Source organism: Magnolia sinica, chromosome 9 (assembly GCF_029962835.1).
Source record: "Magnolia sinica isolate HGM2019 chromosome 9, MsV1, whole genome shotgun sequence".
NCBI lineage: Eukaryota > Viridiplantae > Streptophyta > Magnoliopsida > Magnoliales > Magnoliaceae > Magnolia > Magnolia sinica.
The window spans coordinates 52574646-52718824 of record NC_080581.1 but is presented as its reverse complement, the minus strand read 5'-3'; the positions used below and the strand labels follow the sequence as shown (position 1 = coordinate 52718824).

General features: G+C 40.4%; 2 protein-coding genes and 1 non-coding gene across 10 annotated transcripts in view; 2 read left to right on the top strand and 1 right to left on the bottom strand.

Annotated features, from left to right (window-relative positions):
• LOC131256313 (nuclear-pore anchor-like) overlaps positions 1–1485 on the top strand; it is a 3149-nt gene extending 1664 nt beyond the window's left edge. Inside the window, exons 2-4 of the mRNA XM_058257273.1 lie at positions 882–965; positions 1042–1116; positions 1251–1485. Of these exons, the coding sequence (XP_058113256.1) occupies positions 915–965; positions 1042–1116; positions 1251–1454 (330 nt within the window). The 5' untranslated portion in view covers positions 882–914 and the 3' untranslated portion in view covers positions 1455–1485. The remainder of the gene's footprint in view (positions 1–881; positions 966–1041; positions 1117–1250) is intronic.
• Positions 1486–49764: 48279 nt separating this feature from the next.
• Positions 49765–136408, bottom strand: LOC131255437 (ankyrin repeat domain-containing protein EMB506, chloroplastic). Of its 8 annotated transcripts, XR_009176026.1 has the most exons (9): positions 135830–136407; positions 127166–127245; positions 126848–126946; positions 126651–126749; positions 126461–126559; positions 126270–126368; positions 124907–125018; positions 123702–123748; positions 49765–50098 (listed from the first exon to the last, which is right to left on the bottom strand). XR_009176026.1 is itself a non-coding variant. In XM_058256153.1 (8 exons), exons 1-7 carry the CDS (start codon positions 136254–136256, stop codon positions 124914–124916), a joined length of 1008 nt encoding a protein of 335 aa, XP_058112136.1. In that variant the 5' UTR covers positions 136257–136407; the 3' UTR covers positions 49765–50144; positions 124907–124913. The 8 variants fall into 8 exon arrangements, 7 of the variants coding, with proteins under 7 accessions (XP_058112136.1, XP_058112131.1, XP_058112137.1 ...); XM_058256153.1 differs by lacking the exon at positions 123702–123748 and having other exon boundaries at positions 49765–50144; XM_058256148.1 differs by lacking the exon at positions 123702–123748 and having other exon boundaries at positions 135830–136406.
• On the top strand, positions 83890–83996 carry LOC131257146 (small nucleolar RNA R71). The gene has a single exon (XR_009177161.1). It is a non-coding gene; the product is annotated as a small nucleolar RNA R71 (small nucleolar RNA).
• Positions 136409–144179: the final 7771 nt, after the last annotated feature.

Sequence of the window (144179 nt, the reverse complement as noted above, 5' to 3'; positions counted from 1 at the left end):
ATTCCTAAACCTATAACCTATAACCTAAACCTAAACCTAAGCATATAACCTAAACCTAAACCCAAACCTATAACCTATAACCTATAACCTACCTATAACCTACACCTAAACCTAAACCTATATCCTATAACCTAAATCTAAACCTAAACCTAAACTTATTCTCAAATCCCTAAACCTAAACCTAAACCTATTCTCAAATCCCTAAACCTAAACCTAAACCTTAAACCCTAAACCTAAACCCGAACCCGAATTCCTAAACCTATAACCTATAACCTAAACCTAAGGGCCCATTTGGCCGGGCGGGTTGGAAGGGATTGGATGGTATTGGAAGGGATTGAAAGTTAAATCCCAGGATTGATCGGGCATGCCAAACAGACTAGGTGACCTGATCCCGGGATATAGCAATCCCATGGATCTTAAGATAATCCACTGACAACACCATCATTACCTTTAAATCCCATTCAATCCACCCTAATCCGTTCAAATTTGCCTGGGACGTGTTTGGTTCGAGGGATTGGAAGGGATGGGAAGGTCTAATCCCAGGATTGGCTAAGCCTGCCAAACAGACTCGATATAACAATCCCGTGATATAGCAATCCCGTGGATCTTAAGACAATCCACCGACAACACCATCATTACCTTGAAATCCATGCCATCCACCCTAATACCATTCAATCCCTTCTAATCCACCAGGCCAAACCAGCCCTAAACCTATAACCTAAACCTAAACTTATAACCTATAACCTAAACCTAAACCTATAACCTATAACCTTAACCTAAACCTAAACCTCAACCTAAACGTATCTTACTCATGTCTTTCTCTCTTACTATGTAATGTTTCTACAAGTATGTTCCAATTTTGTTAGTTATATATGTAATAGCTTATTAAGGACGTGTAGAAAGCAAAGGAAGAGATGGAAAAACTGAAAGGGGAGGCACAAGCCAACAAGGATCACATGCTACAGGTGGTTTAGATTTTTTACTTGGATTTATTATCTGATACTCTTAAGGATTTAAATATTTTATGATATTTTTTTATAGTATAAAGAAATAGCACAATTGAATGAAGTTGCATTGAAGCAAATTGAATCTGCTCCTGAAAAATTCAAAGCTGAGGTACATCCCTGTATCCTGAACCTCATTTGTTTGAAAGTTGCAATCCCTGTTTTCAGTATTTTTTTGGTCTTTCTTTTGAGATGTGTACAAAGGCATGCTTGTTTGATTGTGTCTACAAATGCTATTTTATACAGGCTGACAAGCTAAAGAAGTCACTAGAGGATGAAATTCACTTTCTCAAGGGAAGGGTTTCAGAACTTGAAAGTGATCTTGTGTTAAAGTCCACAGAAGTTACATCTGCAGTTTCAGGGAAAGAAGAAGCTCTATCTTCTTATGATAGGTTGAGCAAAGTGAAGTATTGTTTATTTAGAAATGTGAATGTGGGATGCATTATATGATTTGATTGCTATTTGTAATAAATGCATTGTTTTTTTCTCCTAATTGTATTTTATGTACTATTCCTATTAGCATTAAGCTTAGATGAGTTATCAATCACAACAGGTTCTTGCAATGGAAACAGGCACCATTATAATGATTTTTTTATTTTTCAAAAAATAGCTATGGATTTTAGTCGTAGCTATTGTTCTGAAAACCGTAGCTATTGCTACCTATAGCATATTCCTACGGATTTCATTCCACTTTTAGCTATTGATATTATGTCACGCCCCAAACCCAGAAATCGGATTCGCAGGAATCCCGATCACCGAATCCGGTGCCGACAGCCTCCGTAGTACCCCATTCTCGGCTCCTAGCGTCCATACGCCAGATTCCGATCCTGGGATCCTACAAGGAGGATTTTTTTTTATTTATATTTAACTCATAATAAGCATAACCACAAGATTACCCAATTCACAAAGGCAACATCGTCATCACATATCCACTAATATAATCATTTGAGTACAATGCGGAAAGGGAAATACATATATCGAAATCAAAGCTCCAGAAGACAACTGCACGCTCCAAGCTCAACGCTACTGCAACCTAATAACACCTGCACGCATCTATCGTGCATAAGCTTATAGAAAGCTTAGAGGGTGGTGTGTGTGCACAAGGTAAGTGCCAAGTATTCAACGCAATGACATAATCATACAATGTCGAAATAGGCGCAAGGTCATGAATCATACGTTATCAGAGTAAGCGAAAATACTAACAAGTCCATAAGTCAAACAATATCAGAATACACAATACGGATCAACTATACAAGTGAGGAACAATATCAGAATACATGATGTAGATCAACTATACAAATGAGGAACAATATCAGAATACGCGACATAGATCAACTATACAAATGAGGAACAATATCAGAATACGCGATATAGATCAACTATACAAATGAGGAGTCATAAAGAGTCAAATATCAGATGCTGAATTTAAACCATATAATTGCAGAAACACAGGTAACCCAAAATGTCATATGCCACGAATGTAATGTAATATGCGGTGCGAATGGAATGACCATGCTGGAGGGTGAAGTCGGGATGGTAGTACGTAGTATCGCAGGCTATGGGGTCCATCACAATGGACTTCTATCCAAACTAGTCCCATACCTAAATTGGATAGTCAGACCCAATATGGTAAACTCCTGATCTTAGGTTAGTCGCGCGCCCCAACCGAAATCCTGGCCATTGCGAAGGTATACGTAACAAATAGTTGCGCACCACCAGCCCGAGTGGATAGTGAATGAATGAATGAATGAGTATGTAACTCCTGATCAATAAGTCCACATATCAGTACAGTTCCTTTCTGGGATCATCACCGGGGTCTATTACACTCCAAACCAGATTGCCGCCCCATCGCGCGCAACAAGGTGAGTGGAAGAGACCTCACTATCCGCCTGCCAATATCGGGCCCGGCTCGTCGATAGCGGACCCATTCCTCGAGCTGGTCAGACTCAGCCTAGCATTGCCCCCTCCTCTCGGGCAGGTAAGGCCGCACCCCCTTCCAACCGACCACGACACAGTGGGAGACGCGGCCTAATGGTATACGGCCCTCATGCGCTCATGCATCCACTCGGTCTAGACGTTGGAGCAACCTCTGGAACCAAGAGGGTTTAGGGACTTTCACCCAGGGATATCTATAGCACCCCATGTAGAACAAATTTCCGGTGTCCCATCTAGCCATCCACGATATACCTGTGGAGGCTACGACCCTGATGTCGCTAGGGCATACAGTAATCATAATGCAAGATGCATGAGTCATACAATCCAGTCATGCATCAATCTTGCGCACACCGTACGCTCATGTGAGATAACCTCCGCCTATCAGGGAGTCTTATAACAACATGTTCAATGACATATGCAAAGATCAACCACACCTCATAACAAACATGCAGATGATGCGTATGGATAGGTTTCATGATGTTATGCTGTCACATACTCATAATCGGTATCAATAACTGGCACCGATTGGCCTCGAAAATGTAGACATTTAACCAACATTACCCCCAAGGAATGGACCACATAGAGCCTCACATATAGTGGACCCACGCCTCACAAAGGGCCCGATATACAATGCCATGGGCCACACTCAAGAGCTTAATACGTATCACAATTGGCCTTTCACACGAGCCTAACATACATCACAATGGGCTCCATCGCCTGACCCTCAAATGCATCACAGTGGGCCTCATCACATAGACCTCGACGATCGGCCTCGACAAATGAAATCGGCCTCAACACTCGATCTCGACAAACAAAATCGGCCTATACAATCAGCCTCGATAAATCAGAATTGGCAAATCGGTCACGTCACTCAGAATCGGCAATTGGTCACGACAATAGGAATCAATCGATAATCAGAATCGGCAAATCAGTCACGACAATCGGATCGATCGGTAATCAGAATTGGTAAATCGGTCATGACAATCGGATCAATCGATAATCAGAATCGGCAAATCAGTCATGACAATCAGATCGGTCGATAATCAGAATCGGCAAATCGGTCATGACAATCGGATCAATCGATAATCAGAATCGGCAAATCAGTCATGACAATCGGATCGGTCGATAATCAGAATCGGCAAATCGGTCATGACAATCGGATCAATCGATAATCAGAATCGGCAAATCAGTCATGACAATCAGATCGGTCGATAATCAGAATCGACAAATCGGTCATGACAATCGGATCAATCGATAATCAGAATCGGCAAATCAGTCATGACAATCGGATCGGTCGATAATCAGAATCGGCAAATCGGTCATGACAATCGGATCAATCGATAATCAGAATCGGCAAATCAGTCATGACAATCGGATCGGTCGATAATCAGAATCGGCAAATCGGTCATGACAATCGGATCAATCGATAATCAGAATCGGCAAATCAGTCATGACAATCGAATCGGCCGATAATCAGAATCGGCAAATCGGTCATGACAATCGGCCAAACAAGGCCTAAGAGAAGGTCGCAACGTGGACATTAAACCATCATTGCCCAACAATGCGGACATTTAACCATCATTGCTCTCAAGGAGCGGTCCTCATAGGGCCAACATATGGTGGGCCCATGGTGTCACACAAGGGACTAATACACATCATCATGGGCCTCGCTTATGGGGCATATACACATCACATTGGGCCTCACTTATGGGCCAATGTTTATAACATCGGGCCGTATCAACGGGTCGAATTAAATGGGCCAAGTCAAATGGGCCGATACAAATGGGCTAAGTCGAATGGGCTGGAGATACATCTTAATGGGCCTCACCATATGGGCCATAAGCACATCACGTTTAACCTTGCCCATGGGCCTCGAATACCTCACAACAGGCCATAACCCATGGGCTTCAAATACACAATAGGTGGGTCTCACAGGTGGGCCATGAAATACATCAAAGTGGGCCCGACAAATGGGCCACAAAATACCTCAAAGTGGGCCTATGTATATTCTTCATCCAATCTGATCATGTGGTCACAAAGACCTGGATTAAGAGGGAAAACAAATTTCGTATAGATCCAAAACTTTCGTGACCCCAGAAAGGGTTTCAATGGTGGACACTCAACCTCCTCTGTCTTCTGCAGTGTGGCCCACCTGATATATAGCATGGATATAGAATAAATACATCGAGAGTGGGTTCCACCATTCTAAACAGATGGACGACGTGGAACAAATCACATGTAGCACAACAGGATCAGTCCAAACAGTTCAGCGCCGTCCAACACTTCTGAACGATGTGGATGGAATAAAAACATCAAGGAGTGGCCCACATGGCAACGTCCAGAGATGGACGATGCATGTACAAAATACATAAAACAAGGTAGGCCCCATCGTCCAGCCGTTACTGGATGGTGCCGAAACACATATCTTCAAGGTGGGTCCCACGAAACTTATTGAAGTCAATACATCATATATGGCACGTGTAAAGTGCCTCAGCCAATCCATCCAGTAGGTGGGTCCCACATGGGGCCCACCACATATAATATTATTTTATTACTACTATTATTATATCTGCCAGCATATGGCTCTGGACAGATGGCATGACTATGCAATGCATAATCAAGGTGGGTCCCACCTATCCACACGTGTAGGATGGGTCCACCCCACAAATAAGTGGACGGTATGGATTACATCCATACCAGATGGACCCAGAACATGCTGACGTCAACACACCAGCCGTATGCTGCTGGGATCCCCAAATGGACGGTACAAATAAAAGGGGTTTCCACCTGAGATTTACAAGGCCTAAGAGAAGGTCGCAACGTGGACATTAAACCATCATTGCCCAACAATCGGCATTGATAGAGCACATCTACACGTGGTTTCCACATGCGTGTGGGTCCCACGGTAGCTGTCCAGCTGCAGATGGGTGGTTTGAATAAAAACATACCTTATGTTGGGATCCACGGATCTGGATGGCGTCACTGGGTGGGATGGTCCACCATCCAGATGATGGACTGTGTAAATATAACAAATACATCACAGTGGCCCTGGACAGCACCATCCAAATAGACGGTGTAGATAAATACATCAAGGTAGGATGCCATTGCTCCCGAAATAGATGAACGGCTTGGATCAAAACACCGCTCAAGGTGCATGGTATCCATCGTCCCATGCATCAGGTGGATTTCCACCGTATGGACGGTGAAAAGAAAAGAAAAAAATAAAATAAAAATAAAAATACAAACATTAAAGGGGCCCCACCGTCCAGTAGAATGGACGGTGGATGATACATTCAGGTCAGTGGGTCCCACCGTCATTGGTGGACGGTTTGGATGGAATACATCCGCACGTGAGACCCACAAAATTGCTGTCGTCAGATCCTAGTAAGGTAGGGTCCACTTGCTGTTTGAAATGCAGCAGCAACTGCATTAAGTGCTCCACCCGATTCACGTCCACCGTCCATAAGTTGCACGGTGTACATGAAACACGTCCGGTCAAGGTGGCCCCCCACACGCTGCCATGGTAGGGTCCACGTTATGATGATGGACAAACAGGATTAAATGCATACATCATGATGGGGTCCATGCAGTGGACGGTGTAGATAAATCCCATACAACATGGTGTACTCCCATGTCCATGAAATGGACGGTTGGGTGGAAGATATTCACGGCAGTGGGCCCTTCAACTACTGGACATAGTCCAGCAGCGTCCCGGGCTGCTGGCCTAAACAAAGGACAGTGTGGACCTTCCACTCCCATGGTGGTCACAAGACTTGCTGGCCAACCAGAAGGACGGATAGGGTGGATAAGATCCGCACATCAAGTGCATCTCACTGTCCAGATCTGCTGGACGGTGTGGATTTCTCACACACACAAAGGTAAGCTCCATATGATGGATGGCATACACACATCAGGTAGGCCACACATACCATCAACACCACAAAAATAATTTAGAAAAAAAAAAGAGAGAGGGAAAAGAAGAGAGGGATCGGTTGTGGGAGGGGCCCCGCCACTATGGGCCCCTCATTGCAATGCATACATCAAGATGGGTCCCACCATAAGTGGGCCCTCAAACCATTAAAATCACACAAATTAATTCCTAAAAAAAATACCCACTTTTAGATCTCCACCTCCTTCTTCCGCCAACGCATCCTAGAGCTCCGATGGTTGAGATTCAACGGTCAAGATGTTCTTTGGATGGTAGAGATGGGAGGTAGGAAGTGGGCCACACATGGCTTCTCATGGAGAGGCTTGCTTGGACGATTCTTGCTTGGAGAATGAGAGAGAGAGAGAGAGAGAGAGAGAGAGAGAGAGGGAATGAAAGAGAAGTGATGGGAGAGGGATGGATGAAAGGTGATGGGTGTACTTGTTGTAAGGGAAAGTTGACTTTGGAGGTTGCTTGGGGATGGGGTTGTACTTTGACAAGTGAGGTGATGTGTGATTGATTGACGAGATTGATGGGATTTGATGTGATGTTCTCTTGGGTTTACAACAGCGCGGTGTTTTCCTCGAGCTAAATGCGGGCCCACATCTTCTGTCCTGGGTATCACCTCGGCAGGCGAGACGCGACATCGGAACCGCGGCGACGGCGCGGTCGCTAGGGTACAAGTCTCGGGTCGAACCGACTCTAAAATACAGGGTACAACTCAGGATCACGCACCACTGCTATTTACAGGTCGTGGATCACCAAAATTCGACCGGGAGGACCGCGAAAGCCTACGGAACGGTACGAGCTAGGACACGGGTCTTACATATTATCTGTAGCCCTATGTACATTTCGCTACAGATACTATAGCTACGGCCTTTATCTATAGTTATTGATATATATTGCTACGGATTGAATCTGTAGGCGTAGCTACATTTCACTATAGAAATTCTCGCTACGACTTTTGTCCGTAGCAACTGATCTCTATAGCTATGGATTGAATCTGTAGCTATTGGTTTTTCGACCTTTGGGTACACCACCAATAGCTACAAACATGCTACGGACTAGATATGTAGCAAATGGTCTTTAGCTACGGTTTTTGTCTGTAGCCTTTGCCCGTTTTTCTTGTAGTGACCATCCAGGGGCCTGCCCTGATACATGTGTTGCATCCATCCTGCCCAACACGTGGGTCCCATGTGATGTATATATTTTATTCACACCGTCCATCATCTAGACGGTGGTACACCACCCTGATGTATGCTTTGGATCCATATCGTACATGTGTGGGTATCCAACATGAGATATGTGTTTTACCCCAACCGTCCACTATTTGGACGATGGGTGTCTAGCATGATGTATATGTTGTTCCACACTGTCCATTTGTATGTGTGTCCCACCATGATGTGTGGATTTGATCCACACCATCCATCAGTGTGGACTCCACCGTGATGCATTTATTATCTACACCATCCATGTGGCTGGACGGTGGGGCCCACCATTGATATATTTATTCTATATCCACTGTAAGACCTGTATCATAATCCGTACCGTTCCAAAGACCTCCGCGGTCCTCCCAGTCGAATTCCGGCAACCCGTGATCTGTTATCTGTGTTTGCGCGCGATCTTGAGTCGTGTCCCGTATATCAGAGTCGGCTCGACCCGAGACTTGTACCTTAGTGACTGCTCCGTCGCTGTAGTTTCGACGATGCGTCTCGCACACCGAGGCAATACCTGGGCCAGGAGATATGGGCCCACATTCAATTCAAGGAATACACTGCGCGTTACGAATACCAAGTGAATCTCAGTACAACACATCACATCAATCCATCAATCGATGTCAAGTACTACATCCCATCCTCAAGTAGAAGCAACCCGTACCTCTCTCTTACATAAGTACCCTAAAGTCAACTCTCCCCATCACCCATCACTTACTCACCCATCCCTCTCTCTCTTACCTCCCATCCTCCCTCTCTCTCTCTTTTCAAAACTCATTCTCCCAAGGAACCATGGGAGGTGGACATCCAAGCTCTCCATGAGAAAGAGCTAGGTGTGGCCCACCTTCCTACCATCCAATCCCACCCTCCATGATCAATCTCAACCGTTGAAGTCCATCGATTGGAGCTCTAACATGCATTGGCAGAAGAAGGAAGAGGAGATCTAATGGTGGGTGTTCATCATCTCGGTTTTTTATTTAGGGCCCACTTATAATGGGACCCACTTGATGTGTGCATTTTATTTTAAGGGACCCATAGTGTCACGCCCCGAAATCCGGCACCTGGGTATATTCGACCCCGATTCCGTACCCGCAGGCATGACTTATGTTTTGTATGTTTACACTTCATAATCCACACGTATATTGACAAAATGATCTCACTCATAAAATATAACAATCCAAAAATTTTATAATCGAACATTTATTTAAAGAAGAATAACATGTCCATGTTCTGACTATTCAAGATTACCATCAAACACATGTCATCATAATGTTGTCTTACTAAATGTTCATTACACTAATTTAGAAAATGGTAAAAAATAAAAATAAATAAAAGAAAATCTCTTTAAGCTCCTCCATGTGATCCCGATCCTGAAATTTTAAAATCCCAACAGGGTAAGCTGTGAAGCCTAGTAAGTAATCTCAACACAGGTTTCAAAATAACCTCATATAACATGAATAAAAGTATTAAAAGATACAATACCTATTTAGGTAAAACAACAAATGGGGAGATTTAATAAACACAAAATTTCAATGTAAATTCAAAGAAATATGAATGCATGAAATCAACATATGCTATACTCCATGATAAAAGGTGTGGTTTATTCTTTTTAACACCAGGGCCAGTTTACACCGGTTGGCCAACACCCACGCCAATACAACACCTAGCCTGGCAATGGGAACCTCTTGCATGATATGCTCACCCATCCAAAGGGCACTTAGTGAGGGACCCATTTGTACATTAGCTGGTCAGACTACTACCCTACCGAACCTGGCAATGGGAACCTTTTGCAATCCTAACATGCTCACCCACTCAAAGGGTACGGTAGAGGTTCCAAAAGGTACCAATTGGGTTTCTAGGACTTTCAACCCAAGGGTCTTGATCGCCCCACCTATTTACGCTTTAGGGATTTTCAACCCAGAGGACTTAATAGCCCCACCTATTTTTTGGTGTTTCATAACTATTTTAATGATGCATGATTTTAATATTGCATTAATCAAGTATTTCAAAAATCTTCAATGGTTGCTATTCTTCGATCAATCCATAATACTTTGTGTATATAATTTATCAAACTAAAAATACAATTTTCAATCAATGTAAATTGTCCTTACATGATTAAAGTTCTACAAAAAAAATAAACATGTAATGTAATATATTAGATCTTGATTAAAGTTCTACGTAAAGAAAAGAAATAATAATAATAAACATGCAACGTGCTTTATTACATCTAAGAATTTAGAAATTTATATATAAACTCAAGATTTTTGCAATAATTCTAACAACAAAGTTAAAATGTAAAAATAAAATTTTAATGTAAGATTAACAATAAGACAATATAAAACTCGAATTAAGGCATATTAAAATAATGACAACCGATGTAATAAAAAAGTTAAAAATTAAAGATCATTTTTAGGAAGCATGGTAAGTAGTTACATAAAAAAAAAAAAAAAAAAACTAAGATGGCAAAGATTAATTATAAGTACAAAAGAACAAACAAATATATGTATATATATAATATATATATAAGTTTTTCTTTTATATATAATTATCAAGTGAGAGATACTCACATTTTTATAAAAAGAAAAAGTGTATATATATATATATATATATATATATATATATATATATATATATTTCCTTTTTCTCTTTCTTCCTTTTCTTTCTTCATTTTTCTCTTTCCTCTCTCTCTCTCTCTCTCCTGCTTGGTAGTGAGATGTCACTTACGTCTCCCCTCTTTCTCTTTTATATTATAAGGTGGGTCCCACTTTATGTTAATGCATGGGAGGTTTCACACGTGATTTTTCATCTTCACGTGTTTTTTTTTTCTCTTTGCTGGACGAAACGCAAGTGAGTTATGGATTTCATATATATTGAAAATTATCCAAAGTTTGGTATGAACCGCATATTTGATATGAAATATGACCCCTCACGCTAAAACTAAACCGGTAAGGTTTTATGATTTTCGAAGTTGTATAATGTGTACCGTTGGTTCGATGATCGATTGAATAGATAAGACGATCTATGATAATAACAAAAATGAATGATGAGCGGTTGGATGATTTTGTAAATGAGAAGTGTATCGTCCACTAGGTTCCTTGACAGGAGACAAAGTTTGTGTACAGATGGTTTCATGGATGGTTTAAAGTATAAGAGTTTGTTGTGTGATGTACAGGGTGAAATAATATATATAAGTGTACACAGATTCTTTTAAAATATAAAATTGGAACTAACTTTCTAAGCCTAGATCACCATTGATTTGTGGGTCTAATTGTCTCGTAAGAGATATTTTCTCAAAATCGACCGATAAGAGCGTTGGGCATAACAAGATCTTCATGATGAACCATTAATGTTAGTTTTTAGATGGACCGCTTGAGAGTTATGATCCATATTTGCAATGGATGGTGACATAATGGATCTAAGTGTAGAAATTAAGGGATTTTGGTTTAAATTAGGTGAATAGGTCTTGGTATAAGTTCGGATATAAATGGGCATGTGCAAATATGGTTTTAAGAATAGTCTATGTGGATGGGCATCTACACTCTTAGATGTTTTGAATCGATGATGGACCTCGCATTTTGAAGATTTAACTTAAATGAACAAATTCCCAGTTAAGGGTTTTTAAGCGCTACGTAATGATGAATTCAATTTTGTAATTGGGTCACTGAACATGGGTGATCTCTACCGTCAGATTTTGATAAGTACCCACTGGATGGACATTTTTGGAAAATAAAATAGATGATTGGAATTCTCATATAGCCATTTACAAAATGTCCAGATGGTTAGTTTTTGAGAAAGGTCTGTACATATGGGTATTTATCCTGGGATTACTTGGCGCCCAAATTGATCAAGTTGTAGTTGTTAGAATCTTAATTCATTGGTATGGTTTCTATAGAAAAATATAAGAATCATAATAGTCATGTCGAACTATTTGTTTGGGTCCCAAAAATGGGTGGATTTGATCATATGACATTTTGTTTGGTATGATAGAGATGTCCAAAAATCCTATAGATGGAATGTAATATATATCTAGTGATTTCAAGGTAAATGTACGGAGGGTTTTACGATCGGACAAAATATTTAAAAGATATATGTCGTTTTTAATATATACCATTTGAATTATAATTATGGTATTGGTCCTGTGATATGTATGATCACGTTTAATGAAATCTAACCTGATAATAATCTTAGTTATGAAAATTATATCATAATCTGAAAGTTAGGAATTTGGTTAAGTGGACTTATGCAATTGTGGCCCTTGATTTATATAAAAAATATTTAGAATTTAAGATTGAAAAAAATAAACAGGTGGTTAGGTTCCTTAAAATATGAATAAGTAAGTGTACGGATAGTTTATCAATTGAATGAGTGGTTAAAAAGTTATAAGGGATATATGACAATGTGATGTAGGGTTCACCCAAGGAAAGTGTTATCCTATCATAGTTACTAGTATCAAGTTTTAATATTTATAGGAGAATTCTTTTAAAAAATGAACAACCCAATAAATAAATAAATAAATTATACCACCAAAATTTACTTGGGATATTTCACATAGTGGCGGGGTCCCTCCCATCTCCATCATTCTCTCTTTCTCCCCCCCCCCCCCCCCCCCTTCTCTCTCTCTCACTTTCATTTTTTTACGTTATTGATGATGAGGTGTGTGGCCCACCTAATGGGTTCAGCCGAAATCCAAGCCGTCAAGATTTTTCGGACATCTAGTTGGTGGAGCCCATCTCACTATCCATTGATGGATAGCCTAGATGAAGGAATCCACAAATATCAGCTTGATTTAATGGGTGTGCCACGTGTATGTGGACGCACCCGATGTGTGTGTGTAATACACACCGTCCAGATCTCAGTATGGTGGGCCCCTTGTAATGCATATCAACCATCCAGAAATGCCAAAGTCCATCTGGACACTGGACTATGTGAATGTTATATATTATATATAATATATAATATAATATAATATAATATATATTAATATTATAGTTGGTAGGCCCCACGTGGGACCCACCTTGATACATGGAATTATCCACACCGTCCAGCTTTTCTGGACGGTGGGGACTAACTTGATGTATTTGTTTCATCCACACCGTCCAGATGATCTGGACAGTGCTGGATCTGTTTAGACGGTGATGGTGGATGCCACCGTGATACATGGGTTTTATTTGCACCATCCGTGCAGTGGACCCCACCATGATATATCTGTTTTATCCCAGCCGTCCATCCAATTTCAAGACAGTGGGCCCACTGTACTGACGTCAACACTGGGTCTGATCGTCCAGACCGTCCATCTTGTGGACCCCACCACAATATATGTGTATTATTTATGCGGTCCATTTGTTTGGAGGTGGGCCCACCCCACATGTGTGACATGTGTGGGCTAGTGGGACCCACCTTGATGTATATGTTTTATAACCACACCGTCTAGGTGGACGATGGTGTGGCGTGCACCATGATATATCTGTTTATCTAGTCGTCCCTCTATTTTAGGATGTGGGGTCACCCCATACGTGTGGCACGTGTGGGTTGGGACCCACCTTGGTGTATATATTCTATATCCCCATCGTCCATGAGCTAGGACGGTGGGTTCAGTCATGAGATATGTGTTATATCCTTCACCGTCCACTTGATTAGGACGGTGGGACCCAACTTGATTTATTTATTATAATCCACACCGTCTAGATTATGCTGGATGATGCTGGACAATGTTTAGACAGTGCTAATTTACATGGACAATGGTTGGATGGTGTTGATTTGTACGTCCAATGTTAGATAGTGCTAATCATCATTAGTGCCTTGTGCCCCATAGAATGATGTGTACAGTGATACACATGTTACACTTACAACTATTGAAATGATTTTAGATGTAATCCAAGCTCCCATTTGTCAGGCCCACTTGATGCGTATGAGGCCCATTAGTGCGGCACAATAATGCAGCCCACTTATTGTATATTAGGCCCATTGGTGCGGCCCATTAATGTGGCCCACTTGTTGTATATGAGGCCCATTAGTGCGGCCCAATGATGCAACCCACCGTGATGTGTATGTTATCCAGGCCGTTCTTTGGTTGGACCGCCAGTAGGCCCAGCTGTGATGAGTAAGCCCACTCGCTGCATGTGCAAGGCCCACCTGTAATGTATATTTAAGGCCCACCTATTGGCTATTTAAGGCCCACCTATTGGATATTTGAAGCCCACCTGTTATGTATTTTTGGCCCATTTGGTAAGACCCGTTGCAATGTATATTAGGCCCTTGTGAGAGGCCAAGGACCGACTATATGTTTGGCCCGATGTGGGCCACTGCTTGACAGCGATGTTGGTTAAATGTCCACATTAATAGGTAATGATGGTTAAATGTCTGCATAGTGACCTTCCCTTAGGTCGATTATCAAGGCTGATTCCGATTGTCAAGGCCAATTGTCGAGGCTGATTTTGATTGTCAAGGAAGATTCCAATTATTGAGGCCGATTTCGATTGTCGAAGCCGATTCCGATTGCCGAGGCCGATTCTGATTGTTAAAGCCGATTCCAATTGTCGAGGCTGATTCCGATTGTCGAGGCCGATTCCGATTGTCGAGGCCGATTCCGATTGTCGAGGCTGATATTTAAGGCTGATTCCGATTGTTGAGACCGATTCCAATTGTCGAGGCCGATTGTCAAGGCCGATTCCGATTGTTGACGCCGATTTCGATTGTTAAGGCTGATTCTAATTGTCGAGGCCGATTATTGAGGCCGATTGTCAAGGCCGATTCTGATTATCGAGGTCGATTGTCGAGGCTGATTCCAATTGTCGAGGCCGATTCTGATTGTCGAGACCGATTCTGATTATCGAGGTCGATTCTGATTCTCGAGGCCGATTTCAGTTGTCGAGGCCAATTTCGATTGTCGAGGCTGATTTCAATTGCTGAGGCCAATTGTCGAGACCCATATGATATATATGTGGCCCGTAGTTGAGGCCCATTGTGATGTGTATTTGGCCTGTGTTTGAGGCCCAATATGATGTATATGCGACCCATAGTTGAGGCCCATTGTGATGTGTATTCGGCCTGTGTTTGAGGCCCAATATGATGTATATGTGGCCTATATTTGAGGCCCATTGTGATGTATATACAGCCAGTGTTTAAGGCCTAATGTGATGAATATGAGGTCTATGAGATGAGGCCCACTGTGATGCATTTGAGGGCCAAGCGATGGAGCCTATTGTGATGTATATTAGGCCCATGTGAGAGGCCCATCGTGATGTGTATTAAGCTCTTGAGTGAGGCCCATGGTGTTGTATATTAGGCCCTTGTGTGAGGCCGTGGGTCCACTATATGTTAGACTTTATGTGAGCCACTCCTTGGGGGCAATGTAGGTTAAATGTACACATTGTCGAGGCCGATTGTCGATGTTAATTATCGAGGCCGATTGTCGGTGCCAGTTATTGATACCGATTATAAGTATGTGACAGCATAGCATTATGATACATGCCCATACGCATCATCTGCATGTTTGTTATGAGATGTGATTGACAATTGCATATGTCATAGTACCGATGGTTTATAAGACTCCCTGATAGGTGGAGTTATTTCACATGAGCGCACGGTATGCGCAGGATTGATGCATGACTGGATTGTATAACTCATACATCTTGTATTGTGTGTTGTGATTACTGTACGCCCTAATGACATCAGGGTCGTAGCCTCCATAGGCATATTATGGATGGCCAGATGGGACAAAAGAAATCTATTATTAGCATCAAGTTGCAGTATATGGCCCTGGGTAAAAATTCATAAACCCTCTTTGTACCAGAGGATGCCCCAAAGTCGAGACCGAGTGGAAATATATGAGCACATGAGGGCCGTATACCAATAGGCTACGTCTCCCACGTGTCGTGGTCGGTTGGGAGGGGGTGTGGCCTTACCCGCCTGAGGGAGTAGGGAATGTTAGGCTAAGTCTGACCCGCTCGTGAATGGGTTCACTATCGATGAGCCAGGATGACATTGGTAAGCGGATAGTGAGGCCTCTTCCACTTACCCAGTTGTGCGCTTGATGAGGTGGCAAGCTTGTGTAAAGTGTACTAGACCCCGATGATGATCCCAGAGATATACAATATTGATACGTGAACTTATTGAGCAGGAGTTGCATGCTCATTCATTTATCCATTCACTATCCACACGAGCTGGTGGTGCGCAATTATTTGTTACGTGTGCCTTCGTAATGGTCAGGATTTCAGTTGGGGCGTGCGACTTACTTAAGATCAAGAGTTTACTACATTGAGTCTGACTATCCAAATTAAGTATGGGACTAGTTTGGATAGAAGTCCCTTATGATGGACCCTATAGCCTACGATATTACGTAATATCATCCCGACTTCACACTCCAGCATGGTCATTCCATTCGCACCGCATATCGCATTACATCTGTGACATATGGCATTTTGGGTTACAATGTTTCTGCATGGCCTAGACACAGCTGACAATATTCGTGAACTCATCAAGAATTGTATATTGCATTGCATCCTCGGCATCTGATATATGGCTCTTTATGACTCCTCATTTGCATAGCGATCTGTATTATACACTCTGATACTGTATATGAACTTGCAGTATTTTCACTTACTCTGATATCATATAATTCATGATCTTGCCAGTAATTCTGATATTGTATGATTATGGTATTGTATTGAATACTTGGCACTTACCCTGCTCACACACTTACACTACCCTCTAAGCTTTCTATAAGCTTTTGCACAATAGATGTGTGCAGGTGATGTTAGGACGTAGTCATAGCTGAGCAGGAGTAGGAGTGTGCAGCCGAGCCTTGTGAAGATTTTATTATATGCATGTATTTTTCCCCTTTCAGCATTGTACTCGAATGATTATATTAGTGAATATGTGGCGATGATGTTGTTTTTGTGATTTGGGTATACTTGTGGTTATGCTTCTTATGAGACAAATGTACATTGAAAATCCTCCTTGTACGATCCCAGGATCAGAATCTGGCGTATGGCACTGGAAGCTGAGAATGGGGTACTACGGAGGCTGTAGGCACCGGATTCGGTGATCGAAATTCCTGTGAGTCCGATCTCTGGGTTTGGGGTGTGACAGAAGTTGGAATCAGAGCATAACTTGGGAATACTTGAGGATAACATCACATATCCACTGATAGCTACCGTACACTCTATAGTTGTTAAGAACTTAAAATGATTAGATCCTTGAGTTCGAATAACTTAGAAATTTTCTAATATAGCTCCTTGCCGTTGAGATAGTGAGGCTGCATAGTAGTTTAGTTTCGATCGTTTCTGATCCGGGATCCGAGGTGCAGTTAAGTCATCGTAGTGCTGATGAGGCGTCTTAGGGGCAAGAGCCTAAGATTCATAGACGTTATCCCCATCTCGTGGGTGTTTGATTATGATGGTATGTTGTGTTCTAATAGGATTTCCCTTCACTTGGTGAGTTTTGTATTGGTTGTATTGTGATTTAAATTTCGAGGATGAAATTTTTATTTGGTGGGGAGAGCTGTAAGACTCGTATCCTAGCCCGTACCGTTCCAAAGACCTATACGGTTCTCCCAGTCGAATTCTGGCGACCCGCAATCTGTTATCGGTATTTACGCACAATCCTAAGTCGTGTCCCGTATATCAGAGTTGGCTCGAGCCGATACTTGTACCCTAGCGACCGGGCCATCACCGTGGTTTCGACGACGTGTCTCGCACGCCGAGGCGATACTCGGACCAAGAGATGTGGGCCAGCGTTCAATTCAAGGAATACGTCACGCATTGCGAATACCAAGGGAATCTCTACAACACATCAATCAATCCACCAATCAATGCCAAGTACTACATCCCATCATCAAGTACAAGCAACCCTTACCTCTCTCTTATACAAGTACCCTAAAGTCAACTCTCTCCATCACCCATCACTCACTCATCAATCCCTCTCTCTCTTACATCCCATCCTCTCTCTCTCCCATTTCAAAACTCATTCTCTCAAGCAACCATGGGAGGTGGACGTCCAAACTCTCCATGAGAAAGTGCTAAGTGTGGCCCACCTTCCTACTATCCAATCCCACCCTCCATGATCGATCTTAACCATTGAAGTCCATCCATTGGAACTCTAGCATGCATTGGCGGAAGAAGGAAGAGGAGATCTAACGGCGGGTGTTCATCATCTCAGTTTTTTATTTAAGGCCCACTTGTAATGGGACCCACTTGATGTATGCATTTTATTTTGAGGGACCCATAGTGGCGGGGTCCCTCCCATGTCCATCGTTCTCTCTTTCTCCCTCTCTCTTTCTCTCTCTCTTTCATTTTTTTATGTTGTTGATGATGAGGTGTGTGGCCCACCTAATGGGTTCAGCCGAAATCTAGGCCATCAAGATTTTCCAGACATCCAGTTGGTGGAGCCCATCTCACTGTCCATTGATGGATAGCCTGGATGAAGGAATTCATAAATATCAGCTTGATTTAATGGGGGTGCCACGTGTACGTGGACCCACCCGATGTGTGTGTGTAATACACACCGTATAGATCTTAGGACGGTGGGCCCCTTGTAATGCATATCAACCGTCCAGAAACGTCAAAGTCCATCTTGACACTGGACTATGTGAATGTTATATATTATATAATATATATATAATATAATATAATATGTATTAATATTATAGCTGGTGGGCCCCATGTGAGACCCACTTTGATGCATGGAATTATCCACACCGTCCAGCATTTCTGGACGATGGGGACTAACTTGATGTATTTGTTTCATCCACACCATCCAGATGATTTGGACGGTGCTGGATCTGTTTGGACGGCGACGATGGATGCCACCATGATACATGGGTTTTATTTGCACCATCCGTGCAGTGGACCCCACCATGATATATCTATTTTATCACAACCGTCCATTCAATTTCAGGATGGTGGGCTCACTCTACTAACGTCAGCATTGGGTCTGATCGTCCAAACCGTCCATCTTGTGGACTCCACCACACTATGTGTATTATTCATGTTGTCCATCTGTTTAGAGGTGGGCCCACCCGACATGTGTGACACATGTGGGCTGGTGGGATGTAACATCCCGAAAAATTTCATGCAAAGACCCGAGCACCACCTCAATCAGGATTCTCTTGTGACTCAATCCTTTAGAAGTTAAATGTGAATTAACTAGCGCTAAGCTCGATTGCCTGTGAAATTAGCACCAAACACTTTAAATTCGATCTATAAGACCAAAACCTATAGAATCGTTAGTGCTACATTACCCTAAAATCTAGGATTCAATGCTAAAACCAGTTGCTCTCGGGAGTACTTGGAAACTTTGTATCGGACCTGGAGCACGCGTCGAAAGTCCGATAGCGATGATCTTAAACAATTATGATCACCTTGTTGGGCTTGACAATCACCTCAAAAATCAAGTCCAGATGATGTCCTGAGACGATTTGCTTGAATCCAGAGTAAAGAGTGTGAGAAAGGTGAAATTATTTAGAAATTAAATATGAATTTAAGAAATCTGAGTCGTGTCACTTGCGCGCCGATTTTAAGCATTCTGACCGTCAGAATCTGACCCAAATTTACCCTCGGATCAAGGAAGATGGCCCATACATGTCAAAGTGCCTGTAGACCTGATCGAGTTTCGGTGACCGTTGAATTGAAATTGGTCCGCCATGAGCGATCTAGAGACCCGATCGGACTGAAAACTTAACTTGCTTAAGATCCAATATTAGTGAGCTTAAGTCCGACCACACTCAGAAAAAAGACCTCCAGAAATGCTCCATTGGATCGAAATGGACCTGATTTAGTTATAACCTGAGTATACCTTGGCCCTGGGGCTATTTCCATCAATATTAGGCCTATATAAAGACCTTAAACCCTCACTCTCAAATTCCATACGAATTTTCCAAACCCTAGCTAAGAGAGAGAGAGGAAAAGAGAGAGAAAGTGAGAGAGAAGTTGGTGAATCATCTTGAGATTCTTCCCTGTTACTCTGCGTACCTAATCCATCGCATCTGAATCGTTATTCCGGCGATTCTAAGTTCATTCTTGGGTAAGTCAATCAAACCCTAACCTGTTTTAGAGCTTAGAATAGTCTAAGTATTGATGTAGCTAATTTAATTCATGCCTTAGGTTATCTAGTCGTCGTTGACGAAGACTTATCATCTAAATCAGATCTGTTGCACACTTTCTGGTTTAAGGTGCGGACTATATTCGTATAGGTTATGGTTTTCAAGGCTTTCAATGTCGGTTAATGGTTTATTATTGTTGTGGGTGAAATTTCACATGCCAAATGTGATGTTTGTATTGCGTTTCTGATATATATGAACTATATGGAGATTTGTGTATTCCATGTATATGTAGAAAGTATCATATACGTATGAAATATGAGCATGTGTTTGCCATGATTAATCATCATGTGTTTGTGCTAGTTGTATGTGTATCAACTCCTTGGCAAAAGGATTTGTCCTAATGTGAGCTATCACCAACATATGTCATGTACGTTGGAACATGTAGCCTAAGTGTTTGTAGAAATGTCTGAATGAATAAGTGTGTCATATATTGTACTTTTTATGGGCATTGAGAAGAGATTCTCAACTATCTTAATGATGTGTATGATTTCCTCCATGAAATTTCTATTGTTTTGTCTATTTAACTTAGACGCTATTATGTGTAAATTCATGTTAAGTTGAAATCCATCAAATGCTCACATGCTTGTATGATTGCAATTGTTGACCCATTACTGTTCTGAATTGCTGGTATGAATCTGTTATAATCGCATGTGTTTAGGACTATGAAATAGTCTAGGGAATCGGTAACAAGCTTTGAGTTCGTGGCTAAGGTCGCTTTCATCACGTAGGGCGTGTTTGAGGAACCCGAGTCATATTAGGGTTGTCGGCAGCGGTTTGGCCACACAGAGTGTTTGTGCACTTCATGTCATTCAACTCAACATGCGCTCGTGCTAGTTGAGCTCGTCAAGTAACTCGATTGTCCCGGTAGATGTTCACCATGTATGGACACTACTGTTTGAATCTAGGGTACCAAACTTACCAGTGCAATCCCGTTAACTATGGTACCTCGATCTGCTAAGACTCATGAGCCGGGCATGGTGGTATGGGACACCGTGGTCAAGCTGTCGGCCTATGCTAGGGTGAGGAGCCTCCCCGTAGTGACCAGTAAGCAATTCAGACTCGTGAACCGATTATGGTGGTATGGGACACTATATTCGTGTTGTCGGCCTACATTGATTGGTGACGAGCCCTTTTTAGTGACCTCGAGCATACCTTGATACTACATTGAGGCGACAAGCCTTATTGTGGCAACTAAGGTATGATTAGGCATGCATTGATTGGTGACGAGCCCTTTACAGCGACCTAGAATCATAACATCGTATGAGATTGTCTAGGACTGATGACCCTAGAATGGATCACCGTTTGGAAATTGATATAAGGAAGGTACCTTAGCTTCCTAATCTTGCTATATGAAAAGGACTAATAACAACTTGGTAATCATGTTCATGCACCGCATTGCATGTGCCTTGGCATCGTGGAGCACTGCGAGAGGTTGTCATGTGTACCATAAGATGAAGACGCTGAGGGAGTGCAGGCGAGGGCATGCATCATTTCTACATACATCCTTACATTAACAAGAGTAATTAGGACATGTTTGATTGCATTGCCTTATCATTACTGCTTGATTGAATTGATAATATGTTAACTTTTACTATATAGTTCCACTGAGTTGATCATTCACTCCCACGTTCTAGGACGGTGTTTCAACACCAACCAGACTCTGTCTTAGATGCAGATGATGATGCGACCCGTGAGGCAGAGCAGGAGTATGAGGATGGTGAGGAGGCGTTCTCCTCTATGCAGTTCTCAGGCAGGTTCATGTGAGTCGTATCCTGAGCTACGGGGATTCAGGGTTTATTTGTAATGGGTGATTTCAATTTGATACTTATATTTTGAAACAAACACTTATAATTATGACCTAGCAGAGCATACATATCTCAAGGACTTATATAGCTATACACATGTGTTTCTTCAGTCTTCCGCTAGCACATTTCACCTATCCCTGGATTATGTTTGCAGTTTAGCTTAATCTACTCCATGTTTTATGCACTCATACAGACAACATACATCCAAATTTCAGGGCGTTACATGGGACCAACCTTGATGTATATGTTCTATAACCACACCGTCTAGATGGACGGTGGTGTGGCGCGCACCATGATATATCTGTTTATCCAGCTGTCCCTCTATTTTGGGACGTGGGGCCACCCCACACGTGTGGCACGTGTGGGGTGGGACCCACCTTGGTGTATATATTCTATATCCCCATCGTCCATGAGCTAGGACGGTGGGTTCAGTCATGAGATATGTGTTATATCCTTCACTGTCCACTTGATCAAGACAGTGGGACCCACCTTCATTTATTTATTATAATCCACACCGTCCAGATTATGCTGGACGGTGCTGGACAATGTTTGGACGGTGCTGATTTACATGGACAATGGTTAGACGGTGTTGATTTGCACGTCCAATGTTAGACAGTGCTGATCATCATTAGTACCTTGTGCCCCATAGAATGATGTGTACAGTGATACACATGTTGCACCTGCAACTATTGAAATGATTTTAGATATAATCCAAGCACCCATTTATCAGGCACACTTGATGTGTATGAGGCCCATTAGTGTGGCTCATTGATGCAGCCCACTTGTTGTATATTATGTCCATTGGTGCAGCCCATTGATGCGGCCCACTTGTTGTATATGAGGCCCATTGGTGCAGCCCAATGATGCGACCCACCGTGATGTGTATGTTATCCAGGCCGTTCTTTGGCTGGACCGCTGGTAGGCCCAGCTGTGATGAGTAGGCCCACTCACTGCATGTGCAAGGCCCACCTATGATGTATATTTGAGGCCCACCTGTTGGCTATTTGAGGCACACCTATTGGATATTTGAGGCCCACCTGTTATGTATTTCCAGCCCATTTGGTAAGGCCCATTATAATGTATATTAGGCCCTTGTGAGAGGCCAGGGGCCCACTATATATTTGGCCCTATGTGGGCCACTACTTTTGAGCGATGTTGGTTAAATGTCCACATTGATGGGCAATGATGGTAAAATGTCCACATAGTGACCTTCCCTTAGGCAGATTGTCGAGGCCGATTCTGATTGTCAAGGCCGATTGTCGAGGCCGATTCCAATTATCGAGGCTGAGTCCGATTGTCGAGCCCAATTGTCAAAGCCGATTCCAATTTTTAAGGCTGATTTCGATTGTCGAGGCTGATTTCAATTGTCGACGCTGATTCTGATTGTCAAGGCCGATTCTGATTGTAAAGGCTGATTGTCGAGACCGATTCCGATTGTCAAGGCCGATTCTGATTGTCGAGACCGATTCTGATTGTCAAGGCCGATTCTGATTATCGACGCCGATTGTCGAGACTGATTCCGATTGTCGAGGCTAATTTCAATTGTCGAGGCCAGTTGTCGATGCCAATTTTGATTGTCGAGGCTGATTTCGATTGTCGATCCCGATTGTTGATACCCATATGATGTATATGTGACCCGTAGTTGAGGCCCATTATGATGTGTATTTGGCCTGTGTTTGAAGCCAAAAATGATGTATATGCGGCCCATAGTTAAGACCCAATGTGATGTGTATTATATTCAACCTGTGTTTGAGGACCAATATGATGTATATGCGGCCCATATTTGAGGCCTATTATGATCTGTATTCAGCTCGTGTTTAAGGCCTAATGTAATGAATATGAGGTCTATGTGATAAGGCCCATTGTGATGCATTTGAGGGCCTGGCGATAAAGCCTATTGTGATGTATATTAGGCCCATGTGAGAGGCCAATCGTGATGTGTATTAAGCTCTTAAGCGAGGCCCATGGTGTTGTATATTAGGCCCTTATGTGAGGTCATGAGTCTACTATATGTCAGGCTCTATGTGGGCCACTCCTTGGGGGCAATGTTGGTTAAATGTTCACATTGTCGAGGCCTATTGTCGATGTCAATTATCGAGGCCGATTGTCGGTATCGGTTATTGATACCGATTATGAGTATGTGACAGCATAGCATCATGATACATGCCCATACGCATCATTTGCATGCTTGTTATGAGATGTGATTGACCATTGCATATGTCATAGTACAGATGGTTTATGAGACTTCCTGATAGGTGGAGTTATTCCACATGAGCACACGGTATGCGCAGGATTAATGCATAACTTGATTGTATGACTCATGCATCTTGCATTGTATTGTGATTACTGTATGCCCTAGTGACATCAGGGTCGTATCCTCCACAGGCATATCGTGGATGGCCAGATAGGACATCAAAAATCTGTTATTAGAATCGGGCTACCATGGATGGCCCTGGGTGAAAATCTCTAAAGCCTCTTGGTACTAAAGGACGGCCCATCGTCGAGACCGAGTGGATATATATGAGCGCATGAGGGCCATATACCAGTAGGTCGCGTCTCCCACTATATCGTGGTCAGTTGGGAGGGGGTGTGGCCTTACCCGCCTGAGGGAGTAAGCAATGATAGGATGAGTCTGACTAGCTCGTGAATGGGTCCGCTATCGACGAGTCAGGCCGATATTGGTAGATGGATAGTGAAGACTCTTCCACTCACCTAGTTGTGCGCTTGATGGGGCGACAAGCTTGTGTAGAGTGTTCTAGACCTCGGTGATGATCTCAGAGATGTACAGTACTAATAGGTGGACTTATTGAGTAGGAGTTGCAACTCATTCATTTATCCATTCACTATCCACTCGGGCTGGTGGTGCGCAACTATTTGTTACGTGTGCCTTCACAATGGTCAGGATTTCAGTTGGGGCATGCGACTTACTTAAGATCAGGAGTTTACCACATTGAGTCTGACTATCCAAATTAGGTATAGGACTAGTTTGGATAGAAGTCCCTTATGATGGACCTTACATCCTGCGATATTACATAATATCATCCTGACTTCACACTCCAGCATGGTCATTCCATTCGCACCGCATATCACATTAAATTCGCGACATATGGAATTTTAGGTTACGATGTTTCTGCATGGCCTCCACGACTAACGATATTCGTGAACTCATCAAGAATTGTATATTGTATTGCATCCTCGGCATCTGATATATGGCTCTTTATGACTCCTCATTTGCATAGCTGATCTGTATTACATACTCTGATATTGTATATGGACTTACAGTATTTTCGCTTACTCTGATATCGTATAATTCATGATCTTGCCAGTAATTCTAATATTGTATAATTATGGTATTGTATTGAATACTTGGCACTTACCCTGCTCACACACTTACACCACCTTTTAAGCTTTCTATAAGTTTATGCACGATAGATGCATGCAGGTGATGTTAGGACGTAGTCGTAGCTAAGCAGGAGCAGGAGCGTGCAGCCAAGCCTTGTGAAGATTTTATTATATGCATGTATTTTTCCCCTTTCAGCATTGTACTCGAATGATTATATTAGTAGATATGTGGTGATGATGTTGTTCTTGTGATTTGGGTATATTTGTGGTTATGCTTCTTATGAGACAAATGTACGTTGAAAATCCTCCTTGTAGGATCCCAGGATCAGAATCTGGCGTATGGTGCTGAAAGCCAAGAATGGGGTACTATGGAGGCTGTCGGCACCGGTTCGGTGATCGGGATTCCTATGACTCCGATCTCTGGGTTTGGGGTGTGACATCCACGCTGTCTATTAGGTGGACCACTATAGAAAATAGTGGAGGTTTGAACGTCTACCATTAAAACCCTTTTTGGGTGCAGAGAAGTTTGGATCAATATGATATTTGTTTTCCCTCTTAATCCAGGTCTTTGTGACCTTATGATCAAATTGGATGGAGAATATACGTTATGGTGGGCCCTACTTTGATGTATTTATGGCCCATCCATGGGGCCCACCCGGATGTATTTGTGGCTCATTGATGTGGCCCACTTGTAGATGGTGCGGACCATTGGTGTGGTACGTAAATGAGGCCCACCTTAATGTATTAGTGGCCCATCCATTAAGGCCAACCTGGATGTAATTGCAACCCTTTTGATGAGGCCCAATGTGATGTATTAGGCCCGTGCCATGCGGCCCATTGTGATATGTATTAGGTCCATGTCGCGTGGCTCATCTGATAAATTCAAGGACCAGATACGTAGCCCATTTATTACATATGAAACCCATGTATAGGACCCACATGTTATGTATTTGAGGCCCATGAGTAGGGCCCACCTGTTGTGTATATGAGGTCCATGAGTGAAGCCCATTGTGATGTGTTTGAGGTTCATGTGATACGGCCCATAGTGATGTGTATGTAGCCCTTGTATGAGGCCCATTGCAATGTATATTAGGCCTTTGTGTGAGGTCGTGGGCCCACTTTATATTTGGCTCTATGTGGGTTGCTTCTTGGGAACGATGTTGGTTGAATGTCCACATTGATGGGCAATGATGATTGGATGTCCACATTGTGACCTTCCCTTAGGCCTTGTTAGGCTCATTCTTGCCGATTCTGATTGTCGAGGCCTATTGTTGAGGTCGAGGCTGATTCCGATTGTCGAGGATGACTGTTGAGGCCAATTCTGAATCTGATTGTCGAGGCCGATTCTGATTATCGAGGCCTATTGTTAAGGCCGATTCCAATTTCGATTATCGAGTACCATTTCAATTGTCGAGGCCAATTGTTGAGGCCGATTCTAATTTCGATTGTCGAGGCCTATTGTTGAGGCCGATTCCAATTCCAATTGTCGAGGCCGATTCTGATTGTTGAGGATGATTTTGATTTCGATTGTCGAGGCCGATTGTTGAGGCCAATTCTGATTTCGATTGTCGAGACCGATTCCGATTGTCGAGCCTTATTACTGAGGTCGATTCCGATTCTGATCATCGAGGCTGATTCTGATTGTCGAGGTCAATTGTCGAGGTTGATTCCAATTGTCGATGCCGATTCTGATTATCGAGGCCGATTCCGATTATCGAGGCCAATTGTTGAGGCTGATTCTGATTTTGATTGTCGAGGCCAATTGTTGAGGCCGATTCTGATTCCGATTGTCAAGACTGATTCCAATTGTCGAGGCTTATTGTTGAGGCCGATTCCGATTCTGATCGTCGAGGCCGATTTCGATTGTCGATGTCCAATTGTCGATGCCGATTCTGATTGTCGAGGCTAATTCCGATTGTCGAGGCCGATTGTTGAGATCGATTCTAATTCCGATTTGTTGAGACCGATTCTGATTCCGATTGTCGAGGCCTATTATTAAGGCCGATTTCGATTTCGATTTCGATTGTCGAGGCTAATTCTAATTGTCAGGGCATATTGTTGAGGCTGATTTTGATTGTCGAGGCTGATTCCGATTGTCGATGCCAATTTCGATTGTCGAGGACGATTCTGATTCCGATTATCAAGGCCGATTCCAATTTTGGAGGCCGATTGTTGAGGCCAATTCCGATTAAGATTGTCGAGGCTAGATATCGAGGCCGATTGTCAAGGCCTAATGTGATGTATATGCAGCCCGTATTTAAGGTCTATTGTGATGTGCATTCGACCCATGTTTAAGGCCTAATGTGATGTATATGTGCCCCATATTTGAAGCTTGTTGTGATGTATATTCAGCCTGTGTTTAAAGTCCAATGTGATATATATGAGGCCTATGTGATGAGGCCCATTGTAGTGCATTTGAGGGCCATACGATGGAGCCCATTGTCATATATATTAGGCCCATATGAGAGGCCCATCGTGATGTGTATTAAGCTCTCTAGTGAGGCCCATGGTGTTGTATATTAAGCCCTTGTGTGAAGTCATGGGTCCATTATATGTTAAGCTTTATGTGGTTCATTCCTTGAGGGCAATGTTGGTTAAATGTCCACGTTGTCGAGGCCGATTGTTGATAACAGTTATTGATATCGATTATGAGTACGTGATAGTATAACATCATGATATATGCCCATACACATCATCTACATGTTTATTATGAGATGTGATTGACCATTGCATATGCCATAGTATAAATGGTTTATGGGACTCCCTAATAGGTGGATTTATCCCACATAAGTGCATAGTATGCGCAGGATTGATGCATGATTAGACTACATAACTCATGCATCTTACATTGTGTGATTGTGATTACTATACGCCCTACCGACATCAGGGCTGTGACCTCCATAGGCATGTTATGGATGACCAGATGAGACACTGAAAATTTTTAAGTTTGAGCATCTGGGCACTTTGGATGTCCGTGGGTGAAAGTCCCTAAACCTCTGAGGCTAAGAGACGCCCCAACGTCGAGACCGAGTGGATACATGAGTGCCCGAGTGCTGAATACCAGGAGGTCATGTCCCTCACTGTGTCGGGATTAGTTGGGAGGGGGTGTGGCCTTATCCGCCCGAGTGAGGGAGCTGTAAGCTAGGCTGAGTTTGACCAGCTCCCAAATGGGTCCGCTATCGATGAGCCGAGTAGGCATTGGTTTACTACTAGCAAGCGGGTAGTGAGGTCTTTTCCACTCGCTGGGCTACGCGGCCGGATGGGGCGGTAGCCAGCTTGGAGTGTACTAAACCCCAGTGATGATCCCAGATATGTACAGTACTGATATGTAGACTTATTGAGTAGGAGTTGTATATTCACACATTCATTTATTCATTCACATCCACTCGGGTTGGTGGTACGCAACTATTTGTTACGTGTACCTTTACAATGGCCATGATTTTAGTTAGAGCGCGCGACTAACCTAAGATTAGGAGTTTACCACATTGAGTCTAACTATCCAAATTTAGGTATGGGACTGGTTTGGATAGAATTCCCTTGTGGTGGACCCCGTAGCTTGCGATACTACGTACTATCATCCCTACTTCACACTACAGATTGATCATTTCATTCGCACCACATATCGCAATTGCATTACATTCTCGGTATACGGCATTTTGGATTGCTATGTTCTGCATTGATATGGCCATTAGCATTCATGCCTTGCATCGCATAGCCTTGGTATGCTGATAGCACTCATGAACTTACCAGTATATTTTCGTTTACTCTGATTACTCTGATATTGCTTACTTGGCACTTACCTTATGCACACACTTTCATCACCCACTAAGCTATCTATAAGCTTATGCATAATAGATGCGTGCAGGTGGCATTAGGTTGCAGTAACGTTGAGCTTGGAGCATGCAGCAGACCTCTGGAGCTTTGATTTTCGATATATGTATTTCCCTTTCAGCATTGTATTCTAATGATTATATTAGTAGATATGTGATGATGATGTTGCCTTTGTGATTTGGGTAAACTTGTGGTTATGCTTCTTACGAGATAAATGTACATTGAAAAATCCTCCTTGTAAGATCCCAGGATTAGAATCTAACGTATGGGCAATGGAAGCTGAGAATGGGGTACTACGGAGGCTGTTGGCACCGATTCGGTGATCTGAATTCCTGCGAGTCTGATCTCCGGGTTTGGGGTGTGACAATAGTGACCAATTTCTTCGACCTTATGGATCCTGTGAGGGGAGATTGTTTAAATGTAACCATGTTCCCGTGTGTGTGGAATTTAAATTGAAAAACACTCCCTGTAAGACCCGTATCCCAACCCGTACCGTTCCGTAGACTTCCGCGATCTTCTTGGTCGAATTTCGGCAACCTTCGACCCTTAACCGGTATTTGCACGCGACCCTGCGTCACATACCGTCAACCCGAGTCGACTCAACCCAAGACTTGTACCCCTGCGACCACGCCGTCGCCACGGTTCCGATGCCACATCTCACGCGCCGAGACGATACCCGAGCCAGGAGATGTGGGCCCGTGTTCATTTCGAGGGAAATGTCGTGTGTTGCAATCCCAAGAGAATGTCTCATCAATCACATTAAGTGTCAAGTACTCCATCCCATCATGTCAAGTACAAACACCCATCCCAAAGCAACCCCTAAAGTCAACACACACTCTCTCTCCACCCATCAAGTACACCTATCCATCACTCACATCTCTCACCTATCACCTCTCTCTCTCTTCCTCATTTCTCTCTCATTTCTCCCAAGCTCCATGAGAGCAACTCACGTCCAAGCTTTCCTCCATTTTTCCACCTACTATGAAGCTTCATACCCCATCATCCAACCTCTAAAATCCAATCTCAACCATTGATTCTTTCTCCTTGGAGCTAGATTGCCCTAGTGTGGAAGGAGTAGTAGTTTTGAAGGTGGGTGCTTCTCTCTCTCTCTCTCTCTCTCTCTCTCTCTCTCTCTCTCTCTCTCTCTCTCTCTCTCTCTCTCTCTCTTCATTTTTACGTGATGTGTGGCCCGCTTGGATGGACCCCACCTTGATGAATGTTTTATCTACACCATCCATGCATATGGTGGCCCACCTAAACCGTACGTGTGAAGGTGGGGCCCACCTTAACATGTGTTGCATCCAAAAACCGTCCAGGACGCTGGATGTCAGTGAAGCATGGACTGACGGCATGGTTGCTGTCAAGAAAACACAAAGATATCAGCTTGGTTCAAGCTTTGGGGTGGGCAGCTTATGCAGGCCCCACGTTGATGTATGGACCTAATCCAAACCGTCTATTCCATTCCCCAACTCATTTTAGGCGTTGAGCTGAAAAATGAAGTTGATCTGACCATCTGGTGGGTCATACCTTAGCAAACACTGATTTTCACCATTTAAATTCATTTAAATTTTTCTACACACTGAAACATGCCCAATATTGGGCTTGATGGATTTGTTATAGACTGTAGAAACCAGTGGACAGAGTGGATTCTTCTGATAGGGGCCCCACACATGAAAACCTTGGAAAAACCCAATTTGTCAAAAAAAAACTAGGCAGCACCTGTTGCCGCCGACGTCAGCAGCAGGCGCTGCTGCGCTGGACGTGAAATGGGTAGGGTCCACGGGTCCCAGCTGTGGGCCCCTCTGTGATACTTGTAGAAAACCAAAGCCGTGCATTTGGTGGGCCTCCCTCTGACCAGTGACCAGTCCAAAAATCAGCCATAAACGACTCTCAGGTGGCCCACATCACAAGGAACAGAGTGATTGAACGTCTGCCATTGAAACTTTTTTTTTCGGGTGTCACAGATGTTTTGGATCATTATGAAATTTGTTTTCTCTTTATCTAGGGTCTGTGTGACCTTATCCATGGCTTGGATGGCAAATAAACGTTATAGTAGGACCCGCATGGGGCCCGCTGATGTAAGTGTTTGTCCCACACCGTCCACCCGTGTGGACCCTACCATGATGTATGTTTCGTATGCACACCGTCCAGCGATGTACGGTGGTGCCCATTATGATGGGTCTCGTATCCACCCTCCCTAGAGGGTGGGACCCACGTCCGTGTGGGGCCACCCTTGGTATCTACTCACGCCTAGATCCATAGCTCTTGTGGTAGTTTGAGTGATAGACACCTCGTTTCAACGCTAGGGCCATACCCTAGTTCAACGCTAGCGTTTTGGCATTGATTGCCTAGTGGGGGTGGCTGACAGTGAAGTGTGACCTGACCGTGGGGTCCATGGGACCCATCCAGGCTGTCCATCCATTGAGGTGGACCACACCATCATGTATGTGGTGTCCACCGTGCTTGAACGGTGGGACACACCCCACGTGTGGGACCCACATGATTTGTGCCAAAGATCAGCACCGTCCAGAGCTTCCAAGGGTTTGGACGGTGGCCCTTTTTTTTGTTAGCCCTTGCATGATATATTATATTATATAAATATAATATAATGTAATATATATATATATATACTGTAAGATATAGTGGTGTGGGCCCTACGTGGGACACACCCACATGTGATGTATGCACGTCCGGGCCACCCACGTGTAATGAACGCTCGTTCAGAGCCTGGACGTGGTTGGGTATTTGATATAATATTAATATATATAATAAAATATAATGTATATTATATTATAATGCAGTATACTCGAATGTAGTGGTGGGCCCTACGTGAACCCACATCTCCCTTTTAAATGCATAAAGCTGCATTGGTAGGAGGTTACCTGATATATATATTTTTTTATATCTTAAGATATTCATAAGGGTAGGTCCTACGTGGGACCCACCTCTTGTAATGACCCAGAAAATTTCATGCTAAGACCCGAGTATTGCCTCTATTTTCCTTAGAAGTTATTTGTGGGTTAATTAGCGCTAAACTTGATTGCTTGTGAAATTAGCATCAATCACTTTAAATTTGATCTGCAGGACTGAAAACCTGTAGAATCGTTCGCGCTATGTTACTCTGAAATCTGGGATTTTTCGTTAAATCCAGTTGCTCTTGGGAATTTTTAGAAGCTTTGGATCGGACCTGAACCGCACGTCGAAAGTCCGATAGCGATGATCATAGACAGTTATGGTTACCATGTTGGACTTGACCATCACCTCAAAAATCAAGTCCAAATGATGTCCTGGGTCGATTTGATTGAGTCCGGAGTGAAGAGTGTGAGAACGGTGAGAAATTAAATATGATTTTATGATATCTGAGTCGTGTCGCTTGCGCGACGATTTTAAACAATCTGACCGTTTGATTCTGACCCAATTTTACCCTCGGATCAGGGAAGATGGCCCAGGCATGTCATAGTGCTTGTGGACCTGATCGAGTTTCGGTGACCGTTGAATTGAGAGTGGTCCTCCAAGCTGATCTATAAATCCGATCGGTACAAAAACTCAGCCTGACCTAGATCCATGGTCAGTGAGCTTAAGTCTGACCGCAAGTGAAAAAAGGACCACCAAAAGTGCTCCGTTGGATCGAGAGAGGCCTGATTTGGTTATAACCTAAGTATACCTTGGCCCTGGGGCTATTTTCATCAATGCTAGGCCTATATAAAGACCTTAAAACCCCCACTCTCTTTTCCATACGAATTTCCTAACTCTAGCTAAGAAAGAGAGAGGAAAAGAGAGAGAAAGTGAGAGAGAAGTTGGTGAATCATCTCAAGATTCTTTCCTGCTACTCTACATCCTTAAACCATCGCTTTTGAATCGTTATTCCGGCGATTCTAAGTTCATCCTTGGATAAGTTAATCTAACCCTAATCTGTTTTAGAGCTTAGAAGAGTCTATGTGTTGATGTAACTTATTTCTATTCTTGCCTTAGGTTATCTAGTCGTCGTTGACGAAGACATATCGTCTGAATCAGTTCGGTGTGCTTTTTCTGGTTTAAGGTGCGGACTATATTCGTATAGGTTATGGTTTTCAAGGTTTCAATGTCAAATAATGGTTTATTATTGTTATAGATGCAATTTCACATGCCAAATGCTATGTTTATTTTGCATTCCTGATATGTATGTGTTATATTGAGATTTGTGTATTCTATGTATATGTAGGAAGTATCGTATACGTATAAAATATGAACATGTGCTTGCCATGATTAACTGTCGTGTATTTGTGCTAGTTGTATGTGTGTCAACTCCTTGGCAAAAGGAATTGTCCAAATGCGTGTATTCCAACATACGTCATGTATGTTGAACTATGTAGTCTAAGTGTTTGTAGAAATGTCTGAATGGTCTAAAGTGTAACATATTATCTTATTTGCGGGCGTTGAGAAGCGATTCTCAGCACTCCTATTGGTGTGTATGATTTCTTACATGCAAGTCACATTCTTTGTTGTTTAACTTCAAGTATTACTTATGTGTAAATCCATGTCAAGTTGATATTCTTCAAATGCTCACATACTACGTGATTTGAATTGTTGTTCCATTACTGTTCTAAATTGTATATGCATAGCTGTTCTAATGGAATGTGTTTGGGACTATGAAATAGTCCAGGAAATCGGTAATCGGCCTTGAGTTCATGGCTGAGGTTGCTTTCGCCATGAAGGACGTGATTTGACGAACCCGAGTCGTATTAGAGTTGTCGGCAGTGGTTTGACCACATGGAGTGTTTGCGCACTTTATGTCGTTCAACCCAACGTGCGCTCGTGCTAGTCGAGTTCGTCAAGTAACCCGATTGTCCGATGTATGTTCACCATGTATGGACGCTATTGTTTGAATCTAGGGTACCAAACTTACCGATGAAATCCCGTTAACCATTGTACCTTGATCCGCTAAGACTCATAAGCCAAACATGGTGGTATGGGACACCGTAGTCGAGCTGTCAGCCTACGCTGGGGTGACGAGCCTCCCCGTAGTGACCAGTGAGCACACCAGACTCGTGATCTGATTATGATGGTATGGGACACTATATTCATATTGTCGGCCTACATTGATTGGTGATGAGCCCTTTGTAGTGACCTCGAGCATACCTTGATACTGCATTAAGGCGATGAGCCTTAAGGTAGTAACGAAGGTATGGTAGGCGTGCATTAATTGGTGACGAGCCCTTTGCAGCGACCTAAAACCATATGTTCGTATGAGATGGCCTAGGACTGACGACCCTAGAGTGGATCACTGTGTGGAAATTGATATGAGGAAGGTACCTTAGCTTCCCAATCCTGCTGTATGAAAAGGACTAATAATAACTTGGTAATCATGTTCATGCACTGCATTGCATGTGCGTGGAAGTCGTTAGCACTGCGGGAGGTTGTCATGCGTAACGTAAGATGAAGACACTGAGGGAGTGCAGGCGAGGGCATGCATCATTTATACATACATCCTTGCATTAACAAGAGTACTTTAGAGTTGTTTAATTGTATTGCCTTACCATTACTGCTTGATTGATTTGATATCATGTTAACTTTTACGGTATTGTTCCACTGAGTTGATCACTCACTCCCACGTTCTGGGGCGGTGTTTCAACACCAACCAGACTCTGTCTTAGATGCAGATGTTGACGCGACCCTTGAGGCAGAGCAGGAGTTCGAAAATGATGAGGCCGCGTTTTCATTTATGCAGTTCTCAGGCGGGTTCTTGTGAGCCATGTCCTGATGTGCGGGGATTCTAGGTTTTCTTTGTAATTGTACTAGATGATGTCATTTAATACTTGTATTTTTTGATAGCAACACTTGTAAGTATGACCTGGTATGTATACGTATTTCAGGGACTTGCATATGTACACATATGTTTCTTTAAGTCTTCCGCTTGCGTCTTTCACTTATCCCTGAATTATGTTTGTAGTTTGGCTTAATCTATTCCATGTTTTATGTACTCTTACAGACAACATACATCCATCATTAAATATGTTGCATAAGTGATGTTTTGAAACTCGGGAGCTGAGTTATGCTCGACCCCCGAATTTCAGGGCGTGACACCTCTACTCTTCCCTAAAGGCAGCAATAGCTGCATGTAGTATACAATATAATATTATTATATTATGTAAAGTAAATAGTGTGGTGGGCCCTACGTGGAACCCACCTTTGCTTTCCTTAAATAGGCAGCAATGCTTACTGTAGGTACGTGGCTGCTCTTTCTCATGAACGTTAGCACGTTCTACGAGTTCCATGTGATGTACGTACACCTCCACACTATTCTGACGGTGGGACCCACTCCAGATGTATGTGATTCATCCCAGTGGTGTGGGCCCAATGATGTATGTGCCTTATATACACGTTCACTGTTTGGACGATAGGGCCCACCATGATGCATGTGCTGTATATAAATCGTTCAACCATGTGAGATATCATTTTATGGAATGAGTAAAAGAATGGGTCAGATCTAAAGTTCAAGTGGACCCCACCATTTAAATAGTGGACCGTGACATCCACCGTTCAAAATCCTAAGGGTCTCGGTAGTTTCCAATTAGACTGATTTTTATTTTTATTTCATCTATCTCTATGTTAACTTATAAATAGGTTGGATTTCAAATACATCACGGCGGGCCACACTGTTCTGTGACCAGCCCTTTGATCAAATGGACCACACCACAAAGAAATAGGGGGATTTGAACATCTACCATTGGAACCCTTTATGGTCATGGAAGTTTTGGATCAATATGGGATTTGTTTTCCCTCTTAACCCAGGTATTTATGACCTTAGGATTAAATTGGTCAGAAAATAAACTTTATAGTGGGCCCTGTGATTTATCTAACCATGAAAATTATTATCTCCATTACTATTGTGGTATGGTCCAAATAATCCTTCAATATAACTCATTTTTTTGGAATTTATAGGGCCCGTTGTTGAGGCACACCTTGATGTGTATAAGGCCTGTTGTCGAGGCCCATCTTGATGTATTTGTGGGCCATCTATTAAGGTCCACCTTAATGTGATGCATATTAGGCCCATTAGTGCGACCCATTGATGCGGCCCACTTAATATGCATAAGGCCCACTGGCGCAGCCCATCGATGCGGTTTACTTGATATTTATGAAGCCCATCGATGTGGCCCAGGGTTTGCGGCCCATCTTAATGTATTCGAGGCCTTTGTATGAAGCCCAATATGATGTATGTATGACCGTTACGTTGTGTATGAATCCCTTATGTAGGTCACTACTTGGGAACAATGTTGGTTAGATGTCCACCTTGATAGACAATGACAGTTAGATGTCCTCATTATGACATTTCCTTAGGCCTTATTAGGACATTCTCGTGAATGCCGATTTACCAATTTTGAGTATTGATCAATTTTGATTGTCGTGGACGATTGACCGATTAGCGATCGAGGCCGGATATCGTGACCGATTTGCTGATTTTGAGTATTGATCGATTTTGATTGTCGTAGCCGATTGACCGATTAGCGATTGAGGCCAGATATCGTGACCGATTTGCTGATTTTGAATATTGATTGATTTTGATTGTCGTGGCCGATTGACCGATTAGCGATCGAGGCTGGTTATCATAACCGATTGTTGATTTCGATTGCCAGGGCCGATTGTCGAGACTTATGTGATGTACATGAGGCCTATGTGATGAGGCCATTGTGGTGCATTTGAGGGCCAGGCGATGGAGCCCATTGTGATGTATATTAAGCCCATGTGAGAGGACCATCGTGATGTGTATTAAGCTCTTGAGTGAGGCCATGGATCCACTATATGTCAAGCTCTATGTGGTCCATTCTTTGAAGGCAATGTTGGTTAAATGTCCACATTGTCGAGGCCGATTATGAGTACATGATAGCATTGTTGGTTATTGATATTGATTATGAGTACATGATAGCATAACATCATGATGCATGCCCATGCACATCATATGCATATTTGTTATGAGATATGGTTGACCATTACATATGTCATTGGGCATGTTGTTATGAGACTCCCTGATAGGCGTAGATTGTCTCACATGAGTACACGGTATGCGCAGAATTGATGCATGACTGATTTGTATGACTCATGCATCTTGCATTGTGTGTTGTGATTGCTGTATGCCCTAGTGACATCAGGGTCGTAGCCTCCACAGGTATTTCGTGGATGGTCAGATGGGACACCGAAAATCTGTTCTACATGGGGTGCTATAGATATCCCTCGGTGAAAGTTCCTAAACTCTCTTGGTTCCAGAGGTTGCTCCAACGTCTAGATCGAGTGGATGCATGAGCGCATGAGAGCCGTATACCGTTAGGCCGCGTCTCCCACTGTGTCGTGGTCTGTTGGAAGGGGGTACGGCCTTACCTGCCCGAGAGGAGGGGGCAATGTTAGGCTGAGTCTGAGCAGCTCGAGGAATGGGTCCACTATCGACGAGCCGGGCCCGATATTGGCAGGTGGATACTGAGGTCTCTTCCACTCACCTTGTTGCGCGCGATGGGGCAGCAATCTGGTTTGGAGTGTAATAGACCCTGGTGATTTTCCAAAGAGAAACCGTACTGATATGTGGACTTATTGAGTAGGAGTTGCATACTCATACATTCATTTCATTCACTATCCACTCGGGCCGGTGGTGCGCAACTAATTATTGTGTTCCTTCGCATGGCCAAGATTTCGGTTGGGCGCGCAACTAACCTGAGATCAGGAGTCTACCATATTAGGTCTAACTATCTAAATTTAGGTATGGGACTGGTTTGGATATAAACCCTTTGTGATAGACCACATAGCCTGCGATACTACGTACTACCATCCCGACTTCACAGTTCAGCTTGGTCATTTCATTCGCATCGCATATTGCATTGCACCCTCAACACATAGTATTTAGCTTACTGCCTCCGCATTGTATAGCTGATCTACATTCCTTCATCAATATATGATATTGGTTTATTATATTTTTACATCACATAGCCTGGATAAGGCTGATGGTATTTATGGGCCTATTAGCATGTCTTCGCATTACTCTGATATCACTTGATTTATGAACTTGCTAGTATTTCGGATATTGTATGATTTATGGGCTTGTTAGTATTTTCGCTTACTCTGATTACTCTGATATTAGTTACTGGGCACTTACCTTGTGCACACACTTTCACTACCCACTAAGCTTTTTATAAGCTTATGCACGATAGATGCGTGCAGGTGGCGTTAGGTTGCCGCAGCGTTGAGCTTGGAGCGTGCAGTGAACTTCTGGAGTTTTGATTTTGAGATATGTATTTCCCCTTTCAACATTGTTTTCAAATGTTTATATTAGTGGATATATGATGATGATGTTGTTCTTGTGATTTGGGTATACTTGTGGTTATGCTTCTTATGAGACAAATGGACGTTAGAAAATCCTCCTTGTAGGATCCCAGGATCGGAATCTAGCGCATGCACACTGGGAGCTGAGAATGGGGTACTATAGAGGTTGTCGGCACAGAAGTCGGCGATCGGAAATTTTTTTTAGCCCGGTTTCCGAGTTTGGGGCGTGACACTCTCGGTCGAGGGAGGTTGAGATGCTAAAAAGTAACCCCCTATTGCGTATTCGCCACGTTCCGCTGGTTGAACTGGACTTTACACTAACACCCATTGTGGGCATTCGCCACTGCTACTCTAGGACTTCTAGTCGGGGAAGCTACTGCTTAAAATTGACATGAAATCTTTATTACGAAATTTCTTAGAAATTGACTAGAGATCTTGTTTGTAGGATTGGTTTGAAACTGAATTGGAAATTGATTTGAGGCCTCGGCTACAAGGCTATCTTGAACTAAACTAGAGACCCTGTTTGCATGATCGGTTTGAAACTATGCTGGTAATTGACTGAAGACCTTGCTTATGGGATTGGTTTGAAACTGAGCTGAAAATTGATTGGAAGTCCCAGTTGCAAGATTGGTTTGAAACTGAGCTGGAAATTAATCGAAAGTCCCGATTGCGGGATTGGTTTGAAATATGCTGAAAATTAACTGGAGACCCTGTTTGCAGGATCGGTTTGAAACTGAGATGGAAAATTATTAGAAGTCCCGGTTGTGGGATTGGTTTGAAACTATACTAGAAATTGATGGGAAGCCTAGGTTGTAAAACTATCCTGAAATTGACTAGGTATCTGTTTGCAGGATCAATTTGAAATTGATTGGTAATCCTGATTGCGAGATGTGCTGAAAACTAATTGGATGCCTCGGCTGCAAGGTTGTTTTGAAATTGACTAAGAATCCCAATTGTGGGATTGTTTTGAGATTGACTCCCAACTGCGGGAGGTTATTGCAAGTGCCCCGTGGTCGAGGGCTTCGTTGGTTGGTGTCGATGGTCCTGTGAGGAGTCTGACAGTTGTGCTTGATTTGAACTAGAGGCGGGGAAGAGCCTGTAAGCTGATTGTTGTTGTTGTTGAATTAGACCAACTTGATTATTGGTTGCAGCAACTTGTGTTTGCATGAATTGCCGGAACATATCTTGCATTGCTTTCATGACCTATGCCAATTCCTAAATGTAATCCATTGGTGCGGCTTCTCCATGTTGTGGATGTTCAGGTTGAACTTTCGCGAGATCGAGAGCATGGAAGGGTTGAACATCTATCTCATGGTGATTCATTGCTACTTGAGATTTGGTGCGGATTATATAAGAGAGACTTTTTTGAGGACGCCTGACTCGTGGAGGCACAAATTTTTGGTTCCTTTCAATATGAATAATGATGTAGATGAAGATTCAAATGCAAGTATTCTTCAGGAATCCGTAAGATCTTATTTTTCAAGTCCGGTCACATCTATTGTGGCCAGTTTCTCCCCAACAGAGTCACCATTCTGTAGACTCTGGAGACTGGATTTCCCGAGGGGACGGGAGATCGACTCTCGCTTCTTTTAATTGGTTGCCTCACTTGAGGGCTTTCGTTAAAGGGGTAAAAGGGTGTGTATATTTGACCAGAGTCACCACTAACCAATTATGACGATTCTATAGTCAGTTAGACCCCGTAGAAATGCTTAAGATTGAGAACCCAAAGATTCATAACCCTAAGATGACTTGTGATTTTATGTTCCGAAGATTCCAAGGGACCGCAGTTATAAAGAGGGAAGGTGTTAGGCATCCACTCTGTCCATATGGATATATAGTCGTTACTTCACTAAATTTGACGAATTTTTAAAGAATAAGGGTAGTTCTTGCGTGCAAAAAATGTAATGCGATGTAATGGCAATAGTCATTGACTGATCCGAATTTATGATGGGCATGATGTGACTATATCGGCAAGTCGCAAAGCATATGTTCGAAATGATTAAGTGTATGGTATATGTGTGGGATTCTTATGATGCTTTATGAATGCTTATGATAAAACAATGACCAACCAACTAAGGAGCTACTGTGATTGTATCGGTAAGTCTCAAAGCATACGCTTGCCTGTTAGATCTGAGAAAATGATGGAATGTAATGTGTATGCTTAAAAAGACAACTAACTGGTTAAGGTTTCTGGCAGCCAAAATCCAATTATATCGACAAGCCGTAGAGCATACGCTCGCCAGTCAGATATGAGAAAATGGTGAAAATGCACTATGATGCTGATGCATATGGGGAGTAGGGAGGTTGAGAAGGGAATGAATGTTGCACAATGTTAATGCGCTGATTTGATGAAACTAATAAAAGCTTGAACGATTGGATGAACGGTAGTGTCGCAAGGATAGATTTAATGGCTAAGATTTGAACTTAAATGGCTTAGAAGGCTTGGACTCTGGCTAGGATAGGCTAGACCAGGGCTGGGCACTCTCTCTCTCTCACTCTCACTCTCACTCTCCTTGGTGGAAGGATGGCTTCCTCGTTTTCCTCTTAATACTTCTGGATGAGAGCGGATGCTTTTTTAAATGAGAATGGGAGGGGACTATTTATAGTCTCCCAACCAGCTTTTCTGGTAATTCCCGGTGATCCTAAGGACAAAAAGTGGTTGAAAGGCTGAGATTGAAGATTGCCACATTACATCATCTCATGGGTTGGATGATGTGGTAAAAGGGTAATTTCGGGTAAGGAGATGAGATCGGAGTAAATGCAACTCAACCGCACACTTGAGGTTTGAAAAAGGGGAGTTCCACATACTTGAGGGACACTGCCCCAAAACAGGGGGAGTGCCACGTGGCCGGCAGAAGCCTGGCTGCCATCGGTCCCCATTCGAACTCCCTTCTTTAGCAGGCAGCATCCTTCAACCACGTGGAGGCTCTGTTGTGAGGGTTATGACTTTGATGTTTCAACCATTTTTCTGACTAGGCTTGCTTTTGGGCTTGGGTTCGGGCTTAGTATTGAGCTTAACTAGGTGACTTGACTAGGTTGTTGGGTTGGGTAGGCTGATCGGGTGAGTTGACTAAGTGAGTTGACTCACCGAGCCAACTCAAGGATTAGTGTTTTAGGTTTCTAGGGTTCAGGGTTAAGCAGACTGGGTTAAATGGGTTGATTTTAGGGTTAATGACTGGGGTTTATAGGGTTTAGGCTTCTAGGGTTGGGGTTTAGGATTAAGGCTCGGTTGTTGTTAAGTGTCAAATATTGCATATTCTCCCCTATTTATATCTTAGTTTTATGAACATGATAATGCTTAATAGTATATTCTATACATGTTTGTATTGCAAGGTGAATCTAAGAACTTGGATTGGAAAGAATGTTAAAAGCATGGATATGATGTTGAAGAATCACCAAGGCAAGGGATGGATCTTACAAGACCAAGATTGAAGAATTCACATGCCAAAGATCCAAGGAAATCAAGTGAGGAATGAAGAGAATCGAAGATTTGAAGTGAAGAAAAGGAATACGGGTGAAATTCGACCAACCCAAGTTCTGGTTCGATTAGCCCAAGTTCTGGTTCAACTAGCCCAAGAAACTTCGGCTCAAACTCCAGCAACATTATCTTTTAAATTCACGTGACCTTTGACCAGTCGAAGATTCCACTCAACTTGTCGAAGATGACCTTCAACCAGTCGAAGATTGTCCTCGACTAGTCAAAAGTTATACAGATTTTGTGCGAACTGCGTAAATTTAAGGTGGTTTCCAGACTTATCCAACTCGGTGCGAAAGTTGGAGTTTCCCAACTATAAATAGGAGTTCCTAGGATACTCCAAAGCATCTTCTAGGTTTAAAGAGTGGAGAAAAAGAGTGGAGAGCCGCTGCCAAGAGTTTTCTTCTTCTTCCTTAGTTTGTTTTTATGCTTTTCTTAAAAGATTTTTGTTTAATCATGTCTATGGTTAACTAAACCTCTTAGGTAGGGCTAAGAGGTGAAGCTTGTAGCTTGATTTGGATGCTTATTTTGCTTTGATTCATGTTTATATTGAACTTCATTGATTTCTAGTTGATTTTAAGAAATATTTTCAGTTTTCTATGGTTTGTTGTGACTCAAATTACAATAGACGCTGCGATAGCTTTAAATATCTTCTTTTCTTATTTGAGATTGTTGGATTGATAAATCCTATTATTTGTCATAGTCTCCTAGGCATGGTTGGGCGATGGAATCCCTTCCAAATTTTCACAATTCTCATCTCTTGAGACCGATTCACTAAAAGTTCAGAGATTTGATCATCTCTTCTTCCAACTGGATAAGATAGGACTCTGATTCCAATTATGTCTCTTAAATCAAGTAAGGTAGCATCTTGATAGCTACAAGTAGATCCTTAGCACCTTAGTTCCCACCTTTAAATTCACAAGTTTCAATTACATCATTCACAATTACTCTTTTTAATTATTAAGATTTAGATTTACATCTTCTTCTAGTTCTAATTCTAGATACGTTCAGAATACGCACGAGTTTAGTCCATGTGGATTCGACCTCGGTTCTCACTAAGATTATTACTACATCGCGACCCTACACTTGGGGTTGTGAGCAATTGTCTATCCATTAGTTCAAACTCAATCAGCTTATCCATGTGGTGTGAGTTGTCTGTGATGTGAGTGTGTTAAAAATAAAAAAGACTGCTCATAAGGCCACATAGGCCTGGATGAAGGGAAAACATAAATATTAGTTTGTTCCAAAGCTTTTATGGCCTATGAAGTTGTCAATGGTGGGCATTTAATTCCCACAGTTTGGTTCACTTGAGCCTTATATGGCAAAATGGACGGACTGTGTGCATAAAATCCATACATTGCGGCGGCCCCTCAGAGTCCATGCCTGTGCGAAGCTTGGGATAGGCATCTTGGCACCTAATCGTGTCCAAAGTTGAGCTGCATATGTGGTGAGAGGCATTTTGACACACACACATGACATCCGAGCCTTGTATCACTTTTTTTTTTTCACGAGCACACACACCCCACACTGGGGCTAAAAGTCGAGCGGGTTCAACCCAACCGACCTATGACCAACTCGACATTAGGTTGGGATCGGTCATGATGTATCAGGTTAGGTCTCGAGCTTGGGTTATACAAACACCAGCCTGATAAAATTTCGATCGGGATCGGGTTGAGGTCTCGAGTTGGCCGACCTAACCCAGACCCGATTGATATCTAAGTTACTTATAAATTATAATTGAGTGTGAATCGTCTATGTTGAAGGCATAGGAAATTTGTCGTGTCTCATTGGTCCACATCATTTTCAATTACTCAAGCTAGCAAGATACGCGGGATTTCTCTCTCCCAAATAGATTGCATGCTACACAACATGACTTTTAACGTGTTTAACTTCTTTGGGCCCCACAATTATTTTTGTTTTAGATCCGCCCATCAAGTTTTACAAATCATTCTAGAGCATGACCATAAAAATGAGGCACATTCAAAGCTCAAGTAGACCACACCACATAAAGTAGTAGGGATTAAACAAACTACCATTGAAACTTTCCTAGGGCCAACCGTGAGGCTTATTTTCCATCTGACTTGTTCATAAGATCATACATACCTAAAGGAAGTAAAATACAAATATCAACTTGATCAGAGCCTTTTGAGGCCCCAACAAGTTTCCAACGGCAGCATTAATTCCTACTTTTTTTAGTGGTGTGGCCCACTTTAGCTTTGGATCTATATTTTTTGGGCTCATATCCTTTAATGATCTAAAAATTTAGAGGAACAGTGTGGATTTAAGAAATACATTATAGCGGAGCCCATGTAAATTTCACACGTCAAGAAATTTGATTGCTTGATGTGTGGTGCAAGGAGCGAATTAGGTGAAACCCCGACCTCACCCAAGACTTTAAAGCCCTTACCATGGGGCCCACCTTGATGTGCGTATTCTATATCTATTATGTCCATCTATTTTTTCAAATAATTTTGAGCATAATCATTTTGAGGAAATGGTGGTGATTGAACACCCTACCATTAAAAACTTCTTAAGACACAAATTAATATTTCCATAGATTTTATTTGTCATCCAATATGTTGATGAGTTCACATAAGCTTGGATGAAAGGAAAAAAAAAAAAACAAATATCGGCTTGATCAAAAACTTTTGTGATATATTATTGATCAATCACCACTGTTTCCTATGGTATAGTCCACCTGATAATTCGATTTGTTTCATTTTATTATTATTATTATTTATTTTTTATTTTTTGCATAATACCTTAAAATGATCTTGGAGGAAGGATGGATGTGTATTGAAATAACTACATATATAATTAATAAAATTAAAGGTATAAACAATAAGACGTTTATTCAAATATAATAGACTAATGTAATAACCAAAATATTAGCATATATCCACCCCATTAAGCCTACCAATCCTTCTTAGGTGGACTTGGGTTGAGAATTTTCAACCCTAGGTTGGGTTAGGTTGGATTAGGGCTGAAGTATAAGAACCTTGAGTTAAGTTAGGCTAATGTTAATCACCGACCCAACCCACCCGACTTTCAGCATTACACCCACACACTGAGGCAGTAGTGGGATTTCACCACCTATGGTACCCGAACCCCTGCCTGGTGTTGAAACTCCCGTGAGTCTACCACCGGAGTAAGAGTAGGGATCCCGAGCCTTACATCACTTGTGGGGCATATCGGAGCCGTATTCGCAATACGCTCAACTTTGGTAGTAGTTTCTAGCCCCTTGTCTAACTATCATCATGCATGATAGAGGCTGTGTGGGTATCAATGATGTGCGGTTTGGTGCCGTACAGGCGTTCCAAAAACGGGCGCGGCTTAGGTGGAGGGATCCACCGAGGTGGGTGGATCCTTGATTGTGGGGCCAACCGCGATGTATATTCTTTATATCCATGCCCTTCATCCGTTTCTAAAGTTTACTTTAGGTAACGATAAAAAAAGAACTGAAAAATCTCAGGTGGACTACACCATAGGAAACATTGGTGTTTGATTAGGAAGTCAGCAAGTTCCGTTGGTTCCATCACGATGTATGTATTATATCCAAACCGCCCATCCATTTGGCGAGCTCGTTTTAAGGCTTGTGCCCAAAAATAAAATATATATAAGGGCCTGTTTGGGCGGTGGGATTAGTAGGGATTAGGTGGGATGGGATTCAAAAAAACATAATTATTACCCATGGCAGGGATTGTCCCCTTTGCCATAGGATAAGATTAATGTCATGCTTGGTTGGTAATATGGTGGTACATTGAATGAATATACTCACCATCATTTGAAATTATTGAGAATAACACATGTGTGTTATATCTAAACCATTCATTTGTTTTGTAACTTCGTCTTTTGGCATGGGCCTAAAAATGAGGTAAATCCAAAACTTATGTGGCCCCAAAGAAGTTTTCAACAGTAAGTATTCAATCCCCATTGCTTTCTATGGTGGGGTCCACTTGAGCTTTAGATTTACTTGAGATTTTAGCCTATGCTCTAAAATAATCTAGATAAATGAGTGGACGGTGTGATATAGCCCACACAATATGGTGGGACCTACACAACTTGTTAACATTGAGTAAAATTGGCACGTGCCCCAGTGAAATTCCATTTAATGTAATTCTAAGCTTTTCCATGCTTCCCAAACATGGAGTGGAATTGGCACGGAACCAGATGAATCCCATCCCACCTAATCCCTTCTAATCCCACCGCCCAAACAGGCCATAAATATCACACAGCAGAAGCAGTGGGGAATTAAACATCTACTATTGAAACCCTTTTGGGGTCAAAGAAGTTTGGGATCAATAAGTAATTTATTTTTCCTCTTCATTTAGGTCTTTGTGACCTTATGAACAAAATGGATGGAAAATAAATATTATATTAGGCCTTATGAATTATTTAACGGTGAAAATCATTATCTCCGCTGCTATTTGTGGTGATGATTTTAGGATGTGATTCATTTTTTGACTAATGCTGTAAAATGATCTCTAAAAATAGATGATCGGTGTAGATATAATAAATACATCACCGTGGGGCCGTGTTACTTTGAGCGTCACGACACGTACCTGCAGCAGCTGTATAGCGGTGCGTGGTACACCAGCCAATCCGCTTCCTGGTACAACTGGGAGCTCGAGGAGGGTCGGCGTCGGCGCTCTTCTTTGCACGACACATATTTATACCAGGTATATAGCTGGGGGCTGGTGCACCAACCAACTCGCTTCCGATTGTGTACCCAACGTTAGAAACCGGAATACTTATTTGCCATCAAACCTGTCGGTGATGTCCTAAAGACCTTGGATGGATGAAGGGACAATACAAGTATCAGCTTGATATGTTCCATAAGAAGTTTTTAATGGTCATCAATCGCCACTGTTTCTTATAGCGCAGTTCACTTGAGATGTATATCTATTTCATTTCTACGATGATGCCCTAAAATGATATTTCAAAATGTATGGGCAGCGTGGTTGTAAGGCACGTACATCACCGTAGGCCTTACTGTCAACCCCGCGCGGAAGAGGAGGGCACTTGGGTCCGCGCGTGGAGGTGCGTGCCTCCGACACGTTTTGTCGCCTGTCACCTATTAATTTTCAAACCCAGAGGCTTGCTGATCTCAAAGCGGCTTATGCGTAATCATTGCAAAGAGAAGTGGTTGTCAACCCACCTTACTTAATTGCGGGAGTTTTTATACTCTGGCAAGCCATGATCTGCCTCCACAGGCCGGCATCCCCGATGCTTTCCATGGCGCAGTCCTCAGGAGCTTTGGATATGCCTCGGTCTTGGGCACGGAAGCAGATCTGCACATCAGCGATATGGCTGGTGTGGTACGTGTGGTGCGGAGACGAGTTCTACGGACGGTTCAAAGGAGATCAAAATTACATGGGCACCAAAATGACGTATTTATTATATCCACACCCTTCTGTTCATTTTGTGAGATCATTTTAAAGCATGGTACGAAAAATAATTCACATCCGAAGCTTAAGTGAAATTGCAGTGGGACAATAATTCTCACTGTGATAACATTCGTGGGGCATTTAATCTATTCATAAGGTCACACAAACATAGATGAAGAGAATAAACAAATATCATATTGATCCAAAACTTAAGTGACCCAGAAAGGGTTTCAATGGTAGAAGATCAAATCCCCCGCAGCTTTTTGCAGTGTAGTCCACTTCATCTTTGGATCTAACTTATTTTTCCGTTCAAGCCTTAGGATGAGCTCGCCATATGAAAGGATGGTTGGGATATAACAAATACCTCATGATGGGACCTACAGTGACCAGAATACAACAGCCATATCGCTGGTGTGCCGTACACCAGCCAATCTGCTTCCCTAGAAACGGATTGGCTCTACCCCGTCACCAGCCTGTTGGCTGATGATCGGTGCTATGTGGGCCCCACCATGATGTATGTGTTTCATCCATTTTCACATATCATTTTAGGGCTTGATCTCAAAAATGAGAGGGATATAAATATTAGGTGGACCACACCACAGGAAAACAATACTGATTGGATATCCACCATTAAAATCCTTGTAAGTCCCACTGTATTGTTTATTTGACATCCAATCTGTTGATTAGGCCAAACAGGCCTAGATGAATGGAAAAAACGAAGATCATCTTGATCCAAAACTTTTATGGCCTCCAAAAGGTTTTTAATGGTTGACACTCATTCAACACGGTTTCGTGTAATGTGGTCCACTTGTGATTGGGATATACCTAATTTTTGGTATAATACCATAAAATATCTGAAAAAAAAGATGGACAGCGTGCATGAAACACATACATTATGGTGAGGCCCACAGGGCACCGACCATCAGCCATTGGCCGTTGCAGGGGAATAGCCAGTAGCCAATCCATTTCTGGCTCCCTTGGGCACATGCCCCTGAAATTATCTAGAAAAGAAAATGGATGTATGGTATAGTTATAACACATAAATTATGGTGGGGCCCACAGAACTTGGTGAGATCAACACACCATTAGGGGTGTACATCAAGTCGAGCTAGCCTCAGCTCGACTCGGCTCAACCACTAGCTGACCTCAGCACAGATTTGGCTCGGCTCGACTCGACTCGGTCCTCGAGCTTAACTAGCTGCTCGGCTCGGTTCGATCAATAGCTTGGGCCAGTTTGAGCCAAGATTAAACCGAGTTCGCCTGTGCAGCATTTTCACAAACACCTGTACTACACTTTCAAAATCTCACTATATTTAAGATAATAGCAATGGTTTTGTAAGTATTTTATCAAACATCTTCTAAGCAACATAAAAATCAAGGAAAAAAAAAAGTATTGGTTTCGTATACATACCTTCCTTGCCACCGGCCACACTTTGTTGAGTCATTTCATCACACACTTGGTGAGCGACATCAATATAAAAGTAACTGAGTCACCAAACTAGTTTGATCCGAGTCAAGTCAAGGTGGGGCCAACTCGAACTTGGCTCGAACTCATTTTCATGCTTAAAAAATTAGAGCGACTTGACTTGAACTCAGCTTCGAACCAAGTCGAGCGAGCTACTCGGACTAGATCTGTTCACGTACACCTTTACACACCAGAAATTCATCTTCAAATTGAGCTGATATATTTCGTTTGTTATTTTGTGTTTCCCGCTCAATAGATGATTGGTTATGAACCATTTATTGTTGTGCCTACGATTTGGATGGCAATGGCTGAGGCGCAGGAAGCGGATTTGCTAGTGTACCACACAACAACCCACTTGGCTGGCGTGGGTACCTGTCCTGTGAAAACGAGCGCTGACGCTCCTCGTGCTCCAAAGTTGTACTAACGGTCCAAAGGAGATCAAAGTAACATCAGCAGCGCAAGATGTATTTATTACATATACACATCATCCATTTTCCGAGATTATTTTAGAGCATAAGCCCAAAATTATTCATATCCAAAGATCAAGTGGACCACATCACAAATAGAAGTAGGGACAATAATTCTCATGGTTAAACAATTCCTAAGGCCCACCGTAAAGTTTATTTTCCATGCAATCTTTTCATAAGGTCACAAGGATATGGATGAAGAGGAAAAAAAATATTATATTGATTCAAAACTTCTGTATCCCGTAGAAGGTTCCAATGGTAGACGCCCAATCCCCCACTGCTTATTACAGTGTGTTCCACTTAATCTGTGGATCTATCTTATTTTTTTTGGCTCAAGCCTTACGAAGAGATTACCAAATGGACGGACTGTTTGGATATAACACATACCTCGTGATGGGACCCACAGAACTCAGTGACGGAAACACACCAGCCAGGTTGGCTGTATGTAGTACACCGGCCAATCCGTTCGTGAGTGGCATTTCAGGTACATAAATTATTTCTTTTGCATCGGAACCAAAGCATCACATCAGCAAGAGTAATAAATATGGTTTTAAGATTCACCCAACTTGGACTTGGTTGTGTACCCAATCCGGTTCGGTATTATGTTATACAAGTTAAGCTGATTCAGCTCCGACACAAGGTGGATTTAACCTGAACTCAACCGTATCCCAACTTAACTCAGCGCTGAAGGACTGAGTCTGAGTTGCCAAAAGCCTATTCACCGTGGTACTAACGCTTCTCTCAATGCAAAGCCAAAGGACAGCGTAAATTGCCGGCTCTTTGAATTTAAGTGTAGGGAGCTGATCAATACCGCAGGAGGCAAGGCATTTAGGACACGAGTTCACAACACCTCTTAACGCCTGTGGTCATGTGCAGTTTGAAGAATATCAACAATAATTTAAAAATCTGAAAAATATGCTAAAAGATATTATCGTAAGATTTTCCAGATATTGGTAAATATCTCATGAAAATTAGGAAAAAATCTTAAAGAAATTGTTATATAAACATGTTGTTTTTGCTTCCTGCCACCGGTAGTGTGCACAGGAATGCCAGAATCGATAAAGTGGTTGGCCCTGAGCGCCAAAATAAGCATGGACATATGATCAAATTCTAGAAGATTAGTTGCTTACTCAGCTCCTTGCACAATTTGATAACAATCAAGTAACAATTGGAGAGTGGGATTCTTCGTTAGAAAATGGGTTGTTATGTGCCGTCCTAAAGAAAGGGCTCTTCGAAATATCAACACAATCAAATTAAAAAAAAAAAAATACAATCGATTACCAAGAGCAACTATAAGAATACGTCTTTTAAAATAACTACGTGATATTGGATAAAGAACAAATCCAACGTATGAATGTAGATTTAGATTACAACTAAAGATTATAGCTAAAAGTTATTGTTACTATATTATTGCTACTCCTGTGATAAGCTGAGATAAAATAAATTGATAGATTTGGTTTTATTGGATTTGTAGATGATTGCTGATTAATTGGTGTATTAGGCCTATTTATGTAAATTTCCTCTCATATTTATAGATTTTTCCTACAACTTGTTCTTGTGGATGCTTCTTCCATTATTGCAATGGTTACTATAGTTAAAAAGCTTATTATAGATCCTTCTCTCATTAGGATTCCTTTTTGTGATTGTTCCTCTTCTGTCGACTAAACTTTGTTTCTTTTGGTCGCCTTTTGTAACTTAAACTCCATTGACCATCCCCTGACGTGTAAAACTAAATTTACGCCAGTAATGTTCCACAAAAAGCGCTCCAAGTATCTTGAAGATCTTTTCATCCGCGTCATATTTCTTATGCAATATCACATGTCGCCTTGTTATTAGGTTAACCAATAATAGCCAAAAATAGGGTACAACTTTTCCTGCCACGTCGCTTCGTCTTTGGGAAAAAGGTAAAAGCGATGTTGTTTTGTTGCCCGATACAATAAATGCAATCGATCGTTGGTCTACGTGTTATTTCCCCATTGATTCTACCCAACCAAGGTTGTACTAAAAGATATCATTTACCTTACTCTTCTAGGTTGTCCATGTGACATGTCGCATATAATCGTATCGTACGATGAGTCATAATTGTAAGACACGTATCCTAGTCCGTACCGTTTTGTAGGCTTTCGCAATCCTCCCCGTCGAATTCCGACGACCAGCAACCTATAATCGATATTTGCGCACGACCCTAAGTCGCATCTCATACATATGAGTTGACTCAACTCGACTCGAAACTTGTACCCTAGCAATCGCATCCTCGCCACGATTCTAACGCCGCAACTTGTGCACCGATGCGATACCTAGGCCAGGAGTTATGGGCCCGCGTTTATTTTGAGGAAAACACCATGCATTGCGAATCCCGAAAGAATCTCTACAACCTATCATATCAATCAATCAATCACAAGTCAAGTACACATCCCATCACAACCTATACCTAGCCCTCCCTTTCTCACCAACAAGGCATGATACCCATTCCTCTCTCATCCATAAGTTGACGAAGCACCATACCCTCCATGTCATCTCTCCTTACAACACCCATTCCTCTCTCCCATCTCTCACCCATTCCATCTTATCCCCCACTATTTCCCAAGCAACCATGAGAGAAAAATCTTAAGGAGATAAAAGAAGCCAAGAGAGGACCCATCTTCCTACCACCAAATCTTTTCATTAACCATCAAAATTTCATCATTAACCCTTAAAGAGAAAGCTTAGGAGCCAAGGATTCCAAGGAGCTAAAGAAGAGAACAATCGGTGGGTGTTTTGTATGATTAGATTGTGTTTTTTATGATGGGCCAAGTGGGGCCTACCGATTGATGGTATGGATCTCACTTTAGACCCTAGGTGTGGCCGATGGCCCACCATGATCAATATGTTCATCCCATGATGAGGTCATTCTCCATGGACCCCATCATGATGTTTATTTTCCTATTACTTGAAGGTCATCTAGACCTTGCATTTGATTGGTGGAAAAAGGGATTTCCACCATTGATTTTTATGATTTGTTGGGCCCACATGTAATAGGACCCACTTGATTATGTTTTGTAATGAGGGAGGGCCCATAGTGATGGGGTCCCTCCATAGGACGTCTCTCTCTCTCTCTCTCTCTCTCTCTCTCTCTCTCTATTGCGACCACCTTGAGTATGTGTGATAGCCACATTGTCCACTCTCTCTCTGTTGCGGCCACCTTGATGTATGTGTGATGGCCACATTGTCCAGAAGCTAGATGTGTGGGGCCTACCATGATGGATGTGTTGTATCCCCACCGTCCAATCCCTGGACAATGAGAAGCAGATTGGCTGGAGTACCTCAAACCAGCTATATAGTTGCTATATTAACGTCAGCAAGTTACATGGACCCACCGTGATCTATGTATCTTATCCACACCGTCCACACACCAGGACAGTGGGACCCACCTCTATGTATATATCAACACTGCCCATCTGCTGGACCACAGCTATCCAGCTGGTGTGTTGACATCAGCAAAGTTCTGTGGGCCTGATCAAGAGGTACGTGTTATATCCCTACCGTCCACCTGTTTTGGACGTCAGCAAGCTATGGGTCCGATCATGAGATATGTGTTATATCTCAGCCGTCCATCTCCTGGACAATGGGCCAGCAGCCCACCAGCTGTTGTATTGACGTCAACAGTTATGTGGGCCTGATCTTAAGGTATGTGTTATACCCAAACCATCCAGCCATGTGGCCCACCACGTGGGACCACCATGATTTTCCACACTGTCTGTTTGCTGGACGGGTGGAGCCCACCTCGAAGTATTATTGTATCCCAATCGTCCATCCACTCTGCGAGCTCGTCTTTAGGCTGGAGACAAGAAATGAGACAGATCTGTCTATCAGGTGGACTACACTGTAAAAATCAGTGGAGGATTGAACGTCTACCATTGAAACCTGTTTGGGATCACAGAAGTTTAGGATCAATATGAAATTCGTTTTTCCTCCTAATTCAGGTCTTTATGACCTTATAAATAGATTGGATGGAAAATAAACGTTATGGTGGGCCCTGTGAATTGTTAACAGTGAAATCATTATCTCCACTGCTATATGTGGTATGGTTCAGATGATCTTCCGATATGATTCATTTTTTTTTTGGTAATGCTTTAAAATGGTCTTTATGAATAGATGAATGGTGTAGATATAATAAAATAAAAGTATGGTGTTTTACTCACATGTGTAGGTCCCACCTTGATTTGATGTATATTAGGCCCATGTAAGAGGCCCATGGGACATGGCCCTTTGTGATGTATTTGAGGCCCATGGGTTGTGGCCCATTGTGATGTATTTGAGGCCCATGGGTTGAGGCCCAATGTTGTGCATGTCAGGCCCTTGTATGAGGCCCAATGTGATGTATATGAGGCCCATGAGTGAGGCCCAATGTGATTTATATCAGGACCATGAGTAAGGCCTAATGTGATGTATATGAGCCCCATGAGTGAGGCCCAATGTGATGTATATAAGGACCATGAGTGAGGCCTAATGTAATGTATATGAGGCCCATGAGTGAGGCCCAATGTGATGTATGTGAGGCCTAATGTGATGTATATGAAGCCTTTATGTGAGGCCTAATGTGATGTATATGAGATCCATTGTGATGTGTGATTCCACCATGATGTATGTAATGATGTTTATAATGGGCCATGTCTTGGGAGCAATGATGGTTTGATGTCCACATTGTAAGAGCAATTATGGTTAAATGTCCACAATGTAACTCTCCCTAGGGCCCATTATTAAGCCCATTCTCATCTTCCCTTAGTAGGATAACCCAAACTGTTGGGGCCCCATGATCGTTAAGCTCATTCTTGATATGAGTATGTCGTCTAGGCCCATCCTTGATATGAGGAGAGTACATCATCATTATATAACATGCTTAGTATAGCTTCACGATCCATGCCCATGTGCATCATATGTATGCTTGATATGAGGAGTGATTGATCATCATAACACATGCCATTGGCCGGATTATTATGGGACTCCCTGATAGGAGGAGTTGCCCACATGAGCGCACGATACGCGCAGGATTGCTACATGACTGGATAGTATAATTCATCCATCTCGCATTTGTGTGATATGATTTTTGTACGCCCTAGTGACATCAAGATCATAGCCTCCACAAGCATATCATGGATGGCAGGATTAGACACCGAAAATACTGTGACTAGCATAGGGCCGTTATAGATGTCCCTGGGTGAAAATTTCTAAACCCGATGATACCAGAGGATGACTCCAACATCGAAACTGAGTGGATACATGAGCGCACGAGGGTCGTATACCAGTAGGTCGCGTCTCCTACTATGTCGTGGTCAGTTAGAAGGGGGTGTGGCCTTATCCGCCAGAGGGTAGGGGGTATAATTAGGCTGAGTTTGACCAGTTCATAAATGGGTCCACTATTGACATGTCGGGCCAATATTGGTAGGCGGATAGTGAGGTTTCTTCCACTTGTATGGTTGCATGTCCAGTGGGTGGTGATATGGTGTATAGTGTTCTAGACCCCGGTGATATATATATTCCAGAGATAAACTGTATTGATATGAGGATTCAGATAAGATTTAATGTGCTTGAGTTGCAGCTCGCATATGACATTGGCCGTATATGCCTTGCATTGCAGAGCCTTGGTATGGCCAATAGCATTCATGCCTTGCATCGCATAGCCTTGATATAGCCGATAGCATTCATGTCTTGTATCGCATAGCCTTGGTATGGCTGTTAGCATTCATGGACTTGCCAATATGTTTCCTCATTATCCTGAGCATGCTTATTTATGCACACACTTACACCACCCTCTAAGCTTTCTATAAAATTATGCACGACCGTTGCTTGCAGGTGATGCTAGGCCGTAGCTGAGCAGGAGTAGGAGCGTGCCGCAGAGCTTCTGGAGTTTTCTCATTATCATTATTGTATTTCCCTTTATATGCATTGTACTCAAGTTTTGATCATAGTGGATTTTTGTGATGGTGTTCACGTTATTGTTCATGGGTCATGCTTATTACGAATTAAATTCATGTTGAAAATCCTCCTTACAGGATCCCAGGATCGGAACCTGGTATATGGGTGCCAGGAGCAGAGAATGGGGTATTATGGAGGTTGTTGGCGCCGGATTCGACGATCGGGAATTTTGTGAGCCCGGTTTCTGAGTTTGGGGCATGACAATAATTATCATTTCATTAATGCGCACGTATCGTAAATGATACATAAATAAACTCTAAGTCGGTGCTTCCTTTCCTTCACCCTTTGCTTCCTCTCTATTGTGTCAAACCCCTTCTTCCAATTTTCTCTTCTCAATTATCATGGTTACATCTTCCTCTTCTTCAACTCTAGCTTTCCATCTAGAATTATTCATCAAAGATCTAGATTCTCTGTCATCAAGAGTAGTTAATGACCTCTTATTTAACACTCCGATCAAATTAGGAAAGGCATTATTGACACTTGGTCCAACCCTCCATCCTACTGTCACTCACGAACAACTTCATTAGATCAAACCTAGGTTTTCGAAGTGTCCCGATGAAGTTATGCTTGTCCAATTTAACAATCTCCTGGACCCTTCCAATGCATTTAAATCTCTACGAGCATGGCCCAAACGGATGAATGGATGGGTCAAATGGTTCACTCGCGTTGAAGCACAACATGGTGATGCATGGAGGTAAGCAAGAACCTATGAATGCATCAAGTTCTCCTTGCACAAATATAGCCAATACCTTCCTCCTTGCAGCGATATCAAATTTCTGAAATCAATCGACCAATACATTCCATTTTTGTGAATTCACCCATCCTTTGCCCTTTGGGGAGCCTGTCTATTCTAGCTTCGCTCTGAATAATCAACATCCCTTCGCCCTTCCGAACAAGACCAACAAGATGTATTCCACCTTCATGGCCCTACAACACAAATCCCAAGAGGAAGTGGATGAGTAAGAACACGTGGCTTTCTTTTTTGTGGATTTGTTGATTCCTTCTATAAGTGAGTGACCTGCAAATCACTAAGGAATATATTCATCTGGCTAAGGCATTTGCTCAAGGATGTCAGCTTGCTCTTGCCCCTTTAGTGCTCGGCCACCTTTACCGCAACATGTTTGAAGCAACTTGTAACGCCCTAAATTTTGAGGGTCGAGCAAAGCTCTACTCCCAAGATCCAGCACATCACTTATGCAACATGGATAATGATGTTCAGATTTTGTCCATATTAATGAGTTAAACATCAGTGAGATTATACTAAAACAGCATATCATACTCCAGATATAATTTAATTAAGCAAGCGAAAGACTGAAACATATATATTTAAACGGTAAGTGTTTCACAACCTCCAGAGTATGATTATGTAACCGGACAGAATATATACATGTATTGTTTCAAAATGAACAAAATATCAAAATGTAAATTGTCCATCTAATCCATGTCCCTGTAATCTCATCGAATCAGTACGAGGTCTACATAGACCCACCTGAGAGCTGAACGTAGGAGAATTCTTCCTCCTCATCTATGACGTCCAACTCTGATGCATAGGCTTCGTCATCACCTGCATATAAACTAGAGTCTGGTTGGTGTTTTAAAACACAGTCCCAGAGTGGGAGTGAGTGATCAACTCAGTAGTACTATAAGGCAAAGGTTAACATGTTATCAATTCAATCAAGCAGTAATGATAAATCAGCATAACAATCACTTCCTAATTACTCTTATTAATGTAGGAATGGAGTGCAAGTAATGAAGCATGCCCTCACATCAAAGCTCCCTCAACAAGCGATGCCAACACCATATCGCATATGACCACACTGCCTCCTGTGCGACTTCCATGCCTTTAAAGCACATCCTAACTAATGCAGTGTTATGCATGGTCATGTTAGCCTAGTAATTAATTTAGTTCATTCATATAACAAATTTGAGAAGCTAGGGTACCTCCCTTTATATTATTAACCCGAACCAAAAGATCCATTTAGGTTCATCACTCCTAGTCAAGCACATACGATAGGCAAGTTGTGGGGGCATTACTCCTAATAAAAAGCAGTCGATAGGCAAGTTCATAAATTTATGCTCGCGGACACTACGGGGTGGCTAATCACCGCGGCGTAGGCCGACAGCTCGAACACAGTGTCCCATACCACCATGCTCGACTCACAAGTCTGAGTTTGCTCACTGGTCACTACGGGGTGGCTGATCACCTCGGCGTAGGCCGACAACTTGAACACGGTGTCCCATACCACCATGCTTGGCTCATCAGTCTTGGTGGATCGTAGTACCATAGTTAAGGCGAGCCTTTACATCGGAGGGGGTACCTTAGATTCAGGCAGTGGTGTCCGTACATGGTAAACACACATTAGGCCGATCGGTTTATTAGACAAGTTCGATTGGTACGAGCACACGCCGACTTAATCGACATGGAGTGCATAAGCACCCCTCGTGGCCTAACCACTGTCGATAATCGTCATACAACCCAGATTCGTCGAATATATCTGTGGTGGCAAGATTAATTCAACCACCTGAATGGGGATAGTTACTGATTACCTGAACTACAGCGTAGCCCTAATCCTACTCAGATGTAACAAGTAAACACATGTGATAATAACTCCAGTATTTGGCAATCAATCCAAACAAATCTCTCATTTGAGCATTTCATCATACACATTGAACATGTCCCCAACACTTGCATTTTATCCATAAATTGCGTAGTGGCAAATATGATTACCTGGAAGAAACTATACATATGATTAAGGTAATTGAGAATCTTATCTTAACACACTTAATAAATACACTTCATCAACATTTTCTCATTCAGACATTTTATCAAACACCTAAGTTACACTTCACCAAATACATAGACTAGATTAGTTACGACATATATTATGGCGATTCCTTATGCAAGGAGATCATCATGCATTCGACAAACATGAATCCTAGCTTAACAGTCATGGCAAGCGCAAATCACAATTACATGTTCATTCAAACATTTCAACAAACACATGGGATGCATCTTGTATTCAACATAATTCACACATGTATGATATATCGAAAATGTCGTATCTAAGACAATATGGCAACCATCAAGTCAGACATAAATCATTAAGTGACATTGAAAGCATTGAAAACCATAACCTAAACATTTATAGTCCGCACCTTTCGTCGGAATATTCAATTCGGACGCGGTTCGAATTCTACGTTCCCGAAAACGGAACGTCGGGCACCTAAACAACGAAATAGGTTAGCTAGTTTGTCGATTACGCTATCTAGATTTCTAAATCGAGATTAGGGTTAGGTTTTCTTACCCAAATCGTAACTGAAATGGATTGTGTAACGAAAAAGGAGAGGTGATTCAGTACGTGGAGTAGCGGAAAAGAATCACAACAACGATCTCCCAAACTCTCTCTTCTCTCCTCACTCTTTTCTCCTCTTTTCTCTCCTCTCTCCTAGGGTTAGAGAAATTCGTATGAAATAGAAATGGGGCGGTTTAAGGGCTTTATATAGGCCCAGAACTGATGCAAATGGCCCCAGGGCCCTGGTATACTTAATTTATATCCAAAGGACGATAATTTTCGATAAACAGGGCTCATAGGAAGGCCCACTACTCACCTATGTCATAGGGTAAGTTCCCTGACAATGGATCTAAGCCGGGATGTAGTTTCGGTGCGATCAGATAAGCGGATCGACCGTGAAGGACCTGTGTCAGATCAACGATCGTTCTTACTCGATCGGGGCCAGAAGTATACGGTTATGCGCAGGGAAATTTTCTTTTCCCATAGGTGAAGTTTGGTCAGAAACTAACGGTCCAAAATAATCAATTTCGTCTGTAAGTGAATGGCCCAATTCACTTAAGTTTCAATACATTTTCTAAAGATATTCGCGTTTCTCACACACTTTACTCAGGGCTTAAGTTATGCGTTTCTTGACACAATCTGGGCTCGATTCCCGCGATGGTTGTCAAGCCCAGTAGGACGGACATAATCCTATAGTTTCACGGTCATCGGACTCTCGACGTGCGGTCCAAGCCCGATACGGAGTTTCAATGTACTCCCGAGAGCGACATGCTCACAGGATTTCTCTTAGGTTTTTAAGTAGTGTTGAGTTAGCGGTATTAATGGTTTTGGGTCTTACCATTTGTGTAATTGGTGGTCTGAGCTAAATCCACCAATTAAGTAGTTTAGTATTTAATTTATTTTCATTTAAATTACTATAGAATACAGTCCTTAGGTCTTTCTGCCTGAGGTGGTACTCAGGCCTTTGTACGGATTTTTTCGAGACGTTACACAACTACAAAAGGGATTTTCCGAATCTTGTGGCCGTATTTGGCTTGTCCAGATGTGGTTATATGAATACTTTGGAGACAAGTTCATGAAATCTATTCCAACTTATGTGGATTTACCTCCTTCGGTCACCACAACATCCTTTGTCCTAAACTTAATTATTCATTTGCTGAATATATGAGTTTTTTCCCTTTCTTTCATCCATAAGAAGTCCAGTCATTCTTTCTACCCTTTTAAAGATAAAGAGTTTGGTCTGACTTGGTTTATTGAAAACTATGAGTTGACTAACACCAAGATGGAAAGCCTCAAGAATGCGGCTTAGAAAAACTATTTGATCTACAGAGACTTTTCATATGGCGACACAATAGATATGTGTATTAGTGTCAAGGCTAGCATTGAACAATACTGCCTTAATCTTCTTAATCGTTAATTTGGTTTGGCTCAAGGCATCCCTTTTCAATTCATCCACCGAACTTGCAACCAACCTTCAACTCATCGAGCAGTTGAATACTCTGTCATCACCTTTCACACTCTCCACAAAGTAATTCCATTAGTTCTTCTTTTACACTCCCCCTCTTTACCAATTATCTGCAACAACTAGAATCATTCCACTCATAGTGGAAAAATTACTACAGGACTTTGATTAGCGGGTCCCATAAATTAATCATTGTTCAGCTTTCTTTTTCATCTAAGGTGGAGAAACCTATAGCAGAGAAGAAGAAGATGAATAATGAAGGCACCAAGAAATCAACTACTCCTTAGTCAATCATGTCCCCTTCCCAAAGGAAGACACATCAAGCAAGATGACCTCGGTCACACTGATCGTTCCGTCCCCGACACTAATAAAGACGGTGAAGTCTTCTTTCACATTAATAAAAAAAGTTAAGCCAGTGCAACCTGCATTGAAGTGTCAAAAGACCATAATGGTAGGTCTAAGTAAAGTGGTTCCAGCTACTACCTCAACCCTAGTGCCCATAGCTCCTTCAACCATCTTAAAGATTTTTGAGCTCGGGCCTCTCTCAACTCCTTGCCCTATACTCCCTGAAGCTTCTGGTTAATCTGCTCCAGTTATTTTTCTTTGGCTAAAGCTATCGCAAACTTTGAAACATATTATAAAATAAAATTTTGGTCGGGTATACCTCCTGTAAAATATTCTTAGGAGATGAAAGAGGCATAAAGATGCTCACTTTAATAGGACATTTAATAAATGGCAGAATGAAAAGGAAAGATTAAATGATCATAATCTTCCTTTTGACCAATTTCTTAAGCCATATTGTCCTAATCCTCCTCATTTCACTCGTTCCAATCGAGCTTTGGCTTTAGTCATCGATCCCACCAAGATTTCACCAGCGGTCGACCAATTTACTACTGTTGTTATTTGGTCAGATTTAGGTGGATGTTATTTCAACATTTTGTTCTTTTTATTTTTGTAAATATCTTGCAATCTGTCTTACTTTCTTACTTCTTTTCACAGTAACAAGAGAACTCTCGGCCTTTGAAAAGTTGGCTTCAATACCAGCTTCTCAACCTGGGATATTTATTTTAGATACTTTAGTCGATGCTGCTCAGTCTCCTATAGAAAGACTTAAAGTTTTTAACTTGGAATAGACCATGAATGACATTCCTTTATCAGAGAATTAGATAGAAGGTCAAGCTCAAGATGAGGTAATAATATACCAGCATGTGGAATCCTTCAGTCTCCTTTTATATTCTATGACTACATCGCTCGCACCCGATCAGGATTAGGGAGTCGTGGAATCAATCATGCCAACAAAGTTATCTTCCATTCAGCCTGCCCCATCGACAGAACCAACCGATCAAGTAGCCCTTACCCCATTCGATGAACATAGGATTGTTCCTTTGGGTGAAGTAGAAGTATGGGAAGAACAAACATCTCATCCAACTGAAGCTTCTCCCATTCGAGGTACATAAGTTCCTACAGTCGACATCTTTACCCCTTTAGCCCTGTCGGCCGATAATTCTCATGCCATATCTTCTTCCTCCGATGAGCTGCTTCCCATGGCAGACATCTTATCCTCCTTCAATCAATCCTTCCCTCGTGACATCCTTGTAACAGAATCTCTTGCACCTTCATCCGAAATTCAATAATTGCAGGAGGAATTATAAGTTCTTATTCACTCCAGTGGTGTAAACATCATGGTATCAGATTGATCAAGAGACATAAATTTCTTATTCGTTGGTATCAAACTCTCACTCGATTAGATGAGTCCTTATCAACCAAACTACCTACACTCTATGAATTTCTGAGCTTGATTCACGAGCATCAGGATACAATTGTTGTGGTCGATAGTCTCCAAATTAAGCATACAGTCATCTCCCTTAGAATGACTAAAATTACAACTGCTAGAGGACAACTTGTTGTTGTATATGGCAACCTGAAGGAGGCAGATGCAACCTTGATTGATCTAAAAGCTCAAATCTCAACCATTGAGGATATACTAAGATTGTTGAAGGAAGAAGAAAAATCCTTGACCGAGTGGACAGGGTCAAAAGGTTGAAATCAATCAACTAGGTGCTAATATGCAAGAGAACACTCTACTGATTGGTAAGATAGCACACTCAGAATATAAAACCAAAGATGCTCTCCATCGGCAGGAAGCCAAGCGGTCAAAGCTTTAAGAAGTAATTGCCTCTTTTTTCTCTTTTGAATTTTGATCGTGTTGTACTTGTCTGTTGTCGGTCTGTAATTTCTTTATCTTCAATATAATCGACCAAAAGGTTTTCTTTCCATTTGTCTTGTATTATCTCAAGTACTTAGCTTTTTATGTGTGCATAAATGTAGTAATGACATAATACATGCACAAAAATTCATGCGCTCATTCGTTCCCTCTTCGTAGGGAACATTTCATGCAATTAATGATGTACTTCAACCATCATGACACATCATCTTCAGGTGTGACTATCCACTCTGAACTCATATACGAAGAATTCTTTGGCGCTTTTTTCCCTATGGACTCAAATCTTCTTATTTTCTTTCTTTAAAAAATCTCTTTCCAATGGCTGCTACATGCATGCCTGTTATTGATCGGGCTTAGAGGTTTTTGAGGGAAATCCTTTCCCTTCAATATAACATATACCCATTCATGCACAACCTTTGGTTCACTGTCAGGAATGATGTTCCCTTAACTGAACTGCTCAATGTTTTAGTGAAACTTTAGAGCACTGGTGATGCATACTTCGTTGCTAAAAAGAACCTAGAAATGCTCGATGCTCATTCTTTATGAACTCACTTGTCATATCATTCCATCTACCAATAGATTGAGGACGTAGTTGTAAGTGCTATAGTTTGTAGCCCCTTTTCTTGTTGTCAAATTTGTGGTGTCAAAGACACTATTATGAAGCTTGCATATGTGAAGAACAAAGCTCTACTCAAGATCAGCTTTGATTGACAAGCACTGTTCACAAGTCAAGATCTTAAGAAGCTTTCAAGTTCAAGTCAAGATCTTAAGAAGCTTTCACGTTTGAGCTACATCAAGACTTCAAGCTTCATTACTTTCAAAGGTCACTCGTCTCTAAGTTTCAATGTCCTTACTTCATTATCGAGGTATGACTGACCTTAGCTTGACCTTTAGAGTAGGCCATTCTGGATACATATTTCATATGTTTTATATAAGTGAGTTTAGGCTGTTCTAAGACTAGTCCTGGACCTTGTTTGACTAGTCCTAGTACTGCTTCGACCTGTCTAAGAATTTTCTATATCAGTCGTAAGTTTGTTGCAAAATTCAGAAATTTTCTGTTAGGCTTCGACTAGTCTTAGGGTCTGTTCGACTAGTCGTATGAACAATGTCGACTGTTGCTTTGACTAGTCGTAGACCTACAACTCAAAGTACAATATTGAAATTCGGCTAGCTTCGACTAGTCATGAGAAACCTACAACCAGTCGTAGACTACCTACGACCAGTCATGAAACCGCAAGATCTTATCGCGCCTGAATTTTCAAATATCTGTTGGTTCTACGACCAATCGTAGAGTTCTTTAGACCAGTCGAAGACGTGATTTGCTCACCTATAAATAGAGCATGAATCTCAGAATAAAATAAGAAATTCAAGCTACTTTAATTCGGCCTTCTGAGAGATAAGTCTGTGCTTCATTTTAAGCTGAGTGTGCATATTTAATATTCTCTTTCTTTAGCTTTTCTTATTTGATTTTTTTCCTATATTCCAATCTTATTTGAAAAGAAGAATTGTTGTATTCCGTCTTCTTGGAATCAAAATCAAATAGAGTTACGCCCCATTTGGTTTAATTTAAAATCTATTAGAACCTAGAACCATTATAAAGTGAGTATTGGACATTGAACTTTGACATTCAAATTTCTACTCCGACTTGGTTCTTCTGGGTTGCTATAACGAAGGAGAAAGTTAGGTATTTTACATTTATGTAATTTACTTTCATTTGGTTTTCTTTTGGGATTTGCCAGAAAAATCTCATTGTATTGGTTATCTAAGGAGAGCCAGGAAAACTCAGAATAGGGGTTTTTTTTTAATTGTGTAAGCCCACAAAGAAAGACAAAATTGTAAAGGTTTTGGGTGAACCTGGAAAACCTATCTTTGATAGTGAACGCTGATATCTCCTGTGTGAGGATATTAGGAGTGGAGTAGCTGTGTAGCTGTTTATTAACAGTTGGTGTACACATAGGCAAACCACTATAATCCCTTGTGTTTTGTGGTTGTATGATTTATATTTCATACTTTAGTTATTCATTTGTGGGATGTATATGTGAATGTGAATGATTGTAATCATTTTATTTCAAAGCTCAGTGGGGAATGTTGTAATAGTTTAGATTTATATTTCTGCAACTTATTCCTTGTTATCTCGTTATTAGTTTGAGCTTCAGTTTCTCTAATTGTTCTAGTAAGGTTGCCCTGCCATTTTTATGGTGCATGGTTGTCCTTAGAACAATCAATATTTTGAGATTGCATTCAGCATTGTGTATTGATTTATTTGGCTATCTCACTTTCTTTATTTCCACTATATTTATTTTAAATTTGGCATATTCCTATTCAAGCTTGGCCATTTCAAGTGGTATCAGAGCTTAATAGCTCGCTCTTATTGCTTTTTATTTGGATTTAATTCCTGAACTAACAATCTAAGCTTTATATAAGATGTCAAATTTTGATAGCCTTTCAGTCACCAGGCCTCTACCCTTTGATGGCTCCTACTATGCCTATTGGAAATCCAGGATGAGGATCTTCCTCAAATCAATGGATGAAAGTGTGTGGCAAGCCACAGTGATTGAAGGGAACCCACCTACCACTGAAGTGACTGGTATCGATGGTTCAAAATCAATGAGAGTAACTCCTTATTTCTCTTGGACCACCCTTCAGAAAAATGAGAGTAGTGCCAATGCAAAAGCACTAAATGCAATCACTTGCGCACTATCACCGGATGAGTTCAAAAGAATCATATCCTGTGATACTGCAAAGCAAGCCTGGGATATATTAGAAATGACACACGATGGTACTACAATTTAAAAAAAATCTAAAGTCCAACTCCTCACAACCAAATTTGAAGAAATTCATATGGAGGAAAATGAAATGTTTATGGACTTTTACACTGGATTAAATGACATTGTAAACTCGATGTGGGGTCTTGGAGATAAAATCTTAGAAAGTAAAGTGTGTGCAAAGATACTACGCTCACTTCCTGAACAATTCAAATCTAATGTAACCGTGATCCAGGAACTTCGTGATACGGATAATATGAGGGTAGAAGAACTAGTTAGTTCTTTACAAACCTATGAGTTAAATTTTAAAGCTCCTAAAAGTAAATCTATCGCTCTTAAATCTTCTAAAGACAACTCTGATTCTGAAGATGATATGACGCTTTTAGCGAAAAAGTTTTACAAGATTTTCAAGAGTAAAAAGAGGGTTGATTTTGAAAAATCAAATGATAAGAAAAGATCAAAATCTAAATCTAAAACTTGGAAGTCTTTGAAAGATAGTCAATGTTACAATTGCCAAGAATATGGGCATTTAGCGAACAAGTGTCCTAAAAAGGACAAACCCAAAAAGAAGGGTATGTTAGTTACTTGGGATGAATCGTCTGATTTTGAAGCTTCTTCTGAATCAGAAGATTCTGAAACCGAGTCGAGCAGTGAAGTTAAAGCCCTTATAACTCTAGCCAAATTCACTTTTTCAAATCATGATGATTCAACTAGCGAAGAAAATCTGAATAGTGATTATGAAAATGAAGATGATCTTCAAGACGCTTACAATGCCCTATACAAGGAAAGTTGTAAAATTGCTGTGAAATTGAAACTTCAAAAAGAGAAATTTTCTAAACTCAAAGAAATTTATGAATCTCTTATTTTAGAAAAATCTCAAATTTCAGATTGTTTTGAAAAATCAAAATGTGATTTAGAATTCAAAACCTCCCTGATTGAAAATCTAAAATCTGAAAATGAGAAACTTAAAAATGAAGTATCTTCTCTTCTGAGTTTAAAGGATACATGGAGGTATGCCCAAGGAGATCCAAAGTTAGAAAAACTTTTATCCGGATCTAGAAAATGTGGCGACAGATCTGGGTTGGGCTACAATAAAAATGTTCCTCCTAAACAAAAGTATACTCCTCCTAAGTTTGTGAAAGGAGAGTCCTCTAACTCAAAAGAGAAAAATACTAGTCAAGGTTTTTCTAAAAATACAAAAGTTTTTCAAAAATCAAAAAGCAGCTATGTCAACTTCAAAAATCAGAACAGAAACCTACTAGCTGAAAAGATAGTTGATTTACTCAAGGAGCTCTTAAAATCTAACTCAGTAGGTCATATCCTTATAACAATAGACAGAAGAAGACCAACTATATTTCCAAACCTAAAACAGTTTTGAAATGGGTTCCTAAGGTTGCCAGCTTAGTTGCCCACACTGCTTTTAAAGCTACAAGCCATTCAAAGTGGTACCTAGATAGTAGATGCTCCAGGCATATAACATGCGACAAGGCTTTATTCACCGATTTTAAAGATATGACTGATGGGTCAGTTACTTTTGGTGATGGAAGCAACTGCAAGATTATGGGCCAAGGTACGATTCAACTCTATAACCTTCCTTTGTTTAAAAATGTTTTGTATGTTGAAGGTCTGAAACATAATCTTCTAAGCATATCTCAAATTTGTGATAATAACCATAGTGTACGGTTTTCTAATCAAAGCTGTGAGATTCTAAACAACAAGGGTTCAGTAATACTAACTGGACGTAGAACGTCTAAAAACTACTATATTGTTAGCGAATCCAGCTCATCTAATCAATCGTGTTACATGGTCCATACAGACGAGACTGATTTGTGGCACAAACGTCTTGGACATGTACACTACCGAAATCTATATAGATTGAGCAAACGGGAACTTATAAGAGGTCTACCCAAACTACAAAAATTAGATAAAATATGTGGTGAATGCCAAATTGGGAAACAAACGAGGAACTCACACAAAAAGGTGAATTCCAATACCACATCAAGACCACGGGCTTCTCCATATGGATCTTGTAGGACCTACCAAGATGGAAAGTCGAGGTGGCAAAAGATATATCTTGGTAATAGTAGATGACTTTACCAGATATACATGGGTTGTCTTCTTAAGGGACAAATCAGAAAACCTTGAAGAAGTGAAAAATGTTTTCAGAAGGATTCAAACTGAAAAAGGTTCTCAAGTCAGTAAGATTCGTAGTGATCATGGATCTAAATTAGAAAATAGCGGTTTTGAGAAGTTCTGTAGTGACTAAGGAATATTACATGAATTCTCAGCGCCCAAAACTCCACAACAAAATGGTATAGTTGAAAGAAAAAATAGAGTGCTTCAAGAAATGGCTAAAGTCATGTTGAATAGTATGAAGCTCTCAACAATCTTTGGGCAAAAGCAGTCAATACAGCTTGTTATATCATTAACCGGGTTTACACTAGTAAAGGTAATAATAAAACGGCTCATGAAATGTGGTTCGATAAAAAGCCTACTGTCAAATACTTTCGAGTTTTTGGCAGCATGTGCTACATTTTACGAGATCGTGAAAATATGGGAAAGTTTGATACGAAGAGTGATGAAGGGATCTTTTTGGGATACTCTTTAAACAATCGAGCTTATAGGGTTCTGAACAAAAAGGACCGGTGTGATTCAAGAGTCTATCAATGTAGTTATTGATGATCAATTAAACACACCAGTCTCAAGTTCAGATAATGATGAAGTTTTAGTAATTGATAAAACTGATACTTCATCTAATCAGACTGATTCTGAACTGAAGACTGTTAAAGATCATCCAACCACAGATTCTTGGAAACCCTCTCACTGGTGTTCGTACCCGTAGACAACATGAGGATATATGTAATTATATATGTTTTACATCCCAGATAAAACCATCTAACGTAAAAGAAGCTCTTGCTGATGAAAACTGGATTGTTGCGATACAAGAAGAACTTAACCAATTTGTGAGAAATGATGTTTGGTATCTCGTACCTAGACCTAAAGATAAACACATCATTGGAACCAAATGGATTTTCAAAAATAAGTCTGACGAGCTTGGCAATATAATTCGAAACAAGGCTAGGCTAGTGTACAAGGTTACACTCAAATTGAAGGTATTGATTTTGATGAAACCTTCGCACCAGTAGCACGTCTTGAATCAATTAGACTCTTTATATCCATTGCGTGTTTTAGAAAGTTTAAGATTTACCAAATGGATGTGAAAAGTGCATTTTTAAATGGCGATCTGCATGAGAAAGTCTATGTTGAACAACCAATGGGTTTTGAAGACCCCAAAAATGCTGATCATGTGTATCGCCTTAAAAAGGCACTTTACGGTTTAAAACAAGCTCCTAAGGCATGGTACGAGAAACTAACAAAGTTTCTATTAAGCCATAATTTTCAAATGGGATGTGTTAATAAGACTGTTTATTAAAAAACATAATGATCACATTCTAATAGTACAGATTTATGTTGATGATATCATTTATGGATCTACCTGTACTGACATGACTATTGAGTTTACAGATTTGATGAAATCTCAGTTTGAAATGAGCATGGTTGGGGAATTGAATTATTTCCTTGGTTTGCAAGTTAAGCAAAAACCTGATGGAATGTTTATTTCTCAATCTAAATATACTTTGAATTTGATTAAGAGATTTGGATTTAAGAATGGTAAGAACTTCGATACTCCTATGAGTACAACTTTGAAACTCTCAAAAGATTTTAAAGCTAAAAATGTGGAACCAAAATTATATCAGAGTATGATTGGTAGTTTACTGTATTTAACCGCTAGTAGACCCGATATCGCTCTAAGTGTTAGTATTTGCACTAGATATCAGTCTGATCCTAAAGAGTCACACTTGATTGCTGTCAAGCGGATTATGCGATATGTTGCTAGTACTATTAATCTCGGTATCTGGTATCCACATGAGACTAGTGTTCAATTAGCTGGGTACTCGGATGCTGACTGGGCTGGTAATCTTAATGATAGAAAATCAACCAGTGGTGGTTGCTTTTATATTGGAAACTGTTTAGTTTCTTGGTTTAGCAAGAAACAAAGTTCTATATCACTTTCAACAGCTGAAGCTGAATATATCACAGCTGGTAATGCGTGTACACAGCTTGTTTGGATGAAACGTATGCTAAGTGATTATGGAATTAAACAGGATTCTATGTTATTATATTGTGATAATTTCAGTGCCATAAATATTTCAAAAAATCCAATTCAGCATTCTCGCACTAAGCACATTGTCATTAGATTTCATTATATTCGAGAATTAGTAGAAGAAAAGGTTATATCTTTAGAATATATCCATACCGAGAATCAACGTGCTGACATTTTCACTAAACCGCTCGACAAAAGCAGGTTTAACAAAATTCAATTTGATCTTGGCATGTGCATTTTAAATTGAGTATTGATGCATATTTGTATCATATTGTATATATTTACTTGATTAGATTTCAAATTTTGTATATTGCTGCAAATCAGATTTTTTGGCCGGTACTCAACCAGTTGTGAGTATACACGACCAGTCGTGTTACGACCGGTCGTGTACATCCACGACCGGTCGTGTACATCCACGACCGCTCGTGAATCGCGTGAATCACTTAAAATTGGGAGAAATGCCTCATCTTCTTCATTTCTTCTTCACTCTCCAACGGGCCGACGTACGACTAGTCGAACCCTTCCTTCAAAATCTTCAAGGTTAGTGCTCCATTTGCATTTTTCTTGTAGATTTGAGTCTAGATTTCTTCTATTTTTCTCTTGAAGTTATCTATTTCAAATTTCGTTGAGATTTGGAGTTTTTCTTGGGTAAAATCTGATTTGAGAAAACCCACTTCTCAATCCTTTGCAACTCTCTATTTCCTTGAAATCCTTGTTGCAAATGGCATCTAGAGGGAGAAAGACAACATCCCGTAGTCCATCTTCTTCCTCCAGATCAGCCCCTATCACTAAGCGTCATCTTCGAGCTCCCGAGGATGATCCATCTTATGTTCGGGACATCAGATTGTGTAATGTTATTGTTGAACATCCTGTTGATACTAATCATGTTGCTCCATTTGATATCCTTCCTATGCTCCAAGCTGTAGGTTGGGATAACTTATTACATTAGGGTGGGCCAGCATACCGGTCCATTGCCCAGTCCATGTTCGCATGCATATGTGATTTTTCATTGGAAAATTTATCTTTTAAGATAGCCACAAGAGAAGGACCATTTGACATTGATCGTCATTTGATTTCAGCTCTTATGGAAATTCTTGTGAATGATGAGGGCATTCCTATCCATACCTTATCTGAAAAATCCTCAGTATCTGAAGAACGTATGCTCAGTAAAGATTTATGCAATTTGGATGTTCAATAGACACATAAAGGGAATGTGCTTCACTCAAAGTATCTGTTACCCAAATAAAGAGTTCTTCACAAAATCTGTGTCTAACTTGTATCCTCGATCGGGTAATAAATATGAATTGACTTCCTTCATGGTCCGTGTTCTTCATGCTGTTGCTAGTAGTGCTCATGTTTGTCTACCATCCTTGATTTGTCACTCCATTATTTAGTTTTGACTCCATCCAGGTCACAGTGACATTCCTTTTAGTTATTTGATGACTGTGTTGGCTACGCATATGTTAGTCAATATGCCGGTTAGAGAGGCACCTATCCATCATCTGATATTTAACAACTCTAATATCAATAAGATGAAGCTTGATTTCCTTCTTGGTCAAGGTGCTAGTGTTGGCAATGCTAAAGCTGAACATGAAGAAGAAGCTAGTGATCATCCTCCTACTGATATTAACATGGATGATATTTTTGACGAACTTAGATCTGACTCTGCAACTGATCCAAATTATGAGCCTTCTGAGTTTGATGCACGTCTGCATGCATTGGAAGATAAGGTTGAGAATATGAATGTTAAGATAGAAAACATGTCTGTTGCCCATGATTTACAATTCAAGTATATGCGCAAATATCTTAGGCACTTGAACAAGGGTATGCATCAACTTGATCCTTCCATCCCTACTCCTTCATCTGATTCAGATTAATTCTTTTAAGTTTTCTAGTCTGTTATAACTTTATTACTCTTGCACTAGCTTAACTAGTTTTGAGATTGTAACTATCTTTGACTTAGCTTAGTTTATGGATTATGTTATCTTATTTTCACTCATATATCTCTTTACTTATTTCTCCTCAGCCATCTGTTCTATGCTTGCTTTGTCCTATTGTGACAAAAAAGGGGAGAATGGATATGGATGTGATGTGTCTAATGATTATATTATGAGGAGGGAGTATCATTGCGTGTTTTTGATGTATGTTACTCAGGGGGAGTATGTGCAGAAGTGGACTGTATGTTATGTTTATGTTATATTGATTTATAAGTTTGCAGGATCATATTAGTATGTTGGTTGGTAACAACTGGTGCATGATATAACAACTGGTGCATGATTATTTAATCAAATATTCTATGTTATGTAACATATCTTGGAAGTGTGTTTTGTCACTAATTTGACAAAGGGGGAGATTGTAAGTGTTATAATTTATAGCCCCTTTTCTTGTTGTCAAATTTGTGGTGCCAAAGACACTGTTATGAAGCTTGCATATGTGAAGAACAAAGCTCTACTCAAGATCAGCTTTGATTGACAAGCACTGTTCACAAGTCAAGATCTCAAGAAGCTTTCAAGTTTGAGCTACATCAAGACTTCAAGCTTCATTATTTCCAAAGGTCACTCGTCTCTAAGTTTCAATGTCCTTACTTCACTATTGAGGTATGACTGACCTTAGGTTGACCTTTAGAGTAGGCCATTCTGGATACATAATTCATATGTTTTATATAAGTGAGTTTAGGCTGTTCTAAGACTAGTCCTGGACCTTGTTCGACTAGTCCTAGCACTGCTTCGACCTGCCTAAGAATTTCCTAAATCAATCGAAAGTTTGTTGCAAAATTCAGAAATTTTCTATTAGGCTTCGACTAGTCTTAGGGTCTGTTCGACTAGTCGTATGAACAGTGTCGACTGTTGCTTCGACCAGTCGTACACCTACGACTCAAAGTACAGTATTGAAATTCGGCTAGCTTCGACTAGTCATGAGAAACCTACGACCAGTCGTAGGAGACTTACGACCAGTCGTAGACTACCTACGACCAGTCATGAAACCGCCAGATTTTATCGTGCCCGAATTTTTAAATATTTGTTGGTTCTACGACCAGTCGTAGAGTTCTTTAGACCAGTCGAAGACGTGATTTGCTCACCTATAAATAGAGCATGAATCTCAGAATAAAATAAGAAATTCAAGCTACTTTAATTTGGCCTTCTGAGAGATAAGTATGTGCTCCATTTTAAGCTAAGTGTGCATATTTAATATTCTCTCTTTCTTTAGCTTTTCTTATTTAATTTTGTTCCTATATTCCAATCTTATTTGAAAAGAGGAATTTCTGTATTCCGTCTTCTTGGAATCAAAATCAAATAGAGCTATGCCCCATTTGGTTTAATTTAAAATCTATTAGAACCTAGAACCATTATAAAGTGAGTATTGGACATTGAACTTTGACATTTAAATCTCTACTCCGACTTAGTTCTTTCGGGCTGCTACAACGAAGGAGAAAGTCAGGTATTTTACGTTTATGTAATTTACTTTCATTTGGTTTTTTTTTTGAAATTTGTCAGAAAAATCTCATTGTATTGGTTATCTGAGGAGAGCCAGGAAAACTCAGAAGAGGGGTTTTTTTTTAATTGTGTAAGCCTACAAAGAAAGACACAATTGTGAAGGTTTTGGGTGAACCTAGAAAACCTATCTTTGATAGTGAACGCTGATATCCCCTGTGTGAGGATATTAGGAGTGGAGTAGCTGTGTGGCTGTTTATTAACAGTTGGTGTACACACAGGCGAACCACTATAATCCCTTGTGTTTTGTGGTTGTGTGATTTATATTTCATATCTTTAGTTATTCATTTGTGGGATGTATATGTGAATGTGAATGACTGTAATCATTTTATTTCAAAGCTTAGTGGGGAATATTGTAATAGTTTACATTTATATTTCTACAACTTATTCCTTGCTATCTCCTTATTAGTTTGAGCTTCAGTTTCTCTAATTGTTCTAGTAAGGTTGCCCTACCATTTTTATGGTGCATGGTTGTCCTTAGAACAATCAATATTTTGATATTGCATTCAGTATTATGTATTGATTTATTTGGCTATCTCACTTTCTTTATTTCTGCTGTATTTATTTTAAATTTGGCATAGTCCTATTCACCCCCTCCCCCCCTAAGGACATATAAGCTTGGCCATTTCAGTAGTGAATGCAACTACGTCTTAGCTTTCTCTTTCAAAGAAAAGGGAAAGAATTTCAGCCTGATTGTGTCATCAGATACATTAGGAAAATATAAAGTAGTTATGATCTCATCAAATTCTTTCAAGTGTAAATATGGATTTTTCATATTCAAGCTCATGAAATTTTGTAAGGAGTTAGACCACCACTGGCTTGATGTCCATATGTCCCGTGTTTTCTGGAAAAACCATGCATAAAGGTGTGCTCACCCCCTCCGGTTGTGGATAATCTCGTAAAGTACGAGGCGGGGGTGCTTGATGCACCTTATTCTCATCCTGGACTTCCTTAACCTTAGGTTGAGGTGGATTGGGCGGTTGATTGGAAATCATAACTTCAATTAACTTTGTGGATCTCGAGTGGTATCTAATCATGTGATGGATAGATAACCCCTCAACCAATTCTCCTTCACTCAAGAGACGTCGAGTGTAATCACGGACCCACTTGGGCATGAAACACTCTCGGCCCTCAATTTTAGACTCTAACCTAAACATAAAAGAAAGAAGGGAAATAGAAATCTAGAATTAGAAAGAGAGAGAGAGAGAGAGAGAGAGAGAGAGAGAGACAGAGAGAGAGAGACAGAGAAAGAAGTTACCGAATTAGAAGGTTCTATATTAGGATCTTGCAAAAGAAAAAGGAAAGTGAATTAGTTTCTAAAAATAGAAAATTGAAAGTTTCTAAACTAAATTTAGAAAGTAGATCTAAGAAAAATAAAAAAGGAAAATTTCTAAAAACAAATTAGGAAAGTTTCTGAACCTATAAATAGATAACTAAGTTAGTTTCTAAAATAATTTAGAAAACCCTAATCCTAAAAATAGAAAATAGAAAAACTCTAATCTTAAACTAATTCCAAAACTAGTTAATCTCAAAAAAATGCAACCATTAGTCCACGCCAACGGTGCCAAAAACTTGTTCACAACCCCAAGTGTAGGGTTGCGATGTAGTAATAATCTCGGTAAGACCAAGGTCGAATCCACGAGGACTAATCTTGTGTGTCTATTCTAAGAGTAATAAGAATCAAAACTAGGAGAAGATCTAACCTAAATCAGAAAAGTATGGAGTAATTGTAAGATGATGAATTTAGAAACTTAAGAATTTAAAGGTAGAAACTAGGGTTTCTAGGGATCCACTTGCAGCTATTAGGGTATTTCCTTATTTGATTCAATATACTCAATTGAAATTGGAGTCTTATCCTATTCAATTGGAAGATATTAAATAAACTCATATTTGAACTTCTATTGACCTAATTCTCAACGGATGGAAGTTGTGAACATTAAAAGTGATTCCATAACCTAACCATGCTTAGGAGACAATGGTAGACAATAGGGTATACCAATCCAACAACTAACATGGGAGAATTGTGAAGGATAGAAGGGATTCCATCACTCAGTCATGCCCAAGGGATGATGGAGAACAACAGGATTTCTTATTTTCACAAACACCAAATTTTTTAAAAAAAAAAATTAAAAAAAAAATACTTCAAGCTATTGCAGATCCATTGTAATTTTAGTCACAACAAACCATTAAACAATAAAAGTATTCCTTAAATATCAAACTTGAATCAAAGGAGTTTAACAATAACAAGAATCAAACAAGAAAAACATCCCAACCATGCTACAAGATTCATCCCTTAGCCCTATTTAAGGGATCTAGCCAACCATAGACATGATTGGATTAAAAACCTTAAAAGAAAGCATTAAAAACTAAGGAAAATGGAAGAAAAACTCTTGCGAAGCGGCTCTGCTCTTTTTCTCTACTTCTCCAAACCCTAGATATCCTAAAAAGTGCCTAGAAACCCCTATTTATAAGCCAAGTTTTGCAGATCCACAAAATCAGATCAAATTTACGCACTCTGCGTAACGCCTTCGATGTCATCGAACACCCTTCGATGACATCGAAGGGGTTTGAATCTGAAAGTCGCACATTTTCGCTCTTTCGCACTGCGTAAGTCTCTATGTCATCGAACCAACCTTCGATGTCATCGAGTGAAGCTTTGATCCATCGAATAGGTCTTTGAGTCATTGAGAATGTGTTCAAAACAATCCAGCGAGTTGCTTCAATTTCTTCAATAAATTCGATGCCATCAAGCAATCTTCGATGTCATCAAGCACCTTCCTTCGAGTCATCGAACATGTCTTCGATTGATCGAGAAAAGCACCCAGTATGTCCAGCAACCAACTCGATTTTTCCTCATAAATTCGATGTCATTGACTAGTGTTTGATGTCATTGAACGGATCTTCGATGTCATCGAATGGTTCTTGATGACAGTCTTTGTGATTTCTACGCTTGTTCTTTCAACTTCCTTCTCTACTTGGTTTTCATGGATCTTGGAGTCTTGAAATCTTCAATCTTGGTCTCTACAAGTCCATTCTTTGCCTTGGTGACTTTCGAGCACTAAACCCATGCTAAGCATTCTTTTCAATCCAAGCTCTCAAATTCACCTGCAACACACACATGAGTAAAATAGGACATTAAGCAGTATCATGTTCATAAAACCAAGATATAAATGGGGTCTAATATACAATATTTAACCCTCAACACAATCCCCAACCAGCATTTTGCTAGTCCTGAGCAAAGTATGTGTAAAATAAATCTCAATGCTTAATGTCAGCACTCTCTTTAGGAGAACAATCTTTTGTGCACTCACGTATGAATGGGTGTAATTAAGATATGGAAGCAAAATTTTGAAAATCTAGAGCCAAATCACATAAGCAACCAATCAAATAAGTTCTTGATCTATTAAATTAAAACATAGTTTGCATATCAAGTTTTTCAATGTGCTTAGTGAAAATCAACTAACTTCCCGTACGAATACTATCAATTCGTCATGTTAGCCATGCTCATCACTTAAAGATCGGTTTGGAACTCAAGTACTGATTCCGAACTTATCCCCATTTTCTTCTTTTTCCAGTTTTTTATTTTATATTGACGGTCAATTTTTATTCATTCTTTTTATTTTTGCATTCTTTTCCAGTCTTCTCATTCTCTTTCATGACCTCTTTGTCAATCTCCTATTTTTTAACTGGTTCTTTTTTCTTTTCTTTTTTTAAGGTGGATAAAATTCTCCAGACTCAATTCTCACCATCTATCAATGATTCACATACTAACAATCAGAAGTTCTAGAATGTCTTACAAAAGACAGATTGAATGTGTCCTATGATCTAAATTAATATGATATTCAAACTATCTCTTAATCAATTAAGTGCAAGCACTTAGGTGATAAGTTACTTAGATGATTGGACTCTAGCAATTCAAAATTCAATCTCTATCTTATTATACTCAAAGCATTCTTAAGTACACAAGTCATCGCTTCCCAAACGGATTTCAGCTTGAAACATTGAAAATTTTCAAAAATTTTGCTTAAAACTGAGAAAATACTAATTACTTTACCTAATCCTACTGATTAGTTAACCTAATCCCCCATCCCCAACCGAAAAATTCACATTATCCTCAATGTAAACGAATAAGCATGCAATGCAAAAGAGGCAATGAAAAGAAAAGGGAAGTGATGGAAAGGTAATACCTGAAAGAAGGAATTTTGAAGCTTTTCTATGAATCTCAGCATAAAATGGGTTAGTACAAAATGAAACTCAATAGAGTATAAGCAAACTATCTTAAACAGCAAAAACCAAACTATCCTAAACAGCATAAAAGCAACAAACCTAACTATACCCCTGTCAGACTAGGAGGTCAATCCTGGTACACAAGATTTGTCAGAGGTATGGTCATGTCCTCTTAATCGAATTTCTCAACAAACGGCTTTAAACGATGTCCATTCACTTTAAACCTATTGCCATTGTTCGGATTCTCTATCTCAATAACTCCATGGGGATAGACATTTGTAACAGTGAAAGGGCCAGACCAACGAGATTAGATCTTTTCCTGAAAAGATGTAACCGAGAATTGTACAAGAGGACTTTCTGACCTGGTGTGAATGATCTTCGAATAATGTGTTGGTCATGAAACACCTTCATCATATCCTTGTAAATTCTCAAGTTCTCGTACGCATCATTCCGAATTTCTTTTAGTTCATTCAACTGAAGTTTGCATAGCGAGCCAGCGTTGTCCATATTGAAATTCAAATTTTTGATCGCCCAATAGGCTCTATGTTCCAACTCCACAGGCAAGTGGTAAGCCTTCCTATAGACAAGTCTAAAGGGTGACATCCCAATAGGGGCCTTAAATGCGGTACGATAAGCCCATAAGGCATCGGTCAATCTAATTGACTAATACTTATGGTCAGGGTTAATCGTCTTTTCCAAGATGTGTTTAATTTCCTTATTGAAAATCTCAGCTTGCCCACTTTTTTGTGAGTGGTATGGAGTGTTCACTTTGTGGGAGATGCCATATTTCTTCATTAAGTTCACAAATGTCCTATTACAAAAATGTGAACTTCCATCACTACTAATAGCTCGAGGCGTTCCGAACTGGGAAAGGATGTTTTCTTTTAAGAATCTAATGATCGTTTGATGATCATTGTTCCGGCACGGGATCGCTTCAACCCATTTTAGAGACAGTATACGGCGAGCAAAATATATAAATTTCTACAAGATTAGGGGAATGGTTACATGAAATCGATGCCCCAGCAATCAAATGCTTCAATTATCAGAATGGGATTTAAAGGCATCATGTTTCGACGAGATAATGCTCCCAATTTCTAACAATGCTCACAAGCTTTGTAAAACTCATGAGTGTACTGGAACATAGTGGGCCAGTAAAAGCCGCGCTACAGAATTTTGGTCATGGTATTTTTGGCGAAAAAGTGACCACCACAGGTCTGAAAATGACATTAAGAGATGACACTTTGGTGTTCATTGTCTGGCACACATCTCCTTAAGATTTGTTTTGTGCAATATTTAAACAGATATGGATCATCCCAGAAGAATTTGCTACCTCGGTCAAGAATTTTTTCTTATCTTGCACAGTCCAATGTGTCGGTGTGAAACCTGTAGCAAGATAATTAGCAATATCCGCAAACCAGGGTGAATGGGAGACTTTAAACAATTGTTCGTCAAAGAACATGTTATTTATATGTGTCATCGCAAGGGAATCAGAGAGATCAAGGCAGGAAAGATGGTCAGTCACTACGTTCTCTACTCCCTTTTTATCTTTTATTTTCAAATCAAATTCTTTGAGGAGGAAGATCCATCTTATCAGGCGGGGCTTAGCATCATTCTTAGAAAGAAGATACTTAAGTGCCGCATGATCTGTGTAAATGACGATCTTGGATCCGATCAAGTAGGACCTAAATTTGTCCAAAGCGAACACTACGGCTAAGAGTTCCTTTTCCGTAGTAGAGTAGTTCACTTGGGCAGGATTTAGAGTTCTACTTGCGTAATGAATAACGTAGGGCTTCTTTTCTTTTCTCTAGCCTAAAACCACCCCAAGAGCATAGTTAGACGCATTGCACATAAGTTCAAAAGGAAGGCTCCGGTCGGGTGGCTGCATGTTAAGTACAGTGGTTAACATGCCCTTAAGCTTAGTAAAAACTACTTAGCATTGCTCAGTCCACTCATATGGTGCATCCTTTTGAAGTAGATTACAGAGAGGACAAAAGAGGTGACTAAAGTCTTTTATGAATCTCCTATAAAAACCGGCGTGTCCTAAGAAGGATCGCACATCTCATATGTTCTTGGGTGGACATAAGTTAGAGATAAGATCAATCTTATCCTTATCTACCTCAATTCCCCTGGACGAGATAATATGTCCAAGGACAACTCCCTTACGAACCATGAAATGGCACTTCTCCCAATTCAGTACCAAAAATTTTTCCGAACATCGCTTCAACACACATTTAAGATTCTCCAAACAGTCGCCGAAAGATGGACCAAAGACAGAGAAGTTGTCCATGAAGATCTCTAAATATTGCCCCACTATGTCAGAAAAAATACTCATCATGCATCGCTGAAAAGTGGCGGGAACATTACACAGTCCGAATGACATCCTTCGGTAAGCAAAGGTGCCAAAAGGACATGTGAACGTGGTCTTTTCTTGGTCCTCAAGGGCTATCTCGATCTAATTACATCCCGAATATCCGTCAAGGAAACAATATTACGAGTGACCAGCTAACTTTTTCAAAATTTAGTCAATGAAGGTTAAAGGAAAGTGGTCTTTCCTTGTGATGGTATTCAATTTCCTATAGTCAATGCACATTCTCTAACTAGTAGTAACTCTAATTAGCATGACTTCATTATTGGCATTGGCTACGATGGTGATTCCGAACTTCTTAAGAACCACCTGAGTTTGACTTACCCATTGACTATCGGATATCGGGTATATAATACCCACATCCAATAGTTTAACTACCTCGGCTTTAACCACTTCCTTCATATTTGGATTTAATATACGTTATGGTTGCCAGGAGGTCTTCGCATTATCCTCCAGATAAATGCAGTGAGTACAAATTGAAGGGTCAATTCCCTTGAGGTTCGCAATCGATCATCCAAGAGCTCCTTTATACTCAATGAGAGTAGAAATGAGCATACTCTCTTGTTCTTGCTCAAGGTAAGAAGAAATCACTACCAGGTATGTCTCATCTTGACTTAAATAAACATATTTCAAATCAGATGGCAGAGGTTTTGGGTCAAACTTCGGTCCCTTGAGACTATATGGTAGAGGCACTACATTAGTTTGGGGCAATTCTTCAAATTGTGGCCTCCACCGGTTAACTTCAAGTACCGGCACGGTATCAAGCATGGCCTCTGCCTCCCAAATCATATCATCATCAAAATCATGGGAGTGGGTCAGGCACATCTCTAGAGGGTCGGAGGATAAAGTCAAAAGTGTTTTATCTTCCACGAAAGAATTAATCATGTTAATGTCGTGAAAATCATCTTTCTCTAACTGTTTACCTATATTGAAAAAGATATTCAACTCCAATGTCATATTTCTAAAAGATAAACTCATGACTCCATTCTTACAATTAATGATTGCATTTAAAGTGGCAAGGAATAGGTAACCAAGAATGACTAGAATTTGAGTGCTCATGTCTACGATGGGTTGAGTATCCAGGACAATAAAATCTACCGGGTAATAGAATTTATCAACCTGGACCAACACATCCTTAATTATCCCTCTCGGTACTTGAACTGAGCAATCGGTAAGTTGTAATGTGATCTAAGTGGGTTTTAATTCACCTAGACCCAGTTGTCCGTAGACCGAGTATGGGATCAGATTTACGCTCGCTCCTAAATCAAGAAGTGCGTGCTCAATGTGGTAATTCCCAATTATACAAGCAACGGTTGGGCAACCGAGATCTTTGTATTTCTGTGGCACATCTTGTTTTAGGATGGCACTCACTTTTTCAGTTAAAAAGATTTATGTTTTGAATTTTTTGCCATCTTTTGGTCGTACACAACTCTTTCAGAATTTTGGCATATGAAGATGTAACGCCCAAGTTTTCGGGACCTGAGTATACAACTCGTTTCCTGAAAACCCAGGAGTTAATAGATAATCATGTGGAAATCGATATAAGATCAAAGTGTAGATAACGGAAATCAAGCGTAGTATAAGCCATAACCAAAATAGGAACAATATCCGAGCCCACCCAGCTGGGGATGTTTTCTGCTCGAATCAAGGCCTGATGAAGGCCTAATTCTAACCTTTTACATGGCTTGTTGAATGCCAGATCTCGGTCCTGTTTGAGGGTGGTTTCAGCTCAGGTTCATGGCCCACCTAAAGGCCTATCTTCTTCTCATTGCACGGCCAGATCTCAGCCTGCTTTTAGCTCAACTAAGGAGTGTTTTCAGTCCACCCTTCTGGACTGATTTTGGTCCAAAACGTGATTTGGTTTCGGCAATGGTCTTAGCCATAGTAACTATAATCGGATGAAGATGGAAGGGTAGGGAGTTACTTGGGCTTGAATCGGACGTGACCTGAACTCGATTGAGCTCAATTCGGAGTGGAGCAACACACTCACCCGCCCTCATTTCTCTCTCTCTATTTCTTTTCTCTTTTCTCTCTTTGGATATCCCTTACTTCCTCTCTATTGTGGTGCTACAAATCTGCACTGACCCAACTCGGTACGATCTTGTGCAAGCTGAGTTGGTGCAGTGCGGCACTGAGTCCACTCGGTCACACCCAGCCACTCTCCTCTCTCTCTCTCTCTCTCTATTTCTTTCTCTTTTCTCTCTTTCTAGCTCTGGTGTGAATCCCGAGGGCAACAGTGACCCTTTTATAGTCATGGGAGAGAGAAGTCCAATGGTTGGGAACAAAACGTCTCTTGTAAGGGTCATCTTCGAAAATCCATAATGCATGGGGTCCATCTGACCCAGAGGATGGATTCCCAATGCAATGGCCCACCAGGAAAGAAAACTTTCAACCCTGGTGGGGTCCATCTCATGATCATGGGTCGGATGGGTTAACGAAAAAGATGAAGTGGCCATTAATGGCAAATCATCCTCTAAGGTATTTCAGTATGATCTAGTCCATTTGAGCGGACCAAATGGGACTACTGACATTGCGAGGCCCACTTTTTGGGCCTTTTACGTGCGTTTCGGAATATCTCACGAGATATTCTAATACTCACCACTTTCTTAAGAGATGGAGCATTTCTCTCCATTATCTCGTAACACCTTGAGGTGAGGGGCTAGGATCGTTCCACGTGGCCCAGGGAACGGCCAGAACCATGCCAACACTCACTTCCCAAAAGGGAATATCTCCCTTTGCTTTGTTCGGTGTAGGAGGTTGCTCGGCCATTTTCAACAATGGAGAGCGCGGTTTTCAAATGGCGGACGGATGGTTGGGTTTGCATGGCCACACCGATCCTAGTCTTACTATGTGACCCCCTGTTGGTCCTCCACTCAATGATCTTGGCCACTCGTATAGTTTTGGATCAGTCCTTATCCCAAACCCACCTCTCTATGCATGGGCCCGCCAGTCTATAGGGCTTTGGTCGGCCGGGCCCCATAAATCCGATGGACGATTCGGATCATCCAAATAGTGGCCAAGGTCACCCACCTTGGGAGCTGACGTCCATCAGATTCAAAAAGCTCAACGGGTAGGAGAAATTCGCTTTTTGCGAATAGGCTCGGTCAAAGCCGATTTGACCCCATTTGATCCATCTGGTGCACTTCGCGTACGAGTGCACTGGGTGCACTCGCACTTTGTGTGGGGTCCACTATGATGTTTATAATAAATCCACTCTGTCCATTCACCTTGGGAGCCCCACCTAGGGGTCCTGGCCCAGTTTAGGGCAGAACTGAGGCACAAGTGGGCCGTATCACACGTCCCAGGCTCTATTTAACCTAATATACACCGATCCAATGGTTGGATCGGTTTGAAAATTTGTTTCAACGGTTAATTGGGAATTTGAGGGGCAGTGAGTGCTTGGTTGGCTATTCATTAGCCCTCAAAGGTCGATTATTAGTGCATCGTTCCAATACCCCTTAATTAGATGATTCACGTACTGTTTTAACTTAAGGTGTTCAATCGAGCTTACCCTGATGGTTGTTGTAGGCTTCGACTCAACTCCCAAAGCCTCTGATGGACGGCTTCAATGATGATTAGAAGCCCCATCCTGCATACGTTGAGTTCAAGTTGTTTGTTAATTGTTTCTGGATCCCATTGAAGTAGGTTTTAAATGGTAACACCCATGTACCAGAGGTGTGGGGTGTTACAGAAGATATTTATTTAGCCATATCTAGTAGAGGGATGATGACCTTCACTTATTTCAGCACCTCTAGAATGTCCTAAGAGTTAGAGAGAGGTTTTGGTGCAATTAACCATTGGGGGAATGGTACAATCAGCTTGCCTTGAAATTCCTATTCTAACTCTTATGAAGTGTTGCTAGGTCTATCAGTTTCATCTACTTCTGGGTTCTTAGACTCCTCAGCCGTTACCAAAATAGATTTGTCAATTATTTTCCCACTCCTAAGAGTGGTGGCTTGCTTCATTTGATTTGAAGAGCTTGGATCACGTATTTTGTATTGCGGTTTAGGATTGGTGAAAGGTTGAGCAAGAAGCATCCCTCTCTATAACTGTAACACGTGAGTCCATCTTTTACATAGATTTTGTAAGTTCTCGTATTGCTTGGGTAAGCTCCTGAATTTGTGTTGAATTTTGAATCAGTTCTTCTTGAGGTTTCCCTTGATTTGGAATTTGATTAGGGAATCCTTGAAGAGTAGCAGTTTGTCCATTCCTCCAACTAAAATTTGGATGATTTCTTCAACTAGGATTGTATGTATTAGAGATGGGTCCATTGAAAGGTCTTTGGTAATTATTTATGACTTTTGATTGCTCATTTAGTACCTCTTGAAAAGCAGGTATTGTTGGGCAATTTTCAGTTGTGTGAATGTTGCAAGCACAAATACCACAAACAGTTTCCTTAGCCTTATCCTTCTTTAGTTCCATAGCTTAGAATTTCCTTATGAGATTAGCCACTTTAGCATTAATGTCATTATCCTCTTTCAGAAGGTATATTCTGCCCCTCTCCTTCAATTGAGTGAGCCTAGAGGTGGTGCTCAATTTTAGAGAGACTTCTCATGATTGTGCGTTTTCAGCAAGCCTGACTAAATAATCTCACCCATCATCAACATTTTTATTCATGAATTCTCCATTGCACATTTCTCGACCAATCGGCGCATCAAAGATGTCAGTCCATCATAGAAAACGTGTGTAATGCGCCACATTTGAAAACCGTGTTGTGGGCATGAACTAACAAGATCCTTGAACCGCTCCCAACATTGGAAGAATGTTTCATCTTCTTTTTGGGCGAAGTTCATGATTGACTTTCTAAGGGTGTTCGTTTTATAGTATGCGAAAATTTTCTTTATGAACTCCTTTGTCATATCATTCCATCTACCAATAGATCGAGGACGTAGTGAATGCAACCACGTCTTAGCTTTCTCTTTCAAAGAAAGGGGAAAGAGTTTCAGCCTGACTGTGTCATCAAACACATTAGGAAAATATAAAGTGGTTATGATCTCATCAAACTTTTTCAAGTGTAAATATGAATTTTCATATTCAAGCCCATGGAATTTTGTAAGCAGTTGGATCACCCCTGGCTTGATGCCCATATGTCCCGTGTTTGCTGGAAAAATCATGCATGAGGGCATGCTCACCCCCTCCGATTGTAGATAATCTCGTAAAGTACAAGGTCGGGGTGCTTAATGCACCTCATTCTCATCATGTACTTCCTCAACCCTAGGTTGAGGTGGATTAGCCGGTTGATTGGCGGCCATAACTTCAATTAACTCTGTGGATCTCGAGTGGTGTCTAATCCTGTGATGGATAGATAATCCCTCAACCAATCCTCCTTCACTCAAGAGACGTCGAATGTTATCATGGATCCACTTAGGCATAAAACACTCGCAGCCCTCAATTTCAGACTCTAACCTAAACGTAAAAGAAATAAGGGAAATAGAAATCTAGAATTAGAAAGAGAAAGAGAATTAGAAAAAAGTTACCAAATTAGAAGATTCTATGTTAGAATCCTGCAAAAGAAAAAAGAAAGCGAATTAGTGTCTAAAAACAGAAAATTGAATGTTTCTAAACTAAAATTAAAAAGTAGATCTAAGAAAAACAGAAAAGGAAAGTTTCTAAAAAAAAAATTAGTCTCTAAAAACAAATTAGAAAGGTTTCTAAACCTAGAAATAGAAAGCTTAGTTTCTAAAATAATTCAAAAAACTCTAATCCTAAAAATAGAAAATAGAAAAACTATAATCTTAAACTAATTTCAAAACTAATTAATCTCAAAAAAACGCAACCGTCAGTCCCCGGCAAGGGCACCAAAAACTTGTTTACAACCCCAAGTGTAGGGTCGCGATGTCCACGAGGACTAATCTTATGTGTCTATTTTGAGAGTAATTAGAATCAAAACTAGGAGTGTAACGTCCCGAATTTTTCCCAACTTGGCGATGGACGTCCTTAGGCATAGGGTCGATCATAACACCTTATTAACTTCTCAAAACTCAATCATAAAGACTAAAATCCCCTTTTAACCCATTTCCTTCAAAATCTCACCTTTCACCACCTTATTCTTCAAAATTTTTTAAGTACTTTCATATTAGACACAAATCATAAAGTTTAGGTGATGAAGAACAATACTTAAACTAAAAATTACTATAAATAGTAAATAAATAAATAAAATGAATTTTTGAACATTAACCTTTTGGAATATCACGAAATAAGTAAGCTATTTGGATAGATCAGCTTCTCCTACCTCAAAATCATATATTGTACGTCGAATAACTCATTCTGGGGTGCAAGATACACTCATTTCTAAAATCCCGTGGCAAAACACCACCAGACACCACAGTGGGCGGGTGGCACCACCGCCGGGTCGGCGGCGCGCCGCCGAAGCACCAAGTTTTGGTGCACCCTAATTGCAGATTTTCTGCACTTTTCGATCGACTTCAAAAAGTCATATCTCCCTCGTTACAACTCCAATTTAGGTGATTCAAAAGCTAAATTGAAGCTTGATAAGTCTAGTTTCATATAAAAATAAGAGAAAAATATAATAAAAATTTTAATATAATTGAATCTAGGTTGATGTGATAACTGTCTGAAAATTATTAGTCCGGACAACTACTACTTCTAGAATTTTTAGAATTTTTCTACAATATGAAATCTAATGAAATTTGGTAGAGATGAAGTAGACTTGATGATGAACTTCTAGAAAAATAATTAAAATAATATACTTACTAAAAGTGCCAAGAAGGGACATAGAACTACCCTAGGACCTTATTCTGTCAAAATTAGGGCGAAGTTTAGTTAAGTACTAGACTAAACAATTGATAGATTTGGCTTGAACCACTTTCTATGCAAACTACAAGACCCAAAACAATTAGAATCGCTAACGCTACATTACCTAAAAACCTATGATCCATCTCAAAACCCAGTTGCTCTCGGGAGCGCGTTGAAACTCCATATCGGACCTAGACCACACGTCAAAAGTCTGATGACCGCGAAACTATACGGTTATGACTGCCTTGTTGGACTTGACCACCATCTCGGAAATCAAGTCCTAATAGTGTCCAAAAACGCACAACTTGAGCCCGGAGCGAAGTGTGTGAGAAACGCGAATATCTTTAGGAAATGAACTGAAACTTAAGTGAATTGAGCCGTTCGCTTGCAGGCCAAATCTGAGGTTTCAGACCATCAAATTCTGACCCAATTACACCCTCGGATCAGAAAAATTTCTAACACATGTCAGTGTACTTGTGGCCCTAATCGAGTATCGGTGACCGTTGAACTGAAACTGGTCCTTCGCAGTCGATCCGTAAATCCGACCGGACCAAAAGCTTAGCCTGACCTAGATCCAATGTCAGGGAACTTTCCCCAAACCGTTTGCAAAAAAGGGGCCTCCAGATGTGCTCCGTTGGACCGAAACGGCCACCGTTTGGCTATAACCTACGTATACCATGGCCCTAGGGCCATTCCCATCAGTTTTGGGCCTATATAAGGGCCTTAAACCCTCTCTCTCCCTTCACATACGAATTTGCAACCCTATGAGAGAGAAGGAAAGAGAGAAAGTGGGGGAGAGAGTTCCTAGGATTCGATCTCATCGCTCCACGTGCTTAACCACCCTGTCTGTATAGCTATTCCGGCGATTCTGACTCCGTTCTTAGGTAAGAAATTCTAACTCTAATCAGTTTTAGGGATTCAAGTAGAGTAAATGGTGAAGTAGCTAACCCATTTCATGTCATAGGTTGTCGTTGTGCCGTAGGTGAGGACTTAGTGTTTAAACTGAGTTCGTTACGAGTCTACCGGCGAAAGGTGTGGACTATAAACATTTAGGTTATGGTTTTCAAGGCTTTCAATGTCGGTAATGGTTTATGACTGACTTGATTGCTGTCACATGTGCTGAGATACGATGTTTTCCATATATTACATATAGATATAAACTATGTTGAGTATAATGCGTTCTATGTGTTTGTTGAAATGTCTAAACGACTATAGAAATATGATTTGTGATTGTCATGCTCCTAAATTGAGAATATATGATCGTTGTATGAGTAGCAGCTCCTTTGTGAAAGGATTTGCCCTAATGTCTGTTGGAACTAGTATATTACACGTATGTGTAATATGTAGTCTAAGTGTTTGACAAAATGCCTGTATAAGTAATTAGTTGATGCTTTGTATTTACGAGGGTTGTTGAGATAGCATTCTCAACTGCCTTAGCTATATGTATACTTTTCTTCATGTAACTTTAATTTCAAGTGCATGTTTGTGTAGCAAATGTATATGTAAAATATCATATTGTATGTGTTGAATAATATGCTCAAATGATATGTACGTTGGAATTGGTTGTTAAATGCCGTATGACTATCATGTATGCTTACTTCTAACATTTGACTATGATCGGGACTATGACGTAGTCCAGCCAATCAGTAACAATTCCTATTTGAGTGACCGAGCTAGTCTCACCACATTTGATGCGTTCGAGGAATCCGAGTCGTACGATAATTGTCGACAGTGGTTAGCACTCCATGTCGATTAATTCAACGTACGTTCGTACCAATCGAACTTGTCAAGTAACCCGATTTGCCCACTGTGTGTTTACCATATATAAACACTATTGCTTGAACCTAAGGTACCCCTTACCAATGTAAATACCCGTCTCAACCATGGTACCACGATCCGCTAAAACTCATGAGCCGGGCATAGTGGTATGGGACACCGTGGTCAAGCTGTCGGCCTACACTGGGGCAACAAGCCTCCTCGTAGTGACCAGTGAGCAACCCAAACTCGTGAGCCGAATACGATGGTATGGGACACTGTATTCGAGCTGTCGGCCTACACTGGTGCAACCTGGCTGTGGCCCCAGTCTGTTTGGTGATGAGCCTTCGAAAATAGACTATCAGTTGGTAGGGCGTTGGTGGAGTGACCTCGAGTATGAAATAGGCCTACCCCAGTGCAGCCTGGCTGTGGTCCCCAGTCGGGTTGGTGACGAGCCGTCTAAAATAGACTGTCAATTGGTAGGGCGTTGGTGGTAGTGACCTGAACTTGCCTATCGTATGTGATTAACTAGGATTAACGATCCTAGATGGATCATTGTTTGGGTAAATAATACAAGGGAGGTACCTTAGCTTCCCAATCCTGCTGTATGAATATGTCTAATTAAGAACTTGGCTAACACGACCATGCATCGCATTGCACGGTGCTTTGGCGAGGAAGTGCACCGAGGAAGGTGTGCATGCCGCGATCGTGAGATGATGTCGCTGAGGGAGTGTAGGCGAGGGCATGCATCATTATGGCATATCATTCCTGCATTAACAAGAATACTTAGGACTTGATTGTTGTATTGCTTTATCGTTACTGCTTAACTGAATTGATAACATGTTAACTTTTGTCTTATAGATCCACTGAGTTGATTACTCACTCCCACGTTCTGGGAAGGTGTTTTAAAACACCAACCAGACCCTATTGTAGTTGCAGATGATGTTGAGGCTTGCGAGATAGAGTACCTTCTACGATGACGAGGAGGAGTTCTCCTACATGTAACTCTCTGGCGGGTCTATGTAGACCTGGAGTTGCGAATTGGGGCTACAGGGATATGGATAGATGACATTACACTTTATCATTTTTTTTATATCTTTTGGAGTTACACTTGTATTTATTAACCTAGAGACGATCATACTCTGAAGACTTACAATCACTTGTATGTTTTATATATCTATCATAGTCTTCCGCTTGCGTAATCTAATTGTCTCTGAAGTATGATATGCTGATTTAGTGTAATCCCACTCATGTTTAAATGCACTAATATGGACAACATTCAATCATCATTATCTATGTTGCATAAGTGATGCACCGGAACTCGAGGGCTGAGCTTCTGCTCGACCCCCGATTTTCAGGGCGTTACAAGGAGAAGATCTAACCTAAATCAAAAAAGTATGGAGTAATTGTAAGAAGATGAATTTAGAAACTTCAGAATTTAAAGGTGGGAACTAAGGTTTTCAGGGATCCACTTGTAGCTATTAGGATATTTCTTTATTTGATTCAAGGCACTTAACTGGAATTGAAGTCTTATCCTATCCAATTGGAAAATATTCAATAAACTCATATCTGAACTTTTATTGACCTAATTCTCAACGGATGAAAGTTGTGAAGATTGGAAGTGATTCCATCACCTAACCATGCCCAGGAGACGATAGTAGACAACAGGGGATACCAATCCAACAAATAACATGGGAGAATTGTGAAGAATAGAAGGGATTCTATCACTCAGTCATGCCTAAGGGATGATGGAGAACAACAGGATTTTATATTTTCACAAAATCCAAACAAAAAAAGAAAATACTTTAAGCTATTGCATATCCATTGTAATTTCAGTCACAACAAACCATTAAACACTAAAAGCATTCCTTAAATATCAAACTAGAATCAAAGGAGTTCAACAATAACAAGAATCAAATAATAAATAAAAAAACATCTCAACCATGCTACAAGCTTCACCCCTTAGCCCTAGCTAAGGGATCTAGCCAACCATAGACATGATTGGATTAAAAACCCTAGAAGAAAGTATTAAAAACTAAGGAAAATGGAAGAAGAACTTTTGGGAAGCGGCTCCACCCTTTTGTTCTACTTCTCCAAACCCTAAATATCCTAAAAAGTGCCTAGAAACCCTTATTTATAAGTCAAGTTCCGCAGATCCGCAAAATTGGATCAAATTTACGCACTCTGTATAACGCCTTCGATGTCATCAAAGCGGTTTGAATCTGGAAGTCGCGCCTTTTCACTCTTTCACACTGCGTAAGTCTCTGTGTCATCGAACTGACCTTCCATGTCATTGAGCGAAGCTTCGATCCATCGAATAGGTCTTTGAGTCATCGAGAATGTGTCCAAAACAGTCCAGCGAGTTGCTTCAATTTTTTCAATAAATTCGATGCCATCGAGCAATCCTCCATGTCATCGAGCACCTTCCTTCGAGTCATCGAACATGTCTTCGATTGATTGAGAAAAGCACCCAGTATATCCAGCAACCAACTCGATTTTTCCTCATAAATTCGATGTCATCAACCAGTGTTCGATGTCATCGAACAGTTCTTGATGGCACAGTCTTTATGATTTCTGTGCTTATTCATTCGACTTCCTTCCTTCTCTACTTGGTTTTCTTAGATCTTTGAGTCTTGAAATCTTCAATCTTGGTCTCCACGTGTCCATTCTTTGCCTTGGTGACTTTTGAGCACTAAACCCATTCTTTTAGCATGCTTTTCAATGCAAGCTCTCAAATTCACCTTGTAACACAAACATGAGTAAAATAGGACATTAAGCAGTATCATGTTCATAAAACCAAGATATAAATGGAGTCCAATATGCAATATTTAACCCTCAACACCGCCTGTTGGTCGCATTTCGCTATTGTCAAACTTATAATATAATAGTTTATATTTTTTCTTACTTTCTTTTTCGACGGATTTCGATCTTTGCATATAATTGGTGGTTATTCTAACCATCTCTTGGCATGATCTTTCCATATCTCCCATAAACTGAGATGGTATGCTTTTAGAAATTGACCATTTTTCAAATTTTTCACTATCTTTCCATAAATATCATGAAGGATATAAGCTCCTCCATGGAGAACTTTTAGCACTTATATGTATATGGTACATCCCATGTAGGCGACCATTTATGAAATTCAACATCCTTAGTCTCGAGAGGCAATATCACTTTCTAAAGCATATCGCCTTCACTGAAAGCTTTCTTTTTTACTTTTTTTTTATTGTATGCTCGAGCAACTCTGGCCTTGTTTATCATGATGAAATTTAAGGCTCTTAACCGAATTTCATCTAAGCCCTCGAGTTCAACCAATATAGCCTCTATGACTCGGTCGGGGTCAAGTACGCATGATAGGCTAGTCATAATGATGGCATAGTCACTTCCAATGGTTAACACAACATCATGTCTGTATATTAATCTGAATGGACTCATCCCTATGCTTGTTCGAAATAAGTTGCGATAAGCCCAAAGAGCTTCTAACAACTTAACATACCATTGTCTAGAATTCCCATCAATCATTGTCCATAAAATATTCTTGATAACCATGTTACTAGCCTCGACTTGACCATTGGCCTGAGTATAGGAAGGTGATGACTGCATCAACTTGATTTTATATTGATCAACCATTGTGTAACACCCTATACTTTTCAGTACTTGGGTGTTACCATAAAAACTTAATCTTATGGATGAATGGGTAGGATTATCAACCTAACTTGATTCTACTGTCAAACTACAATTTTTAAATTGAATCTAACCAGTGAGAGGAAAGCATCAACCTTAAATCGAGCCACCCAACTGATCATCACTATTTGGGTAGTCATTGAACTCCTAGGAAACTTTTAGGCGATTGAAAATCAGATTGAGTAGCAATCCGACCATGGGATTTTCGATAATAGACATGTAGAACCCTGTTAAAGACAAATCAAGCCATTCATCATCAACATTGGGTCCTAAATCGCTAGTTCCACCACACAACATGGCCACCATGTTGCAAACACGGTCGTCGGAGTCAGTCCACATTAGCTTGGAGACTTCTAGAAATGTCGGTGATCAGAGCGGGAGGCAATTCGACCATCAGATGATTGAGAATGCCTTTTATGGTGCAGAAAGGGAGTTGTATGGCCTGCCTAAGTTGCAGATTGGACCCATCTTTGATTTAGGGTCATAATGAAGCCCTATAAATAAAATGGACGGAGTGGATTCGTCAAAAATATCACCGTGGGCCCCACACTTGCGGTGTGTGTACACCAAAGGGTAGTGCACCCGCTGTGCACTGAACCTGCCAACCGGTCAACCAGGGCTGACCTGAAAAATGCCCGAAAAAGAGAGGTTTCTTCTCTGTCTCCCATTTTCCCGCCTATGTGCATTTTAAATGGGGACCGCCCATTTGTTCAAATTGTGGCCCAACATCAAGGACCAGGGGTATGATTTGAACCGTCCATCTTGTAAGCGGGCCAAATCTGACCAAACCCCATCCGGATCCACATGCATTCACATGTGTGCATGCAAAAGATGTTAAGCCAAATAGGACCTACACGTGGATATTTTTCAAAAATGAAAAGCATGTCTTGCTACCACCAGGCTGGTGATCCGCGTGAAGAGGAATCCTGAAATCCCAACACTCCATTTAGACAGATCCCGATCGTCCATTCGCTGCTCCCGAGAGTAAGGGTTTCCAATAGAAAACCGACGACAAAGCTTTCTTCCCATTGGTCGTTCCTAGAAACCAAATGCCAGGATCAAATCCTGGCCACTCATTATCCATCCAAGGGCTGTGAGGGAGCTAGGACTGTTATAAGAAGGGAGAGAAAATCTCCCGTCTTTTTATAAAAACCCTAAAAATCAGTCGTCATATTCCATCTCCACACCCACCGGGGAAACACCTCTGGAGCTTCAATTTCAAGCCTTTACAAGCTCCATGGGGCTCATCCACATCATCCAGAAGCCTCAGCTCAAAGAAAATCACAATGGAGAAGAAATCGCCATTGGAGGAGCTTTCTTCCTCATTGAAGTCGTTAGTCACTGACCCTCATGGGAGTTGTAACCAGAAACCTGGTTGAGCCATTATATTGGCCACCTGATCATGGTGAAGTGACCAGTTGCTCGAGCTAAACCTGATCCAACATTTGTCCATAATCTGAGTTTGACTCAACCGAGTCGATACTGCAGTTCCAAGTTGGGCACGGATCTGTGTTGAGTCAGGCCTGCTCTAACGGTTGCTCCTGGATCTAGATCGAGTCCATTGCAGACTGTCCGTGTGGAGAAAGGAGGAGTCCACTCATGATCGTGCTGCAATGCACTGACCCGCTGCCGAGTCTAACCCAGCCGAGTCGACTCAGCTAGTTCCTGAGTTCGCCTAAGGATGTCTGGGTGTTGCTCCATCGAGTCCAATGATGTGAATCCCCCTCCTCTGACTCGTCAAGCCACTGCATGAGTCGTGCCATCAGCCGGAGGTGGGAGGTGTGGTGCAAACAGTTGTTGCATTCACTCCATCAATCGGGTGGGCCGCTGCAGCACCGTTGGTTGCTGTCAAGCTGGCTAGGCGAATCCTCTCGATTGAATTAGTCCTAGCTGACTCGAAACCCCTCGTCCGTTGAAGGTAAGCTTCGATTCAGAATCTACATTCCCACGTCCGAGCTGGCTTGATCTCGATCACCGTTCGGTCAAGTCGACTAGCTTTCCGCAACAGCAGGGAATGACGAAGTAAAAACTCCATTGTTTGGTATGGTGGGAGAGCTGAGTTCTACTCATGAATGACTTGCAGCAATGGACACACACCCTACCCGCTAGTCATGCCCCATGCCACAAGGAAATTAGCCTCAACCGAGTCACATCAGCTGAGTCAACTCGAGATTGGACTAACTCAGTTAGTTCATGTGTGTTTCAGTTTAAAAGCTGCTCAGTTTGACCCTAGGATTGCTAAGTCCGAACAAGGTCTAATCAGGTTGCATGCATCCCAGCTTGGCGGAGTTGAGGCAAATCTGGTGCAACAAGGACCTTGTTAATTCTGACTTCCCATCAAATTGAGTATGTCGGGTAAGTTCGTGGCTAGGTTGCCTTATGCCAAGGTTGCCCTGTGAGTAAGCAAAGGTAATAGTCCATAAATCTCGTTCTTGGAACCCATGTAGCTTCAAAATATCTAATTCGGGGAGATTATACTAACTAGGGTGACACGAAGCCTAAGGCGAAACAACCTCCTAGTAACATTTAATCAAGCAATGGTATTAGGTGATGACTTCTTCCCCTTGGGCTTTTTGCTTTCATGTTAGCTTAAGTGATAGTTCTATTTTAATTTCAATTTATAACTGATATTTCTATTTCATAATACTTGTGTTAGTTATTGGAATTCATTATCAAATTATATACTCAGCAGTTATCCTGTATAAAAACTTACACGTTGCACTTGAATATCTTCTCATACTTATGAATTGTTGTGGAACTTAAATTTCTACATTTATTAGTGGAAAACTTCACTTATATATGTACATCTAGACTGAGGATGTAACTTGATTGATTTTGATTATAATGGATTCTCGACCTAGTGGTCATTTTTGCCTAATGGATTAAATGGAGTTTCATTGTGGACTTACCATCTTGTGGGTCGTTGTGCCTGTGTGGCTATTGGGAATAATCTCTTTTATCGCATTCCTTAAAGGACTATTTGTCTTCTGTGGCTTTGATTTGATATTTACCCTTTGTCGCTATGATTTGATATGTGTCCTATGTAGCTTCGATTTGATTGTCCTATTGAAAAGAGCGAGCTCTCGATCTTGTTGAGGGGGTAAAAATAAATGCAGATAGCTGAAACAAATAGCAACCTCAAATGCAATAATATTGAGAGGTTGATACAAACGTTGTTCAAAAGACAACCTTACACCAAAAACCAAGGTTTATGATAGGACAACCTGATTTCTTAAACGCAGTAAGGATCAAAAACTTAAACCAATGCAAGGAACAATAGAAACAAATCTAGCTATTACAACATTCACCACAAATACATGAAATAAATACAGGCATTCACCACATACAAACCATATACATCATCACTATCCAAACTACAATAATTATAGTGGTTCGGTGTGTACACCAACTGTTCTAAAACAACCACACCTACTCCACTCCCAATAATCACAACCCACGTGATATTAGCTTTCACTATGAAAGAAGGTTTTTCAAGGTTCACCTTAAAACCTTTACAATTGTGTTTTCAATGGGCTACCACAATTAAAAACCTCACGCTAAGATTTTCAGGCTATATCAGTCAAAACCACAATAAAGATTTTCTGGCAATCTCAAAAACCAAAAGCTATAATTAAAAATACTTATCCGTAGAGTCTCTTTGAATGTAGCCTGGAAGAACTGCTTCTTGATGATGAAGATGTAAAATGTTCAATCACTCAAATGGAAGGGTTCTAGGTCTAATGATTTTTAAATTAAATCAACTTTGGGCTACTTTGATTCAATTTCTTAGATCTAAAAAAGGTTAGAACAGAATTCCCTTTTATCAAATCAGAATGAAGTAGTAAGAGATCAAGAAATTAGAAATCAAAAAAGCTATAAAAAGAATCTTAAATTACCCTATAATAGCTTAACAACCACGGGGACTTATCTCTCAAAGTGGTGGCTTGAATTGGCTTGGAATGAATGAAAAAAGCTGAGAAAAGTCCTCTATTTATAGGTTGAAAAATGGTTCCCTCGACTGATCTAAGGTTAGCCTCGACTGGTCTTGGGAGCAACCAAATTTTAAAAATTCTGGCACAATCGGATAAACCTGACCCTCGGCTGGTCGAGTGGGGCTTAAAATAGTTGCTAGAGTTTGAGTCGAGTCAGTCTCCATGAGCAGTCGAGTAGGATGCTCGACTGGTCGAGGACCCACCAGAAAAATCTAAAAATTTGAATTTAAACCTAGACTGGTCGAGAAAAACCTTAGACTAGTCGAGCTAGTGCCTGGACTAGTCGAATATTGAATAAGACTAGTCAAAGTAAAGCCTATAGAAAGCACAATGACCCATTTCAAATATGCAATATGAATGACCTAATCCTAAGGTCTTTTTAGGGTCATTTATACCTCAAATATTGAACATTGAACTTGTCGCTTTGGTAGATTCGGTAAATCTTCTTCTTGAAGTTCTTGAAGCTTGATCTTGTATACTTGAAACTTGAACATTTTCTTGACCATGAAGTGTACTTGAACTTGATCTTGAACTTGAAGTACCACTCGAACTTGGTCTTGAACTTGATCATGTACTTGAGCTTGGTCTTTGAACTTGAATATGAACTTTAACTTGTCCTATGAGCTTAATGAAGCACTTGAAGTTGATGTAGGACTTGAAGGTGAACTTTCCATCACTTGAAGAAGTCCATCATACCTAAGTGGTTTGTCACTACAAAATTTGACAATACATGGTGCTAGACATACAACATAGCACTTACACCTATGAGGCTTCAATTGCATATTTTTTCTAAGCTACTTGATGGATTATTTTTATATAACCTTGCGATTGTAAGTTCCACTTGTTAAACTATGATTGACCACTAGTTGAGGAGGTTACCATTAAATATCATAATATTGGAGTTTCATGAGCCAAGGGTGGTGGTATGAAACACTATGCCCGAGTTGTCAACTTATGCCGAGTGACAAACCCCCCATAGTGACCTTTAAGCTTTCTTAAATTAGTTGCTTCCATATTGGAATAATAATGGTTAGGCTAATCATGTATTCATGGCACTTAGTCGTTATTGGGTGCCTGGTTGACTGTTTGAAATATCAGTGCACTGTTAGAATGACCCTTTTTGCATTTTGAATGGGTCGACTGTTAGAAAGACTCATTCTCTTACATGAATGGACTGACTATTTAAAAGGTTCATTCTCTTATCATGAATGGGTCGAATGTTTGAAAGACCCATTCCCTTACATGAATGGACTGACTATTTGAAAGGTTCATTCTCTTACATGAATGGGTCGACTGTTTGAAAGATCCATTCTCTAGCAAAATGAATGAGCTTACTATTTGAAAAACCTATTCTTTTCCCTAAATGGACCGAATGTTTGAAAGGTTCATTCTCTTACATGAACGAGTCGACTATTTGAAAGATCCGTTCTCTTGCAAATTGAATGAGTCGACTGTTTGAAAGACCCATTCTTTTGCTTAAATGGACCAATTGTTTGAAAGGCCATTCTCTTATTGTGAATAGGTCGACTATTTGAAAGACCCATTTCCGTGCATGAATGAGTTGACTGTTTGAAAGGCACATTTTGAAAGGTCCATTCATTTGGCCAACTAGATGAGCATCCCCAGTTGATATGCATTCACACATCCATATATTTAAATAAAATCACATCATGAATTGTTTTATATGTTTTCTTGTTTAAAACTATGCTTAACTAATGCAGTGGTGTGATATCTTGGGGGAATTCACATTAAGCCGGCCACTCATCCCTTAAATATAAAAACGTATAGGTAGTGCAGGTGGTTTAAATGATCCTCATGTTCAAGCTGATGAGGAGCAAGGTACAAATACCAAGGATGTATGGTCGTATTTGACCAAGAGTAGCTGCATGATCTTATAGTTTAAGACTAGTTGCAATTTATTTTGTTTCGTATGTTAAATTATTTCATTTTGTAATTGTGAGTATTGAGACATTGGTTTCTACAAGCCTTATGGGCAGCTGCTCGTATATTCTAAATGTGTATGCAAATTTCCTTTATGCTTGATTTGTTAATTTTCCATTAACCTGCTAACTCTGAAAAAGAAAAGAAAAGAAAAAAAGATATAGTGTGTTCATACCAATTTCGGCCAATCATATTTAATTACGTGTGATCTGTACAGATACGCATGGTGTGCCCAGGATTTTCTGCGGATATGTACAGTGAATCCTAAAAAAATGGAATCATAACGTATCAATTGTAATCTAACATTACTGAAGCGGTCAAGAGGAGAAATGACCAAGCTCAGATGGTTATCTGACATAAGAGAGAGCGATCAAGTTTGCACGGTTGTGTAACAGGTGGCGAAAGGAGAGACAAGGGAAGCAAAACGTGGGAAGCATCCAAAAGCCAAGTAGTGGAGAACAATTATGATACCATCAGAACATGGGAAGGATCCAGAATAGCTTGATTAGAGCTATAAATAAAGGAAGATTACAGTAAAGCAAATCGTCTTATACCAAACCCAAACAAACCAAACATATCTTTCAATTTATCAGTCAACTTACATTCCATAGTGTAATCCTTTACTTTTTCTATTGAGTCAATTACATTTCTTACTGTAATCATTTACTTTTCCTCCTATTGATTTACATTCCTTAGCATAATCTGCAGTAGTAGTCTAATCTTTAGTTGTAATTGGAGCTACGCTGGCACGTTGAGCTTCATTCAATCATCAAAAGTGTGTCCTTCAGCAATTCACAGCGACCGACTATAAGGGTTTCTTTCTCATTCCATTTAATTTGCATTGAGAAGTCCTTTCATGCAAAAGGAAAAGGAGTAACCCATCATCAAAGGACGAACCCCACAGTCCTTTCATGCAGAAGGAAAAGGAGTAACCCATCATCAGAGGATGAACCCCACCCTCTGAATATCGCCAGATTCAATTTACACATTGAGCGAGTGGCGGAATAGGCGACCGATCTTGGTCATACACTACGTGTTTGCCTATCTTAGCGCTCGGGGTCATTGTTGTTCAGTTTGAATTGGAGCCGTAAATCCAATTATGGCACGTCCGCACACTATGTGAGAAAACAACGACGAACAATTTTCTGGCACGCCCAGTGGGACCCTATCTATTAACTACCAGTTTGAACTTTGCTGAAAATGCAGAGAAGAAGTGCCCGAATTGCTGGGGGCGACCCCTTAACGCCGACCGCGCCACCTCTAGGGGAGGACATGCAGGTCCATGTGCCTCCTGAGGCGTCAAATCCAAATACTAACCTAACCGAGAATCGGGATGGATCATCTACATCTTGAGCCGTACTTCCAAACGAGTTATCAGTGGTGCTTTAGGATGTTCAGATGAGCATCCAGATGGTGCATGAGTATGGAAGAGCCCAAGCTAAACAATTCCGCATCTAGGTCAAGACTACCAATCATTATATGGCCAGTCAGACTGAGGTCATGCAACGTTTGTTGGCTGTTATAACAGAGCGGGCACAGTTAGCACCACAACACATTGTTAATGGAAGGTCAGTCGGCAATGCAGCTCCATTACCACCTATACCACCGTTGCAACGTAATCCACCACCGATTCCTCCTGTGGATGTCAGGAACATGCCATCTCCCATGGAAGTTAAGAAACCTGAGCGGGAGGTCATGAATTTCACACCCGATAATAGGAATCATGGACCACTAGTTAGATTTAATCCACGATAGGGCCTCAAATTTCCTAACAATCTTAACTGATTTGGTCCGAATCATCCACCAGTTGAACCTTAGCGGTTTGACCGGGACTAGTTAGTAAAACTTGTTCAAGAGGTTGTTGGCCAAGTACTTGGTTGTAACACCATTCCTGTGTACCACAAGCCCTACCCTGAATGGGTAGCTCGGTAACATCCCTTACCGAGAAATTATAGACCAGAGCTTGCCCTGTTCTTGGGTGAACCTAGTCAATCGACCATTGAGCATGACGGATATTTCACGATGCAGTGTGGTGAATTGACTAACAATGATTACCCTAAATTACAATTGAGTGATTGACTAACAATGATTACCCTAAATTACAATTGTTCGATCACTCATTGACTGTTACAGCCTTCACCTAGTATTCAAACCAATAGCCATATTTAGTACACACTTGGCAGGAAATGGAAGAGAAATTACATGCTCAATTCTTCTTCAAAAACCAGGAGAGAACCATTACTAATCTTGCACAATTTCGACAATTGCCAAGGGAATCAAGCGAGAGTTATATCATGCGATTCAAGAGGGCAAAGAGCCGCTGTTAAGTGGTTACGACTAAGGCTGAATTTGTGCAACTCGCACAAGACGGACTAGCATATAAGCTCCATAAAAGTTCATAGGCACGGAGTTTATCGATTTATATAACCTAACTAAGAAGGTTTCTCGTTATGAAGAACTCCAACAGGAAGGCGCTAGGCAAATGAATTCATCATTGGGGACGTATTACAATGACCCTAATTACAAAATTGTGATTACCGAAGTAGTGGCTAAGAAGTCATTGGTATGTGCAGTATTGGTAAAAGTGGAATCGACCGCTTCCACCACATAAAAGGCTCAAAAGGTTTATACCTTTGATATTACCCGAGCCGGAAAAATATTTGATATCTTGTTGGCTGGAAAATTTATTAAAGTCCCTATCAACCATTAAATGCCTCCGACTGACAAATTACAGAGGGTCAAATACTGCAAATGGCATGGATCTCAATCACACTCAACTAACAAATGTGTTATTTTCTGGAACATCATTTAGAACCATATTAAGTGTGGACTGTTGAAGTTCCTAGAAAAGAATAAGGAAGCAATGCTAATCAACACTGATATGGAGGTGAACATGGTCATTGCCAATCTAAGGGACCATCCAAAGCTGAAGATTGATCTCAGCTCCAATGATCCACAGAGAATGTCCGGCCGACCTGTATAAGGACGTCACTGGATTCCTCGTCCTCAAGATGATCGGTCAGTCATTGTCCGAAGAAGACACCAAGGTCCTCAGATCTGCAACCGATGTGCTTGGGAAATTGTATCACGACCAAGGGATAACAATGACAATTTTGACCATTATCGACCGACACAATCAGCCCCCAATCACTGTTTGCGATGGGGAACTCCTTTGTCAAGGATGGTCAAACCTCCTACTACACGGGAGGAGATATGAAAATGGGTCATTCACCCAAAGTTCTCGGCGATACCAGAAGCTTTGACAAAGACCCGGAAATGCCAGTGGCAAAGACAAAGGGCTAGTGTGAGGAGAGAAGTGGAAGGGGAAGAAACACTCCTTCGACCAGAGGCTAAATTGCCCCATCCCTTTTGGAAGGTTCTTGCTTTTGATGAGAAATTGGTAGTAAAAACGGTCGAAGTTATGCTACCAGTTGCAACACAAAAGGACCCAAATACCCTTAACAACACGACTCGGTTGGAGGACCTCAAAGAGGAAGATAGTTGCGGTAACTTGTCAGATTATCTCAGCGAAGACTGCTTTCTGACAGAGGAGTGGCTAGCCAGCGAACTCTCGTCAACCGTAGACGTCCTAGAAAATTCCTCACCTATTAACCTTTCCGCCGAACCCGCGGCTAATGAATACCCTAGTCAGATTGAAGAAATTGGATTTAAAACACCAAGGGGCCAAAGTTCAAGTGGAAAATTTGTATTTGGTTTGTTGCCGCCAGTAATGTTTCATTGTAATATAGTTTTCACATTGCCATCCATCTTTTAGGCAAGGCCCACTCAACCAAACACAATGCCTAGAGATGTCGAGGAATATGCTTCTCTAGTAATCATACACTATGCTTCTTTCTAGTTGGAAGAAGGTAATGAAGATGAAACCAGGGTGGATAAGGCATCACATGTAAACACGCTCACCGTCACAGCCAGGAGTGCATCTGAAAGGTGATTATCGACAAAACCACTAGCGACATGACGCAACACCGTAAGCCGTTGTATATACTGGCCCATCTGAATGGATGCCCTATTACCAGAATTTTAGTTGATAATGGAGCCATAGTGAATTTATTACTAAAGAGAATGATGGGCAAGTTAGGAAAGACCACAGTTGATTTGTTTCCATCTGAAGTGACCGTTAGCAATTTCGCTAGCCACGTCATGAATACGCACGTTGTCTTACCGGTTGATCTAACCATGGGTACCAAGACAGTTTTGGCGTCATTTTTTGTGACAGATACTTCATCAAGCTACAATGCACTATTAGGAATGGATTGTATCCATTCTTTTGCATGTATCTCATCATCTCTCCATCAGTTCGTGATTTTTTGGAATTAGGACAAGGTCGAACTAGTCTTAGCCAATGATAAACCTTTATTGGCTACATCAAATGCTAATGAAGCTTATTACTGTGGAGGGGAGGTAAGGCCTATTAGACTCACTGGGAGGAATAAGTGCGGTCGTCCTACAGGGATCACAGTATAATAAAAAATAATAATAATAATAAATAAATAAATAAAATAAAATAAAAACCCAGATAGCATTGTGTAAGCCATCCCAGAAGTCACCCGAGCCAATGATGCTCGGTCGAAGGATATTGTCCTCTATCGGCTGACCTCTCACTATGTTATTGAAGAGGTCTCATAATTAGGACATCAAAGACCAAGGTATGTGGGGCCAACTTCATGGCCAGAATAAAAAGGCTTGAAGAAAGCCCGAAGGAAGCCGATGATAGTTGTTTTGTGAATCTGGCCGAATTAGAAAAATCAACCGAGGAAGACAGTTTTGGGTTTGAAGAACTCTCAGAAGAAAAAGAAGATGTTCGACCACAGGTCCAGGATCTGCCAGTCGAAATCAACAGATTAGGTAATATTATAAGAAATAAAGCACGATTAGTTGTACAAGGGTACACTTAAATTGAAGGGATTGACTATGATGAGACCTTTGTACCAGTTGCTCGACTTGAATCCATCAGGTTATTTATTTCCATTACATGCCATAAAAATTTCAAAACATACCAAATGGATGTCAAAAGTGCCTTTTTAAACCGTGACTTAAATGAGGAAGTTTTTGTAGAACAACCAAAAGGTTTTGAAGATCTCAAACTTCCTAATAATGTATACCACCTTAAAAAGGCTCTGTATGGCTTAAAACAAGCCCCGAGAGCATGGTATGAAAAACTAACCAAATTTCTGCTTAGTTAAAACTTTAAAATGTGAAGTGCTGATAAAACCCTATTTATCAAAAAATATAACGAAGATATATTGATTGTTCAAATATATGTAGATACTATTATCTATGGATCAACAAGTACTAACTTTTTCTCTAAGTTTGCAAATTCAATGAAAACAAATTTTGAAATTAGTATAGGTGGTGAACTAAGTCATTTCCTTGGTCTCCAAGTAAAACAGCTTAAAGATGGGATATTTATCTCTCAAACCAAATATGTGAAAATCTTGTAAAGAAATTTGGCTTTAAGAATGGTAAAAATTTTCAAACACCCATGACTACAACACTCAAAATGTCTAAAGATGATGCAGGTAAAAGTATTGACCCTCGTCTTTACCGTAGCATGAGTTGTACACAATGAACATCTAGGATACTCGGGAATTTTCTCCTCTAAATCTAAAGGATGGCTGGCCAAAAAATTAGCTATGGCTCGTCCTTTCACTGCTTTATGTGGCACATAATGCTAATCAAACTCAGATAAAGCCAACATCCGTTTACTGATTCAACCACTTAAAATTAGTCGTTTTAACATATACTTCACTAACTCGGTGATTGCTATTACATTTACTTTTTAAGCCAACAAATAATACCTCAATTTAGTAGCTACGAAGTACAATGACAAGCATAATTTCTCCATGGCCGAATACCATCTTTCAGCATTGAGTAACATCCGACTCAAATAGTAGACTTCCTACTCCTGCATGTCATCATCTTGTGCTAGGAAAGCTCCAATCGAACTTGTTGAGGCTACGATGTATAACCTGAGTGGTCGATTTTTTATAAGGGCATTAACAGAGGTGGCTTCATAAAATATTCCTTGATTCTATCGAAAGCCAGCTGGCATTCCGCTTCCCACACAAATTCGGTTCCCTGTTTTAATTTCAATAATGGAGAAAATATGTTAGTTTTACCTGCACAGTTGGATATAAACTGCCTCAAGAAATTGACATATCTCAAGAACTTTTATAATTCAACCTTGTTTTCTGGTGGTCATGCATTGATCACGGCCTGAGCCTTGTTCTGATCGACTTCAATCCCTCTTTGATGTACCAAGAATCCTAAGAAATTATTGGCTGAAACCCCGAATGTGCATTTTAAAGGGTTCATCTTTAATTTATGGAGCCTCATCCATTTAAAGGAGTTGCACAAGTGGGCCAGATGCTCGTCAGCATCGGTCAACTTGACTACCACATCGTCCACATGGACCTACATAAAGTGGCTGATCATATCATGGAAAATGGCATTCATTGCCCTTTGGTATGTGGCCCTAGCACTGTTCAACCCTAAGGGCATTACTACCCAACAATATGTTCCCAAAAGGCCCTGAACATCTAAATGTTGTTTTCGACACATTATCTAACGCTATATAGATTTGATTATATCCAAAATGCCCATCCAAGAAGGACACAATCCCGTGTCCAACGGCATGGGATATTTGTCTGTTAGCGTAGCTAGATTTAAATTTTCGAAGTCGATACAGACCTTAACTTATCATAATTTTTCATCACTAGGACCACATTTGACATCCATTCAACATATTTGATTGGTCAGATGAAACCGGTCTTTAAGAGTCACTCAATCTCCTCTTTGATCTTGAGAGTGACTTCGATCGTCATCCACCTAGCCGGTTGCTTATGCTGAAATTGTGGGTAAACCGCTACTCGTGAAGTAAGGAGATATGTCCAACCATCCTAGGGGGGTGAATAGGACTTTTCAAAATTAACTAATTCTTTTTGCAGGCACTTACTTCTAATTACATAAATAGAGAAATTTATACTAGAATAAGTGTATAAAAAAAATTAGGATAGTGATATACATTGTTGTGGCAAAATATCAAACATGTGTTGTGTAGGAATTAAGTAAAGTATGACAAATAGTTAATTAATACAAAACATGAAGTAAAGCATTTGACACATTACATGACGATATATAGTGGTTCAGCTATTTGCCTACTCCACTCTCGACTGACCCACTTTCTCCTAGAGTGTGCAAAATTTTACTATCCAATAGTTTAAATCAAGTTAACCATAAATCTTTACAACCTACACAAGGTTACCATAATTGCCTACATAAGGCACTTGATAAGCCCTACACAAGAACTACAAACCAATCTTACACAAGGACACTGTACGTACTCTCCCGTTGAAGGCCTACGAAATGACTTAGTGAGTTTGAGGAACGAGAAACTCTGAATCTCAATCCTACACAAGGAAAGGTCTTCAAACACAATGGACTTAGGGTACTTACCTAAAAGTGAGTAAACCCCATTCAGCACAACTGGTGAAGATCTTCTAGGTTGTTGAAGATTCTTGAGCTCCCTTGAACTACGACTAATCGTAGATGCTCCAATGTCGATGTTGAGGTTGGTAGGTCAGGGGTTTTGGGTAAATCCTATCTAGTTAATTATGGGTCCTTATGAGTTATAAGGGATTCCCCAAACTAAGCATTCAATGTATCCAACATAGAGATTTGCCTTTAAGATGAGTTGCTGGAACATCAATAAATGTAGGAGTTTATAGTTCAATCCAAGCAATAAGTTTCATAATGTTGCATTTAAGAAAGGATTGAATGATGAAGTCCTATGAGGAAAGAGGGTTGGAGAGGGTGTCTAATAACTCTAGCAATTTCTCTTTCAGAACTCTCTTGTTTTCTCACTAAAGAACCCTAGAATCAACCCTCCAGATTTATAGACAAAAATCCCAACGGATATAAAACAGGAAGAAAACTGACAAGTTTGATATCATCGAACCTTCTTCGATGTCATCGGAACCCTGCACAAAGATTTTCAAATAGGTGTTGGACAATTTTTGTTCGATGTCATCGAGTGCCCTTCAATGTCATCAAAGGAGAGCTTTGATGTCATCGAAGGATGACTCGATGCCATCGAGATTTTCATGAAGAATACTTTGAGGTTGCTGGACAATCAAGGGTCATTTACAATGCTTAAGTTTAAATTCCATTCTTGCCAGACTGATGATGAGCTTTTGCAATGTCATCAAGGTCATGTTCGATGTCATCGAAATTCAAATTTCGATGTCATCGGACTTGCTTCGATGACATCAAGAGTTTCATGTTTTTCTTTGTAAACTCTCTGGACCAACATGTCCCATCATTTACAATGTCATCGAAAATTATGTTTATCTTCAAAAGCTTGCTGGAGTGTTTTGAGTTATTTACGATGTCATCGAACATTAAGTTTCGATGTCATCGAACCTCCTTCAATGTCATCAACAGAAGCATAATTTTTAGTTGAACTTTCAACTCCAAAAGCTACAAGTTTAGGCCTTTTAACATACTTCCTAAGGGTCTTCCTAGATGGTTTTAGGCAAGTATGGACCATGATTAAGGAGTTTATTACCTGAGGGGGTTTCGTTAGGGTTGTGAGGCTTAGATTACCTTTGATATGTACTTTGATCCTCTCAACTTGATGAGTCTTCAAACTTGTAATCTTCTTCTGGGGCTCACTTGACTTTAAGACTCAACCTTCATGTTAATTGACAAACAATGGCACTTTCAATCTCCCCTTTTGTCAATTACGTGATAAAATACCTAACAAACCCTAAATACTCTATACGACTCAAGATTACAGAACCTGAAGATATAAATTACATTCCTTTACAAATAGGACAGTTACATAAGTGTTACTCAATGAATCATGACTTGAGTTGCTCCCCCTATCTTCCCACATCACCATTAACAACAAAAAGATATACGCATAATGGTGGTGGGAGTTATGTTTCTCCCCCTTCTTATCAGTGATTGGCAAAGGGATTAGCATTCATAACATTCAATCCTAAGAAGATATGGAATCACTAAAGTTGGAGAATTATAAACACACATGCATAGGGAGATAAACATCAAAAGTAGATGAATCATATGAAGAGGTGGGCATGTCTGACCCAATCTGGTGGATCCGACCCGATCCGACCAGATCCAACCCAATCCAAACCGAACCGAAGGCCTGAATCAGTGCGGTTCGAGTTAGATCGGTCAGATCTGACCGTTCATTGGATCGAGTTCGAATCATGGTCAATCCGGACCGATCCGAACCAAATGGATCCGATCCAGACCGATCCAATCTGATCCAAAGTGATTCAATGGTGAAAATCAATACTTCTACTTTTTCCTGTGGTACGATCCACTTGAGCTTTGGATATGCATCAATTTTGGGTTCAACCACTAAAATGATATGGAAAAACGAATGGACAGCGTGGATAAACCACATGCATTCACGATGGGCCCCAACAGAGTTTACTCGGCACGATAAAAGAGCCCAGCTCTAATAGCTGTTGTAGGTCCGTGTCGTGCAAAGACGAAAGATGAGTACTGATGCTCCTCGAGCTCCGAGTTGTACGGGTTCAATGGAGATCAAAGTTATATGGGCCCCAAAGTGATGTATTTATTATATCTACACCATTCATATATGTTTAGAGATCATTATAGAGCATTATCTAAAAAATGAATCATATCCAAAGATCATCTGGACCACACCACAAATAGCAGCATAGATAATGATTTTCACTTTTAAACAATTCGTAGGGCCCACCATAACGTTTATTTTCCATCTAATCTGCTCATAAGGTCACAAAGACCTGAATTAAGAGGAAAAACAAATTTCAAATTGATCCAAAACTTCTGTGACCCCAAAAAGGGTTTCAATGGTAGACGTTCAATCCCCCACTGCTTTTTTCAGTGTGGTCCACTTGATAGTTAGATCTATCTTATTTTTTGTCTTAAGCCTTAAGATGAGCTCGCCAAATGGATGGACGGTTTGGATATAACACATACCCCATGATCAGACCCACAGAACTTGCTGACTTCAATTAAGCAATGCACAGGCACAGCTGCACTTTCGTGCACAGCATGTCAGCACAGCTGCACTTTCGTGTTGTGCACGTCAACACAGCTGTGTAGACACATGTCGTGCAAAGACGACCTGTGTAGCATCTGTCTGCCTGAGTAGAGGTCAGCTAATCCCACGCGCTTGAATAGCCACTCCTGTACAAGTACCAACACGTGCAAATATTAGATGTGTACTAGATCCAAATCGTCCAATGGGTGGGCCCAAAGATGAACTCATAGAACCGATAATCAGGCCTTCTTTCTTATTAGTTAAGGAACAAGTCCGATGTCTTTTCAACGTTTGTTTAAGGATCCATTCTCATACATTTGATCCATCAGATAAGGTAAAATAAATCATTTATCGCATTTATATGTTGAGTCCCACCTAATGAATGGCTTGGATCTGTCATATTTATGCCTTGTTGATGCACGTGGACCGGGTCTAGTGTTGTAATACATGCGCGTGTGAGATTAGCCAAACCTTCGTATGAAGAATTTTGAAGTCGATAACGCATGAGGACGTGATAATGTCCTAATGCACCACAGCTGTGTAGACACGTGTCATGCAAAGACGAGCGGAGAGCGCCTCGAGCTCCGAGTTGTACAAACGGCTCAAATGAGATCAAAATTACATGAGCCCCACAATGATGTATTTATTATATCCATACCGTTTATCCATTTTTCGTGATCATTTTAGAGTATTTGAAAAAAAAAATCATATCTTAAGCTCAAACGGACCACACCGAAAATAACAGCGAGGATAATGATTTTCACCGTTAAAAAATTCGATCCAAATCATACCCAACCCGATCCGACTCAGTTTCCCTGACCAAGTCGGACTCAGTTCGAGTCAGGCCAACCGTGCATCCGATTGGTTCAAGTCAGATGTCCCGAACTCGATCCCGAATCGGATCAAGTTCGGGTCAACCAAAGTGGATTTCGGACCAAATCGAGTTGGACCCAATCCGATCTGACTCGGTCCGATGCCCAACTATAATATTACGTATAAGAGAAGTAGTGCAATAAAACAATCCATCATACTAGCAGCAATAGTCAAATAAGAGCCCAAGCTTAGCTATTTACCAATAATCCAAAATAAATAAGCATCCAAAAAAGATAGCCCAAGCATGGATATAGTATCCATTAGTATATAAGACCAACCATACCCATAAAAGATATCTATCTGAAATGCACTACAAGCTTGGGGCATCCAAAAAGATACATAAGCCCTAAACAAGACAACATGGCGCAGCATGGCTAAAGGACTGAAGACTATGAGGCAGGACCGTCCTCGCGCGGAACAATGTCGACATGGCCACAAGTAATATGATCAATGAGTCGTTGTGTCGTCCGTTGGATGGACATGATCATAAGCTCCATCCGGGATAGATGCTCGTCCTCACGGTCCAGGCGCTGAAGAATGTTATCTGCCCGATCACGATAACGCACGTGGCGCAATGTATGGGCAAAGTCAGGCGTACAAGGAACAAAAGTAGGTCAGTGCGGGGCATCATCCTCGTTCTGTATGTCTGTCACTGTAGCATCCTGATTAATTGTAGCATCAATGTCTGGAGTTGCAGAGGCACTCACGGTCGTAGGCAGCTCCTTAAGCCTCATCCTCTAGATATTGTCGTGCATTATTAGAGGTGGGTGGTAGCTTACACTCGCGGGATAGAAGACACATAAGATGTGGGAAGGGAATATAGGTCTTGCGAGTAGCCTAGACGACAATCGCTAGTTGGTGCAGGATGATAATTGGGAGACAGACAGAATCCAATCACGACACTGTAAAGGATGTCCAGCATGAACGGTGTCAGATCAACATGATTTGTACCATGAGGGTACACATTCATGCCGAAGATGGCATGGAGTACTTGGTACTGACTTGTCATGTCGATGGATTTGAGGGTGTTCTCGTCACGCCATGTTTTGTTCTTTCCATTGCACAAGAACCGTGTGATAGTGGACCAGACTGCAGGAGAGTCCGTGTCATGGCTCAGAAAGCCAACGGGGGACAATGGAACACCCAATAGGTGATGAGATCGGGGGTGACATGGGTGGTGGTCCCGTCAATGGTGACGTGGATGGAGGGGGGTCGAGAACCGGAGAATGGCAATATGACAAAAGGAGATAGATGAGTTCAGCGCTTGTCACACTGCCAAATGACAAGACCCTACTCCAGCCAACGGCTTTAAGTAGGGAGTCGATCCCATACGAGTGGACGTAATTGACATCGATTTGCCATTCGACTATGAGTTTACAGCGCAAAAAATTTTCCAACAATGGAGGGACGGTGGCGAGAGCGGCAGGGACAAATGACGGAGCTGCTGATTGGGATACCGAAGAAGTGGAAGGGGTGGCTTCCACTGGTGTCCCAGCCCAGGGATGGGTGGGTGCTACTAGAGCCCTAGGTTGTCTCGAGATGAGTTTCGTTGCCTTCTTTGTTCGAGACGACTCCCCTTGCAATGGTGCCTTACCCTTCGCCTTCGACATTTTGTGAATCGAAGGGAAACAAAAGATTTTCTAAGAAATACAAACCAAAAATGTGGATTTGACAAAAACCTAAAAGAAAATCGGAATGAAGAGGTGCAAAGGTTGTCTTACCATTATTCTTGAGTGACCTTCGGGTTGGGAGGATTTGAATGGAGAAAAATTGAGTTGGAGGAGAAAGACACGGTGTGGCGCAGGGAGGTCGTCACCGAGATGGACAGTGAATGGGGAAGAAAGATCGGTGCACCTGGTTTTTAAACGAAATCTCGATACTTCGATGTCATCGAAGTATCTTTGATGTCATTGAAGTTCAAAACTCGATGTCATTGAATGTCCTCCAACAACTCATCTTCCACGAGCACTTAAATGTCATCAAAGTGTCATCAAAGGTGACTTCGATGTCATCAAAGGTGACTTCGATGTCATCGTATCTCCCATCGAAGCCTAGACAGACTGCTTAAATTTTCAGTTTTTCTAGCATGCTTCAACTCAAAATTAGAGATGTACATAAATATCTACCTATTATGCAAGATTTGTACACTCAATTTAGGACATACAAAATTCATAAAAATAGCAAACAAAGATAAACAAACATATATTTACACAAAAATGTTTAATGAGGCCAAAAGTCCTCAGATATGACAATTAAAATAGGTGGGCTAATAATGAAACTAGATTGCACATACCCCAATAGATTTTTAGAGGTCTCCAAATCTATTGGTGTCCAACGGTTTTGTTAGTATATCAACAAGTTGTCACTTGGTAGGCACATAGTCCAACACAATGACATTTTCTTCAACAAGTTCATGGATAAAGTGGTGTTGGATGTCTATGTGCTTGGTTCTAGAGTGTTGAACTGGATTTTTTAAAATGTTGATGGCACTAGTATTATCATAAAATAGTGTCATTGTGCTCTCTTCAATCCCATAATCCAGCAACATTTGCTTCATCCAAAGAAGTTGTCCACAACAATTACCGGCCGCAATGTATTCGGTTGTGGCGGTAGATAGGGATATAGAGTTTTGTTTCTTACTATGCCAAGACACTAGAAATTTTCCAATTTAAAACAATCACCGCTGGTTGACTTGCGATCATTCGATATTACCAGCCCAATCGGCATCTGAATACCCTGTAATGGTAGTAGATGTGTCAAACGGGTACCATAGTCCAAAATTAGTAGACCCGGCCACATATCTAATAATTCTTTTAATAGCAGTTAAGTGTGATTCTTTGGGTTCAGCCTGGAATCCAAAGCATGCCCTTACACTAAATGAAATGGCAGGCCAACTCGTTGTAAGGTATAATAAGCTCCCTGTAAATTAATCTTTGATAGATCAAGGACACATGATATATTTAGGGTTGGAGTCATTTTGGCTGCCTCGAATGGGAATAGGCAGGAATTTTCTTTCCAACTAGAATTCGATTGTACTAACAATCAAGCTAAGTATGAAGCTATGATAATTGGCCTCGAATTGTTATTGGAATTACGAGTAAAAAAATGTGACCATTATTGGAGATTCGCAATTGGTACTAAACTAGATGAAAGGATTGTTTAAATGCACCAGTCCATCCTTATTACCATATTATGCCTTAGCGGTCCAGTTACTCGACCAATTTGAAGAGGTCAAATCGATGCATGTTATCAAGGAACATAACACGGATGCCAACAAGATGGCATAGTTGGCCACGGGACTTGAGGTCTTGAGGGGATTGATCGGTCAGTTCATTACTGTCCAGAGAAAATCCTTGCCTTCTATATTTCAGAGGGAGGACGTAATGGAAGTTTGTTAAGTGCTTATACTTAACCACAATTAAGATTGTCAAATTTCGTAGTTCTAAAAGGAGTACAAGCACCCATGAAGATACCCTTCGACAACTCATGATGACCTCGTAAAAACTCAATCAACATCTCAAGACTTTAAAGCCTTACTTGGTTCAAAAATCGGAACACTTTGTATGTGTCAATCATCAGGTAGTATTACTTTAGATTAACCCTAAGTTAGGTGTATTTCACATAATATCATGATAACATACTATTCTAAGTAAAAAACACTAGAGTTAGGCTAGCCCGACCTCATATTCGCCAGCCTAACTACCTTCGGCCAGCCTAACCTGTCCGCTCGGCCAGCCTAAAGGATATTCGGTCAAGTTTCCAGCGAGATAAGATTTCAGATCTCATTGAGATTCGGCCAGCCGAACTGGAGGTTCAACCAGCCAAAGTTCTGAAAGATTTCATCATGCGAAATCCGAAGATCTGTTAGAATGGTCAGCCGGATTTCCAATACCTTTTGGCTATAAATAAAGGCTTTCTCTCACTCTTTCAAAGAACGAAAAATACAAATCCATCTTCTCAAGAAAAGAGTGAAAGTCCAAGCCTCCTTAAGCTATTTGAGCGGTAATTCTTATATTTGATTTAGCTAATTCTATTCTCTTTATCAAGTTTGTTTAAACTGTTTTCATAGAGTAATCCATACTCTACTTGAGATTTAGATAATCGAATTTGTAGCATTAGGGTATTGTTCATTTCATCGAAAATATATTAGATCCCTACATTCTTTTTTGATTAAACACATACACGGCTTCATCTATATCTCAAGAAAGAAGATCGCTGCATTCAAAGCTACAATTACGTCTTCGACTCGCCAATTGAAGATAAGTACTGTTTTACTTTCATTTCTATTTGGGTTTTTCTGAGATAACTCGGAAATCTCAAAAATGTTGTTTTGTAGTAAGCCCGTGAAAATCACACGGTGGGTTTTGTTGTGGTGAGCTCGTGAAAATCACACAGACTGTATAAGGTTGTTAAGGTGAACTTATGAAAATCTTGAAAAATGAAAGCCAAAATTATGAGGGTAGTAATTTTGGAAGTGGAGTATTTAGGAGTGGAGTAGGTGTAGAGTTAAGCACCGAACCACTATAACTCCTTGCGCATTGTGGTGATTGATTTATTCTTTATATGCTTTCTTTGTAATTGATTTATTCTTTATATGTTTTCTTCGTGATTGATTGTCTCTTGCTAAGTTTGATATTTTGATCTCAAACACGTCATAAAATAAGGTTGTCTTGCCTAAATCTTTTAGGTAAAGGTTGTCCTACGAACTATTTGATATCAAAAAAATCAATACTTTAAGCAATTGAGTATGTTTGTTTTATTATTCCGCAATGTATCAAAATATTTTGTATTGTCATCCCCCTCTAGGACATCTATAGCGCGTCCTTTCAAGTGGTATCAAAGCAGGTTGCCCTTTTTGGGATTAACATCCTAGAGCTAGATCCAGAGCTATTGGAATATCAAATTTCAATAGTCTATCCATTTCCAAGCGACCTCCCCTTCCAAGCGACCTCCCTTTGATAGCTCAAACTACTCTTATTGGAAAGCAATGATGAAGATTTTCCTCAAGTCCATTGATGAAAGTGTCTAGCAAGCCACTATGACCCAATGGATCCCTCCTATGATGAAAGTAATAGCTGAAAATGAAACCACGTCTATGAAAGAAATCACATACTTTTTGGATGACAACTCAAAAAAGTGAAAGTAGTGCAAATGCAAAAGCCGTTAATGCTATTACTTGTGTTTTATCACTAGATGAATTTAAAAGAATCATTTCTTGTGATACATCAAAACAAGCATAGGACATTCTCAAAATGACACATGAAAGGACTAACATTGTCAAAAAGTCTAAGATTCAAATCCTCACAATGAAGTTTGAGAAAATCCATATGGAAGAAAATGAGTCATTGATGGACTTCTATACAAAACTAAATGACATTGTTAGCTCTATGTGGGGTCTTAGAGAAAAAGTCTATGAAAGCAAGGTATGTGCAAAAATACTACGATCACTTCCTAATAGGTTCAATTCAAAAGTTACTGCTATTCAAGAATTGAGGGATACTGATGCTACGAAGGTTGAGGAATTACTTGGATCTCTACAAACTCTTGAGCTGAATTTTAAACCTTCTAAAAACAAGTCCATAGCCCTTAAATCTTATAAATCTAAATCTAAATCCAAAGACAGAGATTCTGAAAATGATGAGAATGAGAATGATATGGCTATGTTGGCTAAAAAGTTTTATAAAATTTTTTAAAATAAAAATAGATCAGATCTTCAAAAACCTTTTGACAAAAGAAAAGGAAACTTAAATGTTTGGAAATCAAAATCTAAAGACACCCAATGCTTTAACTGTTCTGAATTTGGGCATGTAGCTTCAAAATGTCCTAAGAAGGATAAATCTAGAAGAAGAGGCATGATTGCAACTTGGGATGAGTCATCAAAATCTAAATCCAATTCAGAAACTGACGAATCAGACCAAGAAACCGAGAAAGATCAAAAGGTCTTCATGATCATAGCTAGAATCACTTCCTCAAATGAATGTGAAACTTCTGACTATGAAACAACTAGAAGTGATTCTGAAAATAAAGATGATCTTCAAATCGCTTATGATGCCCTATATAAATAAAGTTGTAAGATTGCGGCTAAACTGAAAATTTAAAAAGAAAACTTTGTTAAATTGAAATTAGAACTTGAAAAATCAGTTTTGAAAAAAAATCTCATTTTTCTGATTGTTTTAAGAAAACAAAACTAAATTTAAATTTGAAATTTTCTAAAATTTAAAATCTCAAAACTGAAAATGAGAATTTAAAATTAGAATTTACTTCCCTTGAGACTTTAAAAAATACTTAGATATACACACAAGGAAACTAGAAACTTGAAAAATTATTAACTGCATCTCGCGAAAGTAGTGACAAATCTGTTATGGGATATATCAAAGGTCACACAAAAAAATCTAAAAATTCTGCTCCCTATTTGTAAAAGGTGGGTCTTCAAAGTTTAAAGGAGATATATAAAGGAAGTAAAGAAGAATGAAAAATCCTTTCAAACGTCTTCTAATTCAAAACATAATGCCAACTACCATAAAAATCAAAGGAGAAATAATAATCCTCCTCTAGCAGATAAGATAGTGGACTTGCTCAAAGAGTTCTTGAAATCCAACTCTAAAAATAACAAAGTAGAAACAAGAAAAACTCTTACTCCCAAACACAGCAAATAGTAAGAGATCCTCCTAAACCCAAAACTATAATGAAATGGGTTCCAAAAGATAAGTGTCTTATTATCCACACAGCTTTCAAAGCAAGTAGTCATTCAAGATGGTACCTGGATAGTGGATGTTCTAGAAACATGACAGGTAATAAGAAGATTCTATCAGACATCAATCAAATCGATGACGGCTCAGTTACATTTGGAGATGATAGCAACTACAAGATCATCGGAAGAGGTAATGTAAAACTTCCAAATCTACCTATCTTTAAAGATGTACACTATATATTGAAGGTTCAAAACATAATTTGCTGAGCATATCTCAAATCTGTGATAATAGTCATTGTGTAAAATTTTCAGATCACGGATGTGAGATAATCAACAATCAATGTCATATAATACTAAATGGTCGAAGAACCTCTAAAAAATGCTATATCATTGATGACTGTTGTTTTACAAATCATTCTTGTTACATGGTCCAAACAGATGAAACTGAACTTTGGCATCAACGTCTTAGACATGTAAACTATAAAGACATATATAAATTAAGCAAAAGAGATCATCTATGTGGTCTACCCAAATTGAAATGGGTCGAAAATAAAGTATGTGGTGCCTATCAAATAAGCAAACAAATTAGGAGTAGTCACAAAAAGATGAACTCTGTAGCCACTACTAGACTACTTGAACTACTCCACATGGACTTAGTTAGACCAACTTGAACAGAGAGTAAAGGCTAAAAGAAATATTTTCTAGTTATAGTAGATGATTACACTAGATATTCATGGGTAGCCTTCTTTAGAGAAAAGTCGGATGCTTTTGACGAAGTGAAAAAGTTAATTAAACGCATCCAAACTGAAAAAAGACTGTATGTAATTAGAATAAGAAGTGACCATGGTACTAAATTTGAAAATAGCAATTTTAAGAAGTACTGTAATGACCATGGAATATTATATAACTTTTCTATTCCTAAAACTCCTTAGCAAAATGGCATTGCTAAGAGGAAAAACAGAGTTATTCAAGATATAGCTAGTGTTATGCTAAATAATCTAAAATTAGCTAAAAATTATAGGCTGAAGCTGTTAATACTGCTTGTTATACTAGTAATCGTGTTTACATAAGAGCAAACAAAAATAAAACAGCTTATGAACTTTGGTTTGATAAAAAAACCCTCTGTTAAATATTTTCGCACTTTTGGAAGCAAATGCTTCATTTTACGAGACTGGCAAAATCTGGGAAATTTTGAAACTAAAAGTGATAAGAGAATATTTTTAGGATACGCTCTATACAGTCAAGCATATCGTGTCCTAAATAAAAGAACTGGGGTGATAGAAGAATCTATAAATGTTGTTATTGATGATTAAACTGTCACACCCAAACTTAATCAAAATGATGAAATAACTGTTATCAATCAATCTATACCATCATCAAAGTCAGATTTAACTGAGCTAAGATTAGTCAAGGATCATTCAACTAATCAAATACTTGATAACCCTCATAATGGTGTTCAAACCAGAAGACAGTTGAAAAACATATGTAATTATGTTTGCTTCACTTCCTAGATAGAACTGACTAATGTAAATAAAGCCTTAGCAAATGAAAGTTGGATTATAGCCATGCAAGATTAATTAAATCAGTTTGTAAGAAACAATGTGTGGTATTTGGTTCCTAGACCTTCTGACAAACATGTTATTGGAACTAAATGGATTTTCAAAAATAAAACTGATGAACTGGAAAATATTATTAGAAATAAGGAACGACTGGTTGAGCAAGGTTACACACATATTGAAGTAATTGACTATGATGAAACCTTTGCTCTAGTTGCTCGCCTTGAGTTTATCAGATTGTTTATTTCCACCGCATGCCATAAAAAATTCAAAATATACCAAATGGATGTCAAAAAGTTCCTTCTTAAATAGTGACTTAAACAAGGAAGTTTATGTTGAACAACCTAATGGCTTTGAAAATCTCAAACTTCCTAATAATGTATACCGTCTTAAAAAGGCTCTATATGGTTTAAAACAAGCCCCAAGAGCATGGTATGAAAAACTGACTAAATTTCTTTTTAGTCAAAATTTTAAAATGGGGAGTGTAGCTCAAACTCTATTTATCAAAAAATGTAATGAAGACGTGTTGATTGTTCAGATATATGTATATGATATTATTTACGAATCAACTTATATTGACCTCTCCTCTAAGTTTGCAGATTTAATGATATCAGAATTCAAAATGAGTATGGTTGGTGGGCTAAATTATTTCATTGGTCTTCAAGTCAAACAGCTCAAAGATGGAATATTTATCTCTCAAACCAAATATGTTATGAATCTAGTAAAAAGATTTGGTTTTGAGAATGGTAAAAACTTTCAGACACCCATGAGTACAATACTTAAACTATCTAAAGATTATTCAGGTAAAAGTGTTGATCCCCGTCTTTACCGTAGCATGATTGGTAGCCTATTGTATTTAACTGCTAGCAGATCTGATATTTCTTTCAGCGCCGGCTTATGTGCTAGATATCAATTTAATCCTAAAGAATCTCATTTGTCTTCGGTTAAAAGAATAATCAGATATATTGCTAGCACAACTGATTTAGGATTATGGTACAAATTGCTGCATATATTGATGCTAATTGGGTAGGAAATGTGGATGACAAAAAATTCACAAGTGGTGGATGCTTTTACATTGGAAATTGCCTAGTTTCTTTGATGAGCAAGAGGTGAAACTCAATGTCATTATCCACTGCAGAAGATGAATATATTGCGGCAGGGAATGCATGCACGCAACTAATGTGAATGAAATGTATGTTAGCATATTATGGTATTGATCAAGACACTATGAATTTATACCGTGACAATACCAGTGTTATAAACATATCCAAAAATCCTATTCAACATTCTTGCACAAAACACATCGACATACGATATCAATATATTCGAGAATTAGTTAAAAACAAGACTGTCATGCTAGAATACATTAACACTGAGAAACAGCTTGTAAACATTCTGACAAAACTGTTAAACAGTGTCAGATTCTCCAATTCAAAAAATGATATTGGATTATACTGCATTACTTGATTGCATTTTGTTTATTTTTCATATATATATATATATATATATGGAAATCTTTTGGCCAGCCCATAGCTGACCAACTGGTTCGGCTAGCCGAGCACCCACTTGGGCTAGCCGAATCGGGGGCGGATTGAACAGAAAGGGGGGAAAACCCCAAATTGCTCATTTCCACTTATTCTTTGGCTCGTCGGTGCTTCCTTCAGCCAACCCATCTCCATAATCCTCTTGTAAGTGATTTATTTGTTATTTTCTTCTAAACTTAAGTGTATTTTATTTGCAAATCTTGTATTTTCTTTAAATCTAGAATCCTTATTTTTGTGGGTTTTCTTTAAAAAATTGATCTACTCAAACCCATCACCCACTTTACTATTCCTTGTTCATTTTCTTCCATGGAACAGCGGATTAAATGAACGGTTTGTAGAACACATTTCGATTCCTCATCCCGCTTCGTTCCCCGGGTTGTGTGGTCCATACACGCACCAGAGGATAATCCGGAGAATGTACAGGATTTCCACTCTCGGAGAATTATTATTAAGCGAACAGTTAATGTTGATCACATCGCTCGATATGGTTTTGTTGAACTACTCTCTAAGATAGGATGAGAGAAGATTTTTAAATGGGGCGGGGTGACTTATTGGTCCATTGCACAAGGGATGTTTAATGAAGTTTATACAGAAAATTTATCATTTAATATTCAATTTCTAGAAGAAACTATCACCATCACACCCTCCATCATATCAACCATTATGGACATTGAGATGGTGGATAACGGGTTACCCAAGCACCTCTTTTTGAAGATATGTACACTTTAGAAAGAACTATTATTACACAGGTGCTATGTGGATTTAATCCAAAATGGAAGTCTGTTAACTCTCTCCCTACTTATAATTTACTTCCAAACTACCATATTCTTCATCGCATTATTACATCTAATGTTTATCCAAGGGCTAGGAATAAGACTGATTTTACTCCCTTCATGATACATATTTATGTGTTCTATTGCATCCAGTATTCGTATTTGTTTTCCATCTTTAATATCGTATTTGATTATTTAGTATTGTTTCCATCCTCGTCACGATTCCATTCCTCTTGCATTCCTTATGACTTCCCTTCCTTTGCGATTCAATGTTCAAATTCCTGCAATCAAAGCACCGGAATCCGAACTTCCCTTTGGTAATGCAAACTTGAACATGATGACGTTAGATATAAGGCCTAAGCAGCAAGGCAATCAGGAAGAGGATCATGCAAGCGATATCAACATGGATGACATTTTTGCAGACTTGGAAGATTCTGCTAATTCAAATGATTCAGATTTCCAGCCTTCGCAATTTTCTAAAAGGTTGGAGAGTTTAGAGAGAAAGGTGGACGCCTTGCAAGCATCCCAGGATTTATTACTTCAAACTCGAAAACAACATATGAAGTGCATGAAAAAGTATTTTCATCGATTTAATCGAAATCTAAAAATCAATGATCCTGAGATGCTTGCACCGTCCTCCTCTGGTTCTGATTGATAATTTTGCTTATGGTCTGTAATAACTATTATTCTCTCTTTGGATTTCATGCACTCCTTCATGGCTTTTCTTTAAGCACATTTGGATAATTGTCTTTATTTGTTTTGGATGATTTTATCACTAATATTAAATGACCTTCTATCCTTATGTTATATATCCTTGATATTCATGTTGCATACTTCGTTTAATTTTTCTTCCTTTGTCAACTTCTGACAAAAGGGGAGAGAATGGTTATGGATGTATGCAATATAAGCACATCTCCTCACTTGAATGAATATCTAAGCACCTGCACTCACATGCATGAATTGTATGGAATTATATTTTTTTTTTGGCATGTGATAAAGTATTGGATTGTATAGAAATATATTGTATGTGACTAAGTGCTTAGGGAGAGTTACGAATGCTAGTACTGAGGGGGAGCATCAAGATCTTCTAGATATGGTATCACTGGTGGTGTACAAATGTTCCTTTGAACCAGAGATCATATTTGTATGATGAGTCTGTGAGGTGTTGTAATATGTTATGATGAGTTGTATGTTTGTATGATGAGTTATGCATGATTGTGTTTTGTCACAAAATTGACAAAGGGGGAGATTATAAGTGCTTATACTTAGCACAATTAAGATTGTCAAATTTCATAGTCCTAAGAAGAGCACAAGCACTCATGAAGACCTCGTAAAGACTTGATCAACATCTCAAGCCTTTAAAGCCTTACTTGGTTAGAAGATCAGAACACTTTGTATGTGTCAACCATCGGATGGTATTACCTTAAATTGACCCTAGGTTAGTTGTATTTCACATAATATCACGATAACATATTAATCTAAGTAACATACACTAGAGTTAGGCTAGCCTGACCTCTGGTTCGGCCAGCCTAACTACATTTAGTTAACCCAACATTATTCGAGGAAGTATACAGCAAGACATTTTTCAGAGCAAGTTCGGCCAGCCTAACCTTAGGTTTGACCAGCCCAACCTGTCCGCTCGACCAGCCCGAAGGATGTTCGGTGAAGTTTCCAACGAAATAAGATTTCGGATCTCATTGAGATTCGGTCAGCCGAACTAGAGGTTCGGCTAGCCGAATTTTGGCTTGGGCCAGCCGAAGTTTTCAAATATTTCATCCCGCGAAATCCGAAGATCCGTTGGAACGCATTTGTTGGAATTCGGTCAGCCGAACTTTCAATACCTTTGGCTATAAATAAAGGCTTTCTCTCACTCTTTTAAAAAACGAAAAAAACAGATCCATCTTCTCAAGAAAAGAGTGAAAGTCCAAGCCTCCTTAAGCTATTTGAGCGGTAATTTTTATATTTGATTTAGCTAATTCTATTCTCTATCTCAAGTTTGATTAAACTGTTTTCACAGAGTAATTCATACTCTACTTAAGATTTAGATAATCGAATTTGTAGCATTAGGGTATTGTTCATTTCATCGAAAATATATTAGATCCCTACATTCTTTTTGGATTAAATACATACACGGTTTCATCTATATCCCAAGAAAGAAGATCGTTGCATTCAAAGCTATAGTTACGTCTTCGACTCGCCAATTGAAGATAAGTATTGTTTTACTTTCATTTCTATTTGGGTTTTTTTGGGATAGCCCAGAAATCTCAGAAGGGTTGTTTTGTGGTAAGCCCGTGAAAATCACACGGTGGGTTTTGTTGTGGTGAGCTCGTGAAAATCACACAAACTGTATAAGGTTGTTAAGGTGAACCTATGAAAACCTTGAATAGTGAAAATCAAATTACGATGGTAGTAATTTTGAGAGGGGAGTAGGTGTGAAGTTAAGCACTGAACCACTATAACTCATCGCGCATTGTGCTGATTAATTTATTCTTTATATGCTTTCTTTGTGATTGATTACTCTTGCTAAATTTGATATTTTGATCTCAAAGACATCGTGAAATAAGGTTGTCCTGCTTAAATCTTTTAGGTGAAGGTTGTCCTACGAACTATTTGATATCAAATAGAAGTAGAGTAAGATAATTGGAGGGCTCCTCTTATGGGCAATTTACAAAGCCCACATACCAAGACCAATAGGAATGTACGAAGGTCGGCCGCAAATTACGTAATTGTCAATAGTGAGTTATATCAGAAAGGAGCCGATTGAGTTTTACTTCGGTGTTCATCAAAGAAAGAAGCTATGTTAGTCATGGAAGGGGTCCACAATTAGATTTGTGTGGCCCATCAAGCTAGGAGAAAGATGAAGCTAATGCTCAGATGCTACGGCTACTTTTGGCTGAAGATGGTGGAGGACTGCATTCAATATGCCGAGGGTTGTGAAGCATGTCAAAGGAATGGTCCGGTCTAACACGTACCCATGACCGAGATACTTCCCATATTAAAGCCATGGCCATTCCGAGGTTGGGCGATCGATTCGATCGGCCAGATTCACCGACCCTCAACTCGTATGGATTCATTCATCATTGTAGTGACCGATTACTTTCGCAAATGGGTAGAGGCAAGGCCTATGAGGAAAGTCGGTCATGCAAAAATCATCAGGTTCATAGAAACAAACATTATCCATTGTTTTGGAATACCAGAGTCCATTACCACGGACCGAGGTGTAGCCTTCTCGGCCAAAGAAGTGTGGGCGATGGCCAATAGATATGACATAAAAAATTCTGCAATCAACCCCTTACTATGCCCAAATTAATGGCCAAGCTGAATCCAACAAAAAGGTGATCAAGAATATCCTAAGAAAAATGATTCGAGAGAATTCCCAAGAATGGCATACCAAAATGTTTGAGGCTTTGTGGGCTTACTGGTATCGCCCCGTAGTAGCACTGGGGTCAGCTCATTTGCATTGACCTACGGACACAATGCAGTCCTACCTATGGAAATTGTGGTCCCCTCATTACAGACTACATATCAACCTCAGTTGACCCCTACAAAGTTCACGGAATCAATGTTGGCCGAGCTCGAGTAGTTGGACGAAGTTCGTATTCGAGCCTTAGACTAGATCATGGCCAACAAAGCGGTTGTGGCACGAGCATATAACAAAAGAGTAAAAGGAAAGTCTTTCGGGATAGGTGATGTTGTCTAGAAAATGGTACTGCCTATCAACCAAAAAGACCAAGCATTAGGCAAAAAGTGGTTGCCCACATGGGAAGGGCCGTATTCTATCGAGCAAATCCTCAAGGGAGGAGTTTATGTACTTAAATATATGGATGTGAATATTATGAGGGCTCCTATAAACAGCGGTTTCTTAAAGCAGCACGTCCCTTCATTATGTAAAGTAATTAGGAATCATGCCAAGCCAAATCAGTAAAATAGATATTTTATTCAGATAAAGCCCTGGGATAAGGGTCCATTAGTTACAAGATACGAGATAAGGGTCCATTAGTTACAAAACAGTCACAAGAAAAGAAAGATGATGAAGAAGGGGGGCATAATGAGGGCTATATGTGGGCCGACTTGAGATCTTTAAATCTTTTAGTGGCCTCAATTTTCGCCTCCCTCGCCACCCCTTGCCTCTCAATCCACGAGGCATGTCGGCTCACAAGCTCTGCAGAGGTGCACTCGATATAAGCAAGATGTTGGCCGATGGTCGTGTGCTCCAACTCGGCCGACTTCTTTTTGGCTTCGCTGGATTCAACACATTCCCGATAAAGAGTGATCTAAGACTCAATGAATGCGACCAGTTCGGTATTTTTTGGCCGATCGCGGTTCAGATGGAGTTGACTGGTCTTGACCAAGTCGGTAAAGAGATTGTTGCATGCACGCTTCAACGTCCGGAACATCTTCTCCTTAAAGTCATGTTCACAAGTCCAATGCAGCCTGTTCTTACAAGCTGCTTCCTGGCAAGTCGGCAGGGTCCTGCACTAAGCATTAAGGGCTAACAGACGCTACATAGATTCTGGTCGCTTTTCAAGGACCTCGTCTAATCCTTGCTGAACTAATAGGCCAATCATCTTGACATTTCATATTTCAAAATTGTTTTTCCTAGAGTACTTCTCAAAATCATACTTAGGATCGGCAGCCATTGATACTCACTTTCGGATTCAAGCCTAGCCCCAACGTTTTCTCTGATACTACTTGTTGGGAGACCATAGAAGCACACAAAAATGAATCAAGTGAAGTAATCTGATTGCACCAATCAAGCATAATGCAAACACACTGAATTTAACATGGAAAATCATTTCGAGAAAAAACCACCACACAAAGCGATAGGTAATAACTATGAAAGCATAAATTACAAGAGTTTAGAGAATACCCGATTCAAACAAGCCTACAATCACCCCAAGCTACACCCTTGAAACCCTAGAAACGAATTAGAAAAGCTCTATATTACCCTATTTCCAATTTCCACCGATATTTATAGCCATGGGAAGAATCCCAAACAAAATTGGAAACAAATACCGCAAATACGCGGATCTGCGTAAAATCTGCAATACGTTCGATGGCACCTTCAATGGGACTTCGATGTCATTGACAGATCGTCGATGGCATTGAACTAACACCAAAATAGTCTAAAGACAAAACATAAAAAATCGAATTTTCTCGATTGCACTTCGATGGGTCTTGATGGCATCGAACATGTACCCAAATAGTCTAGCAACCAACTAGAAAAATCCCGAATTTCTCGATGGGATCGAGCAGCTGTTCGATGGCATCGAACTGTGCTCGATGGCATTGAATGGTTTGTCGATAGCATCGACGGACCCTGTTTCTGAATTGATTTAAGACATCAAAAACAACACAAATTAAGTGGACAACTAATTATCATGTTAACTTGTTGAGTTTTCAAACAATGGTATGAATTCATTGAGAAAGGAATTAAAATTAACATATTTGAAACCACAGAGAGAAAAAAGGATAGTTTTATCGCTAATTTCCTCTTCAGTAAACCTAAATGAGTAGGAATCATAGTCATTTAAAAATAAAAATAAAAATAAAAAAAAAACAATATGTCAACAAATGTCATGTCAATGAGTGAAGATGTATGGGTGTATCGGGCTACTCACTAGTTAATACAATCACGAGAACTTCCCAAGGACTCTTCAACATGAAGCAAGCAAAAGTTCAGAACACTCACCCTACCCTCTAATCCTACATGCTTGTGTAAGGCAGCCCATCTAGGTTCTGCATGCCACCACATGTGCCAAAATGACTGCTAGGTGCATGATCCAAACCATCCATCAGGCAGGTCCCACCTTGTATATTCACTTGCCATGGTATACAGCAACCAAAATTAATGAAACAACCGGATGGTTCAGGAAAACTTGGCCAAGGTTTTTATTTTCTGTTTCTAACATAGCGGCCAACATGAAGAGTAAACCAGGCGCATCTCTAAGGTGAGACCCAACTGATCAACAGTTGCACTTCGCACAAGTGTCCCATGTTGGCAAATAGAATCTTTAAGCCAAGAAATGCAATGCACAACAAAGAACACAAGCAATGCTTCTCGGTAGAGAGTACCAAAAGCTCAAGCTTCTCTGTCTGCCGGTACAAGCTTCAGTAGTTTCGCAAGCTCATAAGACTTAAAGTCTCTCCCAAAGCATAAGCTCAGGTCCAGAGGCATCTTCCCATCCTGAAATATGGTAGCAAAAACAAATGTTTAAAAGGCAGGGAAAACTACATTCACACTGTTCTGCATGCCTTCATACCACTTGCATTTGCACTGTAACAGAAGAAGTTTGAAATAGCTGAGTAAAATACATTTGTTGCAACTCAAGAAAAGATTACAGCCAACTACACACCACAGCTGCCAGAAATGCAATTCAAGATGCCAAAAAGGAAGGCAATCTTGATAGTCCAACAGCATATGGTATAAGATTCACATGTGGAAGAAATGACAGGTCACAAATTCCAGAAGGAAAAAAACAATCGGCCCTTAGAAGGCAAAGAAAAGCAGGATTGGGGATCATCAGATTGCATGTATAATTGAATACAACATAAAGATTCCAAAGAAATAGGTGAGAAATAGGCTGGTATTAGATCGACATAAAACACATTTGGGGTGAGTTGGATCCACTACTGAATTAAATTGCAACCCTAGTCTAACAAAGTGGAAATGAGCAAATTATAGTTTGCTTAGAATTCAGATTTAGGTTCTGGGTTCCAAATTGAAATTTAGTTTCATGTTGGACTTGAAAGAAATGTAACTGCAATTCAAGAGCTAGTTCCTCACTCCTCAATTCCAGAGGCATCTTTGTTTTTCTCATTTCATCTTAATAAAACTGAATGTTCGCTGTTCAGTTCACTTAAAACTACTTCCAAAGGAAAAGGTCTGTCCTGGGTGAGAAGACCTTCATGCATGACCTTACTTGAAACTGTAGCCTTGCTCCTCACTTCACATGCTAAGAAACTCCGCCTAGCAACATCATTCAATTTAACTCCCAAATAAGAATTTCCTAAAACATAAGACTTCTTTTCAATACAAATCTTCATCAGCGTCATCTAAGCATTATCCCATTAATTGGGGCCAGCCACATGAATCCTGTTCTGCCATTCCATACTATCAAGCACCATACCTTCAGTTAGACAACCCAAATCTTCAATAAGATTTAAATAGAAGGTTCATGTGATGGTTTCTTAACCGCTAAGTCAAAGCTTTGAGGAGTTAGTGCCATCATCTTCAAATCTTCAATAAGAAATTAAATAAATGCTTCCTAAATAGCTAAACTAACAAAACCGTTTCCCCAACAAAGGCTACTTTTGCATCATCCCATGTTATCCTTCATTTGGATTCATTATATAGTCAAGCAATCGACAAAACCATGGATGTTTCTTACAAGAAGTACGATGCAAATGTTCTCTTGTGAACATTTGTAAAAGCTACCTTGTTTCTTCTTGTCTTATCCGCACCATTGACCAGCAAAACTTTGGCTATATCTCTACATCGACTTTGTATGGCAACATGTAACGGAGTCCATCCTTCCTGAATGACATAATAGAAAATAAGGAGTGAGAACACTCAAAGATGAAGGATTCTAGCTAAGCAATACATGATATAGCACCTCCACCACTTACATCATCTGCAACATTCACATCAACCTTGTATTTAATCAATAGCTTCACTGTTTGCATAGCACCAACTTGAACAGCATAATGTAATGCGGTAGCACCATCCTACCACAAGGAGAATAAAAAACCTCTAGTTTCTTTCAAGATTCACAAAGATAACTAGAGAAAATTATAAATATGGAAGGATTGTGCTCACCCTATCCCTAACATGAGGGTTTGCGCCTTTTCTTAGAAGATGGCTAATAACAGCTTCCTTTTTACTGATCACCGACTTGTGAAGAGCGGTGTAACCATCCTGTGTTATGAAACCTACTCATGCTCTATTGCTTCCAGTAAGAGAGAGGGCGTGCATTGAAGGTAAAAGCTTTTGAAATATGAAAGGGTAAAAATTACCTTATCTACTGCATCAATATCAACTCCACCTTCAAGAAGTTTATCCATGTACGGTATCTGCCCTGAAAGCGCTAGAGTATGAAGTGGGCTCCATTTCATCTGTATTGGAGTTATAGGACTTTTAAGGGTCAAAAGTTGCATAGAAATAGTAAGAAGAAAGATGCACCCTAAAAACTGTAAAATCTCTACTAAACTGGAGTACAAGGCTCTCTTTAAGATGATGAATGATGAGCAGTTCTAGCTCACTCGTGCCTATAGTATCACTGTTCATTCAAGAAAAAGAATAAAGAAACATTGTTCACTGCTTGTAAAACTCACACTTGCTATTTTGCTGAGAACAGGATCTTCATTCTGTTGCAAAATTGCTCTCTCTTCTGGCTTTAATAACAGTTCAACTTCTGCAAGACAAAAGAAAGATCAGATAGATCAGATGGTTTACTGATATCATATTTAAATTTAAAAGAGAGAAAATGAAAGGTAAAGACAAAAGATTGATTAAAACAGCACGCTGGAAGAAACCAATTCATATAGATGCATCAGATATGCTTGAGAACCCATCCCAGTGATTGTGTATTCTACTGAAAAGATAAAAATAAACATGTGCTATCTACCAAATACTAGAATGAGTGAGAATTAGAAGTGAAATACTGCAATAGGTGAGAATTAGAAGTGAAAACACATAAATGTCAATTTCATCTAGTTATGTATAGAACCTCCTCACATTTGATAATCAGAAAAAACAAATAGGACTTGCTAAACATCTTTTTTATAAATTTCTAGAAAGAAAATGATCTTTCAAAATAAAATTTTTAAAAAAAATAAGAAGAAGAAGATGCAGGAGGAGCAGGAGCAGAAGGAGAAAGAAAAATATGCACAGGAAGGAGAAAGAGAAGGAGAAAAAGGGGTAGGAGGAGCACTCTCAGCTAGAAGCTCTGGACCAGAACCAACCAACTCAGTGATCCTTAATGTGTTGCTTCCAGCATTGAGCACGCATCCACTCTCAGCTTGAGAAGAGGCCAATGGCATGTATGCTACAAGCAAAGCACGCCATGTTTATCCTTTGCCTGCCACACTAGCATCCAGTGAGCTTCCAACTAGGACTACAGTCAGTCCCCGACCAACAAATAGGGTACCATGTGACCCAAATTAGTCCATCCAGGCAAACAAATGCCCTATCAGGTTGTATGCATCAACCTCACCAAACTGCAAACCACCCTCAAGTGATCCACTTAATGGGTCAATGTCCCACCATAGACTGAAGGCTTGACGGCCAACACGATTATCCTAACACAATTAGAGGCACTTAATGCTTCATGCCAAGAGTTGTACAACATTTTGTGGCTATACTAATCTTGATGCTCTACAGTACATAGATATCTTGATGCCCAACAGCTACTCAGATGTGTTCGATACCCGATAGCCAACAAATCTGCCTTTTGATGCTTAATAAGCTAATAACACCTTTGACACTATTGATATCTTGGTAATAATTAATGAGTTGCGAAATTGAGAAGGATGTTGCCCATAGAATTCAAGCTGGGTGGAAGAAGAGATGTGCCTCTGCAGGTTTATGTGATTGCTGTGTACCACTCAAACTGAAATAGAAATTTTATAGGATAGCTCTACACGAACAGTCATGCTTTATGGGACAGAATGTTGGGCAGTCAACATGTTCATAGGATGTGTGGCTGAAATGAGGATGTTAAGATGTATGAGTGGGAAGACGAGGAAGGATAGAATTAGAAATGAATGAATTCAAGGGAACTTAAGAGTAGCACGAAATAAGTAATAACATGAGGGGAAAGTAGACTTGGATAGTTTGGTCATGGGCAACGGAGACCAAGAGGTATGCTAGTTAGGAGCGAGTTGATTCAAGCTGAAAGCTCTAAAAGGGAAAGGGGAAGGCCCGAAAGGAAGCGGACTGAAGTTATGGCCCTCGACAGAGTGGAATGGTGGAATAGGATTCACGTAGCCAACCCCAATTAATTGGGATAACGCTTGGATGATGATGATCTTTGGCACTAAACAGTTAAAACAACCACAGGAATTGCTATTAGCAATATTTGATGCTCAAAGGTATATGAGACAAGAATAGGTAACTAGATCTCTCTCACAATTCACACACTGCATTACAATCTCACTATACCCCACATAGCAGTTGGATATTTGGTTTTCCGTTTTAATTAAGGGCCTTCTCCAAAGAGATGTACTTGGTGGCTCGTGGTATGCCATCATGGCATACAAGTAACTCAAATTGACCATCCAACTTGTCAACTAAAATGTATATAGTCTATATATGAAAAGTTAGACTGAACTGATTGCATAGCAATCCAATTTGTGGACATTCAACAGAGAGTAGAATGCAAAAGACCAATGGTTCTAATTCAGAATACATCACAAGAGTCTATGAATCAAAGTCTATATTTGTTCAACTAATATGATTTTTGGGCTACCACCTATTTACATTGGAATCCGCCATATGAATGGTTTAGTTTGAATTTATTATGCCACTTGTACACCATCAGAGCAACTGCATGTCAACAATCACGTACTAGAAGAGTATCAATCAGATAACTCTACAACCTTTTGAGTTATTTGCTTCTTCTTTTTTTACAGGCAGACTCCTATGTTTTGTTTATTAAAAAAAAAAAAAACTCCTATAACAGTTTCACACCATTTAAAAAATGGTGGTGACTCTTCAATCGTAAAACCTGGCAGTGTGCCCAAATCTCTGACTTAACTGTGGATGGAGAAAAACTGAAGAAGACAATTTAACCATCTGATTTTTCCCTTCGAACATGGACCACTCACTATTTTACTTTTAGCTATCCATTTGCTAGCCATTAACTGCATGTTTAGTATTGTACTTGTTTGATCAGTGTGATATTAGAGATATCCACAGATACAGAATTCGGCAGGTATGGACAATTGTACTTCAATGCCATATGTGAGGAGGATAAATCACCACCATTTTTCAAATGGTGCAGTACTAATATAGGAGTCTTAACCGCTGTTTGACAAGACTGGAATACAGTCAACTAGATGGTTGTCACAAGGATAGAAAGAGGACAAAGGAGAGAGAAAGAAGGAACAAAAAAGAAAGAAAGAAAGGACTATAGGAGGAACAACTTGTATGTTACGCCCTTTTCTTTCCTCAGCCCACACACGTGTGCCTTGCTCATAGAGAAGCAGGCATATTTACTGCTATGGCACACAAGTACGATGTTTGTGCTCTCCATTAGGTGGGTCATGTTCTGTACATCTATCTGCAACGCCTCACTTCTTTTTACTGACAGGGAGAGAGTAGAGAGGAGGACAGAGATTAGTGACCCGGGCAGGTTGCTTAAAACTGTTTGGGTCAAACAATTCAGCCTTGGGACCAGAAAACCGGATGACCCGCACATCTATCTCTATTACATATACTGCGAATAACTTTTGGAAATTTTTGCCCCCACAATTAGTTTCCCAAGGGCAGAGAACTTTTGATATTCAAAAGGCATGGGAAGACATTTCAATTAAAGGTTGGGTTACTATGGAAATTGAAAAATGTGATTGCTGTCTGTTGATAGTATGGTGTGGATTTCACACGCAAAAAAACCAACAGCAACTTAGATTCTACGGCTAAGCAGCGCCTGGGCAATTTTGCCCTTGCAATTGGTTTGGGAAGAGGTGGTTTCTCAAGGGCTTTTTGTCCTTTCCCTTCTTCCCATAAGTCAGCCCGCATCCACACTCCTCCCTTTCGCATGCAGCCCACAAGGAAGCGGGTATCAAGGAGCCCATGAAACAGAGGCTCCACGGGGCCCACCATGATGACTGTGTTACATACACTATGCATCTGTGCACAGCCTGTGCCGGCTCAAGTTAGGATGTCAGCAGCGCTCTCTCTCTCTCTCTCTCTCTCTCTCTCTCTCTCTCTCTCTCTCTCTCTCTCTCTCTCTCTCTCATTATATGGACCCAAACCATGATAGTAGATGGTTCTGATCTTCAAAAAAAAAAAAAAGATCGTAGATGGTTCTTGTCCAAACAAGTCAAAAGTATCTTGTTTGCTCTGGATCTTAGTTGCAAGAGCCTTCTATCAAGTTGCCATTCCCACTCTGGTTAGAATTGCAGAGCATTGAAGGTTATACTCACCAGTGACCATGCTTGATGTTCATTCCAACGACTTAATCGCCAATAACACCAAAGATTAGAATCGTCAATAGCACCAAAAGGTCTGGGATGTATTCGGGAACCATGGTATGTGTACTATGGTGTCTCGCGATTTCCATCATGATCTCGAGATACAAGCAGGCTGAGCATCTCAGCGATTAATTCCCAACTCCATATGCTACAATTTGACTCCAAAATCAACCATGATTTTCAACATATGGTTCATTTACATCTGCTTAAATGAATAAATCATTTCTTTCCTGTAACTTTGCCAGTTTTGTTGGATTTGCTTCCAACACAATAAGGCATGTCCCTTCAAGTTCACGACAACAACTTTATGAAATTCGAGAAAATCATCCTACTAATTGTGTTTTTTTTTTTTTTAATGCTGTCAATCCAATCAATCAATTCAATGAAGTGCATCTTTCCATGACAACTTTGAAACAAACTCCATGATCTCTATTTCTTTCCAATGCATAAACAAGGTTACCTTAAATTTATTCCTCACCCAGTTTTGGTTGATGTAATCTTCCACTCCACTATTGGAATCTTCTAACAAATATGTGCCTAATTTAACTCTTATGGCAAACAACATGCAAAGCAATCTTCTTCCATCTACTGTTTTAGCATTATTGGAACTCCCTAAATTATAAGAGATTCATCCACCACTTTCTAGAAGTCACTTGAGAGCATTATTTTAGACATCTTCACCTCAAAAGCATAGAAGATTCATTCTCTCAATACCCCACATATTGGAACTTAATTTTCCCAAATGATAAAAAAAAAAAAAATTTAATTAAATTAAATTAAATGCACCGTCCATATCATTCAAAACACCATTTTGATTATTACCCTTATCATCTGCCAATAAATTTTAGTGGTTCCATTAATCATCCTTGTTAATTGTACGTTCATCACAAGACCATCAATATGTTCCCTAAGTTCAACATCTATCTATCCAAAAGGAAACAAAATTCAACCACAATATAAAGTTATGAGAAAATCCCAAATAATAATAAGAAAATTATCCCAAAACTCTTCAATCTCAAAGACCCGCATTCAAAACCACCTAAAAAGCTTTAAACCCAACTTTCTTGTCGTAAAGGGATCCAAATCACCTTATAATCAAACTAAAAACTTCCAAAAACCCATTGCCCTGCAAATAGACTTTACACTGTTCTATGCAAACCTCCTACCACACCCTTGGAGATACTCATCCCAAGAGCTCTTCCAATGATGTCATCACTCAAACCCATGTCAACCCGTAGTTGTAGGATCCTCCTAACTAGGTGCCGCTTCCACTTTTTATCGCACTTGGGACTCTCATTCCCACTCCTGCCTCCAACCTATTTATAATTGTTTACTTTTTGAAACAAATTTTCACCACTCCCACACCCAAATCTGGTGTCGCTTCCCTTCACACATTGTACAACTATATGTCAACCCAAGGAGATCACTTTACTACTACCAATAGAGATGCTCCGCAACAAAACATTCCCCACAGTCCCACTAGACAAACCCTACATGTGTGCACACCCACACATCATAAACATTCTAACTTAGGATTTTCTTTGGTTTTCCATTTTAATCAAGGATTTTCTCAAATGGGTCGTGAATAACAGCTCGTAGCATGTCATGGCCAGCAAAGCGGAGTTGTGTGTGCCCTCACCAAAGCTATTAATATATATATAGGGAAAAGGTACTATGCGCTCGACCTCACGAGTCCGTCCCATGAGGTCTAGCTGTGTGGGCCCCACCGTGATGCATTTCGAACATCTACCCCATCAGTCAGATGCACCATTCCATCGTGGGCCTAGGTCTCAAAAATCAAGTCAATCCATGACTTGTGTGGGCCACACCACATACAGAAGTGGAGAGGGGCCGTGCACCATTAAAACATTCATAACCATTTTTTGGGCCCACTGAGATGTGGTTTGAAAATCCAGACCATCCATTATGTGTGTCCCACTTGGAGGAGGGTTCAGACCAAGTTTCAGATGCATGAAAATTTCAAGTGGGCCCCACCAAGTGCTTTTATATGTTTTAACGGTGTCTTCACATGATTTTAGATGGTATGGCCCACTGAGTTCCGTATACGGCTGATTTTTGGGATATCCCATAATTTAAAGGGGACCCATCAAATGCACGGTGTTGATGGTCGACACGCATCACGGTGGGGCCCACACAACTCGACCTCACGGGAGCTTATCGTGAGGTCGAGCGCATAGTACCTTTTCCCATATATATATATATATATATATATATATATATATATATATATATAGAGAGAGAGAGAGAGAGAGAGAGAGTCATGCTCCCTTGCGCACCTACGCACGTGCGCACCTTTGCACACGTGTCATGAGCGTCTGATCTGAACGGTCCATGTGATGCGGAATTTCATGAAACCCCATGTGACAAATTTTCACCCAGATCTGAAATTCTGTTGGGCCATGGCAAAGAGAAATGCAAATCAAGGGAGGAAAATGTTTTCATTTTTCATGGCCATCGAAGTTTTAGATCAAATTAAAACTTGTGCCTAGGGGGTTTCACGAGGTGCTGCTTCACATGAACGGTTCAGATTTTGGATCCACATCACGTAGGATGGGTTCTCAAAAAAGTTCGTACGTGGTACGTACGAACTGGTTCGCAGGTGAGCGTTTCCGTATATATATATATATATATATATATATATATATATATATATATATATATATATATATAAAAAAAATTAATAATTAAAAAAAAAATACTTCAAAAGGGAAATTTTGCTAATTTTAATGTGTTAGTGCTTTCCTTATTGCAAAATTACTTTATTCCATTTAAGTAGTTTGTATGCATGAAATCTAATCACATACAACAATGGGCCACTAGTCATATATGTACTCCATTTTACATGGACACATCCTTTTTTGCTTGGAAAAGAAAAAATAGAGTGAAAGAAGGGGAGGGAGTGTTACATACCCAACCTATTTGACATGCTGACGTGGCGAGTAGAGCCTATCTTGGTAGTTCCTTTCTTTACTCCTCTAAAATGGGATAGTATTGCGTTAAAATAAGAGATTAGCTTAGTTGATAGTATTTGTGTTAAAATAGGAGATTTGCTAGTATTTGTCTTTATCTTGCCATCTAAGTAAGATTTTGTAGCTTTTTCCTAACTCTTTTTATGTAGTTCTCCGGAGAAATGATGAAATGTAGATGAATTTTACCTTAAATTGTGTTTTCTACACAAAAGGATGCCCTTCCCCTGTTTTCACGTGGGTTGGATAGGGCTTGAACCCTATCATTTGGCATCAGAAACGCCCTTCCTAGGCATTGCCAATAAAGACAACGCAATCGAAAAAAACAAGTCTAATGGAGAGAGATGTGGAGCATCTGGAGGAAGCCTAGAATCTGATGAACACGAAGCTCGAATAGATCCAACAATGTTGGAATATCTCACTTTGCAGCTTCCTTTCACCAACAATGGAGAGCAATTGGGAGTTGAGGAATCTAGCATTGTAAAACCAAACGAGCAAGCGACGGTCGGATTCAACCGTGTTTCGCTCATATTGATTTTCTTAGCTTCAATGGACACAATCCATTGGAATTCATTTACAAATCTAAGCAGTCTTTCCGCTACCATTAAACGATGGAAAATGGGAAAGTTCTCCTCGCTTTGTTCCACATGGATGGACGTGCGTCGATGTGGTTTCAATGGTATAGTCATATGAACCCTGACACCTTATGGAAGGGAATGACAGAGGCCATGTTGGTCCGTTTTGGGCCAACCAATTACGAGAATCTCGACAACATGTTGGCGAAATTACAACGAGGAACAGGGGTCGTCCAAAGTTATCAAGACGAATTTAAGCTCCTTGCCAACCACGTTGAAAGATAGTCAGATTGGGCTCTAATGGGGATGTTCATTCAAGGGTCGCGTGATGATGTTGGTCAAGAAGTGCTAATGTTTCGACCCTTTACTCTGCAGGAAGCAAGGTGGTTGGCTCATCGCTGGGAGGAGAAACTTGCACACTTAAGAAAGTCTTTACAATCAGTGCCTAGTCATGTGCCAATGCCGACAAATTCGGGAGGGTTTGTAAGCATAGGAACGAATATTGCACCCACGCAATCTCATCAGAAAATTTGGCTCGGTGCAGTCATGGCTCCTATTAAAAACATGGTGTGCTATAAAGGCCGTTACATAAAGGTAATGGTGGCAACCGTTATACGTTATGGGGTCATAACAGTTGGTGCAGGTATTTGCACGCCATAAGCGTAGTCCTACCTATCCAGATTCGAGCTACAACAATACCAGTACCACTGTTAGTATGGTCGTGCTGGGCAGACATTGGACCCACGTGATGCATTCCGTCCATCAGATGTCTCCCCTCATGCACCCCAACGTCCCAAAAATTAGCCTGAATGAAAACTCAGGTGGCAACAGGACACGCCCATCGTTGATTTGCATGGGAGCCCACCGTGGTGTATATGGAATCCAGGCCATCCAGATCCTTCACCTGCCATGGATGAAGAGTCCGGACAAAATTCAGGCTGTTCCACATCCCAGGTGAGCCCGGTGAAAATCAAGGCTGGGCGTCCCCTCCCACATTGCTCCCTATGCTGATTTTCAGACATTGGGAATGATCTGAGGGGAACACATCCAATCGACAGGTTGGATGTGATAAATAGATCGTGTGGACCCCACTTCTGCGCACCTCTTTTCTTTGATCTGAATCAAACACCGACTTCAAACACTCAATCATCCCAAAACAAGAAAAAGAGAGCCAGATTAGAGATAATAAAAATGATGAAAAACAATAAAGAGGAAAGGAAAGACAAGTAACGAGGCAAAACCTTTGAGGAGCTCATCTTCGTATTGGGCAGTAGCTTCAGTCTTATTAACATTAATGTCATCTTCTACTTCTTCTTCTTCTTCTTCTTCTTCTTCTTCTACTTCATAGTCGCTGCCACTGCCATCATCCGGATCTTCCCAAAAGCCATCACGAGTTCGCGCAGAGATGGGATTAGAGCCAGAGGATGAGGTGATTCTGCTGCTTGATATTTCATCCTTCCCAAGAATAAGATGAAGAAGAAGAGAAGGGGTACTGAAACGTAGATTGGAGGGGAGAGACGCTTTTACAGAGCAGACATTGCTGTTGCTGCTGTTGTTGTAGGATTTCTTTGGTAGGGGAGGAAGAGAGAGGCTGATGAGAGGAGGAAACAGAGAGGAGATAATGATGGAGTTGCTGAGTGGTGATGATACAAACGTTCCTCCTAACATCTTCCACCTCTAAACTTCTTTCTTTCTATCTCCTCTCTCAGTCTCAGCTCTCAAGGTTCTGCTTCTAATTTTGGGCGAATCATTGATATCTGATACTCTGGTGGAGCAGGAAGCAAGACACACGAGCGCTAAGAAATTCCAAGCAGCACATGGATTGAAATGGGAGTGGATCGGTTGTTACCCCGGCAACACGCAAGTGGGTGTTTCCCTGACCGTGGGGCCCACCCTGGTCTATGTGTTGTATATCGACACCGTACATCACTTTTTTATAGCTCATTTTAGGGAATGCACCTGTGAACGCCCTCCTACGCGCTTGTGTTGGTTGGTTTTGATTTTAATTTGATTAATTCGGTGTAGGGTTAATTTAGAAATAAAAATGCATTTAACTTCCGTCACTAAAATAAGCTTGGAATCTAGGACAGGTTAGAAGTCATAAAATTGCTTAATAGTAGAGGAATCGTAAGATTTCTCAACTCAAGTGACTTCTATAGTTGGTTTGCGGCCATTGATTCTGGATGTGGGCTTTACTTACAAAAAAGAAGAAGATTAGGCAACCTTTTTCGGAATTCTGCAATTTTTTTTCAAGATTCAAAGTAACTTCCAATATAACAAAACTAAGTCATACTACACTAAGCCGTAGGGCCAAGGTAGGCCAAGAAGAATAAAGCAGAAGCAAAGTAAAGAAAGCATATAAAGTTAAGCCATACTTTGCAGACTTTTAAAGGTCTGGGTAGGATTCTAAGATATGAGAAGGAAAATGAGAAATTAAGCATCATTTTTATTCAAAAGAAATGAGTAGGCGTCCCGAATTACAACCCTACTCATTGACTTCAATGGCGGCTCTTCTTCTTTGATGTTGACAGGTAGGAGGACCTGTTAAGAGGAATATTTCAGAGAGGACATAGAGTTAGGCATGTGCTTCGACAGTAATGAGAATTCGTTGTTGTCGGAGCGTTTTTCGAGCAAAGCCAACTTTCTCGGACCAATCTCTCTCTCTCTCTCTCTCTCTCTCTCTCTCTCTCTCTCTCTCTCTCTCTCTCCTTCCGCCCCCATCTTATCTTTGGCTCCCTTTGAACTTTGTCCCTTCTGTTGGCTACGCATTGCCTTAAATAGGCAAAGGGGTGATGACATGTAAGTGTTATAGCTCAGATCGGAATACGTCGAGTCGGGATTGTCCACAGAAGCAACAGGATCAAGCAGCATCCATAAGCTTAGGCCAGCCTATGATTAGTGGCCAGAGCGGCTATGCACATATATGGTGTTGTAAGGACCGTATCGGTGCAGATAAGGTCCCAAGAAATCCGTTTCTAGGATTACAAATTTTATAGCACTGTTTTTTAGTTTATAACTTTCTGTATTTAATGGTGCTTCGTGGGTGTGTAAACACCCCACCCCAGACTAATAAGTTGAACGAGTGTGAACGGATGGATGAACAACCGAACGCCAATCCTAAACCCTAACCCTAAAAGCCTAAACCATAGGAACCCCAGTCCTAAAACCCTAAACTCTGCCCATTCAACTCAGTCAACCTAACCATGAACCCTAGGAATCTAAAACCCTAGAGCCTTGAGCTAACTCGGTGACCAAACTCACTGAGTCAACTCACCCAATCAACTTATTCAACCCCATAACCCAGTCAACTCACCTAGTTAAGCCCAAAACCAAGCCCGAACTCAAGCCTAAAACGAAACCCAATCGGAGAAATGGCAAAAACCTTAAAGTAGCAACCCTCACAGCAGAGCCTCCACACGCTTGGAGGATGCTGCCTGCTAGAGTAAGGAGTCCAAGTGAGGACTGGTAGCAATTAGGCTGCTGCCACCCATGAGGCACTCCCCCTCCTTCGGGCAGCGTCCCTCAAGCATGTTGAACTCTCCTTTTTCGAACATTAAGTGTACGATTGAAGTGCATTTACTCTGATGCTCATCTCCTTATCCAAAATTACCATTTTACCATCTTATCTAACCTATGAGATGATGCTATGTGGCATTCTCCAATCCCAGCCATACAACCACTTTTTGCCCTGGGATCACCAGGAATTACAAGAAAACCAAGGTTGGAGGCCATAAATAGTCCCCTTCCCTTCTCATTTTAAAGCATCCACTCCCATTTCCAACAATCCCTTCTCACCCAAATGAGTCCCCTTCCATTCCTCCACTAAGGAGAGTTAGAGTGAGAGAGAGTGAGACAGAGAGAGAGAGCCCAGCCCTGGTATGGCCTAGCCTAGCCAGAATCTAAGCCTCTTGAGCTACCTAAGTTCAAATCCGAGCCACTCAATTTAGCCTTGTGACACTACCATTCATCCAATCATTCAAGCCTCTATCAGTTTGTCGGGTCAACGCATTATCATTATGCAATATTCATTCCCTTCTTAACCCCCCTGCTCCTCATATACATCAGTATCATAGTGCATTGTTTTATACATCTGACCAGCGGGCGTATGCTCTATGGCTTGCCAATATAATCAGATCTTGCCCATCAAAAACCTTAGCGGGTTAGCCGTCGTTTTAGTATATATATTGCATTCCATCGTATTTGATTGTCAAGCGTATGCTCTAAGACCTGTTGTTATAATCGCAACAGGTCCACCAAAAACCTTAGCCAGTTGGCCGTCATTTAAGTTGAGCATCATAAGCATCCCACACATATACCTTACACTTGATCGCTTCGAACGTATGCTCTGCGGCTTGCCAATGTAATCGAAACCCGCCCATCAGAAATTCTGATCGATCAAACACCTCTATTATTGCATCACACTTAGCTTTCATGCATGCAAGAATTAGCCTTATTCTTCATAAATTAGTCAGATCTTTTGAAGTAAAGACCATACATCCGTATGGGCAGAGTGGGTACCTAACACCTTCCCTCTCTGTAACCGCAATCCCTTACTTGGAATCTTTAAAACGTAAACTCACGAGTTATCTTAGGGTTAAGAATCTTTGAGTTTTTAATCTTAAGCATTTCTACAAGCTCGAACCGACTGTACAATCATAATAATTGGTTAGTGGAGACTTTGGTCAAATATCAAATCCTTTACCCCCTTTTACGAAAGCCCTCGAGCAAGGCAACCAATGAAGAGAAAAGAGCAGATCTCCCGTACCCTTGGGGAATCCACCCTCCGACGTCCATAGAATGATGACTTCGCTGGAGATGAACTAGCCACACTAGTCGCAACATAACTTGAAAAATAAGATCTTACAAATTCCTAAAGAATACTAGTTCTCACACATATGCATCTGCATCCACATTTGCATTAGCATTCATACTAAAAGGAACAAAAAATTGTGCCTCCATGAGTCAGATGTCCTCAAAAAAGTCTCGCTTACTGTAGCATAATCTGCACCAGATCACAAGCAGCAATGAATCACCATGAGGAAGATGTCCAACCCTTCCACACTCTCGATATCGCAGAAGCACCTCCTACACAGCCACAACAGGCAAAAGCCATGACAATGGCCTACATCCAGGAATTAACACGAGGCATGAAAACTATGCAAGACATGTTCCGACAATTCATGCAAGTACAAGTTGCCGCATTAAACAACCAAGTTGGTCCAGTACAACAACAATAATTAGCTCACAGGCTTTTTCCAGCCTCCAGTTCAAATCAAGCACAACCATCGGACTCCACACAGGACCACCGACACCAGCCAGCATAGCCCTCAACCAAGGGACACTTTCTTCAATATTGTCCTGCATGTAGGAGTCAATCTTAAAACAATCCTACAATCGAGATTCTTGGTCAATTTCAAAATAGCTTTGCAGCCGAGGCCTCCAATCAATTTCCAGTATATCCTGCAATTGGGATTTCCAGCCAATTTCAAACCAATCCTACAAACTGGATCCCCAGTCAATTTCAAGATAGCTTCGCAATCGAGGCTTCCCATCAATTTCTAGCTCAGTTTCAAATCAATCCCACAACAAGGACTTCCAATCAATTTACAGTTCAGTTTCAAACCGATCCTGCAAACAGGGTCTCTAGTCTATTTCAGGACAGCCTCAAAGCCGAGGGCTCCAATAAATTTCCAATTCAATTTCAAATCGATCCTACAATGGGGATTTCAAATCAACTTCGAGCAGCAACTTCCCTAACCTAAAGTCCTAGAGCAGCACTGGTGAATGGCCATGATGGGGGTCAGTGTTAAGCCCAGTTCGATCAATGGAACATGGTGAATACCTAACAAATGGGTCACTTCGCAGCATCTCAACCTCCCCCGACCAGGAGTGCTTTTCAATTTCAATTCACCGCACACGGAACACAGTTACATTTCAACAAGCTCCTCCTAATGGGAGTCATAAGATCGAAAAAATTGATCATTATGCCGAAGAAGCAGAACGGGCCTTACCACGAGAGACATCAGTCTCTCGAAACGAATTACGCAAAAATAGAGGAGTTGAGGGAGCAACTCCAAACCATGCAAAATTAGCTTCATAGACAACGAGGGGTCGATCTCCCCTCAACAAAGTTTAGGGACTCGTGTCCTTCCTAGATGCACAGGTACCTTAGAACTTTGAGGTACCAAAATTCAAAAGATAAGACAGCAATGGATGTCCTACAGCACATCTTAAGGCATTCTATGGAGAATTGAATGCAATGGCAGGAAATGAAGGAACGTTCATCCGCCTATTCCAAAAATCTCTGAAGGGCAATGCCTTGGTCTGGTACACTTCCTTGGATTGCCACTAAATCAATACATGGGAACAACTCTCGCAAGCATTTGTCGACAAGTTTGCCTACAACCTCAACATGGCTCCCAGAAGAACAGACTTGCCAGCCTTGAGACAGAAAGGCAACAAGACATTATCTGCATATGTAGGGTGATGGAGAGTGATGGCCGCTAGGATGCACACTCCAATCAATGATGATGAGCAAATCTCAATAATCATCCATTCAACAAATCTAGGCACCTCTGGATATCCGATCTCGCATCCCTAAGCGAACTTTGCTCAATTCATCCGTGTTGGAGAGCAAGTTGAAGCAGGAATATGCATAGGAACAATATCCCCGTGGCCTCATCAAGCCGATGCAGCCAAACGAGACAAGGTCGAGGGAAGACCAATAGGAAATGGGAACGGAAACAACAATTGTGTTGCCCATCGCGTGGCAAAAGTCAACATCATCAATACAGCTCAAGGCACTCATCATGCGCCTTAACAAGGGTGCCAGTAGTATCAACAGTACTGTCCTCAACATAAACAACAGAGATATCAACCACCACCTCCACCGCAGCAAAATCCATAACCTTAGCAATAGTAACAGCAGCAACAGTAATTCAGGGGAAATGTCCAATACCTCCATTAGAACCGATAGGTGAATAGGGAGTTCAGGAGATTCACATCGCTCACACAAACGTATAACCAGATCATGGCAACGTTGGTACAGAAACAACCCTGCAACCCAGACCACATCCAAATCCTCTGCCAATGAACTACAATGAGAAAAAGTACTGCGAGTTTCACCAAGGTCAAGGTCATTCGATGGAAAGATGCTTCTCCCTGAGGCATGCAATCCAAGATCTCATCGATAATCAGAAGATCTCCATCTCAACCCTTAAGACTGCAACAGCGGCTCCCACAAACATCCTCTAGAACCCTCTGCAACAGCATCCATTAGACCCTAGCTCATCACAAGTGTTTCGACAAGAAATGAAATGTATTTCATTTGGGAATTATCTTATTCAATAATAACAAAGAAAGAATGAGAGAAGAATCATCACAAAGTATTTTATTGATTTTGAATTCGTTTACATCCTCTTATTCCTTAATTCTAAGATAAAATATAACTAAAACATAAACATAGAACAAGTTGAATATCAAATCCGGCAACATTTCGGCTTGCGATTTATTCATCTCATCAAGAGGAATTTTGTGTGAATATGAGCATCTTGTATATTCTTCTTTAGTTCATGACTCTGAATTGAAGAAATACTCTTTCCTTCTGACAATTTTGACAGAGTTTGGAATCTTGACAATGATCTCTGCACAATAGCATGTTGTTGTGCGAGTTTACGCAACAACATGCTGTTGTGCGGTCCAGCGCAAATGGGAATATCCCCATCTTTCCTTTTATCTTCTTCTTCTTCCTCTCCGAACTACCTTTGGAGTCTTTGGACTCTTCGTCTTCTTCTTCAGAGCTCTGATCTTCTTCGTTCTCTCTCTCTCCCTCAAATGAGAGAAGGAATGGAGTATTTATAGGCTTTCACACATGCGAACCCTCGATCTTTGTGCCATGGGGCCCACTTCTCATGATATTTTCATTATCTGACCCATTTTCATCAAACTGCCATTGCGTGTACCCTCGCAGTCTGTATTAGTGTTGCGCGAACCCATGCAACCAATATTGATTACAACACATGAGTTGCCTTCTTTCTTATTTTCTTCATTCGTTCTTCCTTCCTTCTGGTCTTTCTTCAATCTTCATTTTTTCATTCATTTCATCATTTTTTATGCCTCAACAACAAGGACCAATTGCCAATGTCCTCGAAAAGAAAAGCATTGACTGCTTCTTCTCTCCTGAGCGATCTATCCATTCCATAATAGGAAACCCCTCAAATGCACCACTGGTCTTACAATGGGCACCTTATACCCATCTCCCAGCAACCGAGCCGATAATCCTTCAAGGAAGGAACACTCCTTATCAATTGTACGAACTGGTGATATTGGAAGGCCCACCATCCAACTTTGAGCAAGTCATCTTAAAAGGGGCACCCTCAACATATGAGTTGGTAGTCTTACAAGGAGCAACGAGAGCAATCACCAACAGGCCACTAAGGGCACCTTTCTGCATGAGCTAGCACATGACAAGAGGACTCCCGATAAGCACCGGTAATGGAGAGAAGACCTTTCTCCATCCCACGACAGCCTCCAACCATGAATGCAGTCAGGCCACGACTTAACCCTCATATCACCTATGAGGACGAGCCTCACTATATCCCATTCATCACAGGAAATAAAGTGGTGTTAAGTGTGAAATATTGTATATTTTCCCCTATTTATACCTTGGTTTTATAAATATGATAGTGCTCAATCAATTTAATTATGCATGTTTTCATGTGCGAGGTGATTTTGAGAGATTAAGGTGAAATTAATGCCAAAAGAAAGATTTATGCTCAAAAGATTATTAAATGAAGATTTAGAGATTTGGTAGTCATTAATGAAGAATTTACATGCTAAAGATCCAAGAAAATCAAGGAATGAAGAGAATCAAAAATTTGAAGTGAAGAAAATGAATCCTGAAATTGTCTTGAAAACAAACGTATTCTTGAAATTGTCCTGAAAAAATATATTCTGAAACTCTGAGTCTTTTTGGGAAACTATGCAGAGTGAAGTCTATTTTGGAAAACTGCGAAGAGTAAGGTATATTTTAAAAAACTGCGCAGAGTGCATAAATTCGAGGCGGTTTCTAGATTTTTCCAATTCGGTATGAAAGTTGGAGTTCCACAACTATAAATAGGACTCTAAAATGCTCCAAAGCATCTTCTAGGTTTTGAAAAGGTCTCAAGGAGCATACATAAGAGTGGAGCAGCCGCTAAAGAGTTTTTCTTCTTCCCTAGCTTATTTTTCATGCTTTTTAAAGAGATTTGGTTTCAATCATGTCTATGGTTGGCTAAACCTCTTAGATAGGACTAAGAGGTGAAGCTTATAGCGTGTTGAGATGTTTATTTTGCTTTGATTCTTATTCTTATTGAACTTCGATGATTTCTAGTTTGATATTAAAGAAATATTCAGTTTTCTATGATTTATTGTGACTCAAATTACAATAGATGTTGTGATAGCTTTGGATATCTTCTTTTCCTATTTTGAGATGGTAAGATTGGTAAATCTCGTTGTTTAACATCGTCTCCTGAGCATGGTAGGGTGATGGAATCCCTTCCAATATTCACAATGCTCCTCCATTGAGAATTAGGTCAATGAAAAGTTCAAATT

Bases quoted from the DNA above. Each gene is read 5' to 3' on its own strand.
- LOC131255437 (XM_058256153.1), bottom strand. From the start codon at position 136,256: ATGTTAGGAGGAACGTTTGTATCATCACCACTCAGCAACTCCATCATT. The intron at 127,246-135,829 runs GTTTTGCCTCGT...TTTGTCTTGCAG, and splicing joins CGAAGATGAGCTCCTCAAAG to AAGTTGAACTGTTATTAAAG. The intron at 126,369-126,460 runs GTAAGTGGTGGA...TATGTCATTCAG, and splicing joins ATGTGAATGTTGCAGATGAT to GAAGGATGGACTCCGTTACA.